Source organism: Lycorma delicatula, chromosome 1 (genome assembly GCF_047948215.1).
Source record: "Lycorma delicatula isolate Av1 chromosome 1, ASM4794821v1, whole genome shotgun sequence".
Lineage (NCBI taxonomy): Eukaryota > Metazoa > Arthropoda > Insecta > Hemiptera > Fulgoridae > Lycorma > Lycorma delicatula.
In genome coordinates this window covers 36,292,467-36,403,967 of record NC_134455.1, presented here as the reverse complement: position 1 = coordinate 36,403,967, position 111,501 = coordinate 36,292,467, and the positions used below count along the sequence as shown (strand labels likewise).

The following is a 111,501-nucleotide window of genomic DNA, read 5'->3' as shown; positions in this document are numbered from 1 at the left end:
AATTAAAATCATTTTACGATAAATTTTTAATTTTTTCGTTATTCTCAAGAAAATTATTATAACAAAAGATATTCAGAGCTATTCATTATATAAAAAACAAAAATAGACTCAAAAAATAATAAAACTAACATTTTAATACATTAAATAAAATATGTTTACATTATTGTTTATTTAATAGTTTTGATGACAAAATCATAGAAAAGTTTTTAAAAAACAAAAATTACCATTATAATATACAAAAGCACAACAGGAAAATAACACAGATTAATAGTAGTTTTTACCCAAGTACAATTACATTAATACAATAAATATAAAAAAGCATATATACCAAATTATAAAATATTTAAAAAATAATAGAGAGAATTTAAGAAGAATATACAAAATTAAATATAATAATATTTGTATTGACAAACTAACTAATCATTTAAAAAAAAGGTATATTTAAGAAAATTGGGTGGTATTTAAAACTGAAGGGATGCTAGAAAGAAATTTCAAAAAAGATGTGCTTTCTGAAGCAACACATACTCAATCACTTACTTTACTGTTTATTTATCGTTTTGAAAATACAGTAATGTAACAGACATCTTTTGGGTACATTATACGACTGTAAAATTGATCCTGTGCCAATATCTGATATGCAGATATCATTAAAAATGAAGACATATACTGTATTAAATGTAAGCTCGAAAACTGGTTCATGTTTCAGCAGGTGGCAAAACCAAAGAGGTAATTGACATGAATATACCTCAATGTTTATGAAAACTTACAAATAATAAGTGCATGTTCCAAAATGTTAACAGAAATTAAATAGAAATATTTATAAATATAAATAAATAGAAGTATTTATAGAGCATGTATTTAAAATTTGGATTTTATTAAAAAAAAAAAGGTGATTCAAACCTAAATGCAGCAATTTCTGTAAAACTTCAAATTATGTTAAATAGTTCAGGAGATTACATTTTATTAATTACAGTTTCACTTTATGTTGTAACTCCATGCAGTAACTTTTTATCACACTCTGATGAATGAGATTACACCTTAAATAAAAGTTTTTATTAGCAAAAATATTACAGCAGAAGTTTGACATCAAAGAAACAAATGATATGTTATTTATTTTATAATTAATGCTAAATATTGTCAAAAATGTTTTGAAGCTCTATTTTTGGAAACAGTACATAAAAATAAACTTGAAGGGAGTCCAGAAACTAAACTAACTTACTTACTTGTGCCTAGTGAGGGAATAGAGCTGCCATCTTTGCGTCAAAATGTTTCTACACTCGGTACACACCAAGCTGTTATAGTGTGTGGTGTGATTTTTTTACTTTTTTCGTTGTGAATTATTGAAATGTGCGCTTCAATAGAAAATCCCACGAGTTGTGAGGTTTGTTCAGTGGTTAGGTTTTTACTGGCAAAAAACCTCAAACCAATTGAAATTCATCGGCAACATTGGGATGCAGTGGTGCATTCAGTTTATTAATTATCGCACCAATGTTCATGATGAGAACCACAGTGGTCAGCATAGCCTTGTGACTGATGAAAATTAACAATAAAATTCGTGAAAATCACCACATTACGATTACAGAACTCTCGCTTCATTTCCCCTAATTTTAAAAAGTTTCTGCATGAAATTGTATCAGGGAAGCTTGGTTATCACAAGTTCTGTGCAAGATGGGTGCCAAAAATCTAAGGCGGCAGATTTCTACAAAGAAATTGAAAAGCTTCTGCATCATTATGATAAGTGCCTCAATTTAAATTGCGACTATGTAGGAAAATAGTTTAAGAATGTTCCTTCCAAATGTATATAATAAAATAACCTTTCAAATGTATATAATAAAACTAATTTTTTTTATATTTCAAAAGTAAGTTACTGTCTGGACAGCCCTCGTAATAATGTGCAAACGGGTTTTCTGACAAATGTTTGAAAAAAAGGCCAAATCAGTACTATTAATAATTGATGCCTGTATACAAAATCACTATCTAACAATAAAAAACCTACTGTACCTGACTATGAAAATTGATGGACTTTATTTTTAGATCAATTTCTAAACACTGTTAGAAACAGGGTTTAGCATTTAATTTAAAGGAAAATCATAGAAATAAAAATATATCACTATTTGAATTCATTTGTATCCCTTTAAAAAATACAAGATTCATTTTCATGATGATAATTTCAAGGCCAACTTGTACAGGATCATTTCAAAAAAAAAGAATTAAGAGAAATATTAGGAATGGAATCCCTATTTTTTGGGAGTATTAAAAATATGATGTTCTGTCTATTTTTCCTATATACAGGCAAACATATTTTTAAGATGACATCTCTTGAAATTTGAATAAAACACATCATTTTACAACTTTTTTATTGTTATCAATAATTTTTTACTAATCTTCAGCTATTAACTATTTAAAGCATTTTATTTACTGATAATGTAAACATTTAAATTTTTGAAAATCTTAATTGTATACAAAATAAAATATAACTAGGAAAAGTATTCATGTGTTTAGATTTTTTAACAGAGCTGCAGCTTAGCAGTCTGTTGTGAGATCACATATTTTCACCATGTCTGCTCTAATTTTCTAAATTACAAGGATCAAACACAGTTTTATAATTTTTTTTCATGTATCATCTTGTAGTGACTTTATATTATAAATTTTAACTAGTTTGAAAAAAATTATTTTTTTCCTAAAAAATTAAATTTTTAAGTAAAAAATAATTTTTTTTAAAAATTCACCATTCCTTAAATAACAAAAAAATAATATGCATATATATTATATTACTGAAATTAAACTTTTTAAGATTCATATTATTCCTCTGTAATGTTTTTAAGAAAAAATTTTAAACTCTGACATGGGTATAATAAATATTTAATTCTTTTAAATAAACCATCTAGTACAGAATATTGAGATAGACATATCTTACCCTAATTTTTCTTGAAAGTAGTTTTGCTGATCCTGCATCCTTTCCCTTTGAGGGAAATGGTTTTATAAAAGCTGCAACAGACAGCAACACTCATTTATGTTAATACGCAATTTTTGTTTTTAGATTTTTATTATGTATTAGTAGAATTATTTTAATCATGTCCAAGGATGCAGAATCCCACAAAAGTGCTTTTATGAAAAATTAAGGTAAAACATGTATTATCTCAATATTCTGTACTAGGTAATTTATTTAATAGAATTAAATATTTATTATACCCATGTCAGAGTTTAAAATTTTTTCTAAAGATGTTAAGGAAAATGTAGTATAAAAGCCATTTGCCTGTATTTAAGACTATTATTCGAGAGGTTATCTCTAAAATAAAGATGGTTTCATTGCAAAAAAATTTATTCTGAAAGCTTTATAAATATTTTTTTATTTCTCTTAAACTACATACCTTATACTACTTCTCTATATAATCGCCAAATTAATTAAAACATTTATTGTAGCAATACACCAGCTTCAATATACCCTCATCATATTCTTGTGCCACCAGTCCATTTAGCCACTGATTAATAGCATTTTTAAGTTCATTGTCACCCACGAATTGCTTAACACTAAAAATTCTTTCAATTTCCCAAATAAATGGTAATCAGGAGGAGCTAAGTCCAGACTATACGGTGAATGATCATAAATTTCCCATTCAAATGTTCTCAGTAAGTCACATATCAGACCTGCATTATCGTGCAGCAGGACAACGCCGTCGGTCAACCGCTCATGTTGCCGATTTTGAATGGTGGGCTGTAACGTTACAGTTTTGTAGTAGGCTTCTGCATTTATAGTCATTCCACGTGGCTTGAAATCAATCAGCAGTATGCCAAACCGATCCCAAAAGATGGTGGCTGTCAGTTTGCGTCCAAATGGCTGAGGCTTGACCTTTGTTGGTCTAGTTAGTGAATGAGAATGATGCCATTTTCTCTCTGGCATGTAATACAAAATCCATGTTTCACTGCTAGTAACAATTGAATTAAGGAACTTATCACCTTTTTCTGTGTAGCGCATCAAAAATTCCAAAGTAGATCCCATTCGGGTTTTTTTGTGACATTCCGTTAAGAAGTACAGCAGCCAACATGTACAAACCTTTCTGAAGTTTAAATGGTCATGGACAATGACCAATAACAGCTCTTGGAACATCAGGAAAGATGGGCTAGGTCAGAAATCGTTGAGCAATGATCTTTTCTGATTTCATCATCGACGCATTTCAACAAGTCCTCTGTGATTATTAAGGACCTCCCTGTACGTTCTTCTGGGGACAAACCACGCACCACCAACTGATCCCATCGTGGTGTTTCGCGTGGCATTGCCAAGTCACGATCAGGACCGCCACCGGCGGAGGCAAGCCATACCCCCGGCGGCACGGCCACCCCCACCAACGGGAGCCTCAAATCGAATCACAAACAATACCAATATAACCGTGGCACGATGCCAATGCGCCTGTCTCCAACCAATCCAATGCCTAAGCCGGAACCCTAGCCACCTGGGATCCTACCAAAACCGAGTACCTCGACCTCGATTGAACTCCCTCTGCAGATAGACCTACACACCGCAAGGGCGCTAAGAAAACCAGCAACTATAGACCACTCCTCGCGGATCATCCAGTTAATACGGATATCCAGAAAGGAATGTATTCTGTCAAGTTCCCTAACAGCTGGTGAACCTTCGACCTCGTATCGGGGACAGACGTGGCCCACAATCAGGGCATGAAACTGTGTGATATACCGATTGGGGGAAACCCATCCAATCGCACCTAAATCAGACACTATAGGAAATATACTATGCGTGCAGCGACCTGTGGGGGATTCATCCTACCTGACCTGCCAAGACGCAAGGCCCCAGTTTTCTATCGCCTGCTTTCGTTCTGAAATCAATAGGTTATTTACCTTGGATAGCGTTCCTTACGCTCATTAGCCAAGAAACCTATTGGTTTGACTCAGGCTATAACACAGACTGTCTCCCGCGAGATTGTTCTATAACCGCCAGCAAGAGGAGTCGCTGGACCCGCAGCAAATTGTCCGCGCAATACCTAAAAGCCATGCGGTGAGCCCAGACAGGCGCAGCATACAGCATAATAGTTTCTCTGATACCTTTGTAAAGGATACGCATGGTACAGTAATTCAACCCCCAATCGGGATGAATGACTGTGGATTCTATAAAAAGCATCAGCGGCCTTTTCTTGCTACATATTGCAGATGTTCCTTGAACTGAAAATTCTCATCACGGATAACACCCAGGTATTTTTGAGTCTTAATGTACCGAATGGGGAGACGAGCAATCCGGACCCGGATTCATCGGGTAACAGCCACAATGGTGTTGCTTAAAGGCCGATTAGCCTTTAAGCAACACCATTGTGGTTTTCTCTAGACTGAAAATCATCTTATGTTGGAGACTCCATAGTCGGAGTGTCTCACAAGCAGCTCAGAACTCTACTTCGTTACGCGAATCCCCATCAATCAGTAGCAGCGCGTCGTCAGCGTAAGCGACAACATGGCAACCTTAAACGAAACATCGAATCGAATTCTATGATCCAAAGAAGGGGACTCAGAACATTGCCCTGAGGGCATCCTTTAGTTAAGGTCTTGCAAACCTCCAAGCCGCCGTCACGCAGGGAAACGGTCCAGTGGCTGAAATAACTTGAGAGCAATTGGAGCATTCATTTCGTGTACACACACGCTTCTTCATCTGAAACAGGGTTGAAGGCCACCATAATTTGTTAAATGCTCCGGATATGTCCAGAAAGATCCCTAATACATATTTACATGGACTAGAGGAAGCTACGTGGGTTATTTTTTTTCAAGGTCCGATCGGTCGCGAAATAAAAAATCGGATGAACCTTTGCGCATATGTGTTTCACAGCGTCTCTAGTATGGCCTTCAATCACGCCGAGTCACTTCGTTTAATTCTGAACACGCAGCTAGCACGTAAACAGGTCTACAACAATAGCATCTCCCGCCAAGTGTGAAGTGCGTGCCGTAATTTCGATTTCTTCAGGCTGAGGGGTGTAATGCAGCTGAAATTCATCGACGAATAAGACGGTGAAAATTCAATTAGTGACAGCAAACTGCGACAATGGTGCAGGAACTTTACTTGCATCATCAGGAACTTTACTGCATCATGAACATCTGCACGATGTTCATGATGCAGGCAGTCAGGGGAGGAAGCGAGTGTCAACCGATGATCTCGTTGAGCGAGTGGATGAGGCAAATCGAGAAAATTGTCGGTTCACAATTTCTGTACTGAGCGATTCTCGTTTCCTTAAATTTCAAGGTCAGCTCTCTACACCACTGTGAGTGAGAGACTTCAGTACCGCAAACTGTGTGCGAGATGGGTTCCCAAGATGCTCTCCGACCATCACAAAACAATGAGAATGGACGCTCCCTAAGTTTCTCCAGCGCTATCACAATGAAGGAGAATGTTTGAACAAAATTGTCACAGGGAACGAGACATGGGTCCATTTCGAAACTGAAGAAACAAAAGAACAATCCAAACAGTGGATGCATTCTCATTCTCCCAGTAAACCAAAGAAGTTCAAGCGAACCTTCTCCAACAGAAAGTGTATGGCTACTGTGTTCTGGGACCGGAATGGAGTTCTCTTGGTAGAATTCATGGAATGTGGCACGACCATCACTGCAGCCTCATACTGCGTGATTCTTCAACGTCTACGAAGGGCAATTCAGAATAAGCGGAGAGGAATGTTGTCATCAGCCATTGTCTTTCTCCATGACAATGCTCGGCCGCACACTGCAGCTGTAACAAAGAAACAACTGCAGCGTTTTCGTTGGGAAGTGTTTGATCACCTACCATACAGCCCGGACTTGGCTCCATCCGATTTTCACCTCTTTGCTCACATGAAACGTGAGCAAAGAGGTGAACAAGGAGGACAACATTTTGGCACAGACATCGAACTGTAGACCAGCGTAGAAACATGATTGAAAACACAGGCGGCTCCGTTCTATGACGAGGGTATTGGAAAGTTGGTACCACGCTACGACAAATGTCTAAATCGGAGTGGCGACTACGTAGAGGAATAGTATGTAAGTACTTGTTACAAATTAAAAAAAATTATTTTCACTGTGGTTTTATTTCGTAACCGATCGAACCTTGAAAAAAATAATCCTCGTATATTCATTACCTTTAGTATGGCATCCTTAGTGCTCTCGCCCGATAAAAATTATACTGGTTGTCCATTAGCAAATGGTCAGTAACCAGTAACATTAATACGCAAATATAGGACCTTCTCAAAAACCTTGCTAATTGCAGGCATGAACGTTAATGGACGGTAAGAAGAACTAACAGTAGGATCTTTGTCGCCACCTTTGAACACCACCAAATCTCTATGCTTTCAACACGCCGGAAAGTGGCCGGCGAAGAGCAACCTATTATATATTCTAGTTAGAGGACCAAAGACTACTGATAGCGCTCGGTCCACTGTGATACAATCATAACCGAGGGGACCTTGTGTCGTGCCATACTACAGATCACCTGGCGCACTTCCGTCTCAGTAATCTCAGAAGATTGTAAGTCGGTCTCGAAAATTGCAACTTCCCGCCTGACAAGCCAGTGGTATGAACCTCACCCATCATAGTGTCAACCGGGAGCAAATCATTCAGCAAAATGTTAAGGACACGGTCCTTATCAATTACCACACACTTGCGGGTTGACAAGGCTGACAAGAGGACATCTTTCCTGCACTTATGTCCAAGGGCTCTATACATAACGCCGCAAGGGTCTCTATTCCCTTGCTCTAGAACGAAGGAGAGCCAAGAATTACGCTTGGAGGACCTAATGCTATGAAAATACCAAGCCCTCGCTCTGCGGTAATCTGTAGTTAGGGCCACACACCGATCGGGATCACCCTCTCGTTGCGCAGCCTTTCTGAGTCGGTTCATAGACTGCTTCATTGCTGTCAGATTTCGAGATCACCAACCCGATATACGTTCCCGGCCAGTGCCCCATAGGAACGGTGGCTTCAGCCGCCGCCACCGGAAAAGTGAAATTTTCTGCCAGGACATCTAATGGCCGTTAAGGTCTCGAGAAAAATCTCCAGTCTGGACTCCAACAAAGGGAATTTCGGCCAGTCCGTTCTCCTATGCAGGAAGCGCCCCCGGTAAACAGGAAAATGTCCCTCATGGCCATCGCGCAGCTCATCTCCGCTGTTTCAAAAAGTATCAACTGATGATCGCTATAGCAATCGTCGACCACAGACCAGTCAAGGACCCTGCCAGGGATGTCCCTCCCAATGGTGATGTCAATATTTGTACCTGAAACGGCCATTCGTTCATTAACCGTACCGACGTACGTGACCAATTGGTCTGCATCATTAAAGACCTCAAAATTGTGCTGCGTGATGAAACTGTCAATTAAGCCACCGCCATGATCAGTGATCCCACTGTGCAAGAAAAGCGACTTTGCATTAACATCGGCACCAATAAGGATTGGACGATTACTCACAATACAAAGGATCCTATTCCATCTCGCTAGGTGATCCTCAGTGGGATCTGTGCCTGTGTTGTTAATATGAACTAACAATTGTAAGGTTCTGTCCACGAATGGGAAGTCTGACCACAACATGATGTGCGTCAGAAATCTGCTGTGTAAAGACACTATCAAGCAACCTCCTGCATAAATAGCAGACATACAAGTATGCCCTAAACAAAACTTTTTCCAGCTGTGAAAAACTGGCAGATCATCCCTAATTACATATGGGTGCTGCAGAAGGACAAAATCAAGGCTCTGTCTCTCTACAACCTCACTAACTCAACTTGGACTACATAAGCACCCCGAGCATTTAGTTGACCAAACCTAACCACCTAAGAATTAAAGTACGCGCAACATCCCTTACATAATAAATACACTCTCTAACAACTGGGGGCTCATTATTCTTGTGCAACCTCTTACAGTTAGGACATGCCTGAGCCTTGGATCTTTGCGAACAATCGTCATGCTTGTGGCCCTCCTCGCCACAATGGGCACACACCAAGGCAAACTTACAAAATTTATCCCTATAACCATATCCTGCAGCACTTGAAACATCTTTGGACATCGATGTACTCATTTACTCGGCAGGACTCTAAATCGATAAATAGTCTGCCTGCAGACGTCAATTTTTAAAGAGACCAGAACTTACCTCAAAGTGATATTTCTGGTTATCATGCCTTCCAGTTTTAAAGACCACTCTGCTGTCCCACCGGAAGGCGGCTTCATCCAAATCAGTGTTCTGCTCTCTTTAATGTCTGATTTTAAGACCTTTCTGGTCACCTCGAAGGGCAACCTGGAGGTCTTTCTTCAGCTGACTGCTGGACACAGTCGAGCTCTCCACTCTATTAACAAACGTAACCTCAGATTTCTTAGAGGATTGGCTGGTTCCATGTGTGCCCCTTAACACCTCAGCATACCTACGTGGTTGCATCAGGGCTGGGGCCGGTTTCTGAGCTACAGTTATTTCTTTAGGCCTTGAGGCAAGATTTTCAAAACCCACGATGAGAGCTGTGAAAGCCACTTGGAAGAATTCAAGTCAAGGCAATAAATCTCCTCTTGGTAGTAGCACTACCAACTGGGGTTTGCTAAATAGGAAGACAAGCCACCCAGTTCTGCTAAAACATCACAGACCAAAGGAGCAGAGCTGCCAGGCCTGCCCCCGGCTTGCAAAAACTCGTTGTCAGGACCAGTGTTAGAGGAGGTCGAAGGATAAAGTTTTGGCCCCCTCCTCCAGCTAGGCTTCTTGCCTACCTCACTAAAATATGTCATGGTCGGAGATGCCCTGACCTAACAAGTTACGAACAAAATGCTCGCTGTATTCCTTCTATTTAGAGATATTGCGCATAAACCCATAAGCGTGACAACTATCCGCAGCGAGCCACAGGCAACTCGCCTGCCTGCCAGGAGAATACAGAAGGTATTCTCCTGTCACTCTTTGCTGCTACTGGATCAAATGTGTGAAATCAAAGATCAACAAACAATTACAGATTACGGCCCTTGCTCTAAAAGAGCATGAGCAGGACTACGGATAAAGGACCCTTTACTCATAACAGGGATTTGCAACCAGGAGTCATTGCCACTCTTTTCGCCATGATGATGTGGGTGCTCGAACAAATTGTGCACCAAATCCTCTGAATCCCTGTGAAAAGGGTATGAATTGTACAGTAAGGGCACAAAACTGTTGTAACAGTTCACAGACAGCAAGATTGTGAAACTGGGGAAGGTACACACTCAGCCACCAGCTCAGAAATAGTACTGAAAAAGACTTTATACAATACAAACCTCTGTTTGTGAAAAGAAAGCAGAGGTTTATCACCATACACAGCAACCAACTGCATATGAATCTCAGCCAGCTTAACGTTTTGATGGTTTAAAACACATATGACTCCACGTATTTCATAGTCTGTGGCAACATTTATTTTCCTATTCATTTTATAACTAATCAAAGATACTAAACACAACAACTTACAGACAACAATGCAGTGTGTGTGTACATTATTAGCGTGACCATGAACGACACAGGTTTGCCACACTTAAGGAGAAAAATTTCCCACCTGTCTTTACTTTAGTGATATTGCTCACATATTGTACGATTTAGACATAACTATTTGTAAAATTATGAACAAATATACACAAAACATTTCAGATCCAATTATAGCACTGAAGTAATATTTCAGCATCTACACTCGCCGATATTTCTTCTTTATTATTACATTCTTTTATATTAGATTGAAAAGAGAATTTCTCTGTGGTGCAAAAAAATTACTGTTTTGAAACATAAAAGTTATAAACTTATTAACAATCGTAAGTACTTCAAGGTTGAAAAAATGAAAAATGTAGCTTGGGCAGAAAATTTCTGTCAATTGTAGAGAGAGGATTAATTTACAATTTCTATATTTGCTTTTGGTTTTTATGAATCTTTAAACTATCAAAATTTTTAATTGAATCTGTTATCTACAAAGATGAAAAATTAAAAGTAATTTTTTAGAATACCATTTTGATATGAATTTAAATAAAGCTCTACAAAAATTGAGTCAGGTCATCAGGAAACTTATGAAACAGATAATACATTTATAGAAAAATCTAATTCTAATTTATTATATATCATTTATCTTGTTATCAGAGTATGAATGCAGATGTATGGTTTTTTTTTTATTATGCAATAGGGATTTAAAAATTAATTTAATAAAGTTAAATTACTATCTAAAGTCTACTTTAGATAGTAAAAAAGTTAACTCATAGATTTTAGAAAATTAATGTTTAATTATTTGGCAGTACAATATAAACAAACTTATTGACTATAACACATCATATTAAAAATGAAAAATAAAAATGTTAAGACAACTTCACTTATATGAAAATAAAAGTCAGCTGAAAATAAAATATTTCAAACTTTTACGTAGAAGAACTTAACTTAAAGAAGAAGAATCTACAAGTTATATTTAATATACAGAGTTATCATAAAAGAATGGTGTGGTTTCAGTAATTCATAGGAAGATTGCAGGGAAATTTCTAGATGTTATATTGGTATCCCTGAAAGCCTCCAACCCAAAAGTTTGTTTATCAGCAGTTGTAACCAAGAACTGACGTTCTTGTATTGTTGTTGCGGTGAGTTTAGTGAGTTACTATGTTCTCGGATAAAGACAAAGCAAAGTGTGTTTTATTGATGGCTGAATAAAAATCCGTAATTATAGTTAAACATGCGTTTTGATGTGAATTCGGAAGAGATCCACCACACGAAAATAACATAACACGTTGGTTCAAACAATTAGATGAAACCGGATCAGTTAAGAAACAGAAATCAACCGGAAGACCAAGTGTACCATACGAAACGGTTGAACTAATTAGACAATCGGCAATTATAAGTCCTGAGATGTCCATCCCCCATCGAAGCGTCGAATTAGGCATTCCAAAATCAACAGTTCACAAAGTTTTACATAAAAAACTGAATTACACGCTTATAAAATCCAGATACTGCAGGAATTGAAACCCGATGATGGTGAAAAATGTTACAATTACGCTGTTGAAATGTCGGACAGAATAAGTGAAAACTAATCATTTTTAGTTTATATAATTTTTACAGATGAAGCTACATTCCATGTGAATGGATGTGTTGATAGACACAATTCACGAATATGGGGCTCTGAAAACCCACACGCAATTATTGAGAAACAATGCGATTCGCCTTAAGTTAATGTTTGGTGTGGTGTGATGAAAAATCGTGTAATAGGGCCTTTCTTCTTTGCTAAAAAAACAATTAATGGGGTTGTGTATCTTGACATGTTAACCAGTTATTGCTTTCCTCAGCTGGATGAACTCAAAAACATTCATCAACTTCATTTGAAACAAGATGGTGCTCCGCCGCACTTCAATGTATCGGTCATGGACGCTTTGAACGAAAAATTTGGAGATCGATGGATAGGCCGGCAAGGACCCATACTTTGGCTTCCAAGGAGTCCAGACCTGATACCTTGTGATTTTTTCTTGTGAGGGTACATCAAAAGCGTTGTTATATACAAAAGATTCGCCATCTAAACCATTTAAAAAACAGGATTAATGAAGGAATGACAACCATTAACGAAGAAATGTTAACTAATGTTTGGAGAGAAGTTTAGTATCGTTTGTTTTAATTTAACCATGTTCAAAACTACACCAGTATTTTATGAAAACCCTGTATTTTTATGTTCCCAAGCTTATTGAGCTTTTTCTTTGTAATTTATACAGTCTTTATATTATCAAGAATTTTATTAGTTATTTAAATATTAGTGCTTAAATCATTTTTGTTTATGTTTCTGAGAGGATTCTGAGCATGAACTTTTAAAATCATTGGTTTCAGTAAGATGTAGTTTGTCTAGTTTATTTTTTTTTACTTTATTTTTAACCAATCCAGACTCATGTTCTTTGATTGCTATTGATTTTAATTGATCATGTGGAAAATCATTTTCATTCACTGCAGCTGAATTCATTCACTAGCCAAAAACATTTTTCTTTTTTATCAGAATTTCATTATCACGCTTCCACCTTTTATTCCTTTTTTTATATTCATTAATCTCTGATAAGGTAACTTCATCTGATTCTTGAGAAGTTTTCTTTTTCTGGCTTTTAAGTTTCTTACTACTGCTATTAAGTTCATGTTCTTCAGTTAAATCTTTGCTATCAAATTTCTGTTTTTTACTTTTTTTACGTTCATGGACATCAGAAGCCATATTGTAGTCATAACCTTCAGATATTTTTTTCTTTTTTTGTAGCTTGGAAATTATCTCTGCAGTTTTTTCTTTGTCTTCTGTTTTAGTTTCTGGTTCTTTAGCAATCTTCTCATAATTTATTTCATCACAATTATATTCATAATCGTCATCACTATATGTACTTCTATTTAAATGTAATGACTCATCATTTATTTTAACTAATTTAGAAATTTCAGTAAAACCAGCATTACCATCAAAAATTTCTTCATCTGCTGTCTGTTTATCATTTTCTCTGACAGATTTCTTTTTTTTCCTTTTTTTATATTCATTAATCTCTGATAAGGTAACTTCATCTGATTCCGGAGAAGTTTTCTTTTTCTGGCTTTTAAGTTTCTTACTGCTAACAAGTTCATGTTTTTCAGTTAAATCTTTGCTATCAAATTTCTGCTTTTTACTTCTTTTACATTCACGGAAATCAGAAGCCACATTGAAGTCATAACCTTCAGATATTTTTTTTTTTTTTTTTAGCTTGGAAATTATTTCTGCAGTTTTTTCTTTATCTTCCGTTTTAGTTTTTGGTTCTTTAGCAATCCTCTCATCATTTATTTCTTTACAATTATATTCATAATTATCATCACTATATATACTTCTATTTAAATGTAATGACTCATCATTTATTGTAGCTAATTTAGAAATTTCAGTGAAACCAGCATTACCATCAAAAATTTCTTCATCTGCTGTATGTTTATCATTTTCTCTGATAGATTTCTCTTTTGTCCTTTTTTTATATTCATTAATCTTTGATAAGGCAACTTCATCTGATTCCGGAGAAGTTTTTTTTTTCTGGCTTTTAAGTTTCTTACTTCTAACAAGTTCATGTTTTTCAGTTAAATCTTTGCTATCAAATTTCTGCTTTTTACTTCTTTTACATTCATGAACATCAGAAGCCACATTGTAGTCATAAACTTCAGATATTTTTTTCTTTTTTTGTAGCATGGAAATTATTTCTACAGTTTTTTCTTTATATTCCGTTTTAATTTTTGGTTCTTTAGCAATCCTCTCATAATTTATTTCTTCACAATTATATTCATAATCATCATCACTATATATACTTCTATTTAAATGTAATGAATCATCATTTATTGTAGCTGATTTAGAAAGTTCCTTGAAATGAGCATTACCATCAGAAATTTCTTCTTCATCTGGTGTATGTTTATAATTTTCTCTGAAAAATTTCTCTTTTTTATTTCTTTTATTAATTTTAAAACAATCAACAGTATTTAATGATGAATCAACATTTATATCAGAACCATTTAAAGATATCTTATCAGAATAAACTTTAAAATCACGTTCAAAAACAGCAATAAAAAATCCTTTTGTAATCGACATCTTATCACATGTTATAAGACATTTACTGGCAAAATGATATTTGTTATCACTTTCATTTTTCCACCCATCTACTCGGCTAGGTGCATCAATTAATTTAAACCCATTAAAATTAGCTAAAACAAGTAAGGCATTTATTATATCTTCATTTTCTTCTCGATTAATAGAGTGTGTACTATATACAACACGGAATGCTTCAGGAAATTCTGTAAGAGCACGCCTTAATAATGAAAACTGTGTCACAATATACTTGCGTAAAATTAACCCTTTATTTTTGGTATCAACATTTTTTATTAACGAATACTGCGTTTTCTCAGCAATACCTGTAAAAGGAATCAGACAATTTTTATATTAAATGAACCAAAAGTACAAGATTATACATATATATAAAAGTATTTAACAAAAAGCTATGCATAATTAATATTCAGTAAAGCAAATAGTTCTTTCATACCATTAATGTTAGAAATCACCTAAAAAAAATCATCTTACTTTTTTCTTAAAAACATGTGGTACTGTTATTTTTTCTACTTTTGTTACAGCTATCACCTAAAGTTATAGCTAATCATAACTGTGTGTAGGTTAATGACCACTGGCTTTCCCACTGCTAACAAAATGGAGTAACTGAATGCCTCACATATAATCTAATATCACTTTAGTAGGAAATTAGTTTATTAAATATAAAAATCACTGGTATTTGAACATTGTCCAAATTCTTCAATTTACATAATGTTACTTACATGATATTTGAGATTCCATTTGAGGTATTTTGGCACCTCAAGGATTCAAAGATATAATTTTTATCTTACCCAACGGTTAGAAATTTAGTTTTTGATTGCAATATGTGATCTTTTATTGTTGAAACTATTCATGTTTTTAGTGGATAACATCATCCATTTGAATTTAAATGAAAATCATTTAAGCGCTCATTTCTTACAATAATTTATTTATTGTTTTTTATTACAAAAAGCACATTGCACCTTTTCAGACAATTGATATCAAATAATTAATTTCGAATGGAACACTAACATGCAGCACACAAATCCAATTAGTTTCCAAGAAAACCAATCAGATATTTTCTGGATAAGTTTTAAATATTTAAGGTTTTGTTAGTTGATTCTGGTATTTGAGTATTGTTTTCTTATTGGTTTTGATTTAATATATTATCTGATAAATTGGTCATATAGGATGCATTTTATCAAAACTTTTCTTTTAATTATTGAAACTTTATATGTTTAGAAAAATACATATATTTCTTACAGTTTTACATTGAAGCAACATATATAAAACTATGTTTGCTATAAATAACTAAATAGTTAACATCTACAAAAAAGGAATCCAAAATCCATAGTAAAAAGTTACCAGAATGAAGTCAAAGTCATCCAGAATTAAGTTACCATAGTAAAATAAATTAAAAAGTTCAGATATTCATATAGCAAGTATGGTATGTAAGAAATAAATATATACAAGGCAGATTAATTTATATTCACAGCAAGTTACAGTGGACAAAAACAAATCTGAAAAAATTAACATTAAAATATCTAATATTACCGGACATCTGATAAAAAATACACATATTGTTATCAGTAAGCAAAGTAGTAAGAAAATAAGAGAAATAAATAATAATAAAAATTAAACAGAAAACCTATAGTATAACATATTAATATTAATAAACATAAAGATAAGCATGAAATGAATGAATGAATGAATACCAAGAAAATACATTAAAAAGATTATTAGGAAGCAACTAAACTATTGTTGGCAAATTTTGATAATTAAGCAGTTCAAGTCAGAAACTCATTCATTGGTGTACCAGGTAAAGTGAAAGCAGTTACTTTAATCCTTGACAAAGTTTACAGGTCTTTTGTAATAAGCTTAATGATTAGATATATATTTTTTATTAATGTGCAACTTGAAAAGAACTGAGGAAGGAAACACGAGCTCCAAAAGTGTATTCCCAAACATAAAAAAGGTAAAATTCATTTATGTTCACAGTTTTATTATCAGAATAACTGAAGAGTGGTAAATAAAAATAACAAGTTTGAAAACATTTTTTAAATACAGAATTAAGTTATTACCTGAACCAGATTCACTGCAAGGTGGAGCTACTAAAATCAGCTGTACACCAGGACAGTCGTTTGAATTTGAATAAAAACCAGAATCATACTTCATCTGAACACAAGACATACCACACATTTTTATTTCCATTGAAAGTTCTTTATGCAAATGATAATCAGATTCATATGCATAAACAGTCCTGAAAGCATAAAACGATTAAAATACAAGTTACGTCAATATAAATGAATAAGAGAACCTGACTGATAAAGAGAGAAAAACACAAATTAAATGGTTGAAAGATCAATAAAAATTATTTTTTTTTAGAGAAAAAAATATCTTTCATCTGTCACAAATGCTAACTGTTAGTCTAATCTAATTTCATATGTAGTTCTGCTGTTCACAAGCAGTCAATATTAGTCTTTATTATTACTGATAAGGTTTTTTTATTTCCAAATAAATATATTTCTAATTAGGATAATTTTAGAAAAAATACTTTTTTATCCCTTTTCTTTAGATTAAAATTTGTATACTCTATTCCAAATTAATTTTCAGTTACATTATTGTTTTAATAACAATAAAATTATCAACATGTGTGCAATTTAACACATTGTGGACCGGTTGTGAAAATTCTTGTGATTTGTCTCGTGAGCATTAACCAGAAACACCAGGTTTTGTACACTGGTAACTCTCATGCCATCTCTTATATTTTTCATGAACCTCTTATTAGTTCTAAAGGACTGTAGCCTTGACTGAATATTCTCTGAACATTTACACATGTTTTCGTTAATGAATGCCATTCATACTTGACCTTGAGGACGTCATTCATATCAGCTGTGTAGGGGGGGGGGGATTTACAGACAGTCTAAAAATGGTGTTGCGCAAGTTGATAGATTTAGATTGTAAACACAATGAAAAAGAAAATGAATTAAGCAAATTACTTTATGATATACTGTCAGATTATCCTAGTGAAGATGATGATGTGGATTCTAGTGATAGTGGAAGTGTTGTACAACAGCTTAGAACTCGTAAAAGGCCAGTGCCATTGAATATTAGTTCGGATTTGGAATCAACCAATTCGAGTGATGACTCAAATTCAGGTAACCCATGGAAAATTATAGACAATTTACCGAATTTAGAACCTTTTGAGGGTATTCCAGGTGTTAAGGTTCTACCTACTAATCATGAAAATATAAATGAAATAGAACTAATTTTTGGGGAAGATCTTTTTTTTTAATGAAACTAACAGGTACCACCAACAAATGATAAAAGTACATAGGACAGTCACCTAAAACTCTCAAATGGAAAGATGTGACTAAAGGAAAAGAAACCATTCTTGGGCCTTCTTTTGGTAATAGGACAAGTACAAAAAGACCGCATTAGAGACTACTGGGCCACTGACTCTTATACTAAAACATCTTTTTTCTCTAAAATTATGAGCAGAGGTAGATTTGAACAAATTTGGCAGTTTTGGCATTTTAGTGACAATGCTTTAATATTGGAAGGACAGGTAGCAGGGAAAAATTATGTAGGCAGGCCAAGTTTGGAATATGTAAAACAAATTGTTAGGGATGTAGAATGTAGAGGGTATACTGAAATGAAACGACTAGCACTAGATAAGGAATCTTGGAGAGCTGCATCAAACCAGTCAAATGACTGGACAAAAAAAAAAAAAAAGTGACAATGAACAAGCCAGAAATAACACAGACAGGTTGTAAAAAATTACACCTCTTATTTCATATCTTCTGGATAAATTCAAAACTGTTTACAAATCCAAGCAAAATTTGTCTTTAGCTGAAGGAATGATTCCCTGGCGAGATAGGCTGCAGTTTCAAACATACAATCCTACTAAAATGATAAAATATGGGTTATTAGTCAGAATGGCATGTAAAAGTGACACAGGTTATGTTTGTAACATCGAAATGTACACTGGGGAATGTAAAAGATTGGAAGAAATTATTCTTTCTGTCCTTGATTGTAATCTTGGTTTATGGCATCACATATACCAATGTAACTATTACAGTAGTCTTTCAATTGCTGAAAGATTATTAGAAAATAAATCTTTATTATAAAATAAAGATTATTAAAATAAAATAATATTGTTTGTGAAACAATAAGGGCTAATTGAGGTTTGCCGTGCACTTTGAAAGCTAAATTGAAAAACTTGAAAAATCTACATTTGTACGTAAGGAAGATGTGCTACTAGTTGGGTGGAAAGATAAAAGGGATATCAGAATGATTTCAACAATCCATGGTAGTCAACAGCAAACAACTGGTAAAAGGGGCAGAAAAACAAGAGATAAAATATCCAAGCTTGTATACATTTTAGAATACAGCAACCATATAAAAGGTGTAGGTCGTGCAGATCAGTATTTGTATTACTCAATTATGAGAAAGACAAGAAGGTGGTTCTCTTCTTAATAAATTGTAGTCTTTTCAATTTATTCAGAATATACAACTGCTTAAACCTCCCAAAAAAATTAGATATAAGAACTTTCTTTTGGCTGTGGCTAAAAATTTGACACCAGTAGTAGAGGAAACCATTTAGTGACCCCCGCCATATAGACTGAGTGCTGACATGAAGAACCATGCTCTTGATTTTATTGTTAGTTCTGGAGGGAAAAAATATCCTACACAAGCATGTAGTGTGTGCTGCAAATAAAGTTAAAATAGAAACAAGGTACGTTTGTAAGTTTTATCAGGTACCACTTCATAAAGGAAGCTGCTTTTAGAGGTATCACACCTTGAAGCAATACTAGCCTCCTCTCATGATTTTCAGCAAGTTTCATGGAATTGTGACTGAAGATATGATTTTTATTCTTTTTTTGTTTATGGAGTATATAACAAATACATTAACAAATGCAACAATTAGTTTTTCATACATTAAACATAGTGGCTATTGCCTGTTAGTACAGTAAGAAGTTATTTCACACCATGAGATTGCAATCATTTTCTTGAAAGTACTACAATCTATATGAATAGCATACAGTACCTAAGAACAATTATTTTTATATTTTGTGTAATAATATGACAGTTTCCTCCCCCCCCCCAAAAAAAAAATTAATGATACAACAATCATTCATACCATCTTCAACAAATTTTTTTTTGCTACTTCTTAAACTGCCAAATAGTGTCAAAACCTACAACATATTTCAATATATTTTCATTAAGCTTGCAAAGAGAACCACCACCTGTTTGTTAAGTTTATATTGCTTCAGTATATTAGTACCATTAACTTCTTTTCTAAGGATTCTGCTGCGGGGATCAATTTTTTTGATTCTTTGTCTCATTTTCTGAATGGACATATTCGTCACTTTTGAAAAAATATTTTCATCAACAAAAAAATTGAAAATTCAATAGGATTTTCTTTTAACAATAAATTTTCTTATGTGTTTGATAGTGTATAATACTTTGTTCATAAATTTGACCGAGATCTTTTCATTTTGTTTACACCAATGATATTTTTTGCCAGAGAAAATAACATTAATATATATAACATTTGCTTTAATCCTCATATCATCCTTTAATTCTCATCTTCACTTGAATTTCAATCATCTTCATAACTTGATCAAATGTATTCATTTGGATCATTGTAAGAAATCTGATGACATATTCTATTTAAAAAAAGATGACTTACCATATTTATTACCATCACTGATATTTTTATGTATTCATAGGTTTTTATCAACGTAAATGTATCATCCAATTATCATAAATATAAATAAATATTGCATTTAATAAAAATAAAACTTGTAAACACCAAATATTTTTTTTCAAAAAAGAAAAAGGTAAAAAAAGCCATAAACTTTTTTCATAATTTTTTTTAGATAAAAATAACTGAAATAATACTATTGCAAAATTAACAATCACATGCTAAAATTTGCATTATGTTTCAAATAATACTATTGCTTCTTAGAATGGTATGAATTATGCACATATGGAGGAAAGCAACTTGCCTAAGTCAGTGTTCCCAATAAATTTTCTAGATTCCACCAAACATTGTACAGTATGTGAAAAATGGGTGTAATGCAATCAATCCATGTTTAATACACTCAAACTAGATATAAATTCAATGTAGCCTCAACCCAGATTTGGAATTACTTTGAATCCATAACAAAAAAGATGATCCTCAATTCATTTCTGTAGTAAAATGAGTGCACTTGAGCAATTTGTGATTCTATGTACAATATAGGGTGAATACGGAATATAAGGAATGAAAGAGGGGACCGACTTATAGAGTTTTGCACGAAGTATAATTTAGTAATTGCCAACACCCAATTTAAAAATCATAATAGAAGAATATACACTTGGAAAAAGTCAGGCGATACTCCAAGGTATCAGATAGATTATATCATGGTTAAGCAAAGATTTAGAAATCAACTCGTTGACTGCAAAACTTACCCTGGAGCAGACATTGATAGCGACCATAATTTGGTGATAATGAAATGTAGATTGGGGTTTAAAAACCTGAAGAAAAGGTGTCAGATATACAAAAAAAAAATGTACAATATTGTTATATTGTTACTTTGTCACCTTTGGATTGAAAGAGAACAAAATCTTGATCACTTATTTAATTACTACTAAATTTGTAGCAATTCTGCAAAGTAATCAAAACTTATGACCTGCATCAAAATGACTACTCTCCGCAGACTAAACTAGCCTTCTGTTAAAATCACTACTTCTCTTAGTTTTTCTAGATAGAGAAACATTTGTGTAAAACATGAATTCGCATGTTTTTAAGAAAAAAGCTGGTTTAGTCATTATAAGTATAAAAAATAACCTCTGATAATTGTTTTTTGTATTCTAGTCAAGATTCAGTGCACCTTGCCTTTAAAATATATTTCTTTGAAATTTTATCTTATACTTGCCCACTATTATTCATCCTTGCGGCAATGTGAAGAGTCATTTTTTCGTTACCAGCAGACATATCCAACACAACAGAACCTGGTGAAGGATCCAGCAAATGAACTGCCAAACAGCTTGCCTAGAAATGGATAATAGTTAGAGATGATTTTTTTTTAATAATTATAAGTTGTATAGGTAAATAATACATACATTTTAAATAAATTTAGAATAACACACAGATTATTTTCCTATGCTGTGATATATGTAAGAAATTAAAAAAAAATTCTATAACTCTCTAAATAAATATTTTATTCTTACCACTCACAATAATACAATATATTGATCATGTTAATAATAGGTAGATATGCGACTACATGCATAAAAATGTAACAGGATTTCCTTGAAAGGATCAAGGGAAACTGAAGTATAACATTGATAGAACAGCATCACAAAATAAATTATTAGACAAAATTTATACATTTAATACACAAAATACATTACATAAATACATTTAGACTGAAATGTATAGTACAGCGAAATGTAACAGGAGGAAAAAATGTCATACAAAGCAACAGGTAACAGGTGCTGTCATCTTGTTGTTTCATCCCCTACAATACTAATGTTCCAAAATGCCCACACATTTTCTGTCGGTAACCATTGTTATGGAAGCGAGTATGTTTGATGTCAAGCATCTAAAACAATATGCAGTGATTGAATTTTTAATGATGTTATTGACATTCATCATTATTTAAAAGCCATTTATGGTGATGCAACTATTGATTGAAGTACTGCGATTAAATTTGTGAGGGCAATAAAATTTTGTTACATCAGAAGCTGGTAAAGTGAATATTATATATGAGTACTTGCTTAATATATGAATATTATTTATCACTACTTGTAGTGATTGAGGTTCGTCCTCAACCAGTTTCTTTGAATGATGAGAAGCACCAAAAAGAGATAGATGAATTGACTGTCGCATCACCATCCAGATAGGCATATTGAAAGAACAAGTAGGACACATTATTGCACACTGGACTATCAAAAAGTTTGTTCATGGTGGATGGCAGCAAATTCACAAAAAAGAACAAACAAGTAAAGGAATGTTGTGAACAGCTTCTGAAACGTTACTGTGATAAGCAAGATGACTTCTTTTTCAATACTATGTAAAAGATGAAACTTGGAAGCATCATTACGACCTGGAAGAAAAACAGCAAAGCATGTATAATTTTTTTGCAATTTTTTGCAAATTTTGATTTTTAAGTTTAGTTTTTCAACAAAAATTTTTATACCGGTACTATACTTGCCATAACCAAAAAATTCAAAACACAACCTTTTGCAAAAATATTTCTTGAAAATGTTCTGGGATTACAAACATTTGTACACATAAATGACTACCTGAAGGTACCTTACTAACTAACTGGTTTGACCATAAATTTTGTGTGATACATAGAGACATTAAAAAAACACATTAGAAGAATGTTTGTGTGTTGTGTTCAATAATCCACAGAGTTGATGTTAATGCTTGGCCACATGTATCAAGTGCAACCACACAGACCCTTGTAAGTTGAAATTTGAACCTATTCCACACCATCGTGGATAAATTAATGAAGTTTTTATAGAAAATAAAATTTAATTTTATGTCACATTTACTACATTGATTATCTGTTTTCAACTCTGCGAGTTATGAGCGACTATGTATTACATTTCAGCTGCTAATATTACTACAAAATTAATAACAATTTTGGAGGTTAATGAAAATGTTGAGTACAGATTTATAAATTATTTGTCTAAGTTTAGAAACTGTAAACAAATAAATGCCTAGTAGTTCTACTTGCAGTATCTGAAGAAGTATTGGCATTACTAATAGTACATTGGGGAGTATGGTTACCTGGGAAACAGAAATATTTAGTTCTGTTTGGTCAAAATTGATTGAAAAATTCCTTAATCACACAACTAGAACTGTAGAGAAAGTTAAAATTAGAATCCTCACATATTATGACGAATAAAGATATCTGCAACTATACCAAAATTGTAGTTTCAAGCAAAAATTAAAATTCCCAACATATATATGCAGTTCAATAAGAGTACAAAGTTTGAAACTACCTAGCTGAGAAATTGCTTCTGTGCTGGTCAACTAATGCTCAGAAAGTCATGTAAATCTGGTGAATCTTTGGAAAGAAGTATTTCAACTTTTTTGGTTTTATTTTTTAACCAATGAAATATTTCAATGGGAAATCTTAATTTTAGTGTAGTTATTGTTTTTTGAATAGGAGGTATTGGAGTGATATTTTAAGAAGATTAAGATCATTCTGACTGCAAATGTTATGTATATTAATGTAATTTTATTTTCAGGTAGAGAATTGTTAATATTGTTTATTAAACCAGAGATAATTGCAATACTGATGCAGGTCGTGTATAAAGAATTTAAGAGGAGAGTAGTCTCAATGATCCTTCCTTGTCATTAATAAAAAAAATCATTCTCATAATTTTCAGCAAACTTTCATTTAGAGTGTACTATGCCATCTGAATTTAAATTTAACAATGACATCTACGTATAGCACATGAACCAGTTTAGATTCATATAGGAACAATAAAACACTGCACATTTGTATAATGTTTTATTGTTTAGAAAGTTTAGTGTTTTATTGTTCCTATATGGATCTTACATGTTTATTGTTCTTATGTGATCAATCATCTTTCTTTTGGGTTGGTTTAAAAATCAACGTGTCAAACCTGCAAAGGATGTCTGTGTGTAACAGCCTTGCATGGTCCAGCTTCTTTTGTGAATAAATTTTAGGCTAACACATATACTATAGGCCAGACTTGGCACCATGATTTTTTTGTTTCATCTAGGTGAAATCGGAGCTTAAAGGAATATGTTTTGAATAAGTTGATCCGGTAAACAAAAAAACACCAGCTGCGCTAAAAAAAAACAACTGACAGAAACTTATCTGCTTCAAGCCTTCAATCAGTGGAAAACAAAATTGTATTCATGTGAAAGTGAAAATGGGGAGACAAGCATTGAAAGTGTAATGTATAAAAATAAAGGTGAGTTATTCTATCAATCTTGTTATTCAATAGGCACACCTCGAACAGTAAAATTATACTAATTAATTAGATTACAAATTTTGCTTCAATAATATTTAGTTATCGATCTGTTTGTGCCAAGAAAATTCACATTTTCTGCATAGGTATGATTTTGATTAAAAGATAAGAGGGTCATTCAACAATTAAACAGACAAACATTTTCAGTAAAGGAAACCCTTAATGCAGGCAATTGAAACTTTTGTTAAGTGTTAGTTGGCAACCTTGCAAAGAGTGTTAGCAGTTCAATTAATATTTACATAAACATAACCTTAAAGTCTTAGTTATGATGGTGTATCCAAACGAAGAAAGTACTTTTGAAGAACCGCGTTCTGTAATCCAAATTTTATTTTCGAAAAGTGTACAACCATCAGAAATATTCTCTCGAATGAATAAACAATATGGGGTAGTTGCATGAACCATGCGAGTTTTTATGCATGAGTTGAAAAGTTTAAAAGTGGTCACAAAAGCGTGACCGATGAGCACATTTTGTGTGCCCAGTAACAGTGTCGACCTCAGCGTTAGATTCTCGTATTGATTCACTTATCCAAGAAGACCGACGACTTACACTACTACAAATTGCTGACAAATGTTGAGTAAGTGTTGGCATAACTCACTTCATCATTAAAAACAAACTGAATTACCATAAGACCTGTGCAAGGTGGGATTGGGATTTTAGAGACCTTACTGTTTGTAAAAAATCTAGAGATTTTGCATTTGCACCAAACTCAAAAATTGTTTCAATAACAGAGGTGACATATTTGGACAGGATTTTAACCTGTAATGAGACTTGGAACATCATTTTGAGCTGGAGTTCAAGTGTCAAAGCATGTAGTTGAATCATCGTGAATCACCTATCCGTAAGAAATTCAAAACACAACCATCGGCTGGTAAGGTCATGTTAACCATATTTGGAGTGCCCATGGTCCGATCTTATGTAATTATTTGGAGGAGCAATGCACTATCAACAGCTTATACTACTCAGCTATGATTGAGAACAAAGTCAAGCCCGCATTGACGAGAGAATATCCGGGATAGCAGAGGAAAGGCATGCTTCTTCTTCAAGACAATGCTCAACCTCACATGGCACAACTGACACTGAAAACTATTGGCAAAGTGGGTTGAGAGCTCCTACCTCATCCTCCTTACAGCCCTGACCTTGCCTCTTCAGATTTTTATCTGTTTGGTCCGATGAAAGAAGCTTTGCATGGCATCAAGTTCAATGACAACAAAGAGGTAAAGAAAAAGAACAAAACTGGCTTCGCGATCAAGGTAAAGCATTCTTCACTAAGGGGATAAGAAGACTTGTAAAACGATAGAAAAAATGCAGAAAAGTTGGCGGGGAATGTGGAAAACTAGATAAAAAAATTATATTTATTTGATAAACCATATTTACTGAACAGCTATACATCTGTTTGTTTATTGAATGACCCTCATAATGTATGACTTGAATAGATTTTCAGTTTATATCAGTCGGTAAAGTGAATAAAAAGAAGTTGATGCTACCACTATGGTATTTCTAAGTTGCAACTTCCTTTGGCGTGAATAAAAGTAAGTTACAATTACCCCCTATAGTTGCAACTTTGTTTTTCCAGCAAGTTAGTTACAACTTCAGTTTTGATGTGAATAAAATGAAGATACAACTACTTAAGTGTAGTTATAACTTCATTATTTCAGAATATGAGAAAGGGCACACTCCACTTTGTCAGTAACTTCAGTCAGTTGTCTGACAGGGCGATGTTCATACAAGTGAGGAAGAGGGAAACATATAAAGAAAGAAGAATTATGAGTAGTTGTAAGGAGCTAATACATTTTGAGACTGAAAGCATTGAGATTCTAATATCAGAATTCATCCCAAATAGAGATGAAATTCTAAGAAAAGTGCCATTTCAAGAAATCACATGGAAATATTTTTATGTTATACTGCTAATCCTGGATTTCAGAGTGGAGTGAGTGGCAGAAGATTTTGGAATAGACTGATCAACACTGTTTAAAAGTATTAACAACGTTATGGGTAATATAAATGAAAGAGCTCGTAACTGGATTCATTTTCCTAGTACAACACAACAGATGAATAATACAAAGACACTGTGTCAAATGCACTATCATTTACAAACTGTTGTTGATGCATTAGATTGCATCCAGATAGAAATAAATAAAACCATGAATTTTCAGGGATTAATGTATTAATCACAAGGATTATGCTAGTGTAAATGTTCATGCGACATGTGATGCAGAGGAAATGTTTATGAGTGACTGAGTGACTGCTGTACAAAATACAAGAATATGGAGAATGAGTGATACTCAGGACACAATCTCCTGACATGCCATCAATGCTTGTTTGCTAGGCAAGTCCGGCTATGGTACATTTCCGTGGCTGATCATGCCATTAAAGACACCTGAAGGTGACATTCAGCATCAATTTAACAGCAAACACACTAAAGAAAGAGTCATAATAGAAAGAGTGTTTGAGCAGATCAAAGGATCCCAATTCTTTGTAATACCTTAAACACTTATTTGATTTCAAGGACTTGGAAGAAGGTGGAGAGGAAGATGAGTTCCATAAAGAGGAAGTTGGCAGAAAGGTACATGAAAATAATGCGACAAAATTTTGTGGGGAACAGAAGGGGTGGAATATGTTACATTTTATTTAATTTATGTATTGTCTCAATGAAGAATTTAATATTTTATCATTTGTAATGTTATATGTTGCATGTTGAATTTAAATCTATTGTTTAGAATACACATTGTATAGCCTCAATAGAAGTACAGTCTGTTTATAAAGTCATTGTTATCGGTTTCTAAAAAATAATGAGAATAATAAAAATATAGAAAATTAAAATTATATTCTGATATCGGCAATGACCTGCTACATTACTGGTTGGCCTGTCAATATTACATTTCAGTCACAGCCCAGTGCTTGGTGCCACACCGGCAATGTCAATCATTTGGTTGTCGACTAGAACTGTGGCTACAACGTTTAGGCTTGTCACACTCTGCCATAGACAGGCACAGGACCTAGCTATACTCACGGCCAGCATGGTGACAACAGCTAAGCTATTAACTCGTGTGTACAGCTAGATCATGCAAATTATACTGGCCTAAATTTCTATTTTTTATTCATATTTATTTTTTGGTTCTGAAGGCAAAATAAAGAGGATAATGCATACAGTAGTTAATTATTATTTTAATTTGAAATTTCATAAAAACAAACGTCTAGGGTTATGTCAGTCTGTATTTGAATATCAAAATTGTTTTTACTTGGTTTTTACAATTTTTTTTCTCTTTCTCTATCTGGATTTTCTGCAGTTTTGCTGAATTGCTGCAACAAGACCAGAGTTGAGAAGTTGATAAGTCTTTTGTTTCTTCATTTTCATAGGACATCATCTTCTTCATTTGGTCTTGCATGAGACTTTGTAGATGTGGTAATCGGGTGTTACACAACTTGTGAATATGTAAACTTATTAACTGAAGAAGTTGGAAGGACGCTGCAATCATCACTGCTATTATGCTACGAAGCTATTATATACAGTTTGCTGTGGTATCCCAACGGAAATACTTCCATGCACTTTTGAGTATACTGGATTTTCTCTTTTATCTAATATTAATATAAACATTTTTCCAATTTTTGTTTCCCGTTGTTTTTTATAGTTCTCTTTTTTATTTTGGTCTTCATCTTCTGTAAAACTTTCTTCATTTCAGCTGCTGAGATTAATCTCAGTACTTTGGGAATATATTCTACATATGCCTTCTCACACCTTTATTTTTTCATTAATAACTTTGGCACTCTTCTTTTCAAACAACACAGGATATTCTGTGAGTAATTAAGAGGAATAAATATCTGTCCACAGTGTTCTTAGCATCCCCTTCATCTTCATTTGATGACATTTTAAACTAAGGCAAGAATTCTAGGACAATAAATGAATTTTCCTCTTATGAGCCATGGCAGCATACTGAACTAAAATTAACTAGGAGGGAGGAGCAGTGATGGTTGGGAGGCAGGGGGAACAACGAACAATTAGCAACATGAAACATAGTTACTGCTGCACTATAGTTATAACTACTCATACAGGTGGCGCATGAAATGGTCCAACATTTGGTTTTGTTAAAAAAATATTTATTTGAAACGCAATACAAAAAATTAAAATATAACGTGTTTACTATATACCTATAGATTATGTTCTGCTTATCACATGTTCAATACAACCAACATCATGTCTAGCAACTTCTTCAACACAAACTCCTATGTTGTTAATAACTCAACAACACATATCCTTGGTTATCTCGTTGCACACCTCAATGATCAGCACTTGCAGTTCATCACTGTACAAGGATGTTTAGGGAAAATGTTTTCCTTTTCAAATTCCCTAAGAAAATAATCACACGGATTCAAATCAGGACTGTTCTGTACACACACAAAACAATTAGGAAATCAGTTTGAAATGGCATTTGCATTAAAAGTGTCATGCAGAAATTCTAGAACAACATTAGCTATGTATGGTCTGGCTCCTTCCTGCATGATCCTCTTGTTTTCTAATTGAAACCATTTTGCAAGAAGCTGAGGAACAAATTATTATGCCGCATGTATAATGTTCACTGTTCTCTGTCCATTCAAAAAAGAATGGTCCTATTACCGATCACTTGGGATAGCGGCGTATACCATAATTCTTGGAGGGTGATGCATCTTTTCATGAAGCACATGTGGATTTTTGGAAGCCCAAAAATGCATATTTTGTTTGTTACCAACCCCATCTCTGTGAAAATGTGCTTTATCTGAAAACCAAACATTGTTCAATAATACGTCTCAGTTCACAACCCATTCAGCAAATGCCACTCTTTGATGTTTGTTTTTACTTTTACTTGTACAGATACAAATGCAAATCGGTTTTTTAAATTCAAAGTACAAGAATTTATTTTATGCAGCTTCTTGTACCCCTAGTATTCGCCTAGAAATCCCATGATGTGCTGCTGTTTTTTTTTGTTGATTTACTCAGGCTCCTCGGCAATACTGCTCTGACAGCTTTGACATTCTGTGGAGAAGAAACACTGGCAGACCGTTCGCGCTTACTCTCAAATACTGAACCATCACTATTAAATTTTTACATGAAGTCTACATACTGTTTTGAATGAGGACGACCACCAAATGTGCATGAAACCGTCTTTGTATAAGCACCACGCTTTTCATTTCATTAAAAAAAACACTATCTTTATGCACTGTTCAGTAGTCAATCTTCCTTTGTCAGTCATCTTGGAACGATACACAAACAGTGCACTCGGAAAGAGAAGAGACTGATAATCATGAACTGCTGTCACTTCTGCCATCAAAAAACACATTAATAATTATTAACCTAAACAACTGTTGTCAAAACAAATGTTGGATCACTTTGTACGCCACCATGTAGTTGTATCCTCAGTTTTTCCAGATACCACTCCTGTCAAGATAAATACAGGAGAGTTTGTTTTTGTAGAGTAGAGTAGAGTTTGTTTATTTAATTTGATTTAAAGCTATCACTACACCCTAGATTCTGCAATGAAGTTGCTACATTTCATTCACTTCACCCAATATGTTTTTTGCAGTTTCTTAAATAAAATAAATTTAACCATGCTACAAAAAAATTTCAATAAGATAGTGAAGGTGGTGGTCAAAGACAGCACTCCTGCTTGTGGCAGTTAACTTCTATTTTTTTTTCTTGTTTAGCCTCCGGTAACTACCGTTTAGATAATTCTTCAGAGGATGAATGAGGATGATATGTATGAGTGTAAATGAAGTGTAGTCTTTTGTACATTCTCAGTTTGACCATTCCTGAGATGTGTGGTTAATTGAAACCCAACCACCAAAGAACATCGGTATCCACGATCTAGTATTCAAATCCATGTAAAAATATCTGGCTTTGCTAGGACTTGAACGCTGTAACTCTCGACTTCCAAATCAGCTGATTTGGGAAGACGCGTTAACCACTAGACCAACCCGGTGGGTTTTGTGGCAGTTAACTATTTATCTCTACCTTACTTTGGTAATAACTGCCTCAAAAAATGGTAACATTTTATCACTTTCAACCCAATCATCACAGAGATTAATACAATCAACACAACTGAAGTAGAAGCTCCAAAATAAAACTGAATTGAACAGAAATCAATTCAGAAGGTAAGAAGGTACATTCTCTCCTTGTGACACAATTTGTTATGTATCTTTTTCAGACACCAAATTGGGTAAGAGAAATCAGATCGTTAAGTGTGACAAAAACATTCTTGTTAACGGAACGCAATGCAAGAATAGCGAGAGTTTCAATATTTCTCCGTACAGATCGAAGAGCCTGGACAATGTCCCTTGCTGCTGTATCTTTCTATTATCGGGCAGATTTCATCAGTTATTTAATGGCGGTTATAAATTTTAAGTTTTATTTATGAACGGATTTGGTAATTTGTGTTCCTATCCATATGGACCAGCGTGAAATTTATTTACTGGTTCTGATTGTGACAGAAGCTTTTGAGCCTAGTAATCCCAGCGTGATTCCCCTTCAGTCCATCCGCTGAAGTCCTTTTGGTACCAGCACCTATGGGCTAGCAGGAGTGCCCCTAACGGAGCCCTAGTTATTTGAAGGGAGAAATGCACCCCGTTCTCCGGAGGGAGTCGCATATGCTGACTAAATGAAATTGTGGTCTCTTTGTGGGACGGTGTGGGGTGTTGTCTAGCTTTTTATAGTTTTAACAAAATTTAATTGCGAAAACGGTCACCTTCGTGGCCGGAATTTTAGTTTCCATTTATAGGTTACGCGATTTATTTATAAAGGCTCCTAAGCCTGCTTCGTCATTTTTTGACTCTCGTACCGCCTTTTCACGATGGTTCGTTTAATATGGCATGAGGCCATTTTCTTATACCCTGTGGAGTACGGTCCTCTCAGCACATGTCCCAGAGATGGACGTGTTCGGACACAGCCACTCTCCTGAACAGTCTGCGTGCCTGCGCCACCCCCACCATGGATACAGTGTGTAGTCCCGCATTGTAGCGAAGAGTGATGTTTCTGACGAACCATGGTGCTCCAAATATCATCCGCAACGCTATGTTTTGGACGGCTTCTAATTTCTTTTGAAGCATGGAGTTCAACAAAACTCCCCATGCAGGGTAAGCATATGTTAAATCGGCAGGACGTATAGCCGAAAAATGAGCAATTTGGTCGCCAGTGGATATGGGCTGGCACTGTTTAGTACTGGGTATAGTGAGGCCCTGACTGCCTTTGCCCTTTAGGTCACATATTTAACATGTTCTCCTAAGGTATGCCGTTTATCCAGGACTACTCCCAGGTACTTGATTGTTTTCCCACAGGGGATTTTCTCTCCTGAGATTTCCTGCTGTCTGGCTGGAGCATGTGTCTTGTATGTGAACATCACTGCCACCGATTTTTTACCGTTGACCTTGATTCTCCACATATCGAGCCACGGCTGTACTAGATCCATTTGCCATTGGAGTCTCTCGATCGTGTAATCTACACTTCCAGACTCATAATAATATGCCATGTCGTCTGCATAAAGAGTTGTTTTGACTCCTTCCGACAGCGGCATATCGTTGACGTAGGCCATGTACAAGAACGGCGAAAGCACTGCTCCTTGGGGGACTCCAGCGGCTACATTTCTTGTGGAGGAGATTGTTCCCCCTACGCATGCAACAAATTGTCGGTCTAGTAAATAGACCATATCAATCTGACATAGACAATCTGAACTACACACAGTAGTTATTTCATTAAATAATTCGGCAAATGCATTGCAGAATAAATATTAAATATTCAAAGAATATAATTTACAATAATTTATTATTATAAATAGAAACGCTACATGCGATACCAAAAAACAGGATTACAAATTTTATACGAGAAGACAAAAATGATGATACAAAGAAAACAATACAGCAAAAACATTAGAAATTAAATACAATAAGTAAACGATAAATAGGAATGAAAAGTTCAAATATTTTGGAGAAATAAATCACCCTGACAGGTTTTTTGAATGAATCATTAAAGAACAGAGACAGAAAAATGGAACTAGCGTACTAACCCTGCAGAAAAATCTACAACAAAAAGTCTATTTCAATAAATGTAAAAGTCAAACACTACAACACTGTAATCAAGCCCGAAGCATCTATGCCATAGAATATGCACACCCATAAACAACAAAAATAGACTGGAACACAAAGAAAAGTTTTAAGAAAGATTCCCGGACCAATCAAGACTGATGGAAACTATAACATTAAATGTGGAACTTCAAAAAATTCTGAAGAAATCACTACAATCTTTAAGATAATAAGATTACAATTTTTTGTACATATTAGAAGAATATGTTCAAATATGACCTAGAAAAGGCATTCGATAACGTAGACTGGAATAAAATGTTCAGCATTTTAAAAAAGTTAGGGTTCAAATACAGAGATAGAAGAACAATTGCTAACATGTACAGGAACCAAACAGCAACAGTAATAATTGAAGAACATAAGAAAGAAGCTGTAATAAGAAAGGGAGTCCGACAAGGATGTTCCCTATCTCTGTTACTTTTTAATCTTTACATGGATCTAGCAGTTAATGATGTTAAAGAACAATTTAGATTCGGAGTAACAGTACAAGGTGAAAAGATAAAGATGCTACGATTTGCTGATGATATAGTAATTCTAGCCAAGAGTAAAAAGGATTTAGAAGAAACAATGAACGGCATAGATGAAGTCCTACGCAAGAACTATCGCATGAAAATAAACAAAAAGAAAACAAAAGTAATGAAATGTAGTAGAAATAACAAAGATGGACCACTGAATGTGAAAATAGGAGGAGAAAAGATTATGGAGGTAGAAGAATTTTGTTATTTGGGAAGTAGAATTACTAAAGATGGACGAAGCAGGAGCGATATAAAATGCCGAATAGCACAAGCTAAACGAGCCTTCAGTAAGAAATATAATTTGTTTACATCAAAAATTAATTTAAATATCAGGAAAAGATTTTTGAAAGTGTATGTTTGGAGTGTCGCTTTATATGGAAGTGAAACTTGGCGATCGGAGTATCTGAGAAGAAAAGATTAGAAGCTTTTGAAATGTGGTGCTATAGGAGAATGTTAAAAATCAGATAGATGGATAAAGTGACAAATGAAGAGGTATTGCAACAAATAGATAAAGAAAGAAGCGTTTGGAAAAATATAGTTAAAAGAAGAGACAGACTTATAGGCCACAAACTAAGGCATCCTGGAATAGTCGCTTTAATATTGGAAGGACAGGTAGAAGGAAAACATTGTGTAGGCAGGCCACGTTTGGGATATGTAAAACAAATTGTTAGGGATGTAGGATGTAGGGGGTATACTGAAATGAAACGACTAGCACTAGATAGGAAATCTTGGAGAGCTGCATCAAACCAGTCAAATGACTGAAGAAAAAAAAAAAAATTAGAAGAATGAATGAAAATAGAATAGCAAAGAAAATCTTGAATTTTTTTTGAAATTAAAATCACAGACAAAATCAAATTGGTACAAAGAGATACAAAAGCACCTAGATGAATATAATCAAGAAGAAACTAACACTAGACACAGAAACCTACAAAAAAACAATCTAACAGATCCACAGCATTCCAAGAAACTGAAAAAAGAAATACGAAAAACACATGGTCAGGGGAGAGGAAAAAGAGTTCTCCCTTACCACAAAAAAATTCTGGGACAAGAAAAAAATGGAAAAAAATGATTTTGCATGGTCCATAGTGGCCAAAATAAAATTAAAAAAAAAAAGTTTAATCACTTATTAATCTTACCTTGTCCAATAAAATAAATTTATGCTGATCAATAAATTTTTTTGACAATTCATCCACCACACCTCTAGGAAACAACAGCAATTCTTTTACATGGAAATCCTGTTCAAAAAATTTCTCTTTAACTCTTTCGCTATCTTCTTCCAAACTAGACAGAAAAATGTTATAATTCATTGGAGAAGGTAAGTGCTTCCAACCATTATCAACAAAAAACTGAATTGCATCTTCAAGAGATATTTTTAATGTATTAACAAGAGCAAAAAACTGTTCTGATAATTTGATTTTTTTAACTTCTACAGTATTTCCTTCATTCATTTTTTCTTCCTTAGTCTCAAATAGCGACAAATCTGCTTTTGATTTTCTTTTAAAAACAGCTAAAAAACCGCCATTTGTAAAGTCTCTTTCTGGTCTTGAATATATACATTTTTCCCCGCATTCATAATCAGTAGAACCAAAACTTTTCCAACCTTTGATTTTTTTTTTTACATTAATCAATGAATACCCATGTAACTTTGCACATCCTAAAACAGATTCTACAACATTCTCGTTTTCTTCAACTTGTAAAGAACACGTGGAGTAAAACACATATTTAGCTGATGGAAAATTTGATATTGCATGACGAAGTAAATAACCTTGTAAATTTGCTAATTTCTGTAATCTCCATTTATTGTTAATTGTCTTCCTAGTCATCTCAGCATCTTCAATACGGGATGTCATACCTGAAAATACATAAATAATATTTAATATCATATCCTTAAAAAATATTGATTTAATCACTTGTCTTCCATTAGTATCGAATCTGTTATTAGTATTTAACCCTCTTAGTAGATGGATTAAAAATTTAATTTCTCTTGATGGCTGCAGACTATCATATGAAAAAATCTTCAAAATACTTATAAAAATTTAAAATAAAAATTCTAAACATTCAGGAATAAAACTTTCAAATTATTCATATATAACTTAAACTACTAATTATTCAATTTCAAAAAAAAATTCATACTAAAGAAAAGTGGCCAACACTTATTTCCACTACAGACAGCATTTACAAATCAACGTTATGTATTCTCATTCCCTAATAACGTATAAATATTTTTTAATATATAACTACTTTCAATTTTGTGATTTTTTTTTTAATTTTCAGTCTATAAAAATCTTAGGAGAAAAAATATGATTAGAATTTTCTTTTCCTTTTTTAAAAGGAAGGCTTAAATTTATAAGTTTGACACTGTCACAGTTATTCTAGCATAGACAATGGTTTTGTAGAATAGCATTTCCAGTGCCTTCAGTTATGTTGATATGTAGTAGGAATGGATATATATAGTGGGCATGATGTTAGGAATGATCAGGGACTACTATGGTGCAAGGAATGAGAGAACTAAATACTGCAAAGACCACAATGTACACACAGTGTGATTTTAGGTTAATCCTTTCCACTTACAACTTAAACTGTAACTATATTTCTATGCAATCACAGAAGACATTGCTTCTTTTTTAACCATCCTGCTTTTTCTGCTATTCATTTTGGTACCTCAAACAATTACTCTCAAGACAAGTATTTAAAAAAATTAGATCCATATTTTGTCCTAGTTGATTTCATTTCAAGCAACAAAGATTTTTTCTTGCTTGTGCCAATATGGTTTTCATCTCTATCCTACTTTGGCTACCGTTTTAACTTTACTAATAAATAATAAATTTTGCAACTTCAGGTATTGTGTTTCATTATTTTAATATTCTTAAATTTTTCTTACACTCCTCACTATCCACTTTCTATCACATTTCATTACAATTGTCTTAGCATTATTTACTTCAAACTAAATTTCTCTCCGTATAATGAATACATGTGATTCAGCATTTCTTTTAATTCATTTTTTCACTAAAAATACCATTAAAATTTTTTAACACTTTTAGGTCTTTTCCTTACATAGTTACTGTAGTCTCAAATTTATACTTTAATTACTGTTGCTTCTTTAATGTGTACACTGAAAATCAACAGCGACAGACTACATTATGGATCACTCATTTTTGAATCACAGTTTGTCTTTTTCCTTTTTTTATTTTGGTACATAAGGCAAGATATTGCCTTTTTCCTCATATTTTTACCAAAGTATAAGGCAAGACTGTAAACAAATGAATCAAATTGACATGAAACTGAATTGCTGCATTACATTATATTCACTAGAGAAAGACAACAAGAACGGTATTATGTAAACTAAGGGAATACAAGGGGTTGTATTCCTGATGTTGACAGCATAGTTTCTATACCATAGGTATCTCAGGTTTAACCCACCATATTGGTCTAGTAGTGAACTCGTCATCGTAAATCAGCTGATTTTGAAGTCGAGAGATCTAAGGTTCAAATCCTAATAAAGGCAATTATGTTTATACGGATTTGAATATTACATCACAGATACCAGTGTAGTATTCAGTGGTATGATACCAACCAGTGGTCGGTACCAATCAGTGGTCAATTACCACACATCTCATGAATGGTTGACCTGAGACTGTACAAAACTATACATACATGCTTCACTTACATTCATACATATCATCCCCATTCATCTTCTGAACTAATATCTTACAGTGGTTCTGGAGGCTAAACAGAAAAAGAGAGAGTGGCGATTGAGGTTTGGATGAAGATGACGCCCAAGAGGATGATGATGGAGATGTAAGATATAGTATTAGCACTTCTTTACTTTGCAGAAAGTCCATTTCCCACAAATGCAGTTTTATTTCTTTAACTTGCTTAATGAAAGAATTTAGTTTTATATCGTACTTTTTTCATAACTCCTAGATATTAGTATTTTTAGATTATAATTTTTGACAGTTATATTCCTTTATATACTGCTTCAGCTGAGCCTACCCCATTTATATTAGATTTAATTTACAATGATATGGTGAGTCTGAATTCCATCTTTTATCTTTTCACCTTTTATAACCAAATTTTTATTTTTATAACAAAATATAATACTTTTCTCAACAAGTCACACTCTACTAGATCCCAGTTAGTTGACTTGTATTTATGCAATCCTCCTTATTTTTCCGGCCTCTGTGTTGCGAGGTAGCATCTTGGCCTTTCACCTGGAGGTCCCAAATCCGAATCCCAGTCAGGCATGGCATTTTCAAATTAGAGAAATATCAACAAACTTCTCTCTTTCTCTCTCTATCCATCACTATCCTCCGTTTTACCTTAGACAGCCATGAATAACAAAATAAAAGCTAGTCTTTTCAAGGGTATAATATGTATATATATTTTTTTGAAAATTCAAATATTTTATTAGCATAGTTACTACTGTTAACTGGTCTTAACGTGATACAGTAAAGAAAAACACCAAATGCAGTTTTATTTAGATATAAACATTTAATAAACTTCCAAAGTTTATTAAATGATTATATATAGCTGTATTTGGTGTTTTTCTTTACTAAATCATACATATGTATGTGCCAAAAAAAAAAACTTGAAAAGACAGAGCATTTTGAAAAGAAATTAAACATTCATTGGTTAAGTTATGTAGTTTTTAATATGAATAGTCAGTCTATAATATAGTTTAATATTTTTCATTGTAAACATTTGTTCCATATGAATACTTTTTTGTTGAAAAGAGCCAAATATAATTATACAAAGAAAAAGACACTGTAATTTAAATGTTTCATTAAAAGAAGCCCTGCTTCACAAATGAAACATGGAGAGTATTAAGGGGAACTCAATGATTCTAGGGAAAAAAGTAGGTTTAGTTATGTCACTACATAATCTCAAAACATTAAAGTCTAAAAAAATTCTTGTAAAATTTCAAATATAAAATTATGTTAAATCCAAGTCTTCATAGTGTTCTTTCAACTCCCTTTTCACTTTTGACAGATTACATCAATGATAATACCTATTATTGTATTTACATAGTATTTTTTTCTGATATTTTCTTACCTTATATTATTATCTAAAAATTGTCTCTCACTAAAATCTTATAAAATAGAATAATGAAAATACTTTATTTTGTGCCAATGGTTGTGCCTAGTACTGTACTACTATAATCACATTATTACATAATCAGCACTTATGTATTTGGCTTTTTAAATGATCTGTCCAAACAACTTGTGACTTTTCAGTTAGGGTCTAAAAAGGGCTAGACCCATACTGTAAAAATGGATCAATATACCATCTATCAACATCATGCTGACACTGCACAGAATATCAAATACTTCATACAGATACTACAATTTTTTATTGGAAGTTTATAGAAGTATTGAAGTACTAGAAAACAGATATGGAGGTAAGTTGTCAAAATTTGACAAATGTGGGTTTGGAAATGAACAACTCGTGGTCGCTAATCAGCGTAAATATTTAGGTACGAATATAGAATTGATGTCAACTATATAAGCTCAACTTCAGTATGGGCTGTCAAATTTGCTTTATTCTCTTTCAATAACATAAATGACAATACAGATCTTTCAGTTTTAGCAAAACTCCAGGTGTTTGATCCAGTGTCAAACAATCATCTGTTGTGAAGCAGAAATATCAAAATATGGTAAAATTATTGCAAAACTTTTCATTAAATAAATTTTTAATCTATCAAGAGATTTTCTTTCTTTAAAGCAAGATTTTTACCTGTCTTTCTGCACTGTTAGAAGGAATTTGAAAAAAGTGTACAACAAAAAGCGTATTTGAAAATTTTAAATAATATAAATTGGACTTTAAATTTGCAAGAGATACTTTCATTCTTTCTTAAATTATAGTTTATTTACATTGAATTTAAGATATTTAAGATTGCATATGAGTTTTTATTTCAGTCAGGAAAAACAAAATGATAGCTTTTAATTTAAATGAATTTCTCAATACCTCCATTTTCTTTGAATAAAAGAACTTAAAAGAGCTAAAAGAATCAATTACTGGATGCACCCTATTAGAAATCTGACTGGTCCTTCTATCATAACTGAAATCACAGATTCCAGAACCTCACAGCCATTATGTTAACACATAACTCTTTTATTTTAACTTCCAACTGATCTATATTCTTCCCAAAACTAGATGAATGATATGTACATAATGAGTTCATTAGCATGCATTGACATTAATATTAATTTCAACTTGAATTTTCTCAATGTCTTCATTAAGGATCTGGAAGAATACGAAACATTTTCTCAGAGTTAAATACGTATAAATTACATACTTAAAACTTCCCTGTTGAAATAACATGTCTGGATGTATTTGCAAGATCACAGATAAATACTGTTATTGCCAGTTATGTGGTAAACCAGCTTATGAAATTTATGTGATGAACATGCCAAACAATGAAAGAATGCTTGCTACATCATTAATGTGGAACAGAGTAAAACATATTACATCAGCACAAATACATGAATAAGAAGTAACTATCAACAATTCAATATAAAATATTCATGTTTAAAATGTACTTCTGCAAACTACTCTTTGACAAAACTTAGTAAAAATATAAAAGTCTTGGTTATTACAATGTAACAACAAGGCCATTGAAGTTATCCTGATTGTTTTAAAGTTAATCATGTTAACATTATTGAAAATAACATTAATATTTTGTTTGAGAACTGTTTTTAATAACTATATATATAAAAATCAATGTTTTTTTGTCTGTCTGTTCCAACTTAACTCGAGATCTACCAGACAGATTTGTCTAAAATTTTGCACACCTATACTTTGAAGCCCTGCGGTGAACATAGGCTAATTTTTTTGGACCTCTGACATAACGAGATTTTACAACAAAATTTAAAACACTTTATTTATTAGTTAAATAAGTTATTCCTTAGTTATTACTAAGTTTCAATTGATTTAGCGCACATGCATATGCAATTTTTACATTCATTTACAATTTTTTACAGTGTTTAAAAACATAAATAAATAGCTGCTTTTGTTTATCATGTGTGTGTTACTAATTTAAAGTGTGTAAAGTATTTAACTGCAATCTTTTAAATTTTGTGATCTTTTTTCAAAACATCATACCATGCCTAAAAGACATTCTTCAATTGGGAGAAATACAAATCCTTAAATATTATTATGGAATCCAAGTTATTCTTGATTATGTTTTCTGTAATTTTTATGAATCTCCATGAAAAGTATCCATGTAGCATTGAAAAATTTAGAATTCGTGGTCTCTAATTTTTCAAATTAAGTTATTTAAATTAAATGTAAAACTATAAAAGCGTTTAAATTGAGTCCCAAAGTTTTCAGTTACAAAATTTAGGTTGAAAATTTATTACAAAGGATAGCCGAGTAAAAATAAATCCTAACTAAGAAAAGTATTGTATTTATTTAAAAGTGATTCACGTAAAAACGTTGAAGTTATTTTTTCCAGACTGTATGCAAACATTAGAAGGTGGGGGGTTAAAAAAAAAATTAAAAATCACGTTTTTCCAAATTATCTACCGAAGATGTTTTCACAGTTGTTATTTTTTGAGGGGGGTTTGGGAGCGCAGCCCCCATGTCGGCAAATTAAAAAAAAATGAATTTTCTGTTATCAGATAATGTATCTAAATTGCATGAAATTTTTTCTAAAAACATTAAGCTCTTAACTTGGAGTAAAGTTGATAACATCAAAAATTTTCCAGTTGAAAAAAGAACTTTGGAAACCTGGAAAACCAAAGCGCCGAGTGAAGCGAGGCCTGGCTGGGAGGTCCGGTGAAGCCGGGCCGAGCGGCTAGTTTACTATAAAAATGGAAAAAAAGGTTATAGTATTTATATACCAATATATTTTTCCACAAATCCCAGCATTCAGAAAGAATAAAAAATGTTGTACTTGACTGCTATTTTCTAAAACAACAGATTAAGTTCTAGTCTGATAAGTTCAAATTTTTGTTACACTGTTTGCAGAGTTATGATATGACAAAAATTTATCTTAATTTTTGTTTCTTTAAAATTTGTTATTCAAATAGAATATGAACAAATTGTTAAATACAACTCAGTGAATTTAGATAAGAGGTTTATATTCTTTTCTTGAGTTAATGAAATGTTTAACCAAGTATACATACATTTTTTAAACAACACTCCTTTTTTTAGAGGGGATTTTTAGCAGATTTACAAGTGTTTACTAAATCTACTTTATAGAGATTTCACTACACAATCAACATATACACTGAACATAAAGGATAAGTTTAAAAAATAAAATGGTTTACAAACAAAATCATCAACTAATACAGTACCTATCTTAAATACAAAAATTAAGTATATCTGGCTTACCTGTACCAGAGCAAGAAGGATCAACAAGAATATATTTGACATCTTTACAACTATTAGGTCCAATAGATCCTGCATCGCAATTCCCAAATTCAACACAATCAACACCAAATTCAGCCAACAACTTCTTCATTGTTTCAAACCTCCTTACATCTTGTTCAATAGCATATATTTTTCTAAACAATTCAAAAATAAACATAAATTATGAAGTAAGAAATAAAATATAAAATGCTCTGATAAGACAAAACAAGATTATAACAGTAAATACTCTAGTACCTTAATTTAAGGAAAGGTTATGATATCAATAAAACTCTACAAAAATGTAAACCATGTAAACAGACATTAGCTAATAAAACATTTAGGGTTAGGTTCTGAGGGAAAAGTTGCCACAACAAATGTATTACAGTAGGATCCCAATAATTCATCACCTATTTAATTATTTCATTCAATAATTTATCACCCCTCTGGCAAATTTGTGATTTTTATTTTAGAGGTAGGTACAATACTGATGTACAAAAGTAAATTAAATTTTTAATTACTAATAAAAAGTACTCTATCTGTTTAGGCCTACAGTATAAAAATTTGCTTAATTCTGACCAATGTTTTTATATGAGTCTACTGTACATTACGCATAAATTACAGTAATCGTGTGAGAAAAGAACTGATAAAATTACTTTACACATCTTTCATTCGTATAAACATTTTCGTTTGGGCACTATTATCTAATCAGTGTTTACATATTTCTTACATGTATAGTACTTTATCAAAACTACTGTACCATGTTATTTCCTTTCTCTTTCTGAAATTCATTATAGTAGTGAACTTTGCGTCATGTGAGTCAGTTGTTTGTATCAGAGCTGTACCTATTACTGTATACTGAACTAACGATGCAAAAATCTCTAGCAAACATGGAAATTATAAAAGTTTAGAACTGACAAAAAAGTTTGAGATTCTTCAACTCCTATGTAAGGGTGAAAGTACCGTTAAACTATCATAGGAGTTTCGAGTCCCTAATACGTCAGTAAACGATATTTTAAAAAATGCTAATAAAATAGTAGAATTTATTAAGTTACTGACGGTGATGTAACAACCAGAAAAATAATAAAAACAGCAGAAAATGCTGAACTTGACGAGGCAGTGTACATTTGGTTCGCACAACGTTAAAGTCAAGGCCTACCTTTAAGTTCTCATTAATTATTGAGGCAGCTCTTCAAATGGATGAACGATTAAATGGCAATCAGATTTTAAAGCCAGCCAGGGTTGGCTAAATAGATTTAAAGCAAAGCATGGAATTCGTCAGCTTGCAATTGAGGGCGAAAAATTAAATGCTGATAGTCAGGTTGTATCTGACTATTGTGATAAATTTAGTTTCAAAATTAAAAGTTTTAATTTGAGTTGCGTGTAGGTATATAACTGCGATGAAACGGAATTGTCCTGAAATACACTTCCTAAGAAAACCTTATCATCTTCTTCCGAGAGCTCTGTGGCTGGATACAAAGTAAGGAAAGAACGTATCTCTATTCTCGTATGTTCTAACGCAAGTGGTTGTCATCGACTTCTGCTAGCTGTTACTGGCAAGTCAAAAAAACTGAGAGTTTTTAAACAAATAAATCGTGACTTATGCCAGTGAAATATTTTTTGCAACTAAGTGCTTGATGCAAGAAATTTTTAGCCAGTGGTTTTATGGCTGTTGTGCCTGAAGTCCAGCGACATCTTAAAGAGAATAATTTAACAGAAAAGGCATTACTTGTGATGGATAATGCTCGTTGCCATCCGGTCGACAAACTGGAAAAATTACATGGGAATATAATCACTGTATTTCTTCCAGCAAACACAAGCTGCTTATTTCAGCCTAAGGACCAAAGGGTCATAGTAAATGTGAAGCGATGTTATAACAAATCATTAATGCAAAATTTAATTTTTTGTGAAAATGAATTACAGGCAGAAGATTTTTGGAAACAGTACACCATAAAGGATGCAATATATAATATTGCTGATGCTTGGCAAGACATCCTGGAAAAGATGTTGAAGTTGAGGTGGAATAAACTGTGGCCTGATCAGCTTTCAGAAATAGAAAATGCAGATAAAAATTTGAAACTGAAAGAAATCAGTAATAGCATTCCTGGTTTAAATGATGTTAAAAATGAGGATAGAAGAATGGGTAAAATGAGATGACAGATTTAAGCTATGAAATATTAAATGATGAAGAAATTGTTAATCATATTAAAAATAAACAAAATTTAAAGAAAGATGTCGAAGATGAATAATTCAATGATAAGCCAGTGATTAAAATTAGCTTCAAAGAAGTCGTGGAGATACTGATGAGATGCATTGAATGGTATTCCGATCAAAAAGAAGCACAGTTGGCAAAGTTAATTGCTATGTAACAAATTCGTCAATTCACATTAGAAAAAAAAGGAAAGTTAAAATGCAAAAAAAAGTTACAGATTTCTTTAGAAAGTAAAATGACGTGTAAATATGTAAACATAAATTTAAATACAGTACTTTTTATAGATAGAAGTGCTTTGATAACAAAACATAGGCCTACAATGTTTTGTAGTTACTGTGTGTTAGTATTTGACTTACATATTACAGTGTTGTTTATGTAGTGATTTTTATGTTTAAGTGAAGTACAATATGTAAGTAATTTATATTAAAAAAATTGTGTTAGTGAACAGGTTTAATTATGTAAGTACATTACATGTTGCTGAATAATAAAATACTAAATTTCAGTAGAATACTGTAATTAAATTTTATCAATTTGCAGTCTTTTTATGACACGTTTAGTAACAGGAGGTGCAGTAATAACGGTTAAGCCAATACAGCGTTAATTTTTATGTAACCCGAATTTTGTTACGCTATTCAGTAATTCATCATTTTCGTTAATTCAGTAGCCCCTCGGTCAAAGGTGATGAATTATCAGGGTCCTCCTGTATACACAAAGATGTAACATATTTTCATTCTTTAAATAAAAATGGGTAGTAATTGAAAAAAAATCAGAAAAATAGGTCTTCTCATATTAAAGATTATTGCTTCACAAAAACTGGTTACAGTAGATTGTTCTCTTTTTTCTTTATATAGTGCCAAAAAAATCGTCATTTCCTATCAAATTCTTTTACTACAATTATGATTTATGATCTATACGTGAAATGATTTCATTGGTTTCCCTAGCCTTTTGAAAAATGCATCTTTGATTATAAAGGTAGAATAACATCTCAGATAATATCAGATAAAATATATCTTATTATTTTATTAATAATAAGATATCTTTCTTCATTAATTTTCATTAATAAGTTAAGGCTGCGACATCATTAACACCTTAAGCACTGATCCCAACAGTGTCATGAAGCCTTGGGTTACCACGACTGGCTGACAGAGAAGGGTGGGGGTCATGTCAAATGACCTTTTTTGAATCAAATGCAGCTACAAAGTGAACACCATAAGTTAAGGCTGCGACATCATCAACACCTTAAGCACTGATCCCAACAGTGTCATGAAGCCTTGGGTTACCACGACTAGAGACCACCGGTGGAAAGAAAAGAAAGGTCGAATTTGATTATAGGAAACGAAGACGTCAAACAAACAAAACCTTTTAAATCCAGACAGGTTCAAAAGAATGGATTCATGCTTTATGGAAGTGATGGTTGAAATAAATAACACTACCCCGCCGGGCACTAGCCTTTGGGTTCGTGATCCCAGGACGTCCACTCGTGGACGGATCAGAGCTCGAGATGTTTCGGGGGCGAGCAAAATGAAGCATTCAATTGGACCCAGGATTTTGCGCATTGGCTCATGGAACGTGGGTAGCATGAATGGAAAGAGCTACCAACTGGAGGATGTGATGAAGAGACGGAGATTGGATGTTCTGTGTGTCCAAGAAACAAAGTGGCGTAACCAAGCAAACAAGACCCATTTTTTGGATACGAACACATCACGGGCTCGAGAATCATCGAAATGGAGTCGGCATCATACTCTGTCAAGAGCTACAAAACAACATCGTCGATATTGGAAAAGTCAGTGACGGCCTGATGAGCATTAAGTTGGTGATCGACAGGGAAATTTGGAACATCATCAGTGCCTATGCACCTCAAACAGGATGTCCAGCAGCAGAGAAAGAGGCTTTTTGGCTTGATCTGGAGAACTTGCTAAAGAAACTGCCCAAGAACGAGAAGGTGTTTGTGGGTGCAGATCTCAACAGACATGTTGGCACACAAAATCAAGGCGATAAAAGGTGGCATGGTGGTTACGGATATGGCTACAGAAATGAGCAGGGAAATGAGATACTTCGACTTGCCAAGGCTCATGAGTTAGCGATACTGAACACGTTCTTCAGAAAACAGCCCCATCACCTGATCACTTACAGCAGCAGGGGGCCATACGACCCAGATCAATTACCATCTGTGCACTGCTGACATGAGAAAGCTTGTGAGGGATTGTAAGATCATCTTGGCAGAGGACGTTGTGGATCAACATCGTTTGTTACTGACTGAAATGCGCCTTCCAGTTGCCTCTCAAACTAAAAGCAGGTTGGTTAAAGTGGAAAAGATTCGATGGCAGAGACTGGGTACTGAACAGGGCGTGTAGCTTCTGACAGAATTGCAAGACTGGATTCATGATGTTGAGGCAGAGGCTGAACTGGATGCTGACGAGATGTGGCAGGCTTTCCAAGATGTCTGTTTGTTGAAAGCTAAAAAACTGCTTGGAGTGTCGAAAGGTCGATTGAGAAACGGAAGAGAAGCCTGGTTTTGGAAAGGTGACTCTGTTAAGAAGGCAGTGGTAGCCAAGAAATCAGCATTCAAGGCGTGGTTGAAATGTGATCCACTACTAACAATAGAAAAAGAGCGGCTCCAACAACAAAAAGTTGAAATGAAAACAGCCAAAAGAAATAGCTAAAGCCAAAGCTGCTGCATGTCAAAAGTTATATGAAGATCTCGAATCTCCGGACGGTGGTGGGATGATCTTTAAAGTGGCGTCGAAACAATGCAAAAGCAATAACTTCACCTAAGTTTATTGAGGATGCAAATGGCAGGCTGCTTACTGATGACCACGACATAACGCATAATTTGTTGAACGAGGAGTTCCCACGAACCGAATACCCATCCTGTGAACCCGTCTTAGGCGAAGAAGTGGAAGACATAACCGAATTGGATGTCGAAGCTGCACTGAAAGAAATGAAAAGAGATATAGCAGTGGGACCGGACGAAGTGCCCATAGAGCTGTGGAAGTCTGTTGGAGCGATCGGCATCCTCTTTCTTTGTATTTTGTTCAACAAAATTAAAAACGTAAGTTCGATGCCTGCGGCTTTTTGTCAGAGCTTCCTCTTGCCGTTCTTCAAAAACAAAGGAGACTCCAGAAAATGCGGCAATTACAGAGGTATAAAACTACTGTTGCACACTATGAAGCTTTGGGAAAGTCATTAACAACAGCCTGATTAAAATTGTACTGTCAAAAATTCACGTTAATCAATGTGGTTTCGTGCCTGGCAGATCAACAGTGGATGCAATTCAAGCTATGCGTATACTGGTGGAAAAGTTTAGAGACACTGCTAGGAATTTGCATATGATATTCATAGACCTCGAGAAAGCTTTCGATCGAGTACCGCGAGATTTGATATGGACGGCATTGAGAAGTCACGTGTTCCAGAACGATATGTTGAAATTATTGTGGACATGTATCATGATGCGACCACAAAGGTGAGATGCATGGAAGGAACATCAACGGCTTTTCATGTGAACATGGGGGTACACCAAGGCAGCGTGCTGAGCCCACTGCTCTTTAAAATTGTTATTAATTATCTGACATCGCACATCATGGATGAATTGCTGCTGAGCGTACTTTTTGCTGACGATGTTGGTCTCGCGAGTGAAAGTGTTGCGGTGCTACAGGATGTTTTCAGTCGCTGAAAATGTGCACTTGAAAGCCACGGTTTGAAGATCAGTGAATCCAAAACGGAATATATGTACTTGCCATTCAGCGACGCACAAGCACCATCGCCTGACATTATGATCAATGGTCGAGTTATGCCGAAGTGTACAAGTTTTAAGTATTTTGGTTCTATATTGAATCAAAGAGGCGGCTGTGAGCAAGATGTGAATCATCGAATATCACCGTGGCATGGTTGGAGTGGCAGCAGATTTCGGCTGTTCTTTACGACAAGCGTATGCCTCCAAAACTTAAGGACCGAATGTATATGTCCAGGGTGCTCGTCATCTTCAACATCTTCATGACCCTCTTGGAAACGTTTGCACCATTTGTAAATGCTTGTTTTATTCAAAGAAGAATTGCCAAAATCAGCATTCAACATTTCCAATGCTTTTCTGCACTTTATTCTATTCTTAAAGCAAAATTTAATTAAAATTTTTTGATCCATTTTTCCACAAGTTAAAAATCGCCAACCATATGAAAACATGTGTAGCCTTTTTGAAAGCTAACAATAAGCGATCAATATAAATGGCCAACAACCAATGTAAATATATGTACAAATTTTTTTTTTTTTTTGTCTTCAGTCATTTGACTGGTTTGATGCAGCTCTCCAAGATTCCCTATCTAGTGCTAGTCGTTTCATTTCAGTATACCCTCTACATCCTACATCCCTAACAATTTGTTTTACATATTCCAAACGTGGCCTGCCTACACAATTTTTCCCTTCTACCTGTCCTTCCAAAATTAAAGCGACTATTCCAGGATGCCTTAGTATGTGGCCTATAAGTCTGTCTCTTCTTTTAACTATATTTTTCCAAATGCTTCTTTCTTCATCTATTTGCCGCAATACCTCCTCATTTGTCACTTTATCCACCCATCTGATTTTTAACATTCTCCTATAGCACCACATTTCAAAAGCTTCTATGTACAAATGTATCAACAAAACAAAAAAAAAATTGTAATAACTGGACTTAAAAATTCCATGTATTTTTTTTAGCAAATATCATATTAGATAATTCAAACTTTTTGATATCTTTAAATTTTATTACCCTGAAAATTCATCCTCTTAGATTAATATGGTAAATAATAAAAAAAATATTTCATGACAGAAGTACTTGTTATTAGTATTTCATACAAATTGCAGATGTTATTCCATTCTTCTTATCTCTTACTTCACATTGTTGCTCATTAGTTTTTCACACATCTGTACATGTAAAAGTCACCTAACAAACAGTTTATCAATCTACTCACTCAATACCATCAACATACACTATCTTAAATGAAGTCATAATGCCTTCCTTTTGTCATCTTCATGTAAAATTTAAACTAATTTTCCTACCTGGTAAATCCCCTCTTACCTATGCATTGTTGGCCATAAATTTGAGCATTATTTGTAATTATAAAAAATATTTCTAGTGTTGTATAATTTTAATTCATTCAGTTTTATTTTTTTTATAGCTAAATTTTTAGTTTCAATCTCCATAACAATTCTTAACTTTAATGATTGCAGTTATCTAAATAAAAACTCAAAAGCTTGAATATAGGGAAAGATACAGATACCTAATCTATGGAAAATGGAAATAAAAGAGACTAAAACTGAAAAAAATTGTAGTAAATTTCTAAATTCTCCACTTCTGTCAATAAAGCTATTTATGTGCTTCATAAACATAAAAGAAATCTTAAAATATGAGCTGTGTAAATAAATGGGAAATGAAAGAAAATTATAAATTGGTAAAATCTTTGATTAATCAGCAAGTTAAAACAGTTTGGAAAAATATGTGAATGATGTATTTAATTAAGTAGACATCTAAATAGGACTAAAGTGGGAACAAATTACTTCTAACAAGATGTAAGTAATTTTAAAGTTATTACTAGATACTTAAATAGTTTTAAAGAAAGAAATGGGAAATATGAAAATTTCTTTACAGAGAAAGAGAAAATGAATATTATACATATCCTTAACTGTAGAATAGTAATATGATTTTCTATTAATGATAATGAAAATAAATTTTTCCTAAGACCAACCCTACATTCTTATTAATGATTGCATTTAATTAATTATGTATAATTCTTTTCTGGAAAAAAATTTCTATATACATCGGTGGATACTTGCTATAGTTTCTTTGTATTGATACTTGCTATAGTTTCTTTGTATTCCAGTACACACAAACTCACTATGCTGTAACAAGTCTTAATTCAAATTTTTGGATTTTTCAAATTTTTTATGTGACTCCACAAATTCAAAATACTCAACTTAACTGAATTTATTTAATTAATACTGAAAATTAATATTTATGTATTACATAATATATAGAATACATTCTTATACCTAATGCACATACTAATAGCAACAGACCTTTATTTTTAATTCACTATATTATTTATATAAAAATAAATAAAATATATAACAAAGCAGCTTGTTGAATAAAACAATGACCACCAAAATTTTTTTGTGATTTTCAGACTGATTATGAGCAAGTGAATAAACAGCTAAACAAAAGAACAGTGATAGAGAATTTACATTTTATGTACATAATATAAACTCACCCTTTATTGTTTAAACAAGCAGCCATTAAGGATGTTTTCATTCCTGGAGCTGCACACATATCGAGAACAGCTGAACCACATTTTATAGGAACACAACATGTCAGGAGGCAACTTCCCTAAAATATGAACATAGTATACTATTTTCTTTAACTAATAATAAATATATAAAATAATTTATAGCTATTATTTTCTATTCAACAACAAAAAAAATTACAGATTAAAGGAGAACACTTTCTATGCAAAAACAGATAAAATAATAAAAGCTACACTAGATTTCTAATAATAATCAACCTTTGGCAAAGCTATAAAGTTTTTTTGATTAAAGACATCCGTTTATGTACCTCCTTCCTTCCCCTTTACGTATCCTTCACTTCTTTTTCTTTAATAGATAACTTGGAAATTGTGTCAGCTGCTATCATGGTATAACTTACAATTCTATGCGATATTCCAACTTACTAAAACCAGCATTGTGTTAGTCACTTCTTGTTGAGAGCTTAAGGGTGTGGTTCTAAGTGTGGGACTTTTCATAGATTGTTTCCTATCTAGAGGTTCACAGAAAACCAGTTGAATAACCGAGATACTTATCATTTAAAACTGGGATTTCTATACTTTTTTTTACAATCCTTTTTAAACACTCTGGGAGTGACCAGTAATCATCTAGAAGATGTTGCCTCGGTCACACCCTTGTGTCATTGTGTAGATTTTCCACACCTGCCTCAAGTCCCCATATGGGACCCCCATCAAAGTCCCTTCTGGCTCATAGGGGCACCAGACTTACGTTTCTGGATGCCAAAATGCTCCTCTCCAGAAGGGCTACCCTTCCCAGCCCTATCCTGCTCTGGGTCTCGGTATACTTCAATTTACTGCACAATTACTGTCAAGCCTCATTGGCTAAGATGGTTGTTTAATATTTGGAATAAAGCGATTCATTACAGAATATATTTAAGTAGATCAGCGATTAATAATATTGTGCAGCTCCTACACTGATGAAGGCAAGTATCTTCCAAGGGATTGAGGGGGAGATGGATGTTCACATCTTTAAGGAGACTGGGATTCTGCTGGTTATTTTTCTCATTTTATGGTCTCTTTGAGGGTAAATGAACACTTTCTCATTATCTACCATTTTCCTCATCATTATCCCTAATGTTGTTCTGCAAATTTTAGCTTAACACTCATTGAGTCTGAGGTAAGAATGTGGGGACACTTAAGATTTTGGCTACTTACTGCCATCTTTAGGCAGCAATATCTGCGTCAATCCAGATGGATTGACGCAGATATTGCTGCCTAAAGATCTAACCAGGGATCCTGTTTGCTACTCAACAGTTGTACAAAAAGTCTAGCCTGGAGCTGAAATGATCATGAGATAAAGCTAGGTCTCTTAAAATATCTTAATGCATTATGTCTAGATATTACATAGGGGCTCCATAAATGTTCATTAGCCATGTCCTAAACAACTAGTGATGGCACATTTACATCAAACTGTGGTAGTAAGATTATTTTATTTTATTTTTCCTTCTACCTGTCCTTCCAATATTAAAGCGACTATTCCAGGATGCCTTACTATGTGGCCTATAAGTCTGTCTCTTCTTTTAACTATATTTTTCCAAACGCTTCTTTCTTCATCTATTTGCCGCAATACCTATTCATTTGTCACTTTATCCACCCATCTGATTTTTAACATTCTCCTATAGCACTGCATTTCAAAAGCATCTAATCTTTTCTTCTCAGATACTCCGATCGTCCAAGTTTCACTTCCATATAAAGCGACACTCCAAACATACACTTTCAAAAATCTTTTCCTGACATTTAAATTAATTTTTGATGTAAACAAATTATATTTCTTACTGAAGGCTCGTTTAGCTTGTGCTATTCGGCATTTTATATCGCTCCTGCTTCGTCCATCCTTAGTAATTCTACTTCCCAAATAACAAAATTCTTCTACCTCCATAATCTTTTCTCCTCCTATTTTCACATTCAGTGGTCCATCTTTGTTATTTCTACTACATTTCATTACTATTGTTTTGTTCTTGTTTATTTTCATGCGATAATTCTTGCGTAGGACTTCATCTATGCCGTTCATTGTTTCTTCTAAATCCTTTTTACTCTCGGCTAGAATTACTATATCATCAGCAAATCGTAGCATCTTTATCTTTTCACCTTGTACTGTTACTCCGAATCTAAATTGTTCTTTAACATCATTAACTGCTAGTTCCATGTAAAGATTAAAAAGTAACGGCGATAGGGGACATAAAAGTAACGGGGATAGGGAACATCCTTATCGGACTCCCTTTCTTATTACGGCTTCTGTCTTATGTTCTTCAATTGTTACTGTTGCTGTTTGGTTCCTGTATATGTTAGCAATTGTTCTTCTATCTCTGTATTTGAACCCTAATTTTTTTTAAATGCTGGACATTTTATTCCAGTCTACGTTATCGAATGCCTTTTCTAGGTCTATAAACACCAAGTATGTTGGTTTGTTTTTCTTTAATCTTCCTTCTACTATTAATTTGAGGCCTAAAATTGCTTCCCTTGTCCCTATACTTTTCCTGAAACCAAATTGGTCTTCTCCTAACACTTCTTCCACTCTTCTCTCAATTCTTCTGTATAGAATTCTAGTTAAGATTTTTGATGCACGACTAGTTAAACTAATTGTTCTGTATTCTTCACATTTATCTGCCCCCGCTTTCTTTGGTATCATGACTATAACACTTTTTTTGAAGTCTGACGGAAATTCCCCTTTTTCATAAATATTACACACCAGTTTGTATAATCTATCAATCGCTTCCTCATGTAAAGAAAACACATAAAGAAAATAAAATAATGAGATGGTTGCAGTTTTTTTTTCATTTAAAAGTTTCTCCAAACGTCGATCTATGTTAGAAATACATGAAAGCAAATCGTTTTCAAGTGATAAAAGATGATTCGTCTATATCTAGTTTTTAACCCAACCATAGACAAAAAATCCCTTTTCACAGAGGTAAAGGGCAAAAGGGATTAATATTTTCAATGCTTCTATACTGAATTTCCTCACTCACGTCAATGAGCAAGCCAAAACGTATCTAAATCTTTAGATGCGTAATGTAGTTGTAATGTTTTATTGGCAATTATTTCAATGAGCTGGTTGTGAATCTCATCACAACCAATGATAAAATCATTTTTATCTTCCAGGAAATACTCTGCCACAATTTTTAACCTACAGAAACACATATTCATGCTATCTAAACTGCGGTGATAGTGTCTTTTTCACCCTAATTTTTCTTAACATAATCGGGGAAGTGAGTGGAAGCATATCTAAATTTTTGCTTTGAAAGCAAATAATCCAGTTATCAAGCTTCTTAATGAAAGCATGAACTTTGTCTATCATTAAAATTTTTTTATCACTTCCTTGTAAATTCATATTCAGGTTTATTGTGTAAAAATATTGAGAATGGCATTTGTTTATGATGGAAAAATATTATTAATTCATTTTGATATTCCAATTATGGTTTAAACCTTTCCCCTGACTTCCGTATGGAAAAGAAGAGATTTTTTCTTATCGCCCATTTCATTACATAGTTTAGCAAACTGCCTATTCTGTAATAGTTAACTTTTAATAAAATTAACCATTTTTACAGCTTTACAAAGAATTTGTCTGAGATTTTCTGGCATATTTTTTGTGGCAAGAGCATGTTGTAAAGGCAGCAATGCTTCCATTCTGCTCTTGGTAAAAGATGATGTCTTTTTCACACATACGTTCTTTCCTGTTATAACCTTTGCACCATCACTACATACTGCAATTCATTTTTTCCAATCTACTTTATAGTTTTTAGTAGCTTCATAAAAAATTAAAAAGACATTGTCCTGTTGCGTAACCACATATTGCTTTGCAAAACAACATACTTTCTTTGACTGATCTGTCCCTACCACATTCATATTTCACAAAACATAAGAAGTGAAAAATGTTTGTCACATCTGTCGATTCATCAAACTGAATAGTAAAAACTTCACTTGCTGAATTATCTGTTGTGAACATTGGCAGCCATGTCATTGATTCCCTTGATACTCTTGTCGTTAGAAAGCAATTTTTTTAAAACTTTTTTGCTTCTTCGTCTATTGAAACACTGACCATATCAATTGCAGCAGATAATAAGAGATTTTCTGTAATTGTATGGGGTTTGGAGATCTTAGCTACTTTTAATGCTATGAGATAAGATGCTTCAAATGTATTTTTATCAGTATGGCTTGATTTACAAATAGAAGCTTGTTGATTTCTTAAAGTATGCAATTTTCTTTCAAAAAATTCCAAAGATTGCTTTTATGATCCGGATTTAAGTTTTCAAGTGTTGAATTAATTTTGATTGCTTCAAGCTTTCATCAGAGAGGATTTGAAAGCAACAACACACTATGGCTTTCCATCCAATAAAATAAACCCATAATTTAAATAAATGTCAATGTAAAATCATGCCTCTTTGCCAATCGATTCATTTACTTGATGTAGATGGCTCACTTCTTTTTTTCACAAATTTACCTATTTTGCATAAGAATCTAATCTGAAAAAAGGCAGTTACACCATTTAAGCACACAGTAAAAAACCAAAACCTCAATTATTATTATTTTCAATGAAAGTATGCTTTTAAAAACTTAAATAAAGACAGCAAACACACACTTCATTCAAAACTAAACTGACGTTCTGCAATCCCTTACGCCTCTTTTATACTGCTGAGAGCAAGAAGTGTTCAAACATATCATATACATCTTCGATCATGACACTCTAACACAGCAAATATTATGCAAGCAGACCAAATTATAAGCAGCATGTACACATAAAGTTGGAACCAGTAAACTGCTCATTTTAGTATTACATGTATTATTACATTACAGTATTACATGTACGTTCATACCTGTTGCAATCAACATGGCTAAATAGTTTTAACTAGGTTTCATTAGGCTGGCATTAAGGGGGGGGGGTCATGAAATATTCATTATAAATTTCTTTTTACTTTTTGGGGATCGTGGGACTAAATAGATTGAGAATCATTGCACTAAAAGATCATCAACATTATCAACTGCTGGCCTCCATGGTGCAAGTGGTAGCATAGGCCTTTCATCCAGAGGTCCCAAATTACAAAGATCAGGTTCAAATCCCGATCAAGCATGGCATTTTTCATACAGTACAAAAAATACATTTCATATTCCTACACACAAGCTTTGAGTTTTTGTAGTAAATTTCATTAAGAAAAAGAAAAACAAAATTTCCTGCAGACATGTTGGTTTTGATTCATCCATTAATTTTGTATTCATCCATTTGAAATGAAGATGGATTTGTTGCTAAAAAGATCCTTAACTTATAAAGAATAATTTTTACCAAAAGTTAATCTTTTTATGTCAAAAAATTCTTCTGACAAGTTATTTCAGACTGTATTTTTTTAAATTTTATCATATTAATTCTTTCAATGTATTACCCTTCTCTTTGTGAATAAATTACAAAAAATGCGAGATATTGTAAGGTTTTTCATTTTCATCCGGTTAGATATTTTGGCTAACCAAATCCTTAGAGAGTAAATACCAAAAATCATCTTTTGTCATGGCTTGCCATCTTGCAAAATATTTCAGCTTAAGGCAGGATTTGAAACTACATTTCGCTGGAGTTGAGGGGTCGTGAAATATTCATTATAATTTTTTTTTATTTTTTTAGGGGTCATGAAGCTAAAAAGGTTGAGATCATTGGTCCAGTAGTTACACTCGTCATTGCAAAATCAGATGATTTTCAAGCCAGCTGATTTTCAAGTCAAGAGTTCTAAGATTCGAGCCCTTGTAAAGGCAGTTGCTTTTACACTGTGGATACTGGTGTTCTTTGATGATTGGTTTTCAATCAACCACAAATCACAGGAGTGGTCAACCTGAGTTTGTTCCAGACTACATGTTTACCAGTACATTTACACTTACATTGCATCACATCTGCAGCTACATTAGGCCTGGCAAGCCGGTAGCAGTAACCGCATTTGCATATACTCACACACTCAGATTTGGCAGTAACTGGAAAACTGGTTGGAGAAAACAACCTACCTTTGAGTATATACGAGTATATATATATATATATATATATATATATATATATATATATATATATACACACACACACACACACACACACACAAGGTGTTTATAAAAACTGGTTTCAAAAATTCAGGGAATGGTCTCCCACACTGAAACAATTAATCGTATCAAACTGAAATTTTGCATAACATTTAAAATTTTTCATAATTTAAAAGTGGATTATGGTAATGAAACTGTTGACAGGATTACTGTGAATAAATAGGTGGACGTTGAAATTTTGCAAATGTGAAGCTGGTAAAATGACAATTGAGGATGCATCTCACAGTGGGAGACCAGTTTCTATGACTGATGAGAAACATTGAAAGGAGGTGGACGATTTGCTTCAAAGTGACTGGCGAATCATCCAGCAACGCATCACTATTCAGTTAGGCATATCTAAAGAACGAGAAGGCTATATTATCAAGCAATTGGATTACCATAAAATCTTTGCAGGATGGGTACCGCACAAATTGACGGACAAAGACAAGCAGCATCGTGTCAAATATTACAAACAACTTTTACAGCACTATCGTGCCGAAGGAAATGACTTCCTTTTCAATATTGTCACCAGGGATGAGAGCTGGGTACACCGTTACGACCTAGAAGATAAAAGGCAAAGCATGGAATACAGACATTATGAATCACCAAAACCCAAAAAATTCAAAACTCAAGCAAGCCTTGGCAAAGAAACCCCTTTTGACAGTGTTTTGGAATGCCAAACGTGTTTATGTGACCGAGTATCTGGAACGTGGGACGACTGTGAACTCCGAACAGTACATTGAGGCATTAAGACACCTGAGACGATGAGTATGTCACATTCAAAAAACACCATGCCCATAATCTTGCAACATGACAATGCATGGTCTCACACATTGCATGCCACCACAGAGGCTCTCCAAAAGCTGCAGTTTGAGCCTATTCCGCATCCACCATACTTGCCGGATTTGGCTCTGTGCAACTTCCACTTCTTCCCTCATCTCAAGAAGGATCTCAAAGGCAATCACTACACCACTGAAAATGAGGTGAAGGAAGCTGTGGCCACTTGGATCAAAGAAAGTCCACCAGAATTTGTCAGTGATGGAATGCAAAAACTTGTCACACGGGAAAAATTAATCAGTGTAAATAGGGATTATACTGGAAAGTAAATACTGCAGTTTATAGGGAAAGTATTGTACTTTTATTCATTTTTATTTCATTCCAATATCTCTTTTTGTTCCCATGCTACGCATAATGTGCAAAATTTATCAGCCGAGCCTTGTAATGACAAAGTTGTAAAAGGAAGCAGTACTCTTGAAGCTGTAGTATATAAAGTTGGATGCATGTTACACCCAAATCTGCAACAATTTTGTACAATCAAAATTAATTTTTAATGTAGTATCTTCAGACAAGTCAATTAATTCCTCATCCATCTTCTTCGATATACAGTAACTAAATTGCTTTGAAATGGATTTATAATCCTTGTATATTTATCAATATTTTGTATTTATAGGAATAAAAATCAAAATTTTCCTTCAATCTGTCCAAATGTTCAATCAATATAGATATTAATTTTTTATCTGGCATTACTTCATTTTCAGACAACATTTCTGAATCTCTTAAAACAGTCATATTTACAATCCTGAAAAGTCTTAGAAATGTTTTTTTTTTTAAAAAAAGCTCTGATTTTACCATGAACCACAAATATACTAGTTCCATATGTCCCAAGTAATTGTAAATTTAAATCATTCAATTTAAAAAATATATCTGTTACATAAGTGTCACTATGAATAAATATTTCACATCACACAAAACTGTTGAATACTCATCTCGCTTGTAATAATCCGAAAATTTGGATCTTTTTCACAGAGTTCAACAAGTCTCATCAAGATGACTTTGCCTCTTGTTAGCCATTGAACTTTAAGAAGACAGAAGGAAGATTCATGGAAACTTCCTATCTCATTGCAGAGTTTTTGAAATAAATGTGGTTATAATGGTTTGCTCTTGACAAGATATTTAATTTTTATGGCAGTGGTCAAAACAGCATTGACATGTTTTCATATATTCTTGGATATTAATGCTTTCCTATGAATAGTGCAGCGTGTCTATGTTGAATTTTTGAAGTATGTAAGTTACAGCACCGCTGTTTTTACCATACAGTGCTTGTGCATCATTCATAAAAATATTCTGTCATAGTTTTTCCAATCCAGTTCTTCAATGTTATATAACTATCAAGAATTCTGAAAATTGTTTCACCGGTTCCTCGCATGGATTCACAAAATAATATATCTTCAAGAAAATTGTTCACCTATAAAAAATTAGTAAAGCCTATTAGTTGGGACAAACCTTGTACAACTGTAGGTTCAACTAGTTGTAAAGCAAAAATTTCTCTTACCCTAATTCTGCAAGTAAGATGATTTTTACCATTCAGACATTTCATCAATTCTACAAACTACAGTGTTATTTATAAAATATTTATTAAAGTAATTTATTTATAAGATAATTTATACTTTAATATTTATTACTTTCATAATTTATAAACTCTAAAAAATGTGTTATGTGTTAGTTATGTGCATTAGATGTTCATTGTAATTTATAATTCATTACTAAACATAATAGAAACTAATGTAAAGGAAGTAAATATTACTGCTGTTATATAGAATGCTAAATTCTTGCATTGCTTTGCTAATTGTTAATAAAATGAAGCATACAAAATTAATTTTAAGCTTCACTTTTGGTGTTAATACATTTAATTTCATAATTATTTACAAAAACAATCAATGTGAATGACTACATAAACACACTTTATAAGGCTAATTTAAAAAATTAAACTAGGTAAGTAATATTAATAATGCTGCTAATACCATCATTATTACTTACTTTATCTTGAAGTATAATAAATCTTTCCAAGTAAGCAGGGTGATCATAAAAATGTACACCGCTTGGAAATACCAGTAGATTTTTAACATGATAATCTTTAACAAAAACATATTCTTCATTAAATAAACGTTGTTTAATAAGTTTTAAATAATCTTCATAATTATCAGGACATGTAAGTTCTTCCCAACCTTCTCCTTTGAATTTTTCAATAGCATCCTCAAACGCTATTTTCAGTATGTTTATGCGTACATATTTTGGTTTAGAAGCTAAATCAATAAACAAGAAAACAATAAATAAACAAATATGAAATAAGTTTTTTTTTTTAAACAAATCCACAAACACATTCACATGAGAAAAAAAATTTAGTATATACTAAAGCAAATCATTAACTAAATAACTGGTTTGCATTTAGCTCCAGTATTCAGAAAACTGTTAAATTTTCCAAACTTGATATGTCTTATAATCCAATGTGAATATCACTAAACATTTCAAAAAACTTAATGACATTTACTAGCCAGAAAATTAAACAACAGTAGTTTTATTAAAACCCCAAATGTAAAAATTATCTTAGCAAATAACCTGAAGATTAATTACCTGCTTCTTTTCATCTTTTGTTTTAAAAATCGTAAATTTCATGCAAGAGAACAAAAGAATCAAAGCCATACACTTTACCCAAAAAAATACATTATCACTAAAACTAATGTTTTTTTTTTTTGTATAAATAAATTCACAGTATTCATAACTAAACACTGAATAAAATGTTATTTATACAGGAGAAAATTTTTTTTTATATTTAAATGTCATATTTCTATACTCGCGAATGAAAATTTCCAAATCATAATGATACTTTAAAATATTACTATAAAATCTAAACACTGAAGAGTAAATGTTACATAACATTTACATATCAAATTTCTAAGTACTTGAAATTGCAAACTGACTGCAGATTAAAAATATTTTCTTAGGCTCAAAAGGGCAATAAAATACAAAAAAAGGTCTTAAAAATTCAGTATTTTCTCATGTAAAGAATAATTACTTCAACTACTTCAATAACAAGTATATAGGTAATAGCATAACATTTTCAAAGACCATAAGATAAGATACATATGAGTAAAGCCAGAAAGAAGGCATAAGGCATTAGAATGAGTATATAAGTAAATTTGGGCAGAGTTAAAAAATCAAATAGACTAAAGATGTCTCCAGTAATAGACAGATATTGATCATGGTGTGTAATGAAGAGTAGGTTCACAGTTTTAAGAAACTGAAGAAAAGATGAGTAAAAAGGAAAAGAAGTGTAAGTAAATTTAAAACAAAATTATACATCATTATTTGAAGCAAAAAAAAAAAAAAAAAATTATAAATAACTAGAAAGGTTAAATTACTACAAATTAAAATGACTTGCTTTCAAATTTGATAGAAAATTGTTGTCTAAGAAAACCTCTGAGTCAATTAACAAACTGGACATAGTTACCCACAATAGCAGGAACACATACATGCATTACACATAACAGAATCAATTGTTTACAAAACATCTCAAAAAATGTAATGATCAAACAACATAGGTTAAATACATAATAAAGAGGTTTCCTAAATTTTAAAGTAGGGACCATTAAAAACAATTTTACAGTATAAAATAAAAAGAAAATGAACTCGGCAAAGGAAAATCAGCTGAAAGAAAAGTACAGTGAAACAGTACAAGAAATAATTACAAGTTAATTAACACAACTTCAAGAAATAGAAGACCACTTCGGAGAAATTAAATCTAGAAATATTTAATCAAATGTGCACACAGAAAGCTAATACTGCATAGTAAAGAAGTAGCTGACATCTGACAAAAATTCCATAAAAATTTACGATATCTGGAAACATCCATTCACCCAAAAAGGGTGAAACTCTCTCATGATGGGAGGAAAATAAAGAAAACTTAGGTTCTTAATCTTGTTATTCCTTCATGTTTCTGCATTCTGTTAATAGAGAAAAAAAGAGGTTGATTCTTTCCCATAAGCGTATGTTGTTATAAAATTAGTTTATATGTTGTAGAATCATTGCTTTCATGAGCTAACTTCATTGTGCACAAAAAAAACACCATTCACAGTTTCTAAAAGAGAATTTTGTTCTTCAAATATTAAATTTATGTAGTGTTTTCTACTGCTGCTTATGGTAGTTTCAACATTTCTTCTGATATTTATTCCGTATATTTTTATGCAGACAGTTAATTAAGCAATTGTTTTTAATTATTGCACATCTGTGAATTTTTTACAGTTATGAATCTTTATCTCACAAATAAAATATATCATTTAATGAAAAAAATAAAATATCTTTTGATTTTATTGGGCTAAAAATGTGCCACGTGGCAAGTTTTTGATATAATTCTAATCAATCATCGCAAACAATAATAAATTTTACTAAAAATTTGTTCTTTTTGATGATTACATTTATTTTGGAAATGTTTTTTTTTTTTTGTAAATGCCATAGAATGCTCTAGTTCTTAGTCATAACTAAATCCCAACAATATGCACAGAAACTGCAGTCAGTAGTTTCTGTTGAGTGAATATAGGAATAAGCTTCATTAAAAATATTTTGGTCATAGGTTATGGATTATAGTTCACATCCTTTATTTTCAAGGATGCTATTCACAAAGATATTTTTGATCATCAGGTTGTAAGAAAAGACCATGATCTATCAAAGGATCTAAATTATATGTATAAATTTTAAATGTTTGTCTATGTTTATTTCCAGTAAAGAGACAGCCTTTCTTCAATTGTGATTTTTTTTTACATGGAAGTTTATTTTCAAATTCTCAGGTTTTCAATATATATATATATATATAGTAAAAATTCACCAGATGAGTTTTTTTTAATATTTGTATACTTTTGTATTACAATCACAAGCTAGATCTGTAACAAAATACGCAAAAAACCTATTTTCAGTATTTTATGATAAAATTGAGGATCTGCATAAAAATTGGGCTACTCATATTTATTATGTAACATGACTAGTTAATTGTAACATGACTTTGTACATGTTATGTAACATGACTAGTTAATTGTAACATGACTTTGTACATGTTATGTAACATGACTAGTTAAGTGGATGAAAGGCAATGTGAGCTCTATGCCATTTGCTGTCCCTCTTGTATGATGTGCATTTTCTATATGAACACAGGATATTAAAAAAAAAAATATATATATATATAAAATTGAATATCTGAATACGCTATCTGCTCTTAATACTGGTTTCTCATGGAGAAGGCTTCTGATAGTAACCCCATAACAATAATGACACACAAATTAATGAAAATGTAGATCTCTCTTATATTTGTGTTCCCACTTATAGTACTCAGATTGCCCATCTTATCCATCAAAACAGATTAAATGGTTGGGTGTGTAAATTGAGCCTATAAAATGCAGCCAAGATTTTTTTTTCTACCCTAGAAGCAGAATGTAATTATTTATCAAAATAAATTTTTACCACACAGTTAAATATTATGATTACTTTCACTTGACTTTAAATTGAGATCAGTGCATACAACTTGTATATTATATACATTAGGAATAAAAACTTATTTTTCAAAGATTAAAATGTAGAGGCACAAGATATCATTTACTGTATTATGAAATTTATAACAGTGATTGAGATTTTAAACATACCTCACAATAATTGTATTTTTTAAATATGTTTTTAATTCAACAGATAAACTTTTTTATGTTCTAACAAAGCAGACTTCCTTACGAATGTACTATGTGAAATTATGATGAAATTTTGTTTGTTTGTCAAACATTGTAGTACATATTCCTTGGTTGTCCGACAGATGGCACTAATTGTATCAACTACAGAAATTTAGTTCGGGAACTTTTCGGACCTACTGAGTATAATGAATAGTAGAATAAAATGTTTGCAAATGATAAGTAGTAACAAGAGAAAATTATTTTACACAATATAGATTCAAAGTCCAAATCTACAAGAGTCCAAGTTCATATAACAAACTTTTCAACAGAAGATTAGAAAATAAAAGACATATATGGAGGAGTAGATGATGTAATCAAACATACTGGTTATAACAGAAGATGAGAATTTGATGGTAATGGGAAAGTGTAAAGTCTTGCTAAGAAAGGACAAGAAACAAAAAAGTTGAAAAGTATGAACTACGTCAGAGAAATGTAAAAGGCTTTCATAACTTTGCATTAAGTATAAACTAGTGTAAACACCCTTTTCAAAAATAATAAAAGAATAAATGGCTCTGATTAGGGGTGAGATTAGGAGTTAACGGGAAGGAATCAATATGTTTTATTAACAGTTATGTATAGATTTTGAAACTACGTTATGAATTCTAAATTATTAATGGATGTAACCATATTGTTTCTGATCTTAATATAGTTATAATTAAATGTTGATTAAAGTTTAAGAAACTAAAGGAAAAAAGGAGAGAACAAAAATATGGGATACAGATAGGCTAAAGAATAAACCATCCATTTTTGTATTATTGATAATTTAAGATTACAACTGTATTATCCATAGTATGGATCAACATATAATAATATTGTATTACAACCTTATTAATTACTAATACATCAATGCTACAGAAATAGCACTTGGGTTGAAATATTTATTAAATTTTGAGATTTTGTGTACAATAATGATGGAAAATTGGATGTCAAAATTTTTATAGCGCACTTGGGTTAAATGAATTGAAAGAAATTTAGAACTCCATCAGTCGGCCAACTGAAATCCCTGATGATATACAATGTTGCAGCATGGCAATTTTTCACTATTTGTTTGGCAAAAATGCCACAACCACCACCTTAATTTTAATTACATGTAATACTGATAAACTATTATACATGATGTGTAAGAGTAACCAAAACAACAATTATAATTACCGTTGTTCTGGTTACAGCAAAAATACAACAATGCATGCAGAAAATTGTATTTTGCATTACATGAGTGACATTCATATACATTTCACACATGATCGATCACCCATTAGACCAAAACACACAAATGAAATAATTTAAGACATAAAATATATAGCATAGAAATACTTTGTCACGTACTTAAATAAAAATTTAAGTATTAATTCATATTTATGTATTTGTCAAAGTGTTTCATTTAGTATAATGAAATTTAAAACTAATAAGCACCTCGAGGCAGAATCATCAACCCTCTGAAGTTTAGTTATGGTGTTTGCCAAAATGCCTTTTTATAAAGTAGACATTCTTCTGAGTTTCATTCCTGTAATTATCTAATTTTAGCTTTCAAAATTCTGAATAGGACTTAGTATGTTCAATAAGTGGTTCCGTTGTAATATAAAAAGCATTTTAATTAAAATATACAACTAAATCTCATGGAGAAGTGGTAACATCTCAGCCTCTCATCTGAAGGTACTGGTTCTGAATCCCGGTCTGACTTGGCATTTTTCATATGTTACAAAATACCACTTTCATACTCTACGCCTAAGTTTCAAGCTTATGGGGCAATATCATCAAGCAAAAAAAAAGAAAGAAAAACAGTATTGGGCACGTTCAATGTCAAACTGAAAAATATCCTGTTCTATTTATATTAAATTTCTGAAAATGAGATGTCTAATAAGCAACTTTGTAGTAGTCAAAATCTAGGATGATCTTAAATTATTTCTTAACCACTTTTATGTTGTAGGTAATAACTTAATTTCATTACTAAATTCTTTTTCCAAAAACTAAAGAAAGTTACCCTTTTAAACAACTTTTCTACCTAACTTCATTTTATACTCATGTGAAACATGTAAAAAATTTCTATCCGTTTTAAAGATTATAATGTGATCTTAACATTTTTTTTTATTACACAAGTACATAGCCAAAAAAAAATCATTGTTTCAAAGATACACTACTGTTATTGATTTATCATTTACATGTTTTTTTAAATGACATGCAACAATTATCTATTCAGAACAAGTACTAAATTTGTTTTCCTAATGCAAGTTTTCCAAGTTCATCACTTAAATGAAATTTAAGGTACACACTGTTCATACAGCAGCTCTTTACTCCTTAAAACTTGATTTCCTCCTGAATCAGTATCATTATTTCTCATTGTGATGCTCACAAACTAACCGGTCTTTTGATCTGAAATAATGTAGCAGGATATTTACAAAGAATTTACTATCAATTCTCACCCACATAATGCAAATTTAATTCTGCATTAACTATTAACTTAATTACAATGTTCTGCCATTATTTATCAAGTGAATTACAAAAATAATGCATTTTTAATATAACCTCAAATTATGTTTAAATATTAAAATAATTATATATTGTCTGAGATTCTCATGAATTTTTAAACAATTACCTCACATAATGATGACAGTAAATTAGCAGCGGACTGTAAATATTTAGAGACAAGCTTACAAATACCATAAAGAGTTGTTTTATATTATACAGTGAGTTGTTACAGGGATGGCTAGCTTAATTACAGCCTCATTGAAAATTAAAACGTTGACAAAATAACTTAAAGATTACAATTAAAAATGTTAACGATCTTTAATTTAAACCTGCAAATTAATTTTCATAATGAGGTAAAAACATGTATTTCATGACTGAAAAATTATAGTCAGAGTACTAACAGTCTATCAATTTAAAACATTTTTTCATATTTTTTATTTATAACCTTACTCTCAGGAATTTGGGTTCACTACATCAATTCTGTAAATATATTTCCACAAAGCGATACAAAAATGAAAAAATCTATAGTAACAGTGATATTTTATATTTTAATTATCTTTTTCCATTATTTCAATGTTCAAAGTGGTCGTTACAGATCTGCTGTGAATTTTAAAATTATATTAAGTAATAAATTCAAAAACAACATAAATTTATTTTTTCATTTAAACACCTGAAATTTTTGAATTATAACATTTAAAAAAATTATTCATCAACAAAATATAATACAAAAGGGTTTACTTAAACCCGTACTCAATTGAATCTTTCCAGCCAAAAACTATCAATGTCTAATTTTATAGGCTAACGATATCAAGAAACTTAACAAAATTTTTAATAAATCATAATACTGTGTTCATTATTAAATTATTAATAAAAATCATAACAGTTTACAAATAATTGTATTTTAATCTTTATTTTAACTTACATTTATTTCTACAACAAATCTTTTCATAAAAATTTCACATTAATGCCCAACAATCATTTTATTTTACTGGTACTTCAATTTGTTGAATATTTTGTCTGAACATTGTTTAAAAATACAATTAATTACCTCAGTTATTATTTTTTTATTTATTCATCTACAATAATATTCAATGATTCTAAAATGAAAATACTGTTTATGTAGTCCCTTTAATGTCAAAAGCATGGATGATTTTGTCCAATTTTCTTTCTTTTTTTCTGATGTATATAAAAAGAGTAATTAAGAAATTTAACAAGAAATTTTTTCCTGTAGTTTATGGGTAATTAGGAATTGCTTTGAATACAGTAATTATATAGAATTAAAATTATTTTATTCAATGTTTTTAAATGTGCATTAAGTAGTTAATAATTTGCTCATTGTATTATTTATAATCAAGACATGCATTTATTATTTTTTTTAAAGTAACTTAAAAAAAAAAAACATTTTTTTTACTGATTTTCATCTATTGTTTATTTTATTTGCTTATGTATCTGCAATGGGAAGAACATTTATTCCTCCTCTACTCCAAGCATCCTTAGCTCATGGTCATAGAAGTTACTTAATTTCATTTGTTCATAACACCCTTTTTTTATTTTTTTAAAGACATTGGTCTCACTGTTTGTGATTGTTACAAATGTATTTTTTTCAAGCGCATATTTTTGGAGGTTTACCCATGTTTTAAATTAAAACCCTTGAATTAGCTTAAAAAACTAAACCAACATAAAAAGGTAAAAGTAAAATGGAATGCTTTTAACCAACTTCAAAAAAGGAAGTTCTCAATTGGATTGCATTTTTTTCAAGTGTTATGCAATATCTCTGACATTAGAGAATCGATTTTGTTATTTTCTTTTTTAATTGAAAGTATACCTTTGCAGTGGTTCCATATAAATTTTAATCAAATCCGATGATAATCTTAGGAAAAATACAAAGACAACCAAACAGTCGACACCCTTACCTGCAGACCGCTTGCACCAGTACAGTGTTGTTTGTGTTCACCGTATGACTAGGATAATATATATTGATTATTTCAATAATCTAATGAACTCACAAATATCACAACTTTTACAATATTATGTTTATTGCACATTTTATCACAAATACAGGTCACAGTGGATCAGCCATTCCAATGCTTTGGGGATAAGATCATGGATATATTGTAGCGAGCCTCTAAAAAATGCATTTGAACAAATCAGGGCCAGGTGGGTGATTGCTCTTTAGCTCCACATCTGGTTGCATCGTGGGCTTTCTGCAGTTCCCCATTGGGTTAAGCTCTTATTGAGATACCATGATTTGTGCGAATCCTGTTGCTGTTGCACCACTCTTCTGGGAAGAGTAAATCCTGGTATCCTCAGAGTTGGATCTGTCACAAGGCTGGAGTTAGTGATATTCTGATCTTGCCATAATGATGTCCAGTGATCCTTTGTGTTGAAGTCGTTGACCCGATCAGCGGCTGCTGCAGATGGATGTCTGAACTTCAGTCTCTGGTGCTGTTTGAGAAAATTTATATCGGCATAAATATGTAGAGATGGGTGTTAGCATCACATTTTTCCAACTGTAATTTGAGGGCTGCCAGTCTTCTAGTTTGGAGGTTTGCAATATTACTCAGCAATGATAGTCACTGAAGTGGAGCTGTTCCAGTTATGGCTTGCATAGCCTGGTTCAGATGTGTCGATGAGCTTGATGTGGCAGCTATTAATCCAAACAGGAGCACAATATTCTACAGTTGAGTGTACGAGGGCTAATGCACTGATTCTTACAATTTCAACGATAACTCCCCAAGATGAATTGGCCAGCTTCTGAATCAGACTGGCTCTAGTTTAGCTAATAATTTTTCAATGAGTATTTTAAAGGTAAGTGTTCTGTCAAGCATGACACCGAAGTACGTCGGGTGTGGGATATGTTTCAGTGCGACTCCTTCATAGTTAATGGCAAGAGTTCTTTGAGCTTCCTTACTGTTAAGATGAAACGCCATGACTTCAGTTTTATTTGGATTCGGCTGGAGTCCCCATTTTTTTAGATATTTACAGATTGTGCCAAGGTCATCTGTCAGTACAGTCTCAGTTTGGGCTAAGTTCAAGCTTTGGGCACCGATGGCACTTCATCAGCATACATGAATTATGAGGATGTAGTTGGTAGTATAATGAGATATAAATAATAAACAAAGGTGCCAGTACGGATCCTTGTGGTAGACCGTTCAGCAGGTTGTAGAAAATGCTTGGCTTTCTGTTGAGATGTACCTGTAAAACACATCACTCAGCATCTCATTCAGTAAATTAAAGAACGATTTGCAAGGAACATTCTGATATACCTTGAATAGTAGTCCTTCTTTCCATTCCAGACTGTATCATAGGCTGAACTCAGATCAATAAACACAGCAGATGTTTCAAGTCTTTGTTAAAATCCTTTCTCTACATAGGTTGTAAGCAAAAGGACCTGATCGCAGCATCTTCTTCCTGGCATAAAACCAACCTGCTCCATTGGTATACCATTACTGACAATGGGTGTTAAGACACACAAGTAGTATTCTTTCCAAGATCTTGAAACACACACTTAAAAAGCGCTATCGGTCTGCAGCTTTCAGGTTGAGCGATGTCCATCCCAGGCTTAGATACGGTAATTACTTTATTTTTCTTGAAAAGTTTTTGTAACTCAGCCCTTCGCAGGATATCATTATAAAGATTTACAAGCCATCGTTTCATGTTTGGACTGATGTGTTTAATAAACTCAAAATATATGTTGTCTAATCCAGCAGCTTTTCTACATTTTGTTAAATTGATTACAGTATTGAATTCTTCCATTGTGATATGGTCCATAACGGGAAGGAGCTGTTGATGACTTTTACCTTTTACGAATTTTGCCAATTGCATACCTCACTTCTATCTTATGTGACTTATCAATAATGATCTTCGATAGGTTCTTATTTTTTTTGGCTATGACTTCTGGCCTAGGGGTGTTAGTATTAGCAACTGGTGTTTACTGTCCAGTTTTCCAGCTAGCACAATAAATTCCATGCTGCCCTGCTTAAAGTTGAGGTTCTCCAACATTTCTTTCCATTCAACTGTTCCAGCGTTGTTTAAGACTTCTAGCAATTGCTCGCCTACGCCTACAATTGGTCTCTTGCGCATTTGTAAGCATTGTACTGTTTTTGGCACTCACACCAACAGGGAATGTAGAATTTTATTACTCCTCGGGGTGGGGGGGGGGATATATGTTTTTGCAGAGCTGATTAATAGAACAGCAAATCTTTTGTAGTTCTCTAATTTTGAGAATTAGTAGGATATTAATAACAGTCTACATTATAGTTGTTTATTCTGTGTGGAAATTTGGGAACTTTCCAATAAAATCTACATAAATATTAAACCCACATTGTATAAATTAAACCCACTTGTATAAAATGATAAAAAGTGTATTATCCCTAATTGCAAAATTATAATAATTATAGTTATATTATGCAATAATAAATTCTAATTTTGCAGTATAATAGTCGTACAAGTTCCACACCGATATCACCCTGTATGAAGCAAGTTAAATATTAAAATTTTATAATAATAAACAGTTATTATAAACCCTTTTTTAATTGGATACTTGCAAACTTGTCCAAATGTCTTAAGGATTAACTTAAATTAATGTTTATTAAGTTATTTCGCTACAATTTCAAAAAATTTGAATAAAAACAGAATGGAAGGAGTATTACTTTTTATTTTTAAATGTATACTGAGCTCTTTTTTTATTTTAATTGTACTCATTGATATTCAAACTGTAATTAATATTATTATTGATATTCATTACACAATTTTAGTAATGAATACTTATAATAAATTTAATTAAAGCTAGAGGTAACAATATCCGAATGATCTCACTATCTGTATGATTAAGAGCAAATATAAATATTTTATTTTTAATAATATTTTTTTATTAATTTTTACAGCATACTTTGGTATTAAATTTTACAGTAATATTATTTCTTTCTGATTAGGAATTTTTAAACAAGTTTTCCCTGATTGGCAAGTACAAGGGTAAATCAAATATAAACGGGGTTTTATTATTTTTTTAAATTTATTTATTGAAAAATAAAAGGCAAATATAATTTTTTTTACATAGTTTCCATCCTGCTTTAGAAAAACATTTTTCCAGCGAGATGAAAGGTTTTTTATTGCAGCATTGTAGAATGAAGCTGGTTGTGTCAAGAGAAAATTGTGCATGAATCCCTCCACATCTTCAAATCACTGCCCTCCTACAGCTTCTTTAAGCGGTCCAAACAAATGAAAATCACAGAGCAATAAGTCTGAGCTGTAGAGAGGATGATCAAGTTGAGTCCAGTGCAGAGACCTTCTAGATTTGAGACCGTTAGAGCTGCAGTATGGGGCAGCCTGGCATTGTCGTGGAGGATGGCGGCCTCCCGCAAAGGTTGGTCTTGTCTTTTGCAGTGATATGCAGCTCTCAACTCGTTCAACAGCTTGCAGTGGTAAGCAGCACTGATTGTGTGTTGCTCATGCAAAAAATCAATGAACAGAATGCATCGTCATTGAAAGAACCTTGCCAAGTCGAGCCTTGGCTTTCATTGGAGCTGCCTCCCTTTCCTTTGCCACTCCATACTGGCTTGTTTTGACTGGAGTAGTGGTGGACTCACGTTTTGTTTCAGGTGATGATCCAACTCAAAAATGCATCACCTTCTTTTGCAAACCTAGTTGTAAGCCTCTTGACAGACCTCCAAATGTCTCAACTTCTGATCTGCAGTTAAAAGACAAGGAACCCATCTGGCACAAACTTTATGGAACTGCAAATCGTTTGTGATGATTGCTTGACAGCTCCCATAACTAATAATGAACTATTCTGCTATTTTGGATACTCTCACCTGTTGACTGTCTTCAGGAATGTCTCGAACCGCACGAACGTTTTTGTCTGTAACATTGGTCTGAGGATGGCAATCATGTTCCTGACTTTTCATTCGTTCTCGTCCTTCCTTGAACTCTTTATGCCAGGCAAACACAAGTCCTTGACAATGTTTGGTCCCTGAACTGTGCATTCAATCTCCGGAAAATTTCCAAGCTTGAACTTCCTCAAAGGCAAGAAATTTTGTAATTGTGTTGCGCAGTGGAGGGGTGCACCTGTTCCTCTGACAAATTGACAGAGGTTGTTGAGAGCGTTACTGATAAATTGATTGGGAGTGTGAACGGCTGGCTCTTCCTACTCCTAATGATCCCACCCAAGTATACTAGAAGCGTGGGCCCAGTCCTACCAACTGTACATGCTCAGGAATAAAAATCCAGTTTATATTTCATTTACCCTCGCACTTTATGTCAATAAGATAAGACTGACCAATAGATGTGGTTAGTAAGCTGGCACCAAATCCTAGATCAGCTGATCTTAGGTATAAATTCCAACTCAGGCCGACATATTTTTACTACTTGTTTCAACCACCTGATTTTCTTCATTATAATATATGTGCAGTATGTTACAGGTTATAATAACAAAAATAAAAACTATGAGATTCCAATTTCATATTGGTTCCAATGTGAAAACCAGTAAAGCAAAAATTTCAAAAACATATACACGTTAAAAATGAGATTAATATTTTGTTAACATTTGTAATTACGAAGTAAAAATTACTTTACAATTTATCTAGGTTATCAATTTTAGATACAACTTTTCAGAATAACAAAACAGCTGTTACATCATAATCATTAAATTGTAATGTTAATTATAGAATTAATCTTTATGAATTATAGAACCATGCATCTTTATGAACGTGAATCTGAATAACTGAAGGTAAAACTTGATACCTGTACATGATGCATTTCTGTATTTTTTATGAATTACATGATCACCAAAGATTAAAAGAAGGTATAGTTTCTCATGTACTAGCTCTCTTGCACTTTCTTACTTTATTCACTCTTATAAGTAAATATAGAGATATAGTTTTCGTGGATTTCATTTGTTTGATTTGAAGTATTAAAACTGTATGATATTAATTTAATTAATTAATTTTAAATATTTATTTAGCTCATCCATCCATCTATATAGAAGATATATATTTATATAAATAGAAAAGTATTATTTAAAATAATACTTCCAAATATTTTTCTGCACAAAACTAAAACAGACATTTTTCTTAGTAAAATGATATTTGATCTATGGGCCAATTTTATTTAAGAAATTATTTTTTCAATATTAAAAAAAAACCCCACCTTAGCATTCTGCTATTACATGTGTTATTTCTAAATCCGTGTCAGGTACTCATCAATAAAAATATAAAATTAAACAAAAAGTGAAAAGGTACAAATCACAAAATAAATGTATTTAAATATTGTTTGTGTTCTTTAACTTTGTAATAAAATAAAGACAATTTTGTCATAGAATAAATTGCTTTGTGTTGTTTCATCGATGGTAATTGATTAGTACACTTAAACCACATTTAGTGATGCTGCCTCAACAAGTTATAAAATTCTGTTATTTAAGTAGTAAAATCACAAGACAAATTAAGGTAAACATTAGAAGTCTGGCATATATAACAGACAGACTTCATGTATTTTTTTTTGTGTAGATTTGAAAACTTAACAACTTGCTATCATTTTTTTTTTTTTGCTATTATAGAGCAAGTTAAAGGTTCAAAGTAGTTGGCAATGATGTAGGATGACTACTAATAAGAGAAACAGATAACAGTTATCTTTATTTACTAGCCTAGTTTAATTATTATTTTAATTAAAAGGGAGAACATCATGGTTTTTAACTTTTAAACTATCAACTGTCATTCATTTTAGACCATAAAAGTTTTGTTTGTGTTCAGTTCCAACAAAAGCTGTGAAGAAATAATCTTTTAAGATGGTACGTTGTCATCCATTTCCTTACCTTTTATTTTGCAACTTTTATTTTTTTTAATAATATCAATCACTTGTCTGTTATTTTAATTTTAATAATAATTATAATGATAATTACCTGGTGTTGTGTTTATATTCATAAACTGTACTGAAATCACAATTTCACTGGTTTAAAAATCAAAATTTCATTAGTATTTGTGTACAGATATTAATCATTTTTCAAGAGAATTACAAAATATATTTTTTATGATTTCACAACTAAAAAATCAGCCATCTGCTAAGTTAAAAAGATTTTAACAATGATCAATTAGTGGCTAACAGAAGTTAGTAAACTCAAGTTGTTAGTACGTATTTGATCTACTCTGGAATTTCCTGTTTGTGATGTTATTTAAAAATATTTAATTTGTTAATCATTCTTTTTTAGAAATAAAATCACCTCCTGCCTGAACAAGAAGTTAGCAAACTTTCATAAAATTCGAATAAAGTATCAATTAAAAAATTAACTTAAATCAGAAAAATGTTTCATACTGAAACTTACTACAAATAGATGCCAGGCATAACATGTGCAAATTCACACGTACGAAAAAATTTTCGTTTATAATAAATAAATAAAATAATATTCTGTGCAATTTTAGTATCACGATTTTTATCAATTAAACTGATTTTGTTTACAAACTTGAATATGGTTCTTGTGATAAAGTTTATGTTAGGCTGGTCTTTTGAAAAACATATTCGGGATCACAAATCTTGTTTTTCCAATAACAAGAGGGTTTCTAATTATGAAAATCTAAGATGAAAATCATGTTTTTTTTAGTGGTAATTTCAAAATACTTAAAAGTTGAGAATTAAGGTTTGAAACTAATAAAATAATATGGTCACTGGAAAATAATAAACTTTTAAATTATCAATTGGTTTTGAATGGTTCACCGATAAAACTTATCGACGTGAGATGGCATTGTATCTTATTCTAAGTACCAATAGTACTTAAGAGTTAAATTTATATATTACTGATTCACGTATACACTCCATATATTTTCTCTTTATTTATTTTATCTCTTTTGGTTTTATGTATTTACCTTTTTTCTTTGTATGTACTTTTAAGCTGTCCTCTAAACATTTGAGGACAGTACTGTGAACTGACAAAGTTGTCATTTTTTAAATAAATTGTGAAAATCAAGAAAAACATATTTTATTTTATTTTCATTTTGTTAAAAATAATAGTAATAATGTAAAATTTGTATAAAAAATTCTGACTTGACCAATACAAATCTTATGCCAACTTGATCAGTAAAAGTGATCGCAAAACGTTTGTTACATCGTAAATTAAAATACAACTAGACAATAGTAAGCCATAATGCAACTGCTTCTCTGCACCCCCTCCTATAGAAATTTGAACTTCCAAATTTTTAAACTTTTATGCATAAAGAATACTTTTGTTTGGCCACTATTCTTTAAGTTATTTTAGAAATGAGGTAATTTCTTCTATGCCATCATTTGTTTATGAAATATTTTTATGTGTTCAATCCCATTATAAGCTCCAGAATAAATGAAGTGCTTCTGTGATAATGAAATCTTTATTGCACTAAAAACTGCAACATCCCCACTATTCATTTGCGCAGGTCAGTTATATTTCTTTTTAAAGTGTATTTTAAATTTTAGATAAAAAACTTTTAAAATATGTAAAATTCATTTAGAAAAGCATTTTGCAACAAGGTTAGCCAGTTAAATTGATATCAGATGCTTAAATTGTTCGTTTGACTGTCTTTCAGAAAAAACTATAACGTATGTGAATGTGAATACATTTTTTTGGTGGAAGTGAGGGGAAGGGTATAAGGGGTGGATACATGAGGGGAAGTATGATGTTAAACTGTAGAGTGGGAGAGGTTTTTCATGTCAAATTAACAAATAAAAATTTACAGTTCACAAGGCTATAGTATGTTATCATGTTTCATATTTCATGTTATCTTTTAGAAAGATATAATGCTATATTAATTTAAGCAATTAACAAATTAAATTTAATATATAAATGAAGGTAATAAGAAAAAATTCTGGTAAAAATATCATATAATAAAATAAACCTAAAAAATACTAATGGATAAAATTAGAATTTAAAAAATGAATCATGATTTTCTCTCTCAACCCCTCTTTTTTATTTGTTTTTTTTTATTTTTACTTTATTAGGTTTCAAGTACCTTATCTAATATAAATCTATTATTCTGTATATAATGTTAAATAGATTTATGGTCTTTGTTTCATCTAGACATTAAACAAAAAGTTATAAACTTGCAAGTAGGATAAGTATTCATACATATTCAAGAAATTCAACAACTCTTTAAGTAGATAAATTTTCGTACATTATCAAAATTTACTGATGAACCAAACTAATTTTTTTTTATCATTACAGTAAATATAACTAAAGATATCTATATATTTTATTGGGAAGAAAGTTTAATTTCTGACTGAGGTTGTGCTAGAAATTTTGTTTGTATTGGTTGCAAACGTAATTTTTTTTTTAAATCTGCGCAACACATTTAACAAATCCAAATGGATTTTAAAGACTGTTAGTGTATTAGTTGGGTCTGCTGGTACTGTCAAAATGCAAAGAAGATGACAAATGGAAGAAGGATTTTTTAAGAGAAAGATTAGAGTGTTGTTATACAGCAACGTAGTTATTGATGGTTAAGAAAATGGGGAACAGAGAATTTGGGACTGCGAAATCCCTAAAAACAAAACTGGAAGACATAATATTTAGGAAGAAGTTTCTTGAACATTTTCTTTCAGCCATCATTGTAAAAAACATATATCCCATAAAGTTTCTGGCACAGATGTTTCACACCTTTTTTTTTTTTTTTTTTGTCTTCAGTCATTTGACTGGTTTGATGCAGCTCTCCAACATTCCCTATCTAGTGCTAGTCGTTTCATTTCAGTATACCCTCTACATCCTACATCCCCAACAATTTGTTTTACATACTCCAAACGTGGCCAGCCTACACAATTTTTCCCTTCTACCTGTCCTTCCAATATTAAAGCGACTATTCCAGGATGCCTTAGTATGTGGCCTATAAGTCTGTCTCTTCTTTTAACTATATTTTTCCAAATGCTTCTTTCTTCATCTATTTGCCGCAATACCTCTTCATTTGTCACTTTATCCACCCATCTGATTTTTAACATTCTCCTATAGCACCACATTACAAAAGCTTCTAATCTTTTCTTCTCAGATACTCCGATCGTCCAAGTTTCACTTCCATATAAAGCGACACTCCAAACATACACTTTCAAAAATCTTTTCCTGACATTTAAATTAATTTTTGATGTAAACAAATTATATTTCTTACTGAAGGCTCGTTTAGCTTGTGCTATTCGGCATTTTATATCGCTCCTGCTTCGTCCATCTTTAGTAATTTTACTTCCCAAATAACAAAATTCTTCTACCTCCATAATCTTTTCTCCTCCTATTTTCAAATTCAGCGGTCCATCTTTGTTATTTCTACTACATTTCATTACTTTTGTTTTGTTCTTGTTTATTTTCATGCGATAGTTCTTGCGTAGGATTTCATCTATGTCGTTCATTGTTTCTTCTAAATCCTTTTTACTCTCGGCTAGAATTACTATATCATCAGCAAATCGTAGCATCTTTATCTTTTCACCTTGTACTGTTACTCCGAATCTAAATTGTTCTTTAACATCATTAACTGCTAGTTCCATGTAAAGATTAAAAAGTAACGGAGATAGGGAACATCCTTGTCGGACTCCCTTTCTTATAAGGGCTTCTTTCTTATGTTCTTCAATTGTTATTGTTGCTGTTTGGTTCCTGTACATGTTAGCAATTGTTCTTCTATCTCTGTATTTGAACCCTAATTTTTTTAAAATGCTGAACATTTTATTCCAGTCTACGTTATCGAATGCCTTTTCTAGGTCTATAAACGCCAAGTATGTTGGTTTGTTTTTCTTTAATCTTCCTTCTACTATTAATCTGAGGCCTAAAATTGCTTCCCTTGTCCCTACACTTTTCCTGAAACCAAATTGGTCTTCTCCTAACACTTCTTCCACTCTCCTCTCAATTCTTCTGTATAAAATTCTAGTTAAGATTTTTGATGCATGACTAGTTAAACTAATTGTTCTGTATTCTTCACATTTATCTGCCCCTGCTTTCTTTGGTATCATAACTATAACACTTTTTTTGAAGTCTGATGGAAATTCCCCATTTTCATAAATATTACACACCAGTTTGTATAATCTATCAATCGCTTCCTCACCTGCAGTGCGCAGTAATTCTACAGGTATTCCGTCTATTCCAGGAGCCTTTCTGCCATTTAAATCTTTTAATGCTCTCTTAAATTCAGATCTCAGTATTGTTTCTCCCATTTCATCCTCCTCAACTTCCTCTTCTTCCTCTATAACACCATTTTCTAATTCATTTCCTCCGTATAACTCTTCAATATATTCCACCCATCTATCGACTTTACCTTTCGTATTATATATTGGTGTACCATCTTTGTTTAACACATTATTAGATTTTAATTTATGTACCCCAAAATTTTCCTTAACTTTCCTGTATGCTCCGTCTATTTTACCAATCTTCATTTCTCTTTCCACTTCTGAACACTTTTCTTTAATCCACTCTTCTTTCACCAGTTTGCACTTCCTGTTTATAGCATTTCTTAATTTCCGATAGTTCCTTTTACTTTCTTCATCACTAGCATTCTTATATTTTCTACGTTCATCCATCAGCTGCAATATATCGTCTGAAACCCAAGGTTTTCTACCGGTTCTCTTCATTCCGCCTAAGTTTGCTTCTGCTGATTTAAGAATTTCCTTTTTAACAATCTTCCATTCTTCTTCTACATTTTCTACCTTATCTTTTTTACTCAGACCTCTTGCGATGTCCTCCTCAAAAATCTTCTTTACCTCCTCTTCCTCAAGCTTCTCTAAATTCCACCGATTCATGTGACACCTTTTCTTCAGGTTTTTAAACCCCAATCTACTTTCCATTATCACCAAATTATGGTCGCTATCAATGTCTGCTCCAGGGTAAGTTTTGCAGTCAACGAGTTGATTTCTAAATCTTTGCTTAACCATGATATAATCTATCTGATACCTTGCAGTATCGCCTGGCTTTTTCCAAGTGTATATTCTTCTATTATGATTTTTAAATTGGGTGTTGGCAATTACTAAATTATACTTTGTGCAAAATTCTATAAGTCGGTCCCCTCTTTCATTCCTTTTGCCCAGCCCGTATTCACCCACCATATTTCCTTCCTTGCCTTTTTCAATGCTTGCATTCCAATCTCCAACTATTATTAAATTTTCATCTCCTTTTACGTGTTTAATTGCTTCATCAATCTCTTCGTATACACACTCTACCTCATCATCATCATGGGCGCTTGTAGGCATATAGACGTTAACAATCGTTGTCGGTTTAGGTTTTGATTTTATCCTTATTACAACGTTTCACACCAACGTTGCTTAATTCCACTTTATTTTACAAAGATAAAGCAAAAGTAAACAAGAGATGTAAATTTTTTTTATCGCATAACAGTAAAACATGTGAAATTAAAATTATTATATAAATGCAAGAAAATTTTATAATTTACTATATTTATTACAAGGAAATCATTATTATTTGGATTTATCTTATCTTGCTAGTAAGCATGATGATCATGATGACTGGAATTCTGAAACATCCTGTTCCAACACAGAAACTTCAGATATATCTAGGAGTTAAGACATTAACTCACTGGGTTGGTGTAGTGGTGACGCGTTCACCACTAGACCAACCCAATTCAGATCTTCCCAAATCAGCTGATTTGGAAGTCAAGAGTTTCAGTGCTCAAGTCCTAGTAAAGTCAGTTATTTTTACATGGATCTGAATACTAGATCGTGGATACCGAAATTTGTTGTGTGGTTTCAATTAACCACACATCTCAGGAATGGTCAAACTGAGACTGTACAAGACTACATTTCATTTACACTCATACATATCATCCTCATTCATCCTGTGAATTAATATCTGAAAGTAATTACCAGAGGCTAAACAGGAAAAAGAAAGAAAGAAATTAAGACATTGACAGTGCTATCAGTAATAAGACATCGATCAAAAATGCTACAATGGACATTGACAATAACTTACTTCCAGAACAATACCTCCCTCCCATGCCTCCAGTTGAGCCTCTTCTGTCAAGTAATATCCCACATACACTGTGAAGTCAGTCAAGTAATATCCTACAATATGAATTGTTTTCTGACTGATATTGGTGTGAGTGAATATATAGAAACAGGACCTGGGCCTTCCTTCTATGTCCCATAATTATCCTGTTGAAAATACTGACAATACAAAATTTGAATATGATCCTTTGACTCCTGTCTGTGGTCAACCTATTGCTTGTGGACGTGCCACTACTGAACGTTAACACACTCCTGTTCATCAGAGAGATAGTTTTGGTCATCGTGCTGTGCAGGATCATGGTGCTGTACATGGTTAGGCAGATCATGCTTCTGTTTGTGCATGTGTTCCTGAAGGTCAACCAATTCCCCCTTCACCATGTTATATTGGCAGAAAAGAAAACATGGTGTGGAATATTCATCATTCCTGCAGAACTACAAAGGGTCATTCTCAAAACATTGTTACAAAACTACTGGGAAAAGAGTTATAGCAAAAAAACTACAAAACAAGTATAGAGTACTGGAAACAATTCTTCTGATTCAATGAAGCATGAAATCGTAAATTTTACAAACCAAAAATTGACTAAAGTGAATACAAATTACTCAAGAGGCCTACAGGACTGTTATCTACCTGATGAAACAGAAATAGCTGCATTTTTATGGTTAATGTATATGACTGGAGTTAAAAGAAACAATCAAATTCATTTAGATGAGCTTTGGACTGTAGATTGAACAGCACCTGAAATATTTATTGCCACTATGACCTAGTGAAGATTTTGTTTGCTGTCACAAGCGCAGAGATTGATTACTCTACACATGCTAAAAGAAAAAAAATTGATAATTTAGCCCGTATTCATAATATTTTTGATGGATTTGCAAAAACATTTAATGAAAGTTACAGCGCAAGAGAAAATGTCATGACTCATGAGATGATGGAAGCCTTTAGGGGGTTGCTGTAAATTTATGTGTATGAAGAGTAAATCGTGTCAATACAGAATAAAAATCTATGCTACTGTAGATTCAAGAACATTATATAAGACATATACATGGAGATATACGCCGTCAACAACTTAGGGACAGCCCTTTCTCTGTGCCAAATGCTGCATCAGTGTAACTGATGGTACAGGAAGAAACGTGACTAAGGATAATTTTTTTCACCTACATACCTTTAGTAAACAATCTCTACACCAATCACAGACTAACTGTAGTTCGGTAGTTGGAATCCTCCGCAAAGATAAACGGGAAATTCTAGGAGCTTCTAAATGTTTCAGAAAGGCCCAGGCGTTCATGTATGTTTGCTTTTTCAAATCCCCCAAATTGTTGTTCCATGGTTTCTTACATTGCAGATAAGAAAAAGAAACTTGCTCTGGTACTTTCTACACTCCATGATAATGATAAAATTGACGAAAGTAATGCAGACGCTCTGAAACCCGAAATGATAACTTATTACAGTGTTACTAAAGATGGTGTAGATGTCATTGACCATCTAAAAAACAAATATTGTGTATCACAAACCGGTTGAAGATGACCGTTTACTATTTTTAATGGTATGCTGAATTTCAGTGCTATCAATGCTATGATTACTTTCAAAACAAACACTAATGTGAATACAACCAGAAGAATGTTTTTGATGGACCTTGGAAAAGAATTAGTGAAAAATCAGCTGCTGAGAAGAGTACAAATAAAAAAACACTGACTATTTCCACAAAACAAATAATTAAAAACCATTTTAGAAATGCTAACATTGCCAACAATGTTGAAGATCAGCCTGCTGAACCTAAAGACTGAAAGCCTACAAAGTGCAAGTACTGCCCTAAAAGAAAGAACAGGTTCACTAACAACAAATGCAATGAGTGCAAAGTGCCTATTTGTAAGTAGAATGTAGCTACAGTATTTGTTTTGGCAGTATTTGTCTCCTCTGAATGTGCAAATTAAGACAGTGACTAAATAAAAAAACAATTATATAAGTAATTATTTTTGTTTTTAAATAAAGTAAAGCAAATCTTCTTATCTTTGTAATACTAAGTAACAAGAAGTAAATATTGATTACATGTAACTTCTACCATACTATTTTTACATAAGCCTAATTTATATAATACATTTTCCTTTTCTTTTTTTACTAATGATGATTCATTGTCTAATACCTTATCTGCAATCATATCTTGCAAGTACTAAACATATTTGGGACAAAATAAATAATTTTTTTTTAATTTCACATATGAGAAAAATTCTCTACGACTAATGGCATGACAATTTTACAGATGACTAACAGCGGGTTAATCATTAAAGATGATGTAACAAAGATTTGTTTTATTTAATCATGTAAACATATTTTTTCTGCCAAAAACTGTAATAAAAATATATTTAAGCAGGTTATTACTTTGCTAATTGCTGATGCTATTTTAAATTTACTTTTCAATAAAATATCACAGATGAACTTGCTAATGCAAAAAAAGAATAGCAGAATTATATTAAATTAACTTTTAATTACAAATATTACATTCATTTCTAGTAATACAGATTGTGCTTACAATTATGAATAAAAATTTGAGTGTTAAATAAATGTATACAAATATATATATATTTATATTAAACCGATACCCATAAAAGTAATGATACAATAACATCTTCTGATTACAATAAGTGCAATACTATAATACCCAGAATAACAAAAAACAGATAAATAATAATAGAAAAATAAAACGGAAGTAACCTTTTCTACATAAGCACAATCAAAATTTTTTTTTCTAAAAGAAGACTACAAAAGTAAATGATAAACAGTTCAAGCCTGAGTGTTAAAAGAAGTATTTTCTATTAACTTTGAATGCGTAATCTTTTAAAAAGAAACACAAATAATAATTACTAGATGTTAATAATCAGAAAAGCTTATATAAAAAAATTCCTAATTCAATAAAATTAGGATTGGAATCATAATGTCACTTTGATTTCTATCTTCTGGTTTGACATACTTTGCATTAAATATAGCATTCAAATTGGACTGATTTCCAGGAAGGATTCTTTGACAATAACTTACTACATAACAAATCAGTCTTTTAAATTGATAAATTAATTACAAAACCACCCTCAAAAATACTTTTTTAAAGAAAGGCTATAAGTACTATAAAATGTCCAATAAGAAAATTTTTTACCTGAAAGTAATTTTACATAATGGAATTCCTGTTTTGATAATTTTGCTTTTATAATAAACAATCTTTTTTTTAGTTATTTACATTGTAGTAAAAAAAGTATTAGCATAAAATTAAATATGTAATTAAGAGTATGTACTTACAAAAATCTATGGGTGATTAAATTTATGTAATAACAGACTCTATTGATTGCATATATAACTGATACTGTGAAGTAAATAAAACCAGCAACTACTCTCTTCAGAAATTCAGTACAAATCACTATATAATTCACTAAATATAGATGTGTTATCAGATTATATAAAATACAACATTAATGGGTAATAGCACTAAAACAAATGGCTAATTACTTAATAAATAATTAAAAAATTGCGTTATTTAATATAATTACTATAATTCTTAAAATAAATTAAAATATCACTTGCACTTCATACTTCAGATATAATAAGCACATATGCTAGCCAGCACGATAGTGTCCCTACTGTAGCCATTTTTTTTTTTTTAATTATATGTTTGTTGCTAGTAGATTTCAGTATACACAACAGTTGTGCTTGAAAGATTTTACTAGTTCAATAACCCTCTATATAAACATATAACTCAATTTTTCTAAAAAATATTTTTACCGAGAAAGTATATGACCATGTCTTGATCCACTGATGCATGGTGTATAAAATTGTTTTTAAGTTTAAGTTTAGTTTGCAGTAACTACACTTCTATATTATGCATTCTCCAGCCACTGAAGTTATTTTCCATGAATATAAATCACTACAATTTTAAGCCTATTTGATACTCTTTTCTTAAACGTAAGACGCGTATTAACGTAAGTTTCAAAATTAGACTTTTCATACATTGTAAGAAAACATGTTAAAAAAATAATAAATTCTGTATTGCATGCAATAAAAATATGTTAAATTACAATTATTCATTAAAGCCTTTCTGCTGCACCATGTGCATTTTAATAATTTGTAAAATATAGGGCGGTGCAAAGCTGATCCCCACACTTCAAAGATACAGTGTTAAGAAAAAATGAAATTGTACAACTGGCAATGGCATTATCCAACTAAAGGGTTCAAGATGCCATTACTTACTTTGTCAGTTAATAGCAACATAATAATCACAACAAGTTGCAGATCTTTTTTATTTCTTTTTTTTTGAAACAAATTATGTTATAACAACTCAGGAACAACTGGTATAGTGCAGCTTTTCATACAAAAATTTTGAAATAGATTAATATGCTAGAAAATATGAAAAAGTTGTAAATATTAAACTTGAAACCTTTTTTAACAATGAAAACAGCTGATAATTTAGATTGAATGAAGGAAGGACTTGAAAGCAATGTGTCTTGTCACCTCAAAAACAAGCCAGCATAAAGAGAATTTCTAAAGGCTCTTGGCCCACCTTGATTGAACTAAGATCTGCCCTTTAAAAAAATCACAAGTGATTCAAAAACCTTACTTAGACTGAAACAATAAAGTAAACTTTTTGCAATATTTTGTATAACATTGCAGCAGCAGATCCTGCTGCTGCTGCAATGTTATTGCCTTACGATTACAATTTCTTAAAAATATAGGAGTCAATTGTGTGCCACTCTGTAAAACATGACAGCATGACTAATTTTTAGTAAATCTTGTTTTTGTTTGAATCTGACTATTTTTTATTATTGTTTCTTTGAATTATCAATCAAACAATTTTGATTTTCTAATAAATGTTGGAAATGATTTCTTTTCCATAAAAACAGATCATAATTGTATGTGGCTATTCAACAAGAATAAAATAATATTTTCTGATTAATGAATGGAATATTCCAATGAATGGAATCACTGCATTCTCATAGGGTTTGGAAATGAGAGTCTACTTTTGTTTGCAAACAATATAGCAGAAAATGTAATTCAGAAAAATATGTTGAAGTGCTGCAAACCTTTGTGATTAATGAACTGAACAGGCCTGGGGTTAATTAAAAAAATATCCTCTTTCAACAAGATGGGGTCACTATACATACACTGATTACAGCATGATGCTTGTTAAAAAATACGTTCTGTTATCTCATGATCTAGTGGACTACTGGCTTATGCAATTTCTAAATTCACTTATTTCAATTTCTTATTCAATTATTTTTTTCTTCTAGTAATGTCATGTAAATTGGAATTTTCACGTGAATTTAGAAAAGACTTAACAGATCATATAACAAGTTTTTTACAAACTAAAAGGACTGTTTTTCATGAATTCATATCAGATCTCTGAGATATAACCTTCCTGATTTTTTTTGTAGTAATATAAAAAGAAAATGTTTACACGAGACATCCCGGAACTCTATAGGAGCTGAAAGAAGCCATAATGAAGAAGTTGCAGGCATTGACACAGATCTGCTGCATTATCTATTTGAGAGCTTCACTGCACAAGTGCAAGAATATACTGACTGTAACAGCAACCATCTTCAAGAAATCTTGTTCAAAAAGCCTTTTTTTAAATGTAAAGTAATAAATATCAAGCTTTTTATTTTTAGTTGATATTTATTCCCTTACGATTACTCTTTCTTAAAAATATTAAAAAATATAGGAGTCAATTGTGTGCCACTCTGTAAAACATGACAGCATGACTAATTTTTAGTAAATCTTGTTTTTGTTTGAATCTGACAATTTTTTATTATTGTTTCTTTGAATTATCAATCAAACAAGTTTGATTTTCTAATAAGTGTTTGAAATGATTTCTTTTCCATAAAAACAGATCATAATTGTATTGGCCATTCAACAAGAATAAAATAATATTTTCTGATTAAATGGACAGATGCAATAATAAGGAAAAAATCTTTTTCTTAAAATAAATATCGGAAAATATTTCTACTGAAGAATTCATTATATCAAATGTAGTAAACAAATACAGAAAGGTTTCTGAAAAAAGGACAATTCTTTTGAAAGTAGAATGAAGTACAAATGTTATGATAATACTTTTAAAAAAAAAGTAAACCAAAGCATCTTCATGTACACTAACAATTACATTTTAAAATTTCAAGAACTTTTATTCTTACCATGTATGAAAAATATGCATAGTACAATAGTATTAAATATACACAATTACTTAAATAATAATGCATCCAGTATTATTATGTAATTTAGATAATTTTATCAACTAAAAATAAAAAACTAGAAAAAGTACACAAAAAAGCTAGATGCTAACTGCACTACAACATGGTAGAATTCTGCATACTGTGGTTCTTGCTATTGTCAACAGAAACTAAAATGCACAAGACCACATATTCATGATCATGAAGCACAGCTGACCCAACCACAGTTGTACAGTCACTACAATGTACTGTTATTAAATCACATTTGTCACTAAAGCAACAAAATTTTCAGATACTTTTTTCTTCTTTTAATAATGTCATGTAAATTAGTATTTTCACATGAGATCGTACAAGTTCTTTTGCAAACTGAAAGAACTGTTTTTCATGAATTCATATCAGATCTGGGAGAACAAAATGAACAGAAACATATTAACAGGGCTAATTTATTATTTATTTAGTTTTTTAATAAAATTCTGCAATCATAATCTGGCCCAAACTTATATACCTACCCTTTTATCCATTTCCTCTACAATAATTTGCAAATATCTTTAAGGATTTTTTTATTACTAAATTTTTTTAATTTATTTTTTACTAAAAATGATTTAAGTACATACTCTTAAGAAATTAATACAATTATTTTACAAAAATGTTATTTTTATGATGATTACTTTACCAACAGCATTATTGAAAGATTAACAATTTTGCAACTGATAGAACTTATTGGTTTACAAATTATATACACCACATTTCATAAAATATAAAAATATAATTACTAAATTCATACCAAATTAATAACTTCTAATAAATGTATTACATATTTTTCTAAAACTGATATACATAACATTACATTATAAATGTTTATGCTTGGATTTTCTCCAACAAGTGCCAATATAGGAGAATAATTACATTTACATCTATAAAATACACGTTCAATACCAGACATTAAAGTTTTTAATATAATATCAAGTTTCTCAAGATGTTTTTGAGCTTCTAAAACAATGACTTTTTTCTGCTTTAAAGTAATATGTAAACTAGTTAATGTTTCTTCTTGTTGTGCAGCTCGTTCACGATTTATTGTTCGCTGCTCATCAATATTTAACATTAATTCATTCACATGCTCCTGAAGTGCTTCAACTTCACTATTTAACTCGTTAACATAATTAAATAAAGTAAAATTTTCTTCTTCCTGTTTTAAAAATCCAACAGCTAGACGATTTACATCATTTTCACCAGAAAATTTCTTTATTTTTTCTAACATGTCATTATAAACAGCAATTTTTTGTTCAATATTTTCTATTTGTTGCTGTTTTTCTAAAGCTTCTTTTGCTTCAAGATCAGCTAATACACGTTTTTGTCCTTTAATAGCCAAAAATTCATATAAGACTTCATCATTTTCAAGATGACGAATCAATTCTCGAACTTCTTGGGCATGTATTGCACACTCAACTTTCATACGATCTTTCAAACCTTTTAATTTCTCCTGAGTTTCTTCTCGTTGGTCAAACGCATTTGTTGCTTGTTCAATAAGATCTATCATAATTTGTTTACTTTTAATCAACTCCTTAGACATCTGTAAGTAAAATTTATGAAAAATTTTCCGTTCAAATAAAAGGTGGTTTATTTCATGTCTAAAACCAGCATTATCAGCAATAACAGAATTTAACTTTCTTGTAGCTACTTCTAATCGATCTTCTAGCGCAGTTATTGTACGTTTATATTCTTCTTTCTTTTCTTGCACTCGCAATTCATTTACATCTGTTTTATTTAATTTTAAAATCTCATCATTAACTTTATTTATTTGTACTTTCAATTCAGTGATCTGTACTTTTTCAGCTTTAATTTTCATATTTAATGATTCTATTAATTCTAAATTATTTACAATATTTCGGGCGGCATTTGTTTTTGTCTGCATGACTCTCTTAGCTGGTTGCACTGATATATCAGCAGTTAAATTCTGTTTACGTTTACTAAGAACATCAATTATTTTACGCTGTCTAACCAAAAATATTTTCATCTCACTCATGTACGTTGAACGATCACCTTCCATCACACGATACTGTCGTTGCAAACGTTCTAATTCAGCCTGAGCCATTTGTTTCATCTCTAAATCATCCTGAGGTGGTTTTTGTGCCATTTTTTCTCTGTTTTACTACGCAATTGAGGTATTTAATATTAGAAGAAATAATTTTCTGGACAAAATTACATTATATTAAATTCATCACTTTTTAGAAATTTATTTCTCTTAATCCCGTTTCAAACTTTTCTGACCATCTTTAATTTCTCTCTCAGGTTCTGGTTCATGCCAAGCTTTTATGACATATGACAGAATGATCAAGTTAACAACTAATACTGCTGATATGACAGACCAAACTGTATTGATAAAACCATCAATACCAAAATAATCTCTGAGACAGAAACGAACACCAAAAAAAGCAGCAAATGGTAATGAAAACATAGCCATACTGTAAATAAAAAAGTAACCGATAACTACAGTCATTGAAGGCATTTTGAAATATCAAAAATGTTTTACAACCACCAAATAGTTTTAAATGAATATTATAATAAATAACAAAAGTCACTAAATTAATCAGGTAAATACACAAAAATACTACAACTAATATGGCAATATTTCCTAAATTAATATGGTAAATATACAAAAATACAAAATAGTGTGGCAATATTTCCTATGCAATGAAATAAATAAATAATTCTATCGAAAGAAATTAAATGATATTCACACACTTCACCAAACACTTATGTATTAACACTTAACTGACTTAAAAATCACAATCTTTTTTCAAAATGTTTACTTTAATAAAAGAATTACCTTTTCTATGTCTTTTATACAAAGAGATATTTAAGACATCAGCTCTGTTCAGCTCCCTGAGTAAGTCATTTTCAAACTTTAACACAGTCAATATTGGTTTACTGTCACCAGGTAACCGTTTCTTACCAAACAATAATTCAGTTACTAGTATTTTAGCAAGCCATGGATCTAATCTACTTTCAAGTTCTAAAATATTAGTACAATTCAGAATTCTTGATAAAATGTTATCGTATCTAAGAGATTCAGCAACTAGTGCATGTAATGCTTTGATATTCTGCAAAAGTAAGAAAGATTCATAGTAAATAATGAGGAAAAAAATTATCACATCAAAATCTTAATATTACCTAATATATAATAGACCTAACATATAAATCACAACAGAAAATTACAGTGTTGCACAAGTTTAACGATCATATAATTTTAGGTATTTTTAAACTACTTTATTCTCTAAAACATAATTTGTATAAGTTTTTTTGAAGAAAAAATATTTTCTAACAGAGAGCAATTGGCACCCTTGACCAGCTTATACCCAGTTGGCTTTCAGGCATCAAACCATAGTTATTGTTGAGTTGCTATAGTGCTTTGAGGTTACTTTTGTGCTGTGATCTTTTGATTGTACAGTTTGTAAATGAGTTCAGGTAAGTGTGTTTATTATTATTATGTAGATGAGCCGCAACCGCCAAGTGGACAAATTGAAAGACTAAACTCAGTTGAAGACAGCCAAAATCAAGAAAAGGAGCCTGAAGTCAATGAAAATCAACAAAATGAACAAGGGGAAAATGAAAATTCACATGAAGAAATTGAAAGGATACAAATGATGATATAGCTTACGTGATAATTCTATAAGTATTGGAGGATGAGTCGATATTGCACATTTGTAGAAAAGATTAAAAAAGAGTGTACGCGCATCGCAGTAGTAAATCCAAATCAGCTGATGGATAAACTTTCGATGCCAGGTACCTAATTTCCAGTTTTCAATTAACAAAAAACTATGTAATTTATGATTAAAATATATTTGGTTGAAGAAATTTGATTGGCTTATATATTTTCTAAAATGGGATGGAGCATTTTGTAAATACTGTTTTCTTCGCAGACACAAAAGTTGGCAATATGAGTAACCAAAAACTGAACCATATGGTGATGGGATAAAGTATTAGAAAAGTTTTGTGGTGATCAAACAAAACAGTACCACTTGAAAAGTAAAATCACATCCGAAGCCAGATGAGTTCATTCAAGAAGTGTTTTACCAGTGGATGTTTAAGTAATCACCACAATAAGGATACTGACTGTATGAAACATAATCTTGCAGATACACTTCTGAAATTTTTAGAAAAAAAGGCATTAAAATGGAGTATTTGATTGGTCAGGGGTACAATGGGATCGCTGCAATGAGTGGAAAATTCCATGATGCTCTTGCATACATTCAAAAAATATTTAAAATGACAATATATATGCACTATGGGTCACAATACACATTTAAATTTGGCAATTTCAAATACGTGTGAAATTGCATACATTCAAAATGCTCTAGGAACAATTGAAACTGTTTATGTGTTATGTGTAATATCCCAAAATGACAAGCTGCTCTGTTGAAATTGAATCTGAGGACAGGGCTACAGCTGACAGAGAAACTGAAGCTGATGAAGAGGCCGAAGTCGAAGCTGATGAAAGAAGCAAACCGCTTGAGCCCAAGCATAAAGTGTGGAAGAAATTATGTCCAACATGCTAGGTTGAAAGTCATGAGACTGCTGAAATTATGTAGCCACCAGGATCGTCACAAGGCAAGTAATCTTCCTCTACGAAGGGAGGGAGTCACATGCTAAAACATATTCGACTTAGTCATTTTGTTTTAAAGCAATTCAAAAAATTTCAACTACTTGGATTCTAAGGAAGCAATTGTGGCTTGCAGAATTTTGAATACCTTGAAAAGGTGCCGATTACAAATTTCTTGGAGTGATGCAGTCTGTACACTTATTACCCTGCCATTGACACACAGCTTCAATTGAAAAATATTGACCTGTCATAGGCCGTTAAGTTAGCATGTATTTTTGTATTTAATAAGATATGTGCAGGTACAAATTCTGAGTTCCAGAAGATTTTTGATACTGTGAAGTATGATTATCAAAAGTACGATATTGAAATAAAGAGCCCATGAATAACAAACTAATCATAGTAATGTGCCTGCAAAGGATCCAGAGAGTATTACAATCTTTCAATTTTTAATACTTTTCTTGGAGCATTTGAGCACTTGTTGGAGAGGTTTTCTAAGTATGAAAATATTTTACAAAATTTCAATATTTCAACTATGCAAACCAACATTAGCATAATGGATGAGGACAAAGTTACAAAGCATTTGTAAAACACATATGAAGACTTGCTTCAGTGCTCACAAAATGCATAGCTGGATGAAGTCAAGTATGGAGACAAATTGTTCTTCAAGAGAAACTTTATTTATCAGAAGATGGTTTCAAAACACTCAACATATGTATGAGCTAATCATTTCCACACACGGCATATTCTCAAGGTAGCTTTATTAATCACAACTGCAACTTCTGAAAGGTCATTCAACATATTGAGAAGACTTAGAAGCAATGCAATGAAAAGAGACAGAACAACAGGATTGGCAAACCTGAACAAGCACAAAGATAAAACAATGACAGCAGATGAGGCATTGGATGAGTTGCCAAACTACCCAAGGAGATTCATTTTCTGAGATTGTTGATCTTTGTACTTTGTTAATCTCAAAGTTAGCGTTAGTTTATTCTTTTAAAATATGTTATTTGTTTGTTTTTGAATTTTAACATTTCAGACTTTCGTAATGCAAGTTGTGCAAAAGTGAAAACTTTAAAACTATTTAAAATCTACAAACCTCTTATTATTACTTTTCATTAATACAATTTTTAGAAGCTATATTTTGTACAAATCTGAAAATAAAAACCAGCATAAAAGACACCTCCAAAAAGATTAGTTAAAATTACAAGATATCCAGGAATGAATACAAGTGGGAGTTCTTTTTTGAGAAGAGAGGGGTCATTCTTTAGGGGATGGAGAAAAATGATGTTTTCTACATTACCGTGTGGAAATTTTACCAGCCATCAATCAAACAGTTTACTAAAGCACTTCCAAAAGATGATGGCTTTTTCCAGTACTTGGTAACAAAGTTTCCAACCATATCTAATGAAAAATTTAAAGAAGGGATCTTCGTTGGACCACAGATCAAGAATTTAAAGAAAGATAAAGTATCTGAATGTACAATGAATCCAGTAGAAAAATTGCTTGGGCTTCATTTAAAGCAGTTGTAGCCAATTTTCTGGGTAATAAGAAAAATCTAGACTATGAAACCATGGTTAAAACTCCATAGCAGAATTTCATGAAATTGAGCTGTAACATGAATGCGAAGCTCCATTTACTATATTTGCACAAGTTTTTCGTAGAACTTAAGAGATGTCAGCAAAGAACAAGGATATTGTTCCCATTAGGACATCAAAGAACATGGAAAAAAGATACCAAGGGAGGCGGAATGTTAACAAGATGGCTGACTACTTTTTTATGCTAGAGACAGTGTTGATGAGTGTTGCTAAATCAAAGAAAAAAGTTATAAACTACCTGAGAAAAAAATTAAAAAGGTTAATCAGTGTGAGGAAATTATATATTATATCACATTTATGTTATATTTTTGTTATATTTTCATATTTTAAATATTTCTTTATATATTTGCCACTGTAAGGATTTTTGCAATATATAAGTTGGTTGTACAAAAAATTCAAAGTATTTGATATCCTCAATTTCTATCTTTATACACAGAAAACTGAAACCTCTTGAAAACAGTACAATTCACATGTACTTAATAACAATACAATTTTTTTTTTTAAAATCCACAGTAGGCCAGCTAATGAGAAATAAAATCAGTTTTAAGGAAGATATATATTAGTGTTAATTTACAGGTTGACAGGGAGCTGGCAGGAAATAAGCGGTGCATAACCCCTGCCAGCTGCCAGCATATAGGAGAAACTAAGCACATTTAGGGATGAGGTATTGATGGTTGTATATGGCCAACTTATATGTTTAATAAAGTATTCAACAAATTTATTGATAGTAGTATAGCACAATCCAATCTTCAGGAAATACTCAGTTGATGCCCGTCTTTTGTTTGAGACTGCACTGTTGTACTTATGTTTTGAAAATGTCAAAGAAATTGTCTCAATCTGAAAATTGAAAGAAGGCTGGACAAAAGAAGATCATCTATTGAGCTTCTGCTTCCTGATTTTATTGCTTTAAGTAATAAGTTTTAACAACATGAAATTGAGAAAAATGTATCAAAACACAATGGGCCAACAACTATACAACCTTGACATCATCAAAATATAACAAATCTTCGCTATACATGTTGGCATCATGTTATTTCATCAGATAATAATATCAAGACTTTTTCAGGAAAAAAAGGCTTGTGAAGTTGTTTTAATCACAACCAAGAACCAGTGCATAAATTAGACAGTTAAGCAGTTAAGAATATTTTATTCTGTGTTTTTTCTGTCTTTTGTTAGTATGTAATTTATGTTAATAATTTATTGTTGTAAAATAATCTCCTTGATGTTGAATGGTTAATATACTTTATATGACATTTCTTAATGAAATTTTTTTGTAGCATACCACATAAAAAAGAAATACAGATCAATTTCTAGTTAAAATAAATACAAAAATATGTCTGAAGTCAATAATAAATGCTCATTTTGACAAATTTTAAATTAAGTTAATCCTTAATCTCAACAGATTTAACAAAGTGAAATGAAAAAATTGAATTATCATGACGGGGTAACACAAGGGTACTTCGTATTAACGCCACCGCAGCTACAGCTATATTTAAAAACAATGTAATCAATCGGATTTCGGTGGAAAATGTACAGTCCCTTTATTAATATTAATAAATGGTTATTTATATTTATTTATTTTATAAATATAATTTAACCAAACTTAACCTACGCTCGCTAACCTTGACTAATTAACACCGTAATTTTTTGAGTATTTATTTAATAAATTCAGTAATTATTGCAATTGTTTATTATTTAAATAATCAAAACACTCCTGTTAATTAGTCAAGGTTAGCAAGCGAAGCGAGCGTAGGTTAAGGTTTGGTTAAATTATATTTATAAAATAAATAAATAATAACCATTTATTAAAATTAATAAAGAGACTGTTTTGAATCTATGTTAAACTCTATATCGGCCCATTTTCCACCAAAATCCGATTGACTACTTTGTTTTTTAAATAAAGCTGTAGCTGCGGTGGCATTAATTCGTAAGTACCCACAAGAGTGAAAGTTGAAGACAGTAACTGAATGCTGTGAAATAATTACTGTAAAACCTTTGTGATTTGCGTATAAATTATTAGTAAACAGTTTTTTTTAACAGTGACACAAATTTTCAGATCAGTTCAATTCATATCAAGACCACCACAATACCTCCTACCACAAGAAAAAAAAAATTGCTACTAGTTTTACTGAGAAGGATGACAATAATGTTAAAAGGTAACCTTAAGTAATTAAAAAAAAAATACATTTGGTATGATATAATTATATGTAAGAATGGTACAACTGAAAACACAGTTTCAAGAAAAAAGCTTTAAGCATAAAGTAAATTTGATCTCGTTTGTCATTAAAAACAACTCATTTTTGTAAAATATCTGTAAATACACATTCTAATAGAGCACAACAATTTGGAATAAAATTAACTAAAATTCAATAATGAGATTTAAAAAAAAGTTAACTACAAAACTAAAAATTACAAGATGAAGTACCTATAAAACTAATATATATCACTATTCCATCATAACAGAAGTAAAATATTTAGTTACACTCTTAAGTTACTAAGAATACTTATGAAATAAAACAAATGGTAAAAAAGGTTGTTATGAAAAAGGTTGTTATTTCACCACTTATAAACAAATAATTCCTTCACCAAAAATCAGTCATACAACATGGAGAACAAAAACGCCACTCACGTGATAGTCAAGTAGCTTAAATTATTAAAAAATCATGTACACATAACCTCTGAAACAAAGCACAACTAACATTTGAAATAACTTTAAAAAATTTATCACAAAAAAATAATCCACACGTGACGATAATAAAGTAATAATAGTAGTAAATACAAACCGCAAATCTGCTGTGATTGAAAACTAAATCTTTTAAACTACCTCCTTCATGAACAGCTTTTAAAATTCGAGAAGCGTCTTTGTATAACCTAGGAACTTTAACCGAATGTTTTATTCCAGACATAATAACATGACTTCTACATTAGAAGAATAACCATTCAAGATAAGACTAAACACAATTCATGTTAGCAACTAAAAAAACATCATAACAGGAAGTTGGCAGCAAGTACAGCCATTCGACTATATTAGCGCTAGCTGTTAAGCCCAGGGCAGACGAGCGAGCGTTTATATTAGTTTTAAGCGAACGTTTTACAGTAGATTTTGTAGTTATCATACGAACGTTGTATATTTACAAACATGCGCTATTTTTAGTGAAATTATATTCACTTCAGACACGATGCGCGCTGTAGAAGTATGTAACTTTTCGTATTTGGTGGTTCTTTACCTAATAAAATAAAAAAGAAGGTGGTGGATGCATCCTATAAATTGTGAAAGATATCTGAATGGTCATTTCTGTACTCTGTGTGCATGTCTCAGAACTGACGAAGACAAATTTTTTAATTTTTTCGGATGTCTACAAATTCCTTTGGTGAACTGCTGCAATCTATAAAAAATCACATAGCAAGGCAAGATACGAATACGAGGAGCGCAGTTCTACCAGAAGAAATGCTTGCTTAAGTACCACTTATTCAATACTTTTTATTTTATTAACTATGAACTGCCTACAAAATAACTCGCAAAATAAGTACGATAAGTACAATTTTTATAAATTTGAATAATGTGGGCTGAGTGGGCCATCCGACATGTGATTCATCTGTAGAGTGGTAGTTGGGAGAACATTTAGAAAAAACTAGCTATTGATAACGGTCTTGATAAATTTCGAGAGTAATGTTGGTCAGAAAAATCAGTAGTATTGTTATCTGTATTAGCATGCGCGGTAGTAGATTATTGCGCAGAAGAAACATTTAAATTATTTGCTCCTGCACTATTTCTCGAATCTGCAGATTTTAGCAAGTTTTGCACAAGTTGCAGTGTATGCATTCTAAGCTCCTGCACTATTTCTCGAATCTGCAGATTTTAGCAAGTTTTGCACAAGTTGCAGTGTATGCATTCTAAATGTAAACTTTTGGTCAGAATTTAATTTCCGAACTAAGACAGAGTAGATTTAAAAAAGTATAGATCCTCATCTTCTTCACATAAATCTTACTTTGGTTGATGAGTATCCATAAAACTGATCAACTTATCTTTAACAAAATTAATTTTTCGAACACGCTTTACAGTGCTAAACTACCATAGGTTGTTTTGAAGTTCTTGGAGTAACTGGCTGGTCTACAGTTCCTCAACATCATTTTCACTGCTGTCACTCTCCTTATCAAAACTACTATTACTTTCCTGTTCTGGAATAAGCTTTTAGTAGCTCGAAGTTCTATAGGCTTTTCTAAAATGTAGCTGTTCTTCGTAAACATACTTTCTGTTTTTTTGCCTCAGAGCCCGACCTACTGGCTTCTACTTTATTTTGGCAGTTTCCGACAAAGTTATCTTCGATACTTCTCCATTTCTTTTCTGCATCTTGTACTGTAAAAAAAAATAATAACATTTCTGAATTGTTCAATTGTAAGGGCTGTTTTTATTTTCAGGTATCTTGGTAGTGGATGAAGTTTAAAGAATTTGCACTGTAACTTCAGGATTGGACGTTCAACGGTAGGTGAAATTGTAAGAACTGTGTGCAGAACAGTTGGGATGTGATTAAACCAAAATGTATTCCTGTTCCTAATGAAGCAGATTGGAATAACATAGCGGAAGGTTTTACAAATTGAACTAATTTTCTCAATTGTGTGGGGGCTGTAGATGGAAAACACATTCGAATTATAAAACCATATGTGAGTGATCTTTATATAAGAACTACAAACATTATTTTTTTACCGTACTAGTAGCAGTAGCTGATTCAAATTACAGTTTTATCTACGTCGACACTGGATCTTTTGGAAAAGACTCGGATTCTACGATTTTTAGAAGTTCTTCTTTATATAGAAAGATGGAGGCTAACATACTAATGCTTTCTAGACCCAAACAAGTACGGGGGTTACGATACCTTTATCTTTTGCGTTTGTGGGAAGCATTTGGGTTATCACCCATTTCTTCGCCCTTACTCTGGCAAACAATTAGCAGTACCGAAAAGAGTATTTAACTACAAGGGCTAGGCGTTATGTGGAATGTACCTTTGGAATTCTTAGCAACAAGTGGCGTATATTTCACAGGCCAATTGATGTAAATGTAGATTTTGCTGTTGACATTGTAAAGTGTTATTGTTGTCCGCAAACGCGATGAGTAATTTTGACGATACCAGAACCATTATGGGATTAGAAGATTTTGATTTCGGCGATAATATAAACGTAAATAGATCTATTAATCGCTAACGAGATGCACTCACAAATCATTTTTTAAGTGAGGCTGGACAATTGCCTTGGCAATACAACAGAATTTAGAATTACAAACTATGTTAAATATGTGAATACTTAACTAGTATTTTTTTTGGGCTCAATTTTATTATCGAAAGTTTCAAATAAAGATAAAGCAACTGCAATCTAAAGCTGCATTATTTTTATTTTCATCTTTCTAATCTTCACAAGAAGTATCCCACAAAACAACCCGTTTCTTCACTTCACTATTCAAAAGTTCGGAGTCTATCAGTTCTACTTTCTTCTATTATCACTATAACAAAAATACTCGTACAAACGTAGGTATTCTATTAATTGACGGCCGAAGAAAACGCATTTGTGTGTTACATATTGGTACAAACAGAATGCTGCAATGCACGTAGACAAGTTTCAAGGTACGTCTAGCATGATACGTTCAGCATTGTACGTACGTTTGAAACGTACGCTAAACCAGATATCTGTTGATGTATGACTAGTCGTATTGAAAGTATAGTAATGTGCTTCAACGTGCGCTACAACGCACGTAAAATAAACGCTCGTCTGTCCCGGGCCTTACAGGTAACGCTCTGCATTCGATAAATTGCTAAACGTTTGTTAACAAAACTTGTTCAGAAGAATTATCTCCAAAAGCATGTTTCAGCACCAACAAAACAGTGAAATATAATAAGTGCCTAAGTTATCAAAAAGATGTCACCTTTTAATGTTTCTTTAATGATGGTGCAATGCAACATTTTTGGAAAAAATTGATCTCCTTATCAGCATGACAAAATGTTAAAAAAAGTTTGTTATTAAAACTAATTGAAAACTATTCACTTCTTGAATAACTAACTAATTATTTTTAATTTTTCATAAGTTTGATCTGTGCCGAAAATTCAAACAAAATAAAACAGCTAATGAATAAAATTAATTACAAACAAACAAGATTTAACTATCAAACAATTACTTCTTGCAGCACTACTATAAGCATAACTCAAAATCTACGACATATTGTTTACTCACACAAATATGCATTTTTTCATACTTGTATAATCTAATATGCATTTTCATATCAATTGGCAACTATATTAAATGACACAATAAAATATCTAGCTCATAACTACATTTATTAACATTTCATAAAATATAGACTAAAAATTATACATCAAGACAGAAAAAATATATAACAAACACTCAAAACCACAAAGAAATTATATACGATCATTATGGCATATGATCAAACAAGAAATGGATTGACATAGAATCCCAGCAGTATATAGATGAAACTGCATTGAATACAGACTGTATAATGGGAAAACAGGATACAAGTTCATTTGTAAATGGAAAAAATATGTACAAGAATTACACTCAACATCAAAATATACTTTTATTAATTTTTTCACTAGATCATCGTTGATGCTAATCAACAAAGATGTTAACCATGACATAAATTTTAGACATAACAAGTTAGCCACAAATTCAACACATTTTAATAATATGAAGTTTACAACACACTAGCTTTTATAAAAGTAACTTGCTAAGCAATAAAAAACCAACATAGATCAAATACATGCTTTGACCTCATCCTAAATGAATTTCCTTATCATTTAAAATAAGTTTCTCCAACATTACTGAAGAAGGAACAAATTATAGAACTGAAAAGAAATTTTGGAAGTTTATTTCCAGGCACTGAGTAAATAATTTATAAATTAATTATTGAAAAAATTATTTTACTTAAACAATATTTTATCAGATTGATCTAGACGTAAATTAAATAGATATAGACATAAATTTTACTTACTGAATGCCTTTCTGGAACCACAAATGTCACTAGGAAAGTTTTGTTATACAACTGAATGGATCATCACAGGCAGGGACAACTAAGTGTGTGACCAGGCAGGATCCAACTGGTACTGTAGCCGTTCTAGTTACTAGTGTCATTTGTTTTTTAACCATGTTAGTGAAAAGAAGTAGTGTTGAAATGATCAAACAGTGAATAGTGAACAATTTTGCATGTGGGTTAAATGTTGATCAGTGTTTACAGGAATGACTCCTGTACTTAGAAAGTATTGTCCTCATTGTACAACAATATTTAGGTGATAACAGGAGTTGAAAGAGGAAATTTTGGCCTTGAGGATGCTCCAAGATTAGGTCGACTGTCTTCATCTATGTCTTCATCTATGTCTATAACATTACTGTAATACAAAAAATGCTTTGAGACAGACAGATCACATGCCTTTAAATTTTGGAGAGGGCCCTCGGGCTCTATAATCGAGGGACTTTTGCCTCCCCTGAGCTTGCGCCCGTATTGCAGACTGGAGAGTGTGGGAAGGCTACACGGCCAGCGATCATTAAGCGATCTTGATGACAATCACTGGCACCAGAGCTGGCGGGCACCACCTATATTCACGGGCGGGAGCACCAGGGACTTCAACTTAGGTGTTTTTACCGAACGGCTTGACCTACGTGCAGTACATCGTGTCTCCACGGCGGAGGGGAAGGCCGCATGTCTTGCCGATTTTCTTGAAGAAGCCTGCGAAGTTCTCCCACGTAAGTACGTCTGCAGGGGTTGGCCGCCTGCAAATTGGTGGACTGCCGATATAGCACGAAAGCGAGAAGAATGTCACCGGGCTAGAAGGCGTATGACAAGGGCGTACTTGCATTCAGTGAAAGTTGTATACGCTGAGCTGTATAAGAAAAGGAGGAGAGAGCTTACTAAGCTCATCTTACAGTCAAAGAGAAAATGTTGGGCTCAATTAATTGAGGAGGTGGAGACGGACCCATGAGGGAAGCCCTATGTGGTTCTATTGAAGAAAGCAGTAAGACCTAGAGCTACAGTTATAAGGTATCCACAAGAAGTACTGATGGGCTCTTCCCCTCGAGGGACGAATTACTTTTCCGATGCAGAACTAGAAGCCGCGATCACATGAATATCGTCGACCAGGGCGCCTGGCCCGGATCTCCTGCTTAATATGGTTATCAAGGTGGCGGCTCGGGCTGAGCCAGAGGCGTTTTTAGAGACATCAACGCCTGTCTTAACAAGACAGTTTTTCCTGGCAGATGGAAGCGTCAGCGGCTGGTGCTAGTTCCTAAACTGGGAACGGATTTGGCACTTCCCTCCTGGTACCGGCCGCTGGCGATGATTGATGCGCTAGCGAAGGTACTGGAACGTATGCTTCAGCAAAGGATAGTTGGTGTACTGGAAGAACAGGGCAGGCTCTCCGCGAATCAGTATGGATTTCTTCGAGGTAAGTCCGCCCTCGATGCTGTGGTTGCTGCCTGTGACTTGGGGGGAAGAGCCTTGAAGAGAGGTAATAGTAGGATCTGCGTCCTAGTTACACTGGACGAACGAAACGTGATTAATTGCATTCGCCACTCAGCAAGCAGTAATGGGAGCAATGGAGGACCTTCGTGTCCCTTCTTACCTGCGACGGATGGTGCAAAATTACCTCATTGAACGTCAGATGATCTTTAGACTGCATGATGGGTATGTTGAGAAAAACCTAGATAGAGGCATGCCACAGGGATCGGTTCTTGGACCGACCTTCTGGAATATGGCTTATAATGGAGTGTTTTGGGTTGTTCTCCCACAAACGGTTACATTATTTGGCTACGCAGATGATATAGCGTTGCTAGTGGAGGTGGAAACAAGGTATGAGGATGTAGGCAAAATAACTGAGTCGTATACAAGGATTAGTGAGTGGATGGCTGGGGTAGGACAGGAATTAGCTCCTGAAAAGACGGAGATGGTGGTGATCTCTGCCGCCAGGAGGAGGCCAACCTTACGTCTGATCCTTGATAGCAGAAAAATTGTGTCTTTGGTGGCCATAAAATATTTGGGAATCTGGGTTGACTCCAGACTAAGATTTAGTACTCACGTACTCTGGGCTTGTGAGAAGGTGGAGAAAACAAGGAGGCTTATTGCTAGCCTACTCCCAAAACAACAAGAGGGCCCTCCCAACATAGAAGGCAATTGCTTACTGGTGTGGTCTATTCAGCTCTGCTATATGGCGCCGAGTTGTGGGCGGGCGTTGTTATATCTGCCAATTACAGGGATAAATTGGAATCCATCCATAGGAGGTGTTGCATAAGAGTAGCGGCCGCCTATAGGATGGTGTCCAGGGAGGCAGTTGAGGTAATGCTGGTTCCTGCCTGTAGACTTGATGATAATGCGGCGTAGCAGAACTAGGGAACTGAGAACACTCCTATTAGAGGGAAGGAAGCGTTCTGCTGAAGAACTAGAAAAAGAGATCGCACAAACATGGCAGGAGCGGTGGGATTGGGCCACGAAGGGTAGGTGGATCCACTGCCTTATTGGGGACATCAGGGGGTGGTGCCGTAGCACCCATGGCACGCTGAGTTTTGAGTTAACGCAATTCTTGGTGGGTCATGGGGGATTCAGGTGATATTTGTATAGATTTGGGATCGATCAATCTGAAAATTGTCCAGACTGCGAGGTGGAAGAGACCCTCCGACATGTTTCCTTTTTGTGTCTGCGATTCGCCATAGAGCATAGAGAGATGTTCGGTAACCTGAGACGTGAGCACATGAAATTCGTCAGGACGGTCATGAGGAAGCTCCAATTATATGAGTACTCCCACACAGGAGAATGGCGCCGTAGGCTGCGGGCAGACAGGTCCTCGTCTGAGTGCCTAGGGGCCCCCCTGTAAGTGTGCTGGTTGCGATGAGACCGGGTACACTCTGCTCGTTCGTCTGATGGTGGCTACTGGTAAGTGGTGTGACTATTTAAGATTTCTGTCTTGACGGCTGTGTGGGTGTTGTGGATGTTAGTAGCTTGTCCTGTTTTCTGCAGGTTCTTGTGTGTTGTTGTTGATGTATGTATTTGACCTGCTGTATATGTTGCTTCCAGTAGTGTTGTTTGTGTGGTGTGTGACATTTGTTGGTTTGTTAAGACTGTGTGTGTGGGCAATTCCCCCTTCTTTTGATGAAATGTTTTTATAAGAAGTCCCAGGAAGGGGGAAGCCAAGGGTGAAGATTTAGTCGGTAGTGTGCAGGTATGCACACACCCTTGGTTATAACTGGCGGAACCTGTTAGTGAGCTCAACACTGCTTAGGGGGTTCCTCCACCTCTTTAAAAAAAAAACAAAACACATACCTTATGATTTCTATTAGATCATAATACAGGTGTCCCATGGTATTAATCCACCAGCAGTGGATGGCAGAATTTCATGCTGTTCTGTGAGATCACCTTCAGCTTAACCAATTAGATGACATGTCTTATTTCATGGTAAAATGCTGAAAAAGTTTAAAAATGGAAAATCTTCCTTTGTGAACAGTATTGTAACAGATGATGGAACTTGGCTTTTATATTATGATGTCCTGACTAAGGCTCAGCACAAAGTGTGGATATTCATAGGGAAGACCTCTGTGGCTTTCGAAAATCCAGATCACTGAAGAAGATAAAGGTGGCCATATGTTTTAGTGTGACTAGAATTTTAGATCGAGTTGTGTTGGAAACTCTGAAAACAGTTACTGGGAAGTAGTGATACCAAGGAATGAATGCCTGACTTAAGTTGTTGAAGGTGGACCCATGATTTCTTCATGGTCCTGCTTCAGTTTGCTCTGCGTATTTGGCCAACACTGGAACAAAACTGTTAGAGCGAGCACCCTTCCTATGACCCTGACCTCGCTCCATGTGACTTTGAACTGTTCCCTCAAGTAAAGAACAGACTGAAGAAGAGGAATTTTACAAGTGATAATGGCATCCTAAGGGCTAAGGGCATCATTAATGATGTTTCATCATTAGATCTTTCTAAGGGCTTAGGAAGATCTGCTATATTTTGCCAGATCTCTGCAAAACATAGCAGTGTTTCTTTGAAAACTTTTGAAGGATGGCGAAGTGTATAATGTGAGGTGGAAATTATTTTGAAAAATTATAAAAAAGTCATATTACAAAACTTACCTAGTGCCATTTGTATGATGAATTACCTTAATCTGTAGTGTCACTGATTTTGCTATTATTATTAACACAAGTTATAACATTATTAGCAAACCTGTTCCAGTTGTAGCTAAACAGAATGTTTGGCTACTGTTGAGTTTTTTAATTCATTTTGTCAAATTAATTACATATTGTTCAAGTTTGTTGATATCATGGTTTATGTGCTTCCGGTAATTTTACATGTTGTTTTTAACATCGTAAGTGTATTTCTGTGCTTCTATTTCTATAAAATAATAATCAAGTGTTGATATGTGTAAATTACAGAGCTTTTTATTATTTTTTGATAATCAATTAAGATGTTTTTTAAAAATTATTAATATTTGCTTATTTATTATAGTTATAATCTCATTAAGAGAATTCATATCTAGGTATAACAATAAAGTATAGTACGAATGTAAATGACATAAAACCCTAAATTGCAAATAAATTTATGGAAAGATTTTATGCAGCATTATATTATTTTTCAAATATATATTTATGTGAAACTGATATATTCAAGCAGTTGACATAAATCAACCCATTTATATGAATATCATATTTTATGTAATTTGGATAGATCATTTTGTTATTTGGGAAGTAGAATTACTAAAGATGGACGAAGCGGAAGCGATATAAAATGCCGAATAGCACAAGCTAAACGAGCCTTCAGTAAGAAATATAATTTGTTTACATCAAAAATTAATTTAAATGTCAGGAAAAGATTTTTGAAAGTATATGTTTGGAGTGTCGCTTTATATGGAAGTGAAACTTGGACAATCGGAGTATCTGAGAAGAAAAGATTACAAGCTTTTGAAATGCGGTGCTATAGGAGAATGTTAAAAATCAGACGGGTGGATAAAGTGACAAATGAAGAGGTATTGCGACAAATAGGTGAAGAAAGAAGCATTTGGAAAAATATAGTTAAAAGAAGAGACAGACTTATAGGCCACATACTAAGGCATCCTGGAATAGTCGCTTTAATATTGGAAGGACAGGTAGAAGGAAAAAACTGTGTAGGCAGGCCACGTTTGGAATATGTAAAACAAATTGTTAGGGATGTAGGTTGTAGAGGGTATACTGAAATGAAACAACTAGCACTAGATAGGGAATCTTGGAGAGCTGCATCAAACCAGTCAAATGACTCAAGACAAAAAAAAAGAAAAGAATACTAGGGAAAGTCAAGCAATGATAATATGAAAAATTAGCTCTATTGCGGGATCTTACAGACTTATAATGACAAGAAAAAAATAAGATACAGAAACTATATAATATTTTGTATAAAATATGTTTACCTTCTATTTAAATTTTAATTAAAAAAAAATTATTTCTTCTTATACCGCTGCTATTATTAATTATAGTATCTTATGGTATCTTATACCGTGTTACATTTTTAAAGGTCAATTACAATTTTCTTTTTTTGGTTGCAATGATAAAATTAGAAAAAAATGGACTTCTTTGGACATATTCTTTAATTCTTCGGCATTGAAGTGCATTATATGTATGATACATCTTTTCTTTGATTTAAATGTACATTTTAATGTAATAATTACACATCTGTGATATATCTTTAATTTTATTATAAGGAGTATTATATGGAATTCTCTGGAAGAATTCATACTTCAGCTACATTTTTATTATAATTAATTCATCATATACAAGCTTAAAAGCTTTATACATAAGGAGTATACGATATAATACGTAAAATTTTGTCATGTGAATATTGCCAATTCTGATTAGGATCCAAACCAAGATCTTCAGGATGAACGTCCAGATGAATAGCTTTTTGCCAATCCTTTTTTTCTTCTTTTTCATCCTCTGAAGTGCTTCATGCTCGACAATTAAGTCATTGCCTGAATAGCTTCCAACTTCAGAGTCGGAGACTAAGGAAGCAGCAGATGAGGATGAGCATGGCTTGGCACTCTGTGTAGGTGCCGACTCAGAGGTGGGAATAGGAGAGACACCCACAGTGGGGTTTGTACCAGCCGCCACCTCGGAAAGGGAAAAAAAACATCCCTTGAGTGGTTTTAGGTGGTCTGCAATGTTTAGGTTGTGAAATCGTATGAGAAGAATATGGCTTTAACACCTCTTTACAGGGTTCAAAAGGAATCACCTTTGTAGTAACTTCATTTTTGTAAACAGAACAGTTTCTTGATCGAGATGACTCCGTCCTATGCAGTTAATGCAGATGGGAGGGTCCTTACGTGGTTCCCCTTCATGAATTTCTTTAACCCCCCTCCACACACACACACACTTGAAGTTTCTCACATCAAACAACTGTGTGGCCAAACTGCTGACACCAGAAGCACCACATGGGTTGCGGTACAAAAGCTCACACAACCAGACAGTGCATATCAGCACGCACTTTCTCAAACAGGGAAGGTCTATTATAGGTGAGGTTGCTATTCCTCATCTGGAGTGAGGAAGAAATTACTCATATTCAGGATATTAGCTTGTTTATTTGAAATATTTCATTATTGATAAACGAAACAAAAACATTATTTTGGTTAAATATATATTCAGTATAGGTTTACAGCTTTATACCATTATTGGTCAAATTACCTAACATACATTTACACATGAACTTATTCAAATGTAAACAGTATCCTTTTCAATGTATATGAACAAATTAAAAAATCTACCAATAATATACCTATTATTTTTAAATTATAAGTTCAATGTAATAAAATCAATTTTTAAACAGTTATAATGAAAATTTACATACTTATTTGAATCTTTCTGATAAAATTTATTATTTTCCACCAGTTACATTGAATTTTTTATTCAACTGACAATTTTGTAAATATCATTCAATAGTTTAACATAAACATCGCAAAACTTTTGAAAGCTGCAGAACATACAAAAAAAAATTAGACAAAGATCATTAAACCTAGATAATAAAAAAAAACCTCACTCGTTATTTTAAAGATTAATCTAATAGTATTTAAGAACTAAAGTGGTCTAAATTTTTTTAATTTTCACAGCTTAATCATATAGAACATTTCATGAAGTAGTTAAGGAACAATATATGGTTTCCTTGAGAACACTCACAATCACTAGGATACAGTGGTACCACTTGATTTAAAACTAATTCATTCTACAAGCACTGCAACTATTATTCTTGAAAATGGACTGAAATAATTAGCAGACACGTTTCCAAACTGTAGCTAAAATATTGCAATATTGATGATGATTTGTATTTCAAACAATGAATTTCAAGCTAGCCAAAACACTTCAAAAGATGTAACTTACTTATATTGGATGATTTTTTAGACAATTTCTTAACAGATATGAATTATGTGGAACATTTCAACAAAAATTTATTTTTTTAGGATAAGAGTTTGGGAGATGAAGTGATGGAGAAAGAGTAGTATTTCAGATTTATCTATAATAATTTCAGTATGTACAATTTTTCTGACTAGAATGGAATCTTGAACCTAGTTGCTAGCATTAAGGCTCATGCACCCCTACGTTGCAGAAGGAGAAAATTCAAAAGTAGTAATTAAATGTGAATATGCCATCATTATTAAGTTGAAATATCCCTCAAATAGAATCTTGCATGTCCATCAGAATTAGATTGTTTTAATTTAAGGTAGTTGTCATAAAGATGTACTATAATGGGCATTACAACTAATTTTTAATAGTTCGCTTACTTTCTAATAGCAGGTATAAACTGCAAGGGAGGATATAGATTAAAATACACTTTAGCAGATAATTCAGGGAGTACTAAATAAGTCATCAAGAAAAAAAAGAACTTTACCAAACCAGTTTTATGGTCAAGACAAGAAACTACAATCTTAATTACTCTTAAGATAGTAATATTAATTTCACGAGGGTCACAGTTTTGTAGGATTAATCACGTACAATAGTTGTACAATAGAAGGCTTTTTCATGTGCAATAATTGAAAATTTGAGCCCAAACCATCACTTCAGTAATTTTTAAAACTACATTTTTGTTACTTTTTTTTATAAAAAATAAACATAAAATGACAACTTTTATACACAAAGATAAACAAATAAATAATAACAGATTTGGTGGTTTCATTTGTGTACTTTTAATTTTAGTTTTTATTAGGAACCATATTACTACAAAAAAAAATCAATTTTATAAACGTAACTTCTAATGAATATATCATTTTCCACCACTGTGTATTTTATTCTCATTTTTCACCAAACATTTTGAATTTATTTCTCAATCGATAGATTTTTAATTTAATGTTCATAAATCATTTAAATTTCACAAAAATGTTATGGCTGTATAACACAAAAAAGAACAAAACTATATAAAAATTATTAAACTATGAAATTAAAATAATTTGAATAGATAATCAAGAGAATTAGACTAACAATTAATTTAAATAAATTAAGATTTATTGAGGTGTACACAAGGTACTATTGAAAAGTGAGCATTTTCTTCTATCTTGTATAATATGTTTCCAATAGCACTAACGGTTATCTGGAGAGTTGATGATTCTGAAAATTTTTACATTTTAATTATGTTTATATGGATATATAAACATTAATGTGAAATAAGTAAAACTTATGTGATATCACATACCTCAAGTCTTTATAATAAATATGTCCACTTATTTTGGTAATTTTATAAAAGAATCTTGTCGTTAATTTTGCATCTAAAATTTGTTGTATGTTTAACAGAAATTTCAGAACTACAGAATAAACAAATTAAAAAAAAAATTAAACAGGGATTATTAAACCTAGAAATTCAAAAAATTAATCTGTTAAGAATTTTTAGTTTAATTTAACAGTATTTATAGTTTAAAAGTAAAGCCTACAATTTTTTTTAAAATTTCATGCATTAATTTAATAAAATGTTTGATGTAGCAGTCAAAGAACAAGATGACTTTCTTGTATATCTGCTCAGTCAGTGAATATACGTGATATCATCTGATACAGTACTTATTCATTATGTGATTATTATTACAAAATGTTTTCGATGTTAAAAGTGAAAAAAGTAAAAGGCTTAAAATGATTTTTAACAATATTTTTTTCAAATTTGTTTACATTATTGCAGTTTTAATTTTTCTTCTTGAATGTTCTTTTTTATTTTTTAAGATGTATATAATATTTCATGCCAGCTATAAAACTTTAAATCAAAAGCTCTATTTTGTAGGATGGATTATTAAAAACTATTTCGTGAGAATATTATGTATATTTTAAAGATGTGGAACATTTAAAAAAAGTCACATTTCCAGGGACAGGGATTTGAGAAATAAATTATAACATTTGTATAAAAAGTATATATATATATATATATATATATATATGTATATATAAATATATATATATATGTATATAAAAGTATATTGAGTAAATTGAGTATAAATTACTCAATTTTGATTTAAATACCACAACTACAAAAAAAAGATATATATAATTTTTATGACAATCAGTGTAGCAGAAGAAGAAGAAGAGGTAGACAGGGTATAGGAAGAAGTAAATAATGTAATTAAATATGAAAAAATTTAACATATTTAAAGTAAATAAGAATTCTTGGGCATATGTACAAAAAAAAGTAATCCAAGTGTAGTGTAAAGAACATACAAACATTTTTTAATGTTTATTATCAACAGTGAAAGGTAGTTATGTATCTTACCAAAAAAGTTAGACTCTTGTCAGGAATCACACTTGACATCTCAGTTTAGCACTCAGAAAATAATGATAAGTCACTGAGGCAGTCATCACAACAAGTGATGAAAAATACTACTGTAACTCTGATGAATGAATGGTATAAGTGTAATTATATAAACTATAATCATTCATTGTGTTGAGAGAAATGAACAGATATGATTCAAATATTTGATGTACAGAATCTAAGTTAAACGGTATTACCTGTCAAACGGTTATAATTTTGTAATAAAGAATGCAATTTAAACATTGTCATTCCATTCCATTATTCACTGACTTCCACTCTTAAAACTTAATATTTATATACAGTATGTTATAAATAAACATCATCAAATTAAATTTATAGTTCTATTACATTATAAATAAATATACTATATCAACTAAAAATAATACTCGTTTAACTTTGTATTTTAATTCTAATAATTATCTGACTGGTTATGTTAACAGGAAAATTCATTATTTTAAGGTATAGCAAATGAATAAAAGAAATGAAATCAACTGCTTATATAACCATTCAGTGTGAACAGCTTTTCAGAGAAACAAACTTGCTGCATTTATTATTTATTTGCATTTATGTTTATTTTATTTATTTATAAAATGCATTTATTAAAATCCTATAATTTTTCAAGTATCAAAACAGAAAATAAACTTAGTTTTAACTTTTATTTACATATAGTATTTTATTCAATGTTTAATAGTTATTTCAACTGATATCACTCATGAGTCACTTATCTCCTAAAACTTCCTTCAAATGTTAGTACACATGGCAATAAATAACTCTGTAGCATTTGGTGGATGATTAAAAAACATCTTGTTTAAATTTGTTTATATTTATTGCAAAATTCAAAAAGCTCAATAAAATTCAAAATCAAATTATTGAAATGAGTAATAAAATAATTACACAGAAAATTGCGAAGCGTGTTAATAAATCTGAGGCATATTTGGTTCTATGAAACAAGACAACTGATATGTCTGGGGAAGAACAGTTATCAGTAGCCATGCATTACTGTGATGTGGCAAACTTTTTTTTAACCTCCAGGAATGGTGTTGTTTCAGAGGATGAGATGAATGACAATTTTTGTAGCTTATGAAAATGCCATGACTGACCAGGATTCGAACCTGGGACCTCTGAATGAAAGGTCAAGACGCTACCACTCACACTACAGAGGCCGGCTATGATGAAAACCTAAATGTGGTTTGCAAAGACTTCCTAGATTTTCTTGAAGTTACTGACTTATGGGACATAATCTTGCAGATATGTTTCTGGAATTTTTAGAAAAAAATTAAAAATCAAAATGGAGTATTTGATCAGTAAGGGATAAATGCGGCTGCTCTGTGTGTGGCAAATTGCACAGTGCTCATGTGTACATCCACTATGGGTCACACTGCCTAAACTTAGTTTCAAATGTGTTTGAAATTGCGTACATTCAAAACACTCTAGGAACAGCTGAAACTGTTTGTGTTATGTATAATACCCCAAAACGACAAGATGCTCTGTTGAAAGAAATTAAATCCAAGGATGAGGTTGAAGCTGAAGAAAGAAGCAAGCTGCTTAAGCCCAAGCATAAAATGATGAAGGAATTATGTCCAACATGAGTTGAATGTCATGAGGCTGCTGAGACATATATTGAGTTACAGCCATTTGTTTTTAAAGTACTTCAAAAAGGTTTGATTACTTGGATTCTAAGGTTGTAAGTGCGGCTTGTAGAATTTTGAATACCTTGAAAATTGCTGAATTACAAATTTCTTGGAGAGTGAAGCAGTCTGTACACTGTATTACCCTACCATTGACTACACAGTTTGAAATGAAAAATATTGACCTGCGGCAGACTGTTACATTAACGTGTATTTGTGCTTTAAATAAGATATGTGTAGATGCAAATTCCGAGTTCAAGAAAATTTTTGATACTGTGAAGCATGATTGACAAATGTATGATATTGAAATAAAGATTCCACGAATAACACAATAACAAACTCATTGTAGTAATGTGCCTGCAAATGAACCAGAGAGTATTATAATTTTTCAATTTTTAATACTTTTCTTGCAGCATTTGAGCACTTGGAGAGGTTTTCTCAGTATGAAAATACTTTACAAAATTTCAATATTTCAACTATGCAAACTAACATTAGCATGATGAATGAGGATGAAGTTACAAAGCATTTGTAAGACACATATATGACTCTTGCTTCAGTGCTCACATAATGCAAGGCTGGATGAAATCAAGTATGGAGAAAATTTGTTCTTCAAGAAAAACTCAATTTATTGGCAGATGGTTTTAAAGCACTCAATATATGTACAAGCTCATCATTTCCGCATGTAAACCAAATTTTCAAGATAATGGTAACTTTGCCATTCACAATTGCAACCTCTGAAAGGACATTCAACACCTTGGGAGGACTGAAAACTTATCTAGAAATACAATGGAAACAGACTGAACAACAGGGTTGGTAAACGTGAACATGCACCAAGATGTTACAGTGACTGCAGATGAGGTATTGGTGGATGAGTAGCCAAAGTACCCAAGGAGATTCATTTTTTAAATTGTTTATCTTTGTATTTTGTTAATCTCAAAGTTAGTTGGTTTATTCTTTTAAAATATGTTATTATTTGTTTGTTTTTGAATTTTGACAAAAATCATTTCAGATTTTTGTAATGTGAGTTGTGCAAAAATGAAAACTACATTTTTCTTATTATTTATTTAATTTCATTAAAAAAAAGTTTCAAGAAGCAAATTTTTGTAGAAAAGTGAAACAAAAAACCAGAATAAGATACCCCTAAAAAAGTTAATTAAAATTACAAGAAATCCAGGGATTAGGAGAGGGGCTTATTAAGTAGGGGAGGAAGCAAAAAGTATTTTCCTCCCTATCGCATGGTAGCAAGGTTTTGTTTCGAAACTTCATTCTAGAAACCCCCCTTTGAAAATTCCTGCTACCAGCCATGTGCATTATATTGAAACAGTGTTGTGTGAATACTGTGATAACGAGGGATTACTAGTATTTTCATGAATTTGGCCAAAGGTAGGAAATAAAATATTAATATAATCTGAATTAGAATGTAAATTGGATAAGATAGGTACTGCAATATTTTTACCAAATTTTTCATTATAAACAACTAAATTCCTGAATTAAAAATAAAACCAGAATATTTAATTTAAAAACTTATTATATGAAAATAACAACTTAAATTTTTATTACTAAATTAATAATAAAAGTAACAAATTATCAACCAAACTTTATTTTCTTAATATTAACATTTAAAATGGCATCACAGATATATCATAACCGCCCGCCTGTGGTCAATTTTGATTAACCTTTTTGATT

The 111,501-nt window shown here is 32.4% G+C and overlaps 2 protein-coding genes across 2 annotated transcripts; both read right to left on the bottom strand.

Moving 5' to 3' along the window:
- Positions 1 to 12,636: 12,636 nt before the first annotated feature.
- Nsun5 (Nop2/Sun-like domain containing protein 5) lies at positions 12,637 to 94,413 on the bottom strand. Its single transcript, XM_075354083.1, has 9 exons — positions 94,187 to 94,413; positions 88,036 to 88,309; positions 58,870 to 59,135; positions 49,939 to 50,054; positions 41,473 to 41,645; positions 34,275 to 34,990; positions 21,441 to 21,556; positions 16,596 to 16,774; positions 12,637 to 14,843 (listed from the first exon to the last, which is right to left on the bottom strand). The coding sequence occupies exons 1-9, from the start codon at positions 94,307 to 94,309 to the stop codon at positions 12,919 to 12,921; spliced, it is 3,888 nt and encodes a 1,295-aa protein (XP_075210198.1). The 5' UTR covers positions 94,310 to 94,413; the 3' UTR covers positions 12,637 to 12,918.
- On the bottom strand, positions 81,456 to 87,475 carry Ccdc114 (Coiled-coil domain containing protein 114). The gene has a single exon (XM_075354091.1). The coding sequence runs from the start codon at positions 87,340 to 87,342 to the stop codon at positions 85,987 to 85,989; it is 1,356 nt and encodes a 451-aa protein (XP_075210206.1). The 5' UTR covers positions 87,343 to 87,475; the 3' UTR covers positions 81,456 to 85,986.
- Positions 94,414 to 111,501: the final 17,088 nt, after the last annotated feature.

Bases quoted from the DNA above. Each gene is read 5' to 3' on its own strand.
- Ccdc114 (XM_075354091.1), bottom strand. From the start codon at position 87,342: ATGGCACAAAAACCACCTCAGGATGATTTAGAGATGAAACAAATGGCT.
- Nsun5 (XM_075354083.1), bottom strand. From the start codon at position 94,309: ATGTCTGGAATAAAACATTCGGTTAAAGTTCCTAGGTTATACAAAGAC. The intron at 50,055-58,869 runs GTAAGTAATAAT...TTCATATTTTAG, and splicing joins TTATTATACTTCAAGATAAA to GGAAGTTGCCTCCTGACATG. The intron at 34,991-41,472 runs GTAAGCCAGATA...ATGTATTTTCAG, and splicing joins TCCTTCTTGCTCTGGTACAG to GTATGACATCCCGTATTGAA.